Genomic DNA, 121896 nt, shown 5'->3' with positions numbered 1-121896 from the left:
GGTTAAACTGGATGGAGCATTTTGCAGGATGTGTTTTTTAATGTATGAGTGTGTGTGTTTTGTATAACTGACCAGTTACCATCTTTTTTGTTTTTCTACTATGTTTTTATTATGTTGTGAGCCATGCCAAGTCAGTTTGGCATACTAAATTAATTTAAACAAACAAATAATTAATGCAGAAATGAGCCACAAGCTGCATTCATTTTGGCCGAGGCCACCAGAAAATAAGTGGCAACCCCTCACATGTATACATTTTTGGAGTAGTTGAAGAGGTAATTAATGAATGTGCCTATTTTAGGACTTACACGTTGCTTAGGTGTTCCATTTCAGAATGCTAAGAAATTATGCCTTTGGTTTTCAGCGGTCATGATCACTAGGATCCTTAGGCTGAGAAATGAGAACTGGGGCCTGCATCAGGCCTCCCAAGTCCTTCCCAACCTCCACCAACTCATCTATGGCCTGCACTGGGCCTCCCAAGTGCTTCTCTCCCTCTCTTGACTCATGTGAGATTTGCGCTGGCCCTCCCAGGACCTTTACTGGCCCTATTTACCCACAGCACCCCCTCACTCCTTTCTTGGCATCTCTACCACTTTCTGTTTAACAATCTGTGCATCTCGTGATTTTGATGACAACTAGGACTGCTGAGATTGCCATCCCTAAGCAATGTGATCATGTGGCATTGCACTTTATGACCGTAGCACATCCCAATGCTATTATAACCCAAAGAATAGCAATAGCAATAGCAATAGCACTTAGACTTATATACCGCTTCACAATGCTTTAGCACAGCCCTCTCTAAACAGTTTACAGAGCCAGCCTATTGCCCCCAACAATCTGGGTCCTCATTTTACTGACCTCGGAAGGATGGAAGGCTGAGTCAACTTTGAGCTGGTCATGATCGAACTGCTGAACTGCTGGCAGTCGGCAGTCAGCAGAATTAGCCTGCAATACTGCATTCTAACACTATGGCTTATACCTTTACAATTTTCTTTTTTTTTTTTTTTCAAAAAAATAAGGGGTGAAATGTCTATTCTAGCTGCTGGATCTAGACAGGTAAAAGTGAAAAGAAAGGATCACCTGCATTTTTTTTCTTCTTTTCCCTTTTGTGTCCAGAAGTGACAACTGCTTTACTTTTCCTTGACTGTAAACTACTATAATAAATACTATGCTTCTTTATTCAGAAGCCTTCTATTTAAAACATCAAATTAGTATGTATGTACTTCATAGCCAACACATTTTTTCCTATTAGTCGTTGCCTGATGAGGGTGCTTTTTCCTTTTTCACTGAGCAACTGGTAATCTTTCCTCCCACATAAGGGAGAAGACCAAGTAGAGCAAATGGCATTGTTCTGTAGAAGTTTAAGTCCTTTATATGTTTTTTTAAAGGAAAATTAAACATCCTCGCTTCCCTAAGAAACATTATTGTGAGCATCTGTTTTGAAACCTGGGTTAAAAATGCCAGGAAATGATACTTCTTTTCTTGATCTTTGTTCCTAGTCTGCAAATGCCAGTTTGCAGACAGACTTTTAACTTTTCACTTGTTGCTCTAGCTTTCAGATGATAAAAGGGAACAGATCTGTGCCAAGCTTTGGTTTGTTTTTCGGATTTTTTTTTTAATTTTGTTGTGGAGGTAGAAGTTGAAAGAAAGAAACATTTTCAGTTCCTGCAGAGGGAAGGAAGCAGGCTGTGAACAACTGAAGGAAGTAAAAAGCAGTCTATTTACAAAGCAAACTTGCTTAAAATAAATGTGTAGTTAGTTTGAAGCAGAATAGGAATTTATTGTCTGGGAATAATTTGGAAGGATTCATTTGCAGGATGAGGAATAGAGAAGCCAAGACTTCAAAATTTATTTAGCAGCTACATTTAATTCAAGAAAGAGGAGAGAAGCAAAAGAGATTGGTTGGATTGAGTCATCACATTTGGTCAGTTTATTTTAGCCATAAATAACTGCTGAATAAGCCCATTAAAATACGAACCCAGACTACAAGCTTTTTTGTTACTGTGATGTATAGCAAGCTGAACATGCTCTTACAACTCTTACAAACTAAGATCTCATCTATAGTCTCTTGGTTTGGCAAAGATATAAGAAGTACCATGCATATAATATTTAAATTGCCACTGAGTGCTCTTTTGATAGAGATACTGATTACTGATATAGAAAATGACAATATTGGTTAGACAATTGATAGCTTCTCAAATCTACACACTTCCAGCTAAGTGAAACTGTCTTTGTATATAGCTTGGGACACTGAGGCAATTGAGAACTACAAACAGAATCTACCACAGAATTAACACAAATAACTCTGTAGAATTAAAATCCCATAAAAAATTATTGTATAAGCAGAATTCTTTTTTCAGATAGAAGATATGTACATTTTAGGTATCTGACCTTGATTTAATAATCTCAGAAACTGCCTGTGTTGTATAATAGATGAAGTAGATTCCTCTTCAGTTCAGTTAGCTCTCTTTTCCCATAATATTTTTTTTTCCGAGCAGAAAAGTAGCTTTTTTGGACAAATATTGTTACATGTTGTCCTGTTGAATAAAATGGTTGGTGTCCATAAATCAGATGCTTTCCTACTCCAGCAGTAATTTAAAATTTCTTACGTAGTATATATGGCTTATCTTTTACAGTGAAGGTCATGGAAAATTGACAGTGTTTTCCATAAAGGCAATGTTGGCAACTATGTGTGGTGGAAAAATTCTGGACAAGTTAAGATGTGAGTATTTTGAATATTTTGAGCTAATAATCTATTATTAAAATTTTATGGTCAAACACCAACTTTGTGGCATTTAAAATGCTTACTTTCATCATTGCTTTTTTGCTATGTGATAGAATGAGATTATATAACGTTATAGCAATAGCAATAACACTTAAGACTTATATACTGCTTCATGGTACTTTACAGCCCTAAGCAGTTTACAGAGTCAGCATATTGCCCCCAACAATCTCATTTTACCCACCTCAGAAAGATGGAGGACTGAGTTAACCTTGAGCCTGTGAGACTCGAACAGCTGGCAGTCAGCAGAATTAGCTTTCAATACTGCATTATAACCACTGTGCCACCAGGGTTCCTATTATTATCCTTTACTTTTTTCTTTTATTCAGGGAATATACTTATTTGCAAAATACTAAGACTTTACAACAAATGAATTGCCTGCTCAATGCTAGGGTTTAAATTTTAAATAATTTATAACATATTACAAGCCACATTTTCATATCTGCCTTTGATTTGCATTTTAGATAGTTTCTCTCAAATGTCAGATTCCAATGGAATGATGATATTTTCAAAATTTGACCAGTTTCTAAGAGAAATTCTGAAACTTCCTACAGCTGTTTTTGAAGGGCCTTCTTTTGGATACACAGAAAACTCTGTGCGAACATGTTTTCCTCAGCAGGTAAGCTTTATGTGCGATGTTACACAGGGCTTTAAATGCTGACTTATAGTCAATGTCCTCCAAATTAATCACAAAAAACACAGCTCCCTGATGTAGCGTATTTTTCGGACTATAAGATGCACTCCCCCCTCCCAAAAAAGTGGGTGGAAATGTCTGTGCATCTTATAGAGTGAATACGGGCCTGTTTTTGACCTCCTGAACCCTCCGCGGGTCCCGTTTTTGCCCTCCCAGGCGCCCAGAAGCACTCTGCAGAAATCCTCCACACGTCCCATTTTCAGCCTCCCCAACACCGGAGAGGGCAAAAACGGGACCTGCAGAGCCCTCTGGAGGCCAAAAACAGGCCCACTTTTGGCCTGCAGAGTGCTTCTGGAAGCCAGGGAGAGCAAAAATGGGACGCACAAAGTCAAAAAAAATTTTTTCTTGTTTTTCTCCTCTAAACCTATGTGCGACTTATGGTCCAGTGCATCTTATAGTCTACAAATACGGTATATTCATTCATATGTTCATTCATCCTAAAATAAACACACATTTCTAAAATCTATTGTAAAGAAAAGTGTAGGGGATAACAATGCTGCTTTGCCTTCTAATTAAATTCTAATGCAAATAATCTATTTTATAGATTTATTGTAACTGTAGGATAAATGTGAGTATATTGAGACTAAAATGCTATCCAGTAACAAAAACACAATTGAATCAGAATTTCTTTATTTTTAAGATTAATGGATTTTGGAGAGGGAAAGATGCATTTAGCAGTGTGTTTAACTCTGCCATAGAACTCAAAAAACACATAACCTTAATTCAGCTGTATTGTGTGCTTTATGTTTCTTACAAGCATTCTTTTGTATTGGGTAGGTTTTTTTACTCACTTATTAGTCCAATTCTTTTTGGCTTTCCTCTGAACTTTTATTTGTTTATTTTGCAGAAAAAGGTAACATTAAACATGTTTTTAGACACCTTAATGGCTGACCCTCCACCCCAGTGCCTTGTGTGGCTACCTCTGATGCATAGACTTGCCCATGTTGAAAATGGTATGTGGCATACACTCCTGAATGTATGTATTAATGTATGTATTACATGTATGAGCTTTGTGCTTCCAAGTTCACTGAATTATCAGTTGCAATTTGGGTGCTCTTTAAGTCAAACTTGTGTGATTTAATGTGCAACGGAATGAAATATGTGTCTGGAACATTCTGTGAACTTGTTTCATAGAACCTCGATATTTAAGTCTACCCTGGCATGCTTTATTGAGTTTCACTTTAATAAGAAATTTTTTAAAAACCTTGTTGAATCAAGTCTAGGTTCAATCTAATCCATCATTTGACTTCTCCTCAATATCTAGTCATTATTTCTGAGAGACTGAAATGTAGACTATGAACTGACCTATTCTCCTCGACAACTGGTAGGCAACAGATGCTTATGGTCTTGGAAACAGTGTAAAGCTCTCATTGGTTTGAGCTAATTATAACCTTACATTCTGTGAATTTGTCTAATTTCTTTTTAAGTCTTCTATTGGGTCCCTTCACAAACTGTGTTCTAAATGAACCATTCTTATCTGATGCCTTCCTTATTAGCAGTGGCATGGACAGGTTCATTTAAGTATATCTTTCTTGATCCACAATAAGATTAATTTTCATGATTCCCCTCTTCATTTTCTAAGTCAAATTTGTTTACATTTTTTTTCTAGGAGGGCTCACTACATCTATGTTGAACTTGATAGCAATGTGGTTGTTATTTCCAAGAGTCTCATTAACAGCTACACCTCATACCTTGTTTTGGGGGAAGACTCTCTAATCATTCCCATTGACTGTCTCTAAGAGAATTGTAATCTCAACTTTAGCTTCCTAAGCCTTAACTTAAAATATTGCATAGTGTAGCAATTATAGATAGGAGATATGAGCTGGAAGATCCCCTCCCTCCATTCCAAACTTGGGTTGGCCTTGCACCTTTACAAAATAACTGGTAAGCTTAGAGACTAATCAGTTTACCTTAGTCTCTGTCCAATATTTCATAGCTATTAAACTCTTCACTTGCTAGTATTTGGGTTGTGTGTGTGATGGTTTGACTTATTATCTAAAACCAGAAAAAAGAAGGTTAGAACTAGAAGTTTATCAACAATATATGAGTCCTGTTTAAAGCACAATGTATAGAATTCTTAGAGACTCATTGAGGACCTTTTAGGCCTGTTTTTTCAGATGCACTTCTTACTATTCCTTTTTTTCCCTTTTATCTCCTTCAAGTCTTCCATCCTGTGGAATGTTCTTACTGCCGGTGTGAGAGCATGATGGGCTTCCGATACCGATGCCAGCAGTGCCACAACTATCAGCTCTGTCAAAACTGTTTTTGGCGTGGCCATGCAAATGGCCCTCACAGCAACCAGCATCAAATGAAAGAGCATTCCTCTTGGGTAATCACTCTCTAATGTACTCTTTTCTCTAGAGGCAGCTCTGGTGCCATTGTAGTATGTGAGTGATAAGCAAGGAACATTCCACAGTCTGCAGCCATAATGGGGAGAATGATGGACAGACCAAACAACATACTTTTTAGTCCCATTGGTCCTTTGATTAAAATAGAAAGCCCCACAGCACTCTGAGGGCTTGAACAACGCAATAAAAATATGCGAGGAGTTACAATTCTGATGCGCTCTAAACAGGCTGCCTTTATGGTGTGTTTAGAGGCCACTTGTATGAGTTGCTTCCATAACATAGATAAGGATGGGTTTTTTTTTATTAGTATACTATAATACTTGTGACCACGGATGGCTTCTAAGGTGACAAGTATATTAGGTTTGGCTGTAGGAACAAGCTGGTTATCTTTTGGTTGCTTTGCTGCTCAGCTGGATCCCTCTCTGGTTCCTAGATCTGGTATCTGGGCTGTTGTAGGAATCTCCTTGCTTTATGATCCTGGTGATTTCAGTCTCCATGCCTTGGGACCTGGTCAGGGAAAACTTAAGAACCCCTAGCTGTCATAGCAAGTATAGTATTAGCACATGTAATCTATAACCCATCATGTTCTGTTGCCATACATCAGACTTTGTGTTTGCCTTGGAGCAATTAAATTATAATTTTAATATAGAATATTGCTGCATTAAAGAAAAAAATATCTCAAAAGAGTTTGACAATAGAAATCTAGTTTTAACCTTTTGAGCATTATTATCAATAGTTTAGGCATAATTAATAGATTAGGATACTTTTTGTGCCCAAATGTCAATTTAGAGAATTTATGGAGTGGCGCAGTGGCCTAGAGCCCTTTCAGTTGCCCCAACTCCATGCTGAAAAAGGGATTACAGGGTCATGAAAAAAAAATTTTAGGAAATTTATAAATAGCTAATTTAGGGAATAAAGGCTGCATTTTATAAATATAACATTGACTATAATGTTCAATAGTTAATTTAGGAAATTTATAAAATACTACCGGTATATTTTATAAATACTGTATTTTTAGGATTATCTATTTTAGATAGCACATTCTGTGCACTATCTTTGTCTGGCCAGAGGTATGTTTGCAATGAGATGCTCAGCCTCTTTCTCCAAATCCCAATCTATCCCAAATCCCTTGACTGTTTCCATCCTAATTTCTTTCTAAAGTTTTCTCAGTTGTGCAGAAGTTGACTGATGATTTATTACACTTTAATGACAGCCTTCTCACTCCAGTGCACGTCCATGGATTTGTCTAGTAGAATTAATTAGTATTTTAAAAGAGAAAAGGTTTTCTTTGGCATCAGTTGAAGCTGGCAGCGAATGCTTGGGAGGCTGTAAAAGAGACTGAATTATCTGTTTATTTAATAAAACTACTTACTGGCAGGTGAGATACCTTGCTCATAAAATTGTTAATAAAAATAGCTTAGCCTAGATCTAAAAAAAAATAGTTCAACAATATGCTGATGGTCAGTATTCCTTTTCTTGGCAAAGGATTTGAGAGAATACCAGGTGATGAATTCAGTTATTCATAATAAAAGCTGGGTTTTGTGATCCATTTCATTTAGACTTCAGATCTACTGTATATTTAATTATAGAAATTTTTATATGATTTTTGCAGAGAGATGGCAGGTAACCAAGAAACATACTGCTATTTTTTTTTGGATTGCTCAATGGCTTTTGCTATTAAACATTACCGGTACATTGTTTTCTGGCTAAGCTGTTTGAATCATGTCTGGAAGCATCAATTGATAGTTGTGCTAATTCTATTTTATTAACCATCCTGAATATATTATCAGGATCTTAATATTTAGGGGACATTTCCCTTGTAGGATTAACTGAGTTATGTGGAAGGGATGTAAGATGTGATGGAGTACTTAATAGGGAGGGCAGCAAGACAAGACAGTTAAGGGAGAAAACATGGCCAGCACAGAAGAAGTTCCTGAATCCAGGGGAAGGAGAATGTATAATAAAAAGACTCAAAGTAACTCTACCTTAATTACATTAAATTATGTAAAAAATTACTTTAATGGGCTTTCTATATTCTATTGTATTACTCTGCTAGCAATCCAGTAATGGACTTGTCAGAAATCTAAATAGTTCTTGTTACTGGAGTTTGTCAGCTTTGACAGATATTGCTATACACATGTGTGTTCGCATGTGTATATGTAAATTTATTCATAGTATGGATGATGTGCATTCATAATTACAGCCACAAGCAATGGTTGCTGTATTGCATAAGCAACTCAGGTTATTGGATAGGAAAAACAATTTCCTTCTTATAATGACTTCTTGTATATACCAGTAAGTTGGCCTGGCATACTACATGTTGTTTTGTTCAAGTTACAGTGGACTTTATTTCATTTCAGTGCACTTACTGGCATAAGTAGAATTACAATATAATGCCTGTCCAGAAGTTACTTATTTTCCCTGTATGTACTAAATATTTCACCACATAATAAATAAGTACTTGGGCTATGATCCAGAATGTCTACTTCCCTTTGTGATTAGGTGAGACAAAGCCTTCTATACTCACACAATGGCAGAATTCTAGTCATTAATATTTTAAGCTTTTTTGTGCTTAATATGAAACGTTTTAGACGTGACTGTATTTGTGTATGCAAGAAAAAAGCAAAATGTTTTCAGCACTATTTCTATGGCCATTTATAGTTTAAAAATTATTGATAGGTGATGCAAAATTGGAATATTCCAACCAAGGCTCTTCAGATATATCTGATTTATCATATGTGAGTAGTGGACTCTTTTTAATAATTATTTTTATTTAAAATAATATGACAGTTATATCTGTCATATTATTTTAAATAAAAATAATTATTAAAAGAGGAGTCCACTGACTAACATACGATAAATTGTTTTCACCTTAGTTACAAATGTAATGTGGCATACTTAAGCCACCATAAGCCATTCTGTTAGGTGACTCGGATATCTTTATTTTAACAGGTCATGATATGAAAGTAACTTTAAGAACTTGCTTTTTTCTTTTTTTCCATTCTGTTGGAGATCCTAAGAGCACTGAATAGTGGAATAAAATACTTTCCATAAATAAGTAAATAAATGGTAAATGATTGTGTAGTTCACTAGTTCAAATGTAACACTGGAGTTGAATATAATTTCAAAATGAATGTTACATGAAAATTCTGAAGACAAGTGTAAATACAACTAATGTGAAATACAACAAGTATAAAAGGCAGTAAGTGGAAAAATATATTTTCAAACAAAAAAATAATGGGATTAACTTGATTGCTGTAGTTTACATAGGAAATCCTATTTTAACAAGTGGTACCACCATCAGTTATTGTTATAACATTAGGATCTCAAACTCTTAATTTTTAAAAAAAGGTTTTGAGTAGAAGAAATGCAGATTTCTTTTTAAAATAACATCAGCAAAATTAACACATTGTGGTATCCACAATAGAGCTAATTTATTGAAAATCTTAAACATGTTAATATTGTTAACATTGTCTATTGCAAAACCCTTCAAACTGGCTTTAAAAAGTACATAGAGAAATTGACCAGAATATGATCGTGTGTATTTTTTTAATCAGTGTTTTTCAGACTCAAACTATACACAGATTAATTACAGATCTCTGCTGGTTATCCAGGGTAAAACATCTTTCTGCTACAAGTAATAAGATTTCTGTATTCTGTTAGTGGTTTTAAACCAGGTTGTTTTTTTTTTGGGTGGGGGGGCAAGTTTAAGATATGTGGACTTCAACTGCTGGGATTCCCCAGTCAGCATCTCCCCATTTCCCCACTTATAAAAAGTTTGTGCTGATATACCGTACCACTTCTAGCTGGATTATATTCATTCAAGTATATATCCTTTCTGTTTTAATTATTACTGGGTATTACACAATGTTGAAAATAGTCTATTTGAAAATAGACTAGAAACTGGTAAATCCAGTGGACCTGGAAACAGAATTGATAGTAATGGCATATTATCAGCCAGTTGCCATATTTTATACACCATGTTGAAAGGGTTTACTCTGCACCAGGGTGGGTTCCACTTACCTTTACTACCTGTTCACAGCAGGAGCGCATGGGAGCGCTTGCTTCGCTCATGTGCTTGCGCTTCTGCGCATGTGCTTGCGCTTCTGTGCATGTGCAGATCACCCATGATAATAATAATAATAATAATATTTTAATTTGTATACTGCCCTTCTCCTGAAGGACTCAGGGCGGTGCACAGCCAGAATAAAATACAAAGAAAACAATACATATAATATTAAGAACAACCCCTTAAAAAACTTATTCGATTGGCCAAAAATTTTAAAATACAGTAACACCCTATAAAAATTTTTACAAAAATTTAAAACCCATAAAAGCAAATTAAAAATTTTAAAATCAAGCCAGTCCAGCTAGATGGAATAAATAGGTTTTAAGTTCGCGGCGAAAGGTCCGAAGGTCGGATAGTTGACGAAGTCCAGGGGGAAGTTCGTTCCACAGGGTAGGAACTCCCACAGAGAAGGCTCTCCCCCTGGGGGCCGCCAGTCGACATTGCTTGGCTGACAGCACCCTAAGGAGTCCCTCTCTGTGAGAACGCACCGGTCGCTGGGAGATAGAAGATGGCAGTAGACGGTCCCGTAAATATCCTGGTCCTAAGCCATGGAGCGCTTTGAAGGTAGTCACCAATACCTTGATGACATCATGGCAGGTAGGCGGAGCCTCCCGCCGGTTTTATTACTGGTTCTATAGAACTGGACCGAACTGGAAGCAACCTACCACTGCTCTGCACCCCTTCCCCAATATCAAATCTTTTTTGTGTGATGTATTCATGCCAACAGTTTGAAGAAATATTGCAAGTAGAAGCTATATAAATGCTTAAAGGTCTGCTTCTCTCTTTTTTAAAGGAATAAGTGAAAATCCACCAATTTGTTTCAGTGAAGAAAGAATGTATACAAATCTGTTTAAAGACATTTTTTATATTATAGCATAACTCGCTGTGATGTATTTTAAGCTCCATCTTCCTGTCTTATCCTTGCCAAATATTCACATATTCTTAAATCCTAAACATTGTCTTAGAATTGAGTACTGTAGATTTATACTTTCTGAACTCACTGATCTTTCACACTGTGACAAGAATAACTCTTATTTTTTTAAAAGAAAGATGGTTTAACACATCTTGTACAATGAGTCCATGTGTCATTGCATGCATTTGTGGTTTCTCCTTTTTCCCAGAAAGTACTTCTTCAGTCAGGGGGGAAAAACTGACTTCTTAATTATGTTGCTAAAAAGAATCTGTGGAAACAAAATATTGACTTTCCTAATTATGTTCCACTCTTCAAAGTTAAGAGCTCACTACTTCTCCATCTTAGACCTTGAAAATAATTTATCTTGTTTGCAAAATAGAGGGGCTGATTATCATATATGGCAGAAGATCAGACAAAAAGGCAGACTGGTTTCTATGCATTAGCAGAAGAGAATCTGCCAGCGATATTAACCTTGGTGGAAATGCTACACTACCACCTGCTGTCCAAAATAATCATCCTCTTTCCTGACTTCTGGAACACCATACCCCTGAGATCTGGAAACCTTTAAAAATATGTCTGTTTTCCGAGATGTGGGTGTCAGGAGATTAATGAGGCCTGTGACACAAGTGCTATTGTTGTGACTTCTATAGTCCTCAGTTGCTACTATATGCATATTTGTTGTTACTGTTTTTTAAGTATGCTTGCCGCCCAGAGTTGCTAAAGTTGTGAGATGGGCAGCCATGTAAACCAATTAAGATAAATAATAAGTAAATGCCTGCCAGCCATGTTCCAATGTCCCATTTCTCAACAAAACCTCTAGAGCAGGGGTGTCAAACTCGATCCCATTGCAGGCCATATCAGGATTTTGCTTGCCCTTGGGGGGCCAGGGTGGGCATGGCCTAGTCATCATGGCTGATTGGGTGGGCATGGCCAGGACAGCACGGGACAGTCCCTCGCCGTCTCTGGTACAGCCCCGCAGGACAACTCTGGGCCTATCACTGGCCGGATTCAGATTTGCGTGTTTCACACATCTGCTCTGGAGCAAAGTATTGGTAAGCAATTTGAACATGAGGAATAAGAAAGGAGAGAGGGAGAGTAATCTTCTGTTCATCCTACAAAGTAATCACCAGAATACAAATTCTCCTTCTATATGTAGTACAGTATTCACAAGGCAGTGAAATGTTGAGGAGAGAGCATGAGCCATGGACCTCTTCTAGGGAGCCCAGGTGTGTCTCCAAGGCTATGGCTATGATTTGAACACTGAGAGTTGTTTCTTTTGAGGTTCAATTGCAGCTTATCTAGTGTGCTGCACAGGTTGATCTGCTGTGTTAATACTAGTCTCTATGTTTAATTCTTTCTAAAAAAAAACAACAGAAATCGCCTGCCAAGAAGCTGAGCCATGCCATTAGTAAATCTCTTGGTTGTGTACCCACTAGAGATCCTCCTCACCCTGTATATCCGGAACAGCCAGAGAAGCCCCTTGACCTTGCCCATATAGTGTGAGTATATATCTTCATTTAAATATGATTTGTTCTGTTCAGTTTGATTGCTTTCTTGTTCGTTAGATGGTGTTCTCCGAGTCCTTTCTCCCCCTTGATATACATGGTGCTTGTCTTCAGGAGAGGTCTGAAAATGAAATAGACTTTAGGCTTTTTAGGAAAAAAAAGTATAATTAAGATTGGGGTATATTGAAGCATTGACAGTTGGTCTAGTGCTCCTTCAAATACTGTATAGCAATTTGAGTCAGCTCTGTTTCAAATATTCATATTATTTTAGGACCTGACTCTAACTTATTACAGGTAATCCTCGACCACAATTGGGCCAAAAATTTATATTGCTAAGCAAGGCAGTTGTTAAGTGAGTCATGCCCCTATGTATGATCTTTTTGCCATGCCTGTTGAGCAAATCCCTGCAGTTATTTAGTGAATCATATGGTCATTATTAGAATCCGGCTTCCCTCATTTACTTTGCTGGTCAGAAGCTGGCTGGGAAGGTCACAAATGGCGATCACATGACCCTGGGATGTTGCAGCTATTGTAAATATATGCCAGTTGCCAATATATGCCAGTTGAATTCACATGACTGTGGGGATACAGCAAAGATTGTAAATGTGAGGACTGATCATAAGTCATTTTTTTCAGTGCCATTGTAACTTTGAATGGTCACTAAATGAATGGTAGTTACTTGGTGGACTACCTGTAGTTGGTTACATTTGGTTTTTAATTGCATATTTGTTTTTCTATAGCTAGCATTTGCAAGATTCTGTCTTTGGAGATTCTCAGTCATCCAGGTCATGGTTGTCCCAAAGGTGCTTTTTCAAGAGGCAACTGCACTTTCTGGGTTTTCTTTGAAGACGTTTCACTTCTTATCCAAGAAGCTTCTCAGCTCTCTTGTTCGTCTTCAAAGAAAAATCAGAAAGTCCAGTTACCTCTCGAAAAAGCACCTTTGGGACAAGATTCTGTCTTCCTAAACCACCTCCCGGACACTAGTTATGATGTCTCCCTTATTGACATTTTTCCAATGGTCACTGTGTGAGCAAAATAAGAACCATAGATTTATTGCTAAGGGTATTACATACTTGAACATTATTTAATGTTCGCAGCTATGTGCCTGAGGGGGAACAAATACAGAATTAGAATCCAAAACAGCCATCTAAATCAGGCCAAAAGTCCAGTTCAAAGTCTTGTTCATATGTAAACAACCACATGCCAGTGAGAATCCCATGAGAAAGACAGAGATGCAGTAGCATTTTGCTGTTTATTCTCCCCAACTCAAGGCATTGAGGGGCATTCTGCCTCAGGCACTGTAAGTAATGCATATATACTGAATATCTAACCATTATGACAAGTATTCATAATGGTTTTATTCTACATGAAGTTTCCTTAATCCCTTTAATACTGTTCGGATTAGTGACTCTTGCTATACTTTGTGACAAATTCTATACTTAAACAAATCAGTTTGACAAACTTTCTTCTCTCTATACTAAACCCCTAGTTTCATAATCAGTTTAGTATCTATTTACAATATAACCATACTTAGTTATATGCTTAGTTATATATTTTCTTTTGCATCAAGTAGTCCACTAAATATCATGATATCTTTTATATCAGCCATTACTTAGTGGTAGAATTTGGATTAATGAAATTGGCCCCAGCTTGGTTTACTGAACTGCCATTTTAATGTCCATTATCTAGGATGGGGAAGTATTTTTGTACTTCATTAACTTTTTGTTTGAATCATCCTAAATAATTTGTTGTTATCACCGAATGTACTTTCTTCTTGCTCATCCCTTTACAACAGTTATCTATATCTATTCCAAGGTCAATTTTTAAAATTTTATTTATTTATAAATCATATTTATAGGGCTGGCCATCTCACTCTGGGCAGTGTACAATAAAATAATATTAAAAGAGAATGCCACTAAAAACTTGTTATTGTTTAAAAGGGTAAGGTAAGAGTGTTAGATATTAAGAACAAAGGAGCTACTTCAGGAGACCGACATTATCTTAAGACCCTGAGACCTGTTAACACAGCCATGTTTTGAGGGACTTCCAAAAAGACAGCAGGAAAGGGGCCACCTTGTGTGGGAAGATGATCTATAGGGCGAGTGCCACAACAGAAAAAGTACCCTTTCTGGATTCTGCCAGATAATAGCTGCTTCATAGATGGTACCCACAGTATACCTCTTTTACCAGATCTGATGAGATGGGCAGAGATGGGTAACTGGGAAAAGGTGGTCCCTCAAATAACCTGTTCTCATTCCATGAAGGGTCAAAAGTCAAAACCAGCCCCATGACTTGGACATGAAGGCAAAGTGACAACCAATGCAAGTTGAGGAACAGAAGTGTATAATGTGTGCCACTTTAGGGTTCTGCCGCATTCTGCACAAGTTGAAGATTCCAGGTACTTTTGAAGGGAAGCTCCATGTAGATTGTATTACAGCAGTGCAGCCAAAAGCTGACCAGGTTATGACCAGCTGACCATGAGCAGAGCCACAAAATTGAGGAGGGAGGAATGATTGGCACACAACACAAAGCTGTGAAAAGCTAAGATGACCACCTGTACAAGCAGGAGTCTAGGAGGGCTCCCAAGATGTGCACTGGGTCTATCTAGGGCAGTGCAACCCCATCCTATACCATAGCAGCACAGAAACAGAACTGACAGTAGAAAAAGACCTAGTGGTCCAGCAAGTTTTCCCTTTGGGTTTTTTGTTGTTTTCTTTTTAATTAATTAATTAATTTTTGATTGGTTTTTTTTTATTATTTTTGCTGGATATGGACATATGTTTATCCCAAGCCTGTCTAAACTCAAGTTACTGATGACTGACCCACTATCTCTGCTGGATGTTGGATCCAAGCTTCCTCTACTCTTTCTATGAAGTAATACTTTCTAACATTAGTTTGAATTTCCCTCCTCTCAGGTTGAGGTTATGCTCCTATGTTCTTGATTTTTATTGAATATTGGCAATATTGAATATTGGCAATATTGAAAATACTGCCTTCTTCATTCACACCCATAATATATTTAAATTTTCAATCATATACCAATGATGGTATTGTCCACAAATCAGTAGGCTCCAAAAATTCATAGGCATTCAGGCTTGACAGGGTTCAATTAAATCTTGTTATTCCCCATCTAGACCCTCATAGCCTCCAGCCACCAAGATAAGTCATCCACAGCATTGCTTAACTCTCTAGGGGAAAAGATGTATAATTGGGTATCATCAAGCGTACGGATGATACCTTGTCCCATGGCAACAGATGAGCTCACCTAGCAACTTCATGTAGATGTTAAACAGGAAAGGAGAGAGTACCGAACCTTGTGACACCCCACATAGCAGGGGCTGAGGATGGGATCTTTCTATCCCCCATCACTACTGACTGGAATCAACCCTAGGGAAAGGAAGAAAACCAGCACAGCTCAGTGCCACCCACTCTCTATTCACTGAATTGGTCCAGAAGAATACCACGGTCAGTAGTATTGAAGGTTGCTGAGAGGTCAAACAGAGTAAGAATAGGTGTGCCACCCCTATCCTGCTCTCACTAGAGATCATGTTAAAAGGGCAACCAATGTTGTTTTTATCTCACACTCAGGCCTGAAACCAGATTGAAAAGTCTCTAGATAATCCATTTCATCCAGGATTCCATGAAGCTGTTGTGCAGTCTTCTTCTCAACCATAAGCAGTGATGGGATTCAAATAATTTAACAACCGGTTCTCTGCTGTAATGACTGGGGTGGGCATGGCCATGGTGGGCGTGGCCAGTAGGTGTGACAGGCAGCACTTGGCCTCCTGCACCCCCCTGGGAGCAAAAATGGGCCGTGGGGAGGACACGCTGCCCCCCCCGGTGCCCTGTTTTGGGCCTAGGAGGCCTCCCTGAAGCCTCCTGGAGCGAAAACGGGTGTGCCCCCATTTTGGGCCAGGAGGCCTCCCTGCACTTTCCTGGGAGCCAAAATGAAGCTTGTGGGGACTCTTGGAAGGGGTGGGAAGAGGAGGGGAGGGGCCAGCCAGCAATTTAACTACCAATTCACCTGAACCAGCCCAAATCTGCTGAATCCCACCACTGACCATAAGTCTTTTTAAAAATCTAACTAAACAATGAAAGCCAGATAAACCCTATATATATTGGTATTTACAAAGAACTACAAAATATTGCTAAAATGTGACTTGCCTTGTAGAACCCAGGTTAATTTTTTCAACATGATTTCTCTGTTGACTGGTAATTTATGTTTCTAATTTTATAACATCTTATTAATTTTATCTGGAACAGATGTTAAGCTAATCATTCTGTAGCTTTCTAGATCACTTCAACATTTTAAAAAACAGTATTTTTTATTTTTGACTCTGGATGAGGCAAGAGTCTCCCAGACAGTAAATTCTGGGTACAATTTAAGATACGGTAGTAACCTATAAAACCTTATATGGCACAAGGCCAGTCTGTCTGCAGATTTGCTCTAGGTCTCTTCTCTAAAGCAGTGGCATCTAGTGCCATGATGGCAAACCTATGGCACGTGTGGCCGAAGTGGCACGTGCGACATCGGCCATTCCCCTTCCGAGTTTCTGGCACACATGTGCGTGCAACACTTAGCTGGTCTTTTTGCATGCGGCAGTGCTGGAAACTGGAAGAGCTGTCTTCTGCTTTTCTGCGTGAGCATGCATGCCGGCCAGCTGATTGTCACGCACATATGTACACCAGAAACCTGGAAGAGTAGCTGGCTGAAACTGGAAGTTCATTTTCGGGAGTGCACATGTACCCTTGGCAGCTCCTCTTCCAGGTTGCTGCCCAGACGCACGCGCGCAAAGCGCATGTTCCCTTTTTGGCACTCAGTGCCAAAAAGGTTCGCCATCACTGATCTAGTGGAACCCAGGAATCATTTCTTCTCTGTTGTAGCACCTGGCTTATGAAATAGCATTCCTCTGAGATCTAGACAGTCCCAACCATGTTAGACTTCCCAAAAAACTCGTTTTTCCTCAGGCTTTGTGGAGTTAAATAGGTGTCTTTTAATTGAGTTATAATTCTATTGTTATGTGTTAAAGTTTGCAGCAATCCAACTAGCACACAAGTAAAGAATGCAGCAGGATTCATTTATAAAAGAAACTTCTTTATATACGGTAATATAAAGCAGGATGCATGTATACAATACCCATGCAGGAGAAGCCAGAATCAGAAATCACAGAAGCACAGAATCAGTATAATCATAGAAGCAATAATAATCCATACACACACACACACACACACACACACACAGAGTTCAGCCAAGCTAAGCCACGCCCAGGCTCCAGTACCAAACAGTTCCCATTGGCTGCCTTGTTCTTATGATTATCCCAGCTCATAATTTCTTACACACTGACATTATACAGCCAGACTATAGTGCTTTGGTGTTATATTGTTATATTATTTTTTGTTTTATATTTTGTATCATGAGTTACCCAGAATGACCAGATTGAGATGAGGCACTATATAAATTCTATAAACAAGGAAAGAAATCATATCTACTTCCCAGTTGTTTGATAGAGAGCCTAATGTTAAGAAAATGTAACTTTTATCTCCAGGAATTCAGCATTCTCCCATCTCCTCTTTTTAAGAACATTAGATGGTATCTCCATGGAAATGGTTTGTTCGTTTTTTATTTATCAGTAACATCTAGAACATCTATTGTCACTCTTTACCTCAGTTTGTGTGTTCCTAAAGAACACAGGCATTTTCCCTAAGTTATTTGTATAGTGAAGGCAGACACTAATTTCTCACTGTCTTCTATGAATAGTTTAAATTTGTTGTCTTTTGATCTGTGGTGCACTTTGTTCTATTTAGGAAAAAAAAAACCAGTTCCAAAAGGAAAGTTTTCTGCAGTACTTTCCCTTTCACTGATTAACTACTTTGATGATTCTTGGAATTGATAGAACATTTTTTGACTTGCAGTATACTCATTTATAATGATTTTCCCATTCAACTCCCTTCCCCATCTTTTTTTTAACAATTTGATAATGAGTTTGCAACCTTCATTAGAAAAACTATCTCAGTGCCTGAAATTATATTGCTTAACATACAAGGGAATCACTCATGACTTGGACAGAAGTAGGGATGTTTGGAAGAGAAAATATGTATGTAGTATGTTAGAAAGTAAACAGCATTGCTGTTTTCTCAGGCTGAACTTGATGACATGATCGATGAACTCTCTGCTGAAGTTTCTTACTTAGATTTGCCTCCATAAAGGGAAGCATAAAATATACAGCATATCAAGCAGCATGTTTGTGAGCACTTGGATAATTATCCAATTAACAAAGTCAGCAGGGGCTTGGCTCAAACAAATCATGCCAGATTAACTGTGTTTCTTTAACAGTAGTTTAATAGTTTAGGGGAGTACCAATATATCTGGAACTACACAGTGGCTAATAAAAGTTTCAATAAAATGGTAAAATGTGAGCTAAGTAACGTTCATTAAATGGATTCAAACTTGGTTGAATAAATGTGCCCAATGCAAGGTTCATTATTGGCCTTACTTCAGCCTGAAGGGAAATATCAAATGTGATGCTATGGGACTCTTTCCTAAGCCCTATGCTGTTTAACATTTGTATCAATGACTTGAACAAAGGAGTTGAGAAGACAGTTTCAAATTTGCAGATGACATAAAACTAGAAAGGACAACTAATACTGCAGATGAACGAGAGAGGGATTGGAAAAAAACCCGATCTAGAGCAGGGATCTCCAACCTTGACAACTTTAAGCCTGGAGGACTTCAACTCCCAGAAGTTGCCAATGTTGGAGACCCCTGATCTAGAGAACCTTGAACAATAGGCTGAAATTAATATAATGGAATTGAATACAAATAAAAGTAAAGTTCTGCATCTGGGTAGCTGAAAAGAAAGTTGCAAACCTAAAATGGGAAAGACCAGGCTTGGTAGCAGTACATATGTACGGTATCTGAGTGTCCTTCTTGGACAAAAGCTAATCATGAGCCAGCAATACAATGAAACTTTTAAAAGCACTCTTGGAAGTACATTAGCGGGAGAATAGAGTCCTCCTCATGGGAAGAATTGTTCCACCGATATTCTTCTGACCAGTCCCATTTGGAGTTTAGTGTCCAGCTTTGTCCACTCCTGTCCAAAAAGGAGAAGGAAATATTGGAGCAAATTGGTGATAGAAATGGAAACTAACATCTGTGAGGAAGCATTAAAGAGTATTGGCATGTTTAGCCTCCAGAAAAGGATGACTGAGGGGAGATAGCAGTCTTCAGATACCTGAAGTGCTGTTACCCAGGGAAAAGAATAGGATTAGTCTCAGTTGTTTCTGAAAGCAGGACTGGAATCAGTCCAGGGTTAGAATTACAATGAAAGAAGTTCAAGCTAGACGTCAGGAAATTAATAGATCAGACACCTGACTATATAAACCATTAGCTAGTGGAATTAAAGGTAGTCGTCGACTTACAACCACAATTGAGCCCAAAATTTATTTTGCTAAGCGAAACAGTTGTTAAGTGAATTTTGCCCCATTTTATGATCTTTCTTGCCACAGTTCTTAAGTGAATCACTGCAGTTTGTTAAGTTAATAAAACAGTTGCAAAGTGAATCTGGCTTCCCCATCGACTTTGCTTGCCAGAAGGTTGCAAAAGGGGATTACATGACCCCCCCCAGGACACTGCAACCGTCATAAATATGAGTCCGTTGCCAAGTATCTGAGTTTTGATCACATGACCAACGGGATGCTGCGACAGTCATAAGTGTGAAAAACGGTCATGAGTCACTTTTTTTCAGTGCCATTGTAACTTTGAACGGTCACTAAATGAACTGTTGTAAGTCAAGAACTATCTGTTGATAGCTAATGTAGCAAGCAAAGGTCTTCAAATAGGGCAGGTGGTTTTATTGTAGAGATGTGCTAATATCTGCACTGCTTATGATTCTGTGAATATGAGGAGAGAGATAAGTTGGTACTGAGCTCACTTAGCAATTATTATAGATCTCTGTAGTTGTAGAGGGCATAGGGGAATGGCCTTGAAGGTCAGCAGAATCTTTATTCATTTTTAATGTTTATTTATTTAATAAGGCTGCCCAACTCCATCATGACTCTGGGCCGCACACAATTATAAAATCATAAATACAAGTACAAATAAAACCATAGACAAAGTCCTAATCAATCATTCTAAAAATAATGCAGTCCACAAGAGTTGCAGCCCAATCTTAACCCAAAGCCTGCAGAAAGTGTCCACTTTTAAGATTTGTTTTGAACACAGTCAGTGTTGAGGCCAGGGGGAATGTTGTTCCCAAGGGCAAGTGCTTTGACAGAAAATATCTGTTTCCTAGATTCATGAGATGACCTTATTTAAGAGATGGGCCTAGAGCACATTGCCCAATTGTACAAGATGGGCAGAAATTATAGAAATCAAAGTTAGGCTGTAAAACCTAACAAATGCAATTAGAGCTTTTTATTTATCTATTCTAGAAAATTTATATAGCCACCCACTTACTCAGTGGCTCAAGGTGACTTACAAAAATAAAATCCTAGTGTACCAACAATAAAAACAACCCCCACCCCCATAAACCCCCTTTTATTCTCAACCCCCCCTTTTTTATTGTCCTTTATTAAGCCCTTAATGGAGCTCGTAATTCTGTGCCAATAGGATCACATAGCGATAATAATCACTCCATTTCTCCTAAGTAAAATAGAATGCTAGGACTTGGTATACCTGTTCGTAGCCAGAAGAGTTCTATAATCCTGACATATGAAATACAATATTTAAGCTTCAAATGGTGTGTTGCCTTTGTTTCTTATCTGCGTTACAAGTAGTCTTCAATTAATAACATTGATTGGGACTTGGGACTCTTTTGAATAGAATAGAATAGAATAGAATTTTTTATTGGCCAAGTGTGATTGGACACACAAGGAATTTGTCTTGGTGCGTATGCTCTCAGTGTACATAAAAGAAAAGATACGTTCATCAAGGTACAACATTTACAACACAAATGATGGTCAATATATCAATATAAATCATAAGAATTGCCAGCAACAAAGTTACAGTCATATAGTCATAATGGAAAGAGATTGGTGATGGGAACGATGAGAAGTTTAATAGTAGTGCAGATTTAATAAATAGTTTGACAGTGTTGAGGGAATTATTTGTTTAGCAGAGTGATGGCCTTCGGGGGAAAACTGTTCTTGTGTCTTGTTGTTCAGTGCTCTATAGCGTCATTTTGAGGGTAGGAGTTGAAACAGTTTATGTCCTGGATGTGAGGGATCTGTAAATATTTTCACGGCCCTCTTCTTGATTCATGCAGTATACAGGTCCTCAATGGAAGGCAGGTTGGTAGCAATTATTTTTTCTGCAGTTCTAATTATCCTCTGAAATCTGTGTCTTTCTTGTTGGGTTGCAGAACCGAACCAGACAGTTATCGAGGTGCAAATGACAGACTCAGTAATTCCTCTGTAGAACTGAATCAGCAGCTCCTTGGGCAGTTTGAGCTTACTGAGTTGGCGCAGAAAGAACATTCTTTGTTGTCCTTTTTTGATGATGTTTTTGATGTTAGCTGTCCATTTTAGATCTTGCAATATGATAGAACCTAGAAATTTAAAGGTTTCTACTGTTGATATTGTCTAGTATTGTGAGAGGTGGAAGTATGGAAGGGTTTCTCCTAAAGTGTACCACCATTTCTACGGTTTTGAGCATGTTTAGTTCCAGATTGTTTTGGTTGCACCACCAGGCTAGTCGTTTGACCTCTCGTCTATATGCGGATTCGTCATTGTCTCGAATGAGACCAATCACTGTTGTGTCATCTGCGAACTTCAGTAGGTTGACAGATGGATCATTGGAGATACAGTCATTGGTATACAGAAAGAAGAGAAGTGGGGAGAGCACACAGCCCTGGGGGGGCCCTGTGCTAATTGTACAGGTATTTGATGGTGATCTTGCTTAGCTTCACCTGCTGCTTCCTGTTTGTTAGGAAGCTTGTGATCCACTTACAAGTCTGTTCCGGTACCTGTAGCTGGTTTAGCTTAGTTAGAAGAGTGTCTGGAATGATGGTATTGAATGCTAAACTAAAGTCTACAAAGAGGACCCTTGCATAGGTCTTTGGAGATTCAAGAAGTTATAGGATGTAGCGCAGAGCCATATTAACAGCATCATCTGTTGATCTATTTGCTCGGTATGCAAATTGCAAGGGATCTAACAGCGGATCCATGATGGTTTTCAAGTAGGAAAGCACTAGCCTTTCAAAGGTTTTCATGACTACAGATGTTAAAGCAACTGGTCTGTAGTCATTCAGTTCCTTGATGGTGGGCTTCTTCGGCACTGGGATGATGGTAGAGCGTTTGAAGCAAGAAGGAACATAGCACATCTCTAGTGATTTATTGAAAATATGGGTGAAGATGGGGGCCAATTGGTCAGCACAGACCAATTTTTTGGTCTTTTGCTAAGCGAAGCAGTCATAAAGCAATGAGTAATGTAACTGCTGGCTTGCTGCTGGTTTTCCATTATCTTTGCCTGCCAGCAGTTGGCAGTGAAGGTTGCAAATGGTGTTCACATGACCATGGGAATTGTGAGCCAGTTGCAAAACACCCAGTCACAGACACCTGATCATGATGAGGATATTGCAATGGCTGCAAGACTAGCCTTGATTCTCCTCATTCAACGTTGTCATAACTTGAAGTGTTGCTGAATGAATGATTGTTACTCAAGGACTACCTTTATATTTTGCTTCTCTGAATTAGCATTTTTAACATTTCTCCAGTCTTCGATAAAGGATTTTTAAGGAGAGTAAAGTGATATACAGTAATAATTCCCATCCAAGCTTTAGAACATAGGCATAATAGCAGATTAATTTCTTTGCATTGAACTATTTCCATTTGCTAAAGTTTTTATGTACTACAATTGTGGTGACTTCTCTGTGTAATAAACCATCACAAAACTGGCTTGATATATAACCTCTTAAAACGTATTTGTTAGGAAGAAAATAACATTGAAGTTAATGGGAGTTGCTTCCAGGTATTTTTGCACAAAAGCAGAGCCTTTCTTTGATCATAGGGAACTTGAAGGACCACGACAAGAGTAGGTGAAATCTTTTGGTTGGATATCTATAGTTGTAATTCAACATAAAGCAAAGTGCTTTGTAATTAAAGATATTGTTTGAAATATAATTATTAGTTGTTGTAATTCAATACAACATTATAGGTAGTCCTCTACTTATAACAGTTCATTTAATGACTGTTCAAAGTTACAATAGCACTGAAAGAAGTGACTTATGACCATTTTTCACACTTATGACTATTGCAACATCCCCATGGTCACATGATTTGTATGCGGATGCTTGATAACTGATTCATATTTATGATGGTTGCATTGTCCGAGTCCTGTGATCATCTTTTACAAACTTCTGACAAGCAAAGTCAATGGGGAAGCCAGGTTCACTTAACAACTGGGTTACTAATTTAACAACTTCAGTGATTCACTTAACAAATGTGGCAAGAAAAGTCGTAAAATAGGGTAAAACTCACTTAATAAATTTCTCACTTACCAACATAAATTCTGGACTCAATTGTGGTTGTAAGTTGAAGACTACCTATACTCAGATGTTTTTGACAGTAAACAGAGTAATCCCTTAAGTAGATAAATCTTTTTTTCCCCTGGATTGTAACTCTGCTAGAATGCTTCAAATGTGAATTGTGGGAAGAGAACAATAAAATAAAAAGCAGGACTTATTTAAAATTCAGAATAAAAGTTACGCTGTAAATTATTGAATCCCTAATACTGTATGGGTACTAGAAAAGATATTATTTGTGTTTTTAGACTGTTGTTAAATTGTCATGATTCTCCAGCTTAGCTACTGCTTAAAATAAATATCTTATTTTTCGGACTATAAAACACATGGAACTATAGATTTACAGGAAGAAAACAAGAAAAAAATAGTTTTTGGCCTCTGCGCGTTGCGTTTTTGTCCTCCCCGACCCCCAGAAGCATTCTGCAATGCTCCACATGTCCGTTTTCACCAAAAACGTGCCCATTTTTGGCCTGCAGAGTGCTTCTGGGGGCCGGGGGGGAGGGCAAAAACGGGATGCATGAAGAGTTTGGGAGCCCAAAAATGGACCTGTTTATAGCAAAAATGGGACATGCAGAGCACTGTAGAGTGCTTCTGGGGGCCAGGGAGGGCGAAAACATGACGCCTGAGGGTTTGGGAGCCCAAAAACAGGCCCGTATTCAGTCTATAAGATGCACCAAAATTTTCACCCACCTGGGGGGGTGGGAAATTGCATCTTATACTCCAAAAAATAGGTTAGTGCACAAATACTTTCCTGATGTAGCTCTTTATTATCACTAAAGAGTGGAATCCATAATGATAATAAAACAAAAATGTTGATTGATGGCTATAGGTAAATTCAGAGTCTCCCATGTAAGCATCACTTAATATGCCTGTCTGTTCATACCAGGAAATTAAATGGCATCTTGACACACCACAAGCAAGAAAGGAGGTCCGACAGCTTTGACTGTCTGGAGAAATTATAAATAGTGGAGGAAATTAGAATTGGAAATTAGAGGTTCTGCTGTCTGTCTGTGTTGTGACCCAGGCCCAAGTAGGTAGTAAGAAACTTTGTCCGTGAAAAAACAAACTTTATTCAAACAGCTGAGAATTACTTCATTCCCAGCGTCATTCAACTCAAATTAAAACAAATACCTCCCAACACAAATTCCTCGGTTCTCTCGCAAACCTTGGTCCAATTAGGTAAACTGCCGAAGGCCTTTCTTGGCAAACATTCATAAGTCCCAAAAATAAAGGCAAGACGTAGATGAAGCAGAAGACAAAGCTACCAACGTTGTTTTCCAGCAAAGCTCAAACGCCGGTGCTGGTCTGTTTTAGGCCTATGGGAAGGGCCAATCATCTCTTGGCCCTACTCCCGAGTCGTCCTCTTTGCTTGAGCTGCTCTTGCCTTCTGGCAGCTTTTCTCATGCGTGCATTAGGAACAGGCTCCTCGTGTTCCTCTGCCTCACTACTATCAGTCTCCGGAGGCTCTGGAGTCCTCACCTCACTTTCTGATGGCCCTGGCCTCACCTCAGCCTCATCGCTTTCCGATTCCATTGCCAGCTCCGTAGGCTGCTAATGGACCAAAACAATCTGCCTTGCCCAAGCACTGTAGATCATGTGTGCAATCAAGAATGCTATATAAAAGCTGTGGTGGCGCAGTGGTTAGAATGCAGCATTGCAGGTTAATTCTGCTGTCTGCCAGCAGTTCAGCAGTTTGAGTCTTACTGGCTCAAGGTTGACTCAGCCTTCCATCTTTCCGAGGTGGGTAAAATGAGGACCCAGATTATTGGAGGCAATATGCTGACTGTGTAAACTGCTTAGAGAGGACTGTAAAGCACTATGAAGCGGTATATAAGTCTAAGTGCTATTACTATTGCTATAGAGTACAATATATGTATGCATGCATCAGTTAACTGGCTGATTCATTTATTCATTCATTCTTTCTGTCATTCCTATTTATAAGATACCAAGGCAATTAATAAATCCAACCCACTAACTCCTATAAATCATAAAAATATGCACATTATTTTTAGCATTGAAGCATGCTCACCAAAATATGCAGATAATGAACAGCAAAATTATTCAAAACAATGAGTAGGAGCAGATTGGAAATGTGCATTCTCCATTGTAGCACCTGCCCTCTAGCACAGCACCCGCTTAGACACACATTCTACTCCCACCCTTCAAATGTTCTGGCAGTCTCTTAAGACCAGGCTCTGTTCCTAGGACTGGGGTTTGGGATTGTCCCTGGCAACTGCAATTGCCGACAGCAATTTTTCCCTGCATGTTGTTTAGGTTGTTTTATCCAAATAATCAAGTTTCTTTATAAAATTATGTATCCTTTTAAATGTTGGAGGCCACCCAGTCTTTTTGGAGTTGCTTGAACATCAGAGTCCAATAAAATAGATATACAACAGACACAGCAGTGGTAAGCAGTAGAGAGTGCTTGACATTCTACTACAGATACTCCTCAAGTTGTGATGGAAACTTGGGACCAAAATTTCTGTTGTTAAGCAATGCAGTCATAAAGTGCAATGTCAGGTGACTACATTGCTTAGTGACAGCAATCCCTGCAGTTGCCATTGCTGTTATTAAGTGATGATCACGCTTCAGTAAGTGAGCACCTCTTTACAACTTCCTGCCAGTTTCCAACAAGCAAAATCAGTGGGGAAGCCGGCAGGAAGTTGCAGGTCCCAGGTAGCTTGCAAGCAGGCATGCAGGCTGGTAAGTAGCTACTGCTGGGTGAGAGAGAATAGACATGGGTGCACAAGTGGTGGGAAAATATTTTTCGGGTGTCCACTGGCAGATAGTGTGTGAGTGGTGTGGGAGGTGGTGACCTGAGCACAGTGGGACTTCGGGTGACTGCTGCAAGGGGGGGGGGAGAGGATGCAGGAGTGTAATGGAATGTGTGAATGTCCTTGGGGGATGAGGAAACAACATGCTGCCTAGGAAACAATCAGACAAGAGGGAGAGGAGTCCCCAATGGATTAATGGTCCTAGAAAGAAACTGAAGAAGGATCTGCCCTATATGATCAGTCTATATAATAAGACAGGGGAGGTTGTACCTTCAAGACTGATGTCAGCCCTGCTGGGTAAACCAGAGAGGAAACACAACAAGATGAGCTAATTCTGATTTATTGAAAGGCTAAATTAACAGAATCTTGAAAGTCCGAAGGTACAAACTTCCCACTGCCACTTTTAACCACCTGATCAATGGTGGAGGAGACACGGTGGAGTTTTGGGTTGCAGCTGTTGGGTGGGAGAGGGTATGTGAATAGCTGGATGGGGTGTGCAAGTGAGAGAGACCTGACCAACGTGCCACCTTCCCTACTGGCTTCCCCATTGATTTTACTTGTGGTAAACCAGCAAGGAGAATTGCAAATCTTGATCATGTGACTGCAGACATTGTATGAGCCAGTTACAAAATGCCTAGACTGTAATCATGTGATTCTGAAGTTGCTAGGATGGCTGGCCCTAACTGCATGCTTAGTACTATTGTAACGCCAAACAGTCACTGAATGAGTTATTATTAACCAAAGACTGCCTTCAAAATACTAGCTTTTAGGGGAGCTTATAGAAGAGCCATGGTGGCGCAGTGGTTAGAATGCAGTACTGCAGGCTACTTCTGCCAACTGCCAGCTGCCAGCAGTTCGGCAGTTTGAGTCTCACCAGGCTCAAAGTTGACTCAGCCTTCCGTCCTTCCAAGGTCGGTAAAATGAGGACCCAGATTGTTGGGGGCAATATGCTGACTCTCTAAACCCCTTAGAGAGGGCTGTAAAGCACTATGAAGCGGTATTTAAGTCTAAGTGCTATTGCTATAGGCAATTGCTGACAAAGCCTGTTGCAAGTTTGCATATCCCACCTCAGAAAATTCCAAAGTGATTCTAATGTTCACACTTAACTATAAAATGAATCAATAAAATCCTAATTTCTAATATCAAAGGTGGCCTCCATACAATGTAGGGTGGGATTTTTTTTTGGAACATTCATTGAAGAAATCATGTATTTATTTCTTTTAAAGAAGAAAGGGGTTAGAATGTGAACCCTAAAGCAGGGGTCTCCAACCTTGGTCCCTTTAAGACTTGTGGACTTCAACTCCCAGAGCAAAGCTGGCTGAGGAACTCTGGGAGTTGAAGTCCACAAGTCTTAAAGGACCAAGGTTGGAGACCCCTGCCCTAAAGGGATTCCTGGATGATTCTTGCTGCTCTTCAAAGAGACTGATGAAGAGATAAAGGTGATATTGTATTTGTATATGAGTAATCAAGACATTTCCTCTTTGGATAACTGACTTACCTCTGCATCTGTAGCACACTATTAAAATTCTCTTGTTCCAAATTGATTGACACAGAAGTGATGACACTTTCTGTTGGGAAATTCCCAGCCAGGCAAAGGAGGAGAATTCAAGCAGGGAGTTAGCTTTGAGTCGTTCTGCAGCTGCAAGAGACTTAGGACTGACCCCCCCCCTTATTATTATTATTATTATTTATTAAATTTTTATACCGCCCTTCTCCCGAAGGACTCAGGGCGGTGTAAGCCAAAAGTAAAAACACAAAATATATACAATTAAAACAACAGTTAAAACATAGCAGAATTATAAAGGCTGATAATTAAAATTAAAATTTAAAATATTAAAATATTAACAAAACCCCGAAATTAAAATTCCACACTATTATGCCAGTCCCGCTTGAAGAAATAAATGTGTTTTAAGCTCACGACGGAAGGTCCGAAGATCAGGCACTTGACGTAGGCCAGGGGGAAGTTCGTTCCAGAGCGTCGCCGCCCCCACAGAGAAGGCCCTACTCCTGGGGGCCGCCAGCCGACACTGTTTGGCGGACGGCACCCTGAGGAGACCCTCTCTGTGAGAGCGTACAGGTCGGTGGGAGGCAAAGGGTAACAGCAGGCGGTCTCGTAAGTACCCGGGTCCTAAGCCATGGAGCGCTTTAAAGGTGGTAACCAAAATCTTGAAGCGCACCCGAAAAACCACAGGAAGCCAGTGCAGACTATGGAGCAGTGGTGTTACATGGGAGCCACGAACGGCTCCCGTTACTACTCGCGCAGCCTCATTCTGGACTAACTGTAGCCTCCGGGTGCACCTCAAGGGCAGCCCCATGTAGAGAGCATTGCAGTAATCCAACCTAGATGTAACCAGAGCGTGAGTGACCGTGCATAAGGCATCCCGGTCAAGGAAGGGACGCAACTGGCGGACCAAGCGAACTTGGTAAAAGGCCCTCCTGGAGACGGCTGCCAGGTGTTCATCAAAAGACAGCCATCCATCCAGGAGGACACCCAAGTTGCGAACCACCTCCTTTGGGGCCACTAACTCGCCCCCAACAGTCAGCTGCGGATACAGCTGACTGTACTGGGGTGCCGGCATCCACAGCCACTCCTTAGGTTCCATGGTACCTTATCTGTTTGTTGGCAAGGGAAGGCAAGGAGTCTGAAGAAATTTTTCTATTATAGGGAGAACACAAGAAAGTTGTCAGTTTGACCCTTCACATCTGGTTGCTTGCACCTGACACTTTCATTGCTTTGTTTTATGTTGCTTTGAAGTTCAGTAATTGGTTTATGTTTCTTGAAGAGAGAGATAGCAATAAAAATAATGATCTTCACAAAAGTCTATATGCCTACCTCTTGCGCTATTTTTTTTCCTATGATTCCAAGTTCTTTCAGGGGATGACTCTGAATTTCCCTTGCTCCATCTCATTACTGTCTTGTACATACCTGATTTATGTGATATGATTTAAGTATTTGGCTTAGAGAAAGAACGTACTGTGAAAAACTAGATTTCTCCCTTGCTAAGTTTTTTAGATTTTTTTGATGGATGATACTGATAACATCCAGACATAATGCTAATCCACCCTTTGATTTTATGAATTCAAGCCTTAGGCTGTTAACTGACTTATTCCTTCTTTCATTTCTCAAACACAACTGTACTTCTTCACCTGGTTTTGGAATTAATTAAAAAAGGATCATAGCAATGGAAGGAATTTGAATTTAAAGCATCCTCAACAAATATTTAAGCTTTGCTTCAAAAAAGTTCAGCAAAATGGACCTAATCTTTTCCCTATTTATATTTTTCTATTTTGTGCAAATCCAGCAAATTGGTTTGAACGGCTATAAGTTTAAATGAAAAGAGTTCTCAGTCTTTGTTTATGGACACAAGTGCTTTCTGTAAAGATTAGAAAGGAATTTTGTAGTAACTGAATGCGATAAAGGAGAAGGAAGATTCAAGGTTAAAAACTGTACTTTTAATGCCAAACCAATTTTCAGCATTCTGCCTGAATTGGTCGGTTGTGTATCAGTACCTTTAACAAACTGTAATTTGTTAAATGAAACAAGCAGCCACATCTGAGGGTAATGTTCTAATGATGTGATTTCTGCATTTTACTGATGAACACTCACTAATTTAATAATCCTGGATTATGCTAACCCTCAATTGTTACAAGATTCCTTCTTTCTGTTGACATTGGGGGAAACCTTAACATGTATATGATAGCATAACTTCTTTAAATGGCAATTTTATGATGGATGTGACATTTTGAAATCATTCCTTGTTCCCCAAGGATGAGGTGGCATAATAGGTTTATAGGTGAAAGATATAACCGATCTGAATCTCAGTGCATCTCTGATGCAATGTGTTATTTCAATAAACTATATGAAAGAAAGCAAGAAAAGATTTTAAATTAAAATTTTAAAATTTTAAATTTGATTAAATAAATAAAATAATAAATAAATCCTTTAAAATATTTAGATATTTATTTGTAGCTTAATAAAGTACTGATCCCCATCCCCACCCTGTTGATAGCATATTTTCATTGCAGGAGCTTAATGGGTCTTGTAAATGCCAGTTAATGTGAGCACTTTCTAAAACATGCTGAAATCTCCTATGGCTATAAAACAGTATTAACTGAACTGGAGAAGACAGCTTCATTTTGTCATCTGGTAACTGCTAGTCGGGTTGGTGGAGTTATCATTGTTCTTTTGCTATGTAACAACTCCAGACTGAATTTCTTGAATAAATAAATTTACCCTCTGGTACCAATCCATTCCACCACTGCCTACTTTGTCTGGCAGCAGCTTTCCAAGTCTGTTTTTGAAATGAGATTTTTTTTTTGCTCCCAAGAATTAAACAACTGACATTCTAGGATTTGCACAATACACTGAACCTCTAAATCTAGGTTAATAAAACACTGATGTTGTGCATTAATAACCCTGGTTAATAAAACACAATTACCATGCACAACAATGGTATAGTATGATATAATGGCTCAATTAACACAATATGATAAATCAATTGAGTTGTCATGCCAAATCACAACACTACCTGACTTCATTTTAGACTAATCAGGTGTGTGGTATGAATCCAGCATGCATGAAAAACAGGTGATCTCTCACTGAATTGTGGTTGTCCCTATAATCTTGCATGAGAGGCAAAAGATGGCCCCTGAGCCATATGCTGTTTTCAGTCAATTGGATGTGACTCTTATAGTCCTTTGAAAAAAATATGTTTAATTTTTCAATGCAACAGTAATTATTTTTAAGCATTATTTGATCAACCCATAAATTAGAATGGAATAGAATAACAGAGTTGGAAGGGACCTTGGAGGTCTTCTAGTCCAAACCCCTGCTTAGGCAGGAAACCCTATACCATTTCAGACAAATAGTTATCCAACATCTTCTTAAAAACGTCCAGTGTTGGAACATTCACAACTTCTGGAAGCAAGTGGTTCCACTGATTAATTGTTCTGTCAGGAAATTTCTCCTTAGTTCTAAGTTTCTTCTCTCCTTGATTAGTTTCGACCCATTGCTTTTTGTCCTGCCCTCAGGTGCTTTGGAGAATAGCTTGATTCCTTCTTGTTTGTGACAGCCCCTGAAATATTGGAACACTGCTGTCATGTCTCCCCTAGTCCTTCTTTTCATTAAATGGACATACCCAATTCCTGCAACCATTCTTCATATGTTTTAGCCTCCAGTCCCCTAATCATCTTCTTTGCTCTTCTCTGCACTCTTTCTAGAGTCTCCACATCTTTTTTACATCGTGGCAACCAAAACTGCAGTATTCCAAGTGTGGCCTTATCAAGGCATTATAAAGTGGTATTAACACTTCACGTTGTAAGGAAATAGATATATTCCAGACCTTGCAACGTGATCTTGATTCTATCCCTTAAATTAAATTAAATCAAATGCAGTTTTTGTCCTACCCTCACCTCATTTTTACTTTTGGAAAGGCAACTCCTGGCACAGTGCTGTCCTTTGGCCCCAATAATTTTTAGAGACAGAGTAGGTTTATGGCAGTTTCATAGGCAGAATAATGGTCTGTGAATCCATGAAACTAAATCTGAAGTGAAAATACAAATATTTGGCTAGAACGAAGACTTTAGACTTAGGTACTTTCTTCATAGAAGCAAGAACTGGGCTGCACACATAAGTAAGTGACAGACAGTTTTCTTTTCTGCCAAAACTTTGTTCGCATTCTCACTTCTGGTTCTTAATGGTATACTGGCTTTGGCACCTTCTCTGGGACTAGCCTGGTAATAATTTGTTAAGCCCAAATTTGAATTTGTTCCCATAAGTATAAGGTGACTTTCTTCCTTTTATTTTTTTTTATTTTATTTTTTTCATCCTCTACCTTCTCTATTTTGCTTACAAAAAGATTCTGGGCTGTCAGAAAAATTAAATTTTAAATTGATGTAGATGGAACTTCTGGCTGATGTTAGAACTCTTTATTGTTTTATTCCCTGGGAGGGACTTAAATTCTGTGGTAATCTGGTAGTTACAAGGCTCAGTGAAAACCTGTAATTATTCAATAGGATAATAACTATGGTTTATATATTCCTCAGCAGCTTTCCTAAGAATCAGTGGAAATAAAGACTAACAAGGAACTGTCCGTGTTTTGTCTTATTGCGTTTATCTACAAAGCCTTTTAGGTTATTTAAAGGGGAACTGCAGAAATGAATTCTTCCATGAAAAGAAAAGTTAAAGTAGAAGCTGCCCCTGGCTCTCTGTGTGTATGTGTGTGTGTGTTTATTGTTGTGGGCTTCTCTTCCTCTCCACTCACCTTGACTGTGCAGAAGGAGGCTTGCTAGAGAATGAAGAGGGAATTACTTTGCCACTGAATGGTTGTGATGGTACCTGCTCTCTCTCCCCTGAAAGCCAGCCTTTTGCATGTATAAGTTCCTCCATCACGTGCCAGTTCTGTTTCCTTGGAGACAACAGTGGAGGAGTGTCTTTGGATGCCTCTTCGGCAAAGGGAAAGCAGAGGCTTTTGCATTGAGCACAGAAGGTTTGCTGTATTTACTTGCTTCTGTTCTTTTGTTGTGCTGCTTTAAGGCAGGAAGGTTTTTGCATGCACTTTTAGAGACTCTTCCTCAAGAGCCAAGCAAATAATCTTTGAATGCTATTGATAAATTCTTACCTTTTCCAGTAATTCTTAGTAGCTCATGGTTATAGAGATTGATGTGAAGGATGAAGCTGTAGTAAAAGTTGCCGGGGCTTCCTTCCCCTCTAGCTATACATAGATTACAACAATGGCTGGAGAGATGGGGATTCACTCAAGGGTAGTTTATGGAACAGCTGCACAAAGCAGTAACTTCCTGCATATCTAAGTTACTCTAATTTTGGAGCCAGGTTTGAAGTGCTTCAGGAATGAAGTCTTTGTGAAATAGCAGTTCATAGTCTCTTAAGCAGGCTTGGAGCAGGTGGGAAAGCAATCAGCAAAATGCAAGGTCAATTGTTTATATTTCCTGTCAGCAAAAGGGAAAACTAATTCTTGGAAGAGAAATGAATGAAGATACTAATATTTGACATAGGTCAAGGAAAAATTACTCAAAAGATTAAATACAAATGGCAATTTAGTGATCCCTGGTTTTTTCCTCTATATCTATTCTACATCAGTAGGTTTTTTTTTTCCCCACTCTCTCCTACCCACATTTCTTCTTTTTTCTTTTTTTTACTTTTGGGACATTTTGTAAACTTGATGAAAATTTTAGCCCACATTTAGTCCTTGTCTTTGGGGTAAACTAACTTAATTAGGTTACTTTGTTTGTTAGCTGTAACTATAATTTTATCTGATTATTTTTATTACTAGTAATAATCTAACAATGCATTCAGGTGAGAGATATCATTATCATCTTGTTGAAATCTGGATGCTCTCTTCTTCAGTGGAATTGAAATTGATGTGTTTGGTTGGGTTACTGACATGTGCGGCTGTTAAAACCTTTTAGCTCTGCTATCCAATGATAGATAGGACCATCATGCTAGTCCAAGTGCAGAAAGCTGCTATCTGTCTATTTCAGTGAATAAAATACTGCTCTGTTCATAGATCACTCTGATAAGCTCGTGTTAGAGTAATGTCAGATTTTCTTGTTTAATGGGTAACTTTCTCAGCCATACATCTCTCCTTTTTTATATTGCTTAGTTCCCTTTTCTGGACAATTCACCAACTGTGATAACAAAAGTTTTGATGTGAAGGATTCCAGAAGATAGACACTAAGCTATTGTCATATTCTGTAAGTACATTAAAAGGTTAGGATTTAAATAATGCCATGAAGCCCACTTCTTTTGTTTTTAACTTCTTCCCCAAGTATCCCCAAAGGAGGCTTTGCCTAAGAATTGTTATGAAATGGGCATTTCTACCCACTTCTAGATGCCCCTCCATATGTCTGATTCTCAATAATACTTCAGGATTCTATTGTACTTCCCTTATATTCTATATGTTACAATTTTTGCTTTGACAATCCTTGGGCTTTCTGCAGCTGGTAGGAAATACTGCTTGGCCCAGAATAATTCGTATTTTGACCAATGTCAAAAGCAAATGTAATAACCTATAATGAGACCAAGAGTGAGTTTGGTGGAGCAATTAAAGGAACTGGGGTAGAAACCAGAACGCTGTGAGTTCTGTGAATTTGTGCTTTAGGCACAAAGCCAGCTGGGTGACCTTGGGCCAGTCATTTTCTCTCTCTCAGCCTTAGGAAAAAAGCAATTTCAAACTACTCTTAACAATCTTGCCAAGAAAACTGCATGGACTTGTCATGACTAATTGATAGTTCATAACTAATTGACAGTAGGGTTTAACTTGACTTGAAGGCACAAAAAAATATCAAGACCACAGCACTTGCAAACACAAAGCCTTGTTATCTTCTTGCCACTTTCTAGAGGCATAAAGGGAAGCCAGGGCCTGCTCTGGCTTGGCTTAAGATAAGTAGGCCATTGATAGCCCATTTGTAAGTCTCAGTTTCATGAAGAATGTAAAATGAAAAGTGCTTGCTTTCAGTTTGAGAGGTTATTTTCATTAAATTCTGAGATAAGTGAAAATGCTCTATCCAAAAGTCAAGTAACAAAAACTGAAATTTGGAAGTAGGAGTCAATTTCTTCTTTTTCAGAAACTTTGACTCTATAAAACTTCCTTCAAGTTGAACTCGGCTCCTAGTGATCTCATGTTATGTTTTAAGATTGTGATTTTTACACAGAGAATGATTGTATAAAAACAATGGCCCTATATTCCAACCTAAATCTTTTGATGCCAGATATAGTACAAAGTGACTTTTCTTCTGCTGGTTCTGGAAAGCTCTTAGGACTCTCTGCAGACTGCATGATAGAGTCCATTCCAGCTCACACGTAATCAACAAACCATTAACTTTCAGTGTTTGGGTCATCTTTTCACTTTCATTCCAACATGGTTGATGAAAATAACTTGAGCTGAAGGAGAAATTCAATTTCTCTTGCTGTAAAAAAGCTAAAAGGCAACATAATCTTAAACATTTCTTTCTGTGTACATAGCCTTCATATATTAACACTTTTCTTTTCAAGCTTCCTTAATAAGAAATGGAATATCTTTGACTCTTGCATTATCTTTTAAACAAAACTATTTCAACCTTTTCCTGCAAGTCTACACATGTAAATGTATTTTTAGGATGGAATCTTCCTGAGGTGGCAAACCTAATAAAAAAATAGTACATAAAGCAGTAGAGCAACCAGCAAGGTCAACAATCAGGAATAACAGTGTCCAAAAGGTAATTCAAGAAGAAGCCTATAAAATCACCACTCAGTTTTTTCTGAAGCCTACAGAAATGGGCTTGATTAACTGCCAGCAGAATTTCATAGATGCAGAACTTTCCAACTCAGTGACCTAAAGTGATCTTGGTGACAGGCAATTTGAATGGGGCTGCTGCTGAACATCTCAGAATGTATGAGGTTGGGTGAAGAAGATGGTATTTTGGGGTTCTGCTTTATACCCATTGTGAGCCAGTTTATTGTAGTGGTCCACCTGCTAGAATCCAGGAGACTGTGAGTTCTTGCTGTAGGCACAATGACAGCTGGTTGACCTTGGTCCAGTCAGTCTCAACTCCAGGAAGTAGGCCGTATGTGTGTGAGTGAGTGTGTGTGTTTGTTCTTACAGAGATAGTGTTCTATTGATAGAAACGGGTGAGCTGCTACAGGTTTGCCTGGGTTCGGGAGAACCTGTAGCTAACATGGCCAGTTTAGAGAACCTCCAAATCCCACCCCTGGCTGGCTCCACTCACCCCACCCCTCCCACCCCAGGAGTTTCCACATGTCCTGTTTTGGATGCGAGGTAAGTGCAGGGCTCACATAGAGACTTGGAGAGGGGGAAAGTGGGCCTTCCGGAAGCTCCGGAGGGCCTCCGGAGCCTGGGGGAGGCAGTTTTCACCCTCCCAGAGGCTCGAGGAAACCCTCTGGAGTCTGGGGAAGACGAAAATGCTCCCCCCACACCTTGGTGCAGGAGGCCAACTAGGCCACGCCCACCATGGCCATGCCCATCCAGCAACTGGGCAGAGAATCCGTTGCTAAAGTTTTTGAAGCCCTCCCCTGGATAAAAATGGATAGAAAACATGTGTATGCAAGAGCAACAGCAAGTTTATGAATGATTTGCTTTATAATAACATACATGTTTCCAGTGCTTTATTTGCTTTCTTGGGCAATTAGAGCAATATCAACTTTTGTGCTAGGTTGGCATTATTTATGAATTAGAATTAAAATCTTGTCATGGCAATTCTGTCTTATCTGCTTGGAGTTTCTGAATGTGGTTCTTACTGCTGTTAAGTGGTGACTCACCACAGGTGGGTTAACAGGAGACTTCCAGGAGACTGCTTGAGTTGCTAACCTTTTGTCTTCAGACAATAAATTACTTTACCCCTCCCAATAGTGTTGAATAGCAATATAACTAGATGCTGATTGTGCAAATACCATTGTTTTTAGTTTTTAGTTAGAAAGCAGTGATTGATTCAAAAGCAATGACTTTTACAACAGGATGCAAGTAAAAGGAATCAATTCATTAATCAACCGAATTAATTAAGAAAGAAAAAGCTTAGTGGGGGAGTAAGAGGTTAATTGTCTAGTATGAGTTGGCAATTAAATCCCTTTCTTTTTGCCAGATGTTCATTTTTAAATTTATTTTCCTGCTTATCAAGAGTTAGCCGGGATCAAAAGTCTGAAAGCCACGGAGATGTACAGATCTGGAATGGCTTGGTGATAATTCACTGTACAATATTATAAATCAGGTGCCTAAGATAACAAGAGAAATACAAATTAGCATTTGAAGGAAACAAAGAAAGAAAGCAGTATTGGTTATTCTCACTATTGTTCTTTCATGCCTACAGGAAACCAAACTTTCTATATGAAAAGTCCTTAATTCTGTAGTAGAATAACACATAAAGTAGCTAGGAGACATGTGATCTAAGGGGTAGATTATTTTCTCATACACATTTTTTTAATTAGAAGCATGCAGGCTATATTTCTAATTCTGTTACTATTTCAAATAATTCTTTTGTACAAATATTTTAATGTATGTGGGATCTATTCAACTTGGTAGCCTTTGCCTTCTCTTATTTCAGGGAAACATATTAGGAATAAAAGCAAACAATTATTAAAGTAGTGGACATCTGTTTGCAAGGTATGTTCAAGAAGGGGCTGAACTGTCTATCAGGGATATTTTAATTTCTATATCTGTGCGAGTAGAAGGTTGAACTCAGTTGCCTAAATGGCCCTTTCAAGTCTATAATTCTATCTAATCAGCAGGAAATATTTATGTGGAAGTGCTGAGAATTCAGGTCAGCTGATGGCTTTGCAACAAACTTCTGTTTTGTTTTTTAAATTCATTTTGGAATTCTTAATTCTAGCAGAAAACAAAGTACATATCCACAAGACAGAAATTTTTTCCGTAATAATTCCTAAGTATTATCACATTTACAATGACATTGTTCTTGTTTCTTAATTAAAATCCATTATAGTGAAAGTAGATGGTATACAGTTTGTAAGTGGTTGAACTGATTGTAGCTTGGCAGATGATGTTAGATTGCTGAAGAGGCAATAATACTATATTTTACATCTTGGACTTCTGGAAGCCATGCTTATTTACTGGAAGTTGCGGCTTCTAAATCTGACCTCTAATTTTGGGTGCTCTTTGCCTTACTGCAAGCAATTTGACACCAGCCTTTAATAGATAGAATAGACTTGAGAAATAATTACTTTTTAAAAGAGCAGCCTAATGCTTGAACTTCACTTCTTCATGCATTCCTTGCATTCTTGATTGAAATGTGGAGGGAAGAGAGATTAATCGTTGACCTACTGCAAAGAAAACACATTCTTTGGTTCTATAATTGGAAGACTCTTCCAAACTCCACATAACTGACTTCAGACATGGGCCAAAATCTTTATTGAAAAAGAGAGTGGTGCATCTGTCAATTACTCTTGTGAATAATGTTAGAAAGACTAAAGGGTTCATTTTTTTTCTGCAGAACTTGGTATGTCGAAAAATGTAGAAGCGTGCATTGCAAAATCGTGGTTTTACTTGTAAAGAGACCTAGGGTAGTGGTGGTGGTAGTGTTGTTGTTGGGTGTGGATTTTTTTTTTTTTGTCATGAACATTTTTGCAATTGCATAACTATTCTGATCAGGGTGAGTTCCTTCTATACTTTCATGACCTTGATTTCTGAGAGCAGAAGTTCCTTATGATAACCTACTAGGGCCTGGTAAATCCCATAAGGAATACAGCCATCTCTGGTAGGTTTTCTAGTTTGCCTGCATCTGAGGTGCAAAGGTGAGATGTTTTGTATATTTTAAATTATTTACATTTCACTTTCCGCCAAGACCTTCTGTCACTTATAGCAAGTTCTATAATGCCTGTGACATTCACTCCTTTCTTTGTCTGGAAATGGTCCTGATGAAACTGATGAAAAAGCATGGCAACAGTCAGGCAGGGTTCCTATATCAGCAGTTCTTGCTTTTGCTGCAAAATAGGTAAAGAAGCCATGTAGGGGATAATGGAAGTAGCATTTCAGTAAACACTAGTAAGCATTTTTCCCTTATTCTGTTTTTCTGGAGCCTTAACATCCAACAAACATTTTCTATTCCAGCCCTTCTCGGCCTCTCGTTAACATGAATGATGCCATGGTTACCCATGTGTCCTCCGGAGCCCCCACGCCAACAAAAAGGTAGGAGTACATGGGGATGGGTGTGTGCGGTGGGTCTTCTCTTTGAGGTAATCTGCATTTTGGGGGATTGCTGCACTCAGCTCAGGTATTTGCCTCTGGAGAACAAAAATGTTTTGTGGAATAAGTTTTTTGGAAAGCCAGTTTTGAAACATTAAGACTCTTCCTTTGGATTTACTACTGCATGTGGAAATGCTGACTGTGGAATAAAGCTTTGTTTTAACACTTCGATCAGTGGTGGTATTCAGTCGGTTCTATCCAGTTCGGGCAAACCGGTAGGGGCGACTGCGGGATACCCTGCCCACTCAGGCGGACATCATGACATCCCATTTTTCTATGTTTTCGAGGCTCTGTGCAAGCAAGCACAGAAGGCCTTGTGCACATGGAAGATACGTGTCTGCACATTTGCGAACTGTTAGGGAAGGTAAGTGAATGCTACCCCTGACTTTGATGGTTCCCCCCACCTCCCAAATCTACAGAAGTAAGATTTCTTTTTTTAACATGAATCAATGAGGCCTTGATGGAAGAAAAAGTGGAGTTTCCTACAAGCAGAAAGTTCTCTTTACTCCTCTTCTCCCTGCCTCTATTTGCAAGGTCTTTATTAATATTACTGCATTGCCTTTAGAGTTCTCAAACTGAACCTAAAACATGTTCAGGTTTTTTATTTATTTATTTATTTTTATTTGAATTTATATCCCGCCCTTCTCCGAAGACTCAGGGCAGCTTACACTGTGTTAAGCAATAGTCTCATCCATTTGTATATTATATACAAAGTCAACTTTTATTGCCCCCAACAATCTGGGTCCTCATTTTACCTACCTTATAGAGGATGGAAGGCTGAGTCAACCTTGGGCCTGGTGGGACTTGAACTTGCAGTAATTGCAAGCAGCTGTGTTAATAACAGACTTCTTAGTCTGTTGAGCCACCAGGGGCCCTTACTAGTTTACAAAAAGAACCGAAGACACAACAGACCACAGACACTTCTTCAGCAAGAGAGGGGGTGGGGGTGGGGACTTTTTCTCATCTATGCTGAAAAAATGTTACTTGCTTACCAGCTATGCATACTCTCATAATTGGAAAATCAAATTTTTGTCTACTGGATTTAAGAAACCACCATAAGTGAATGTTCACCTGCTGCTGACTGAAAGGGCTTCCAACTGAAGAGGATAATTTTTGACAATTTCTGTCTCTCACAATCTCTTGTGTAATACATCTATTGTATATTAGAGTCCTTTCCTTCTTCTTGTGAGCAAAGTTAAGTTGTATTTTCTTTTTAAATTCCATTTATTATTTACTGTTAAAATTTATTGGCCGCCCATCTTACCACAGAGCAACTATGGGCAGCTTTTTATTTATGTTTAATAATTACTATGAAGAGTCTCTTTTTTCCCCGTTTGTGTAAATAATATATTTCTTTTTTATTTTCTCTTATATAAATTTAATCTTAAAAATTTATACTGTATAGGGTAAATATCACTTGTTTCTTGCCCAGGTAGAGTGGCTACTGAAATTAGACTATAATTAGATTATAGCAATTCCTGTATATTTAGAATTAGATAGCATGAGCTGCATTCATTTCTGCCACTTCCTAGGAGTTGAAGGGATAAACACTGTCATTTTTAATTCTGTCCTGCTTAAGGAGTACCTGCTAAGAAGCTAAATAATGTGGTTGGTGGTGGGTGGTTTTGGTTTTTTTTTGAATTTATATCCCACCCTTCTCCGAAGACTCAGAGCAGCTTATACTGTGTTAAGCAATAGTCTTCATCCATTTGTATATTATATACAAAGTCAACTTAATTGCCCCCAACAATCTGGATCCTCATTTTACCTACCTTATAAAGGATGGAAGGCTGAGTCAACCTTGGGCCTGGTGGGACTTGAACGTGCAGTAATTGCAAGCAGCTGTGTTAATAACAGACAGACTTAGGGTGTTTCCTGAAGCAGCTTCCCACTTCTGAAAGAGCTTGCTCCTTGAAGCATGGATGGTCCCTATTCTAATGGCTTTTTAGATGCACATGAAAAACACATCAATCTCCCAAGGAATCTCCTTTCAGAAGGCCTTGGGAGATTAAGAGCATTAGCACCATCACTATTTACAACTTTATAATTTCTTAGTCTAGTATTCCTAGTTCCTTTTATTCTGATATACAGTATGCCCTGTTTCTAATGGAGTCCAGCTGGTTTAAGGTAGTTAGATTTTATTGATTGATTTGATTTTTCGGATAAAATAAATAAGTGGGCAAAATTCCAGGAGGAAATTAAAGCGGCCAAGAGAAATGCTGTGTAGCCTCATCTGTTCTCAAGGAATGTCAGAACCGGATTTTGGTGAATTTTCACGTCACTTCAGTCATTTGACTCTGTGGCTTACAGGCAAGAACACACAAACAACACAGTGATAAAAATTATCAAAAAGTCCAGCAAATATAGTTCTCTAATCATAAAACAATAGTGCCATATATAATCAAAATCAAAAAGTCATCGTACTCTAGTATCTCTGACTGCCCTCAGTTTAGTTTCCAAAAGCCATGGTTTTTAAAGCTTCCTGAATGTGAGAGAGTGAGAACATGGTTCTTCTATCTGCTGGAAGGGCATTCAATAGGAGGAGCCCTTCCACAAAGAATACTTATCTCTAAGTTCCCTCTCCTCACATCTCCTAAAGAGTAAAACTATCAACAACTCCGCAGGTGCAGGCGTACTATCGGCAAGCAGATCTTGTTTGGCGTAAGCTATTTCAAAGCTAGCCAGGACTCAGTCCATGTAGGCTTTTAAGGAGTTCACCGGCTTCTTGTATTGTATCTAGAAGTAATATGCCACAATGTTCCCAGGTGGGCTTCTGGAGGTTGCATCTGGCTTTGTTTGGCACACACAATATTGAACATTTCAGAATGATATCTCAGCATTGATTATGATACCCAGCGCTTAGGTGTTCTTATACATAGACCGTCCATTGTGGAAAAAATGGCATTTACTGAAGATACATGATTTAATTTTTTTATGCTGTCCATCTCCCCTACTAGGTGACTCTGGGCGGCTTATAAAACAGTATAAAACATAATTAAAATATTAAAACATTAAAATCACACAGATTAAAATATTATTAAAACTGAAACTAAGAGAGTTGCTAAGAGACCGACCAGATTGGTGTTTGAACAAAAGAATATCAAGAAATCCTAGGTTTTCTACTAGACTAGGACATTGAAAAAAAATCAAGAATAAATGCAATGGCAAAGTATTTCTGAACTGTTGCCAAGAAGACTTATTTGCCAGGGTCAAATTTGACTTGAAAGAACTCTTACTTTACCAAAAGGCAGCTATGGTGTTAACATATCTAGCAGTACCGGAGAGTTGGGCTTGCTTGCCTTAGACCAGGGGTCTCCAACTTTGGCAACTTTAAGCTTGGAGGACTTCAACTCCCAGAATTCCCCAGCCAGCTTTGCTTGGTTCTGGGAGTTGAAGTCCTCCAGGCTTAAAGTTGCCAAGGTTGGAGACCCTTGCCTTAGGCCAGTGCTTCTCAATTATTTTCTGTCATGCCCCCCTAGGAAGAAGAAAACATTTTTCGCGCCCCCCGCACGACTGTAAATAGTATGTTAGCTTGTTATGACAGTGTTTGCCGAGGTCAAACGCGCCCCCCTTTACGGAGCCTCGTGCCCCCCCGGGGGGCGCGCCCCACTATTTGAGAAGCACTGCCTTAGGCTGAAAGCTTGTGATGAGCTTTGTTTTAGAAATCTTGCTAGGAAGAATTTGATGTGCTTGCATTGAGGAATCATATAGTTAGTATGGATTCAGAATGTAAATTTCCATGCCAAACAAAACAGTGGCTCTTTTTACACACAATTCTAAACCAGAGAGTTTTTTTCATCTTTTAAAAAGTAAGCCAGAGGGAACTATCTTGTACATAGTGCTATACCATAATGTAATGTGCCCATACTAAGCAAAATACAAACCAATTATATTATTGTATAGTACAGGTTAATATACAAAGTCAACGCACGAAAATGTTAAGGCTTGAGAGCCTGTTGAATTAATTTGTTAGAGACGTGTAACTGTAAAAATAAAAAATTGAGGTTTAAAGAAATCCTGCATAAATAGAAAACTCAGCTGCAAATATTCCTGCATACAAATATGTATTTTTATCTTACTTTTCCCTCTAATAGCTTTCAAATCTCTCTACTGTGTTAAAGCTGAAATACAATTGATAACCTGAAGCTTTAGCAGTGCTTCCAATAGTTGAATCAATCAAAGCATCCCATGATTTCTAATACGAATCTTCTTGAATTTGTCGTATTTTCTCTCTTCTCTTAGCCTAATATGCCTGGACTTGGTTGTGAATCAAGAATGCAGCTAAATCCTGTGTGATTTGAAGATATTGTGAGTTTAGCTGACTTATGAAAATGTTTGTCATTTAGAATGACAAATGTTTCTTAATGACTGAGAATCTCTTTCCAACCCTTCTACTACTAGTAAAGAAGAAAAGAAAAGCAATCTTTATTTTTTTTAATTCAGAGGCAAAAAAAGTTTCTACTGATAATTCTAGCTAGAATAGGAGATTTGGAGGACCTTTTGTAGGAATCAAATGTAGTTTCAGTGATTTTGCTGACCTGCTTGAGTAAGTGTAAATAAAGCAGAAATTACAATCTTGAGCAAGCTCTCCTCCGAAGGAACCAAAACTTTATATTTCTGCCTCTGGATTTGTTACTGCATGAGGAAGTAGGGACCATTTGATAGTGATCTTATGATCTGTGGAAAAAAAAAGAAACAGGACAATGCACAATATATCCACCTTTCATGTGATATACTGCACAAAGAATTCATTCTACAGTGTGCTGTATAGACACAGATCTGTACTTCACACTGAGAAACACAATGGAGTTACAGAGATTTAAAATACGTAATGCACCATTTGATTCAAATATGAAAAAAAAATTAGCACATTTGTTCTACAAAAAACTTTTTAGGATCTTTAATGCCAATGTGCATCAGAGGAATATATCCAATGGACTAAAATGTCATTCCCTCTCTCTCTCCCCCCCACCCGCCCAGCGTATACTGTAAATTCTGTACTGGATTGTAACAAAAGTTTTATCCATTCCAGCTTCTTGTTCAAATAGTTGTTTACTGGATTTCTACAGGAAATCTAAAATCAATTTTATAGTTTAGGTGCCCGATTCAATTTCAAGACCATCAAAACCATCAATTACCTGTTAACTCTTGATTTCAAAAAATCAATTATTATTTTTTAAAAGGATGGTATATTGAGAATATTTGAATTGCTAAAAGAAACCACATTATTATCCTGTTTCCTTATTATTAAAAATGATCAGATTATGCATTACAGCATTATGCTAACACAAATGTGTTTTAAGATTCCAGAATAAATACATACATTCATACAATAGTGAAAGTGATATGTTTTAAATATATATTTAAAGCTTTATTTGATAGGTATATTTTTAACTTACAATTGGCATTCCAGTTCAGGTTTTGTTGTGCTTTTCCAAAATGTTTGGAATGTACAATATTTGTCCCTATTTTTCTTATAATGTTCTTTTTCCCAGCCCACTCATTTTAAGGAGGCTTTCTCTTGAAGTCAAATAGGAATGTAATTTAAATGATTATACTGTACTTTGACAGCCTTATAACCATGTTTGCAATTAGTTAAACAACTATCATATTTCTAGTTCCATGAACTTCCTGGCTGGCTTGTTCTAGTCATTCAGAATAGTCAGAAATGTTCCTTATTTAATTCAGTTAAATGTTAGTTTAACTGAATTGTTGCCACAAGCATGCCCTTCCATGTAGCTATAACCTGAATTTCTACTGTGTTTCCAGGAAAATAAGACCGGATCTAATTTTCTTTTAGGCTTGAAAATAAGCACTTGGGTTTGTTTGTTTGTTTGTTTGTTTGTTTGTTTATTTTTGAGGTGCAGGAGGCGGCGAGCACAATCACTTCATGGCTATTGGGCCCCTTAACTGCAGCCCGCGGATCAGCTGATCCAGCGAGGCCCTGGAGTTCTGTCTCTCCAGGTGCCTGGAGATGTTTCCAATGCACTCTTGTTAGCCCCAGCCCTGCTCATGGTGCTAGGCAACCTTGCAGTCAAGGGCCCCTCTGTTCCGCAGTTCACCTTGTGGCTATGGAGCAGGTGGCAACCATAGTTTGTGCTCCACGAAGCCTGGAGCTCAGGTGTTGCTTAGGCTGTTGCTACAATGAGGCAGAAAGCCATGTGGCCAGTGGTGGCTTGCTCCCGGTTCGGTCTGGTTCTTGCAAACTGGTAGTAAAACCGGGGGGGAGGCTCCGCCCACCCACCCAGATGTCATCATAGACGATCTGCACATGCGATCCCATTGCAAACAGGTAGTAAAGGTAAGTAGAACCCACCCCTGCATGTGGCCCATTGGAATTGGCTCCCCCCCCCGCCTCTACCAGGCTGCTGCTTGAGAAAAGGACAGGCAATTGTGGAAGATTGTGGGAAGTGCGTGCTTACGATAGAAGCAAAGCCCAGCCTGCCTCTTTCAAGTGATCAAATGTCTCTCTGTGTGTGTGAGAGGGTATGAGAGAGAGAGAGAAAGAGAAATGACAGAGGGGAGTAAGGTTGCCTGGCACCATGGATAGGGCTGGAGCTAGCAAGAGTGCGCTGGAAACATCTCCAGGCACCCGGAGAGCCAGAACTCCCAGCCTTTGCTGGATCAGCTGATCCGCGGGCTGCGTTTAAGGGGCCCAGCAGCCATGAGGTGACCGGGGAAGGGAAGGGCTGCCTCCTCTGCTGGCCATGCCCATCCCCTTCACTAGGCTTATTTTTGGGGTAGGGCGTATATTAGGCCCATCCTCAAAAAAAATCAGGCTAGGATTTATTTTGGGGGTAGGTTGTATTTTCAGGGTAGGTCGTACTTTTGGGGTAGGTTGTATTTTCGGGGAAACATGGTATTATATACTTAGGGAAGAGCTTTGTAGTTCAAACTGGCTCAAGATTTTTATTTCAAACTTTCCTACTTATACTTAATGCTGAAACTATTTAAACTCCATATGGTATTGTAATATGACTTTGCATCAAGCAAATTTGAATTAGATATGAGGCCTAGATTAGAAAGTCATCACGGAATCACTCAGTTGTTAACCATTTAGATAAGAGTATCTTAAAAAAGTATGCTCCCATATGAAATAGCTAATCTTTTAAGGTCTACTATCAAGGCTCTTTTTATTGCTTTCAACACTGATGTGAACAAAGACAATGGAGCTTTGTCCATGTTAGAAATAGTTAAGGAATACCTTTCTTAGAGAGGCCTGTCTGAACCAGTTTAATTGAATATTAAATGCTTTTATCTGTCCGGTTGTTCAGTGAACCAGAATTTAATTTTCAGTGAACAAGAAAAGTACACTGTGTATCTACTCCGTTTGTTTTTTGCCTATATTTTCATTCTCTCTCACTGTAATCTTAGCTTTATACTTATTGCCCATTTTTCAGTGGAAGATTAAAAGTTTCTGAATAGAAAGTTGGAATATTTAAATTTATTCTTGTTTTGCAAATCATCTGTAAGATTAATCTGACTTCTGAAAATATCATTTGTGTCTGCTAAAACCTATTGTCGTCTGTGAAATGTTCTGTCAGAGTAAATTGTCAATCTTTAAAAAGCAGCCACAAGACTTTCTTTTGTGTTTCTTGTCCAAATGATATACATTGTCAGATTAATCTACCTCATGGGATTGGTATGAAAATAACTGAACCTAAGAACATCTTTGAACTCCTTGAAAGAAAATAAGAATTGAATATGATTAAGTATCTATAACATTTTTTATTACTTTAGCAATGTCTGTAGTGCATCTCACATTTAAAAACACTTTCAGGAGCAGTGCAGAAAATGAAACAGTAATATAAGCATCAACTTCAGTAGATCAGGGCTACAGATTTCTTTTACTCTCAAGATGACTGGCCTATTTGTATTATTATGGACTATAGTCTTTCATTCAAAGATGTGGGATTTCTGTTTAAAAGGTGAGGCAAATAATGTTCCAGTTTGAGGCATTGATGTGAAATGGCTCATATGTGCAGAAGTTTATCAGTGTAAATCATGCTAACATACACACTTCCAATAGTTTTATAAATATTTATGTTCTGCTTTCCAGCCTAACATTTGTTAGAGCAGATAGCAATAGCATAAAAATGTTTTAAGAATTAAAAACAGCAGTATCAAAATTATGTTAGCAAATAGTAAGTTCAAATCACCCTTTACCGTAAAAAAACTTAGATTTTACCCAATGGAAAACTCCTTGAAGAAAGTTGGATTTCTATGCAGAAGGACCCTTGCCTGAGCTTCTCACCTTAAGTGAAGCTTAACTAGTTTCACTGAAAAAGGAGATCCTTCTCTTCACCTCCAAAGAGACAAAGAGCTAAATTACTTTGAAAATATCGCCAGGCATTCATTCAGGGTGTCTGCCTCTTATGCATTATCCAAGAGGGACGCTTAATTCCTTGCCTTCCGATAGGATGCTATCTGGATTTTGTGGTGGGCCTCTTAGTTTATTGCACAGAGTGGCTTTTATTGCCACTAAGCTCAACTTTATGGCGAGCTCATAAAACTGCACAAGCAAGCCAGCTGGAAAGTGTAATGACATTAAAGCAAGATGTGGGGTCAAAGGGGAGCATTGTAAATATTCTTAGGCCGTAAATGTTATTCCAAAAGGTCAGTTGCTCCAAATTGGAAAAAGATCTGATTTTCATCTGGGGCCATGAGCTGCACAGCCCATGCTGCCTTGTGATGGTGAATGCACAGCAATTAATATTTTCTTCAGCCAATTACATTACATCACAGATTATTAGGAGAAGGAGAACAGCTGTAAAGCTAGGAGATTAATAGATAATAGCCAAGGAAGCAGCTACTGTAGATACCTGTCTTACCTGTTTTAGAGAAAAATCCAATGTTTCATAAGCTTTCCTGAATATGGAAGTTGTTCTAAATGTTCCAGTTCCATTTAATTGCCTCTGTGTACTATAGAGGATGTAAATCCCTTCTGCTGTTGCTAGCAGCACTTTTCTTACCAAAGAATGAATTTATGACAATGAATACTTCTTCACAATCTGGACAAGAAGAAATCAATTAAGAAAAAGATTGAACAACAGTATGGAGCACAATAAAGCAATCCAGCAAAATGTCATGAACCCAATCAGCCCTTTTCAAATTAATGAAATAGGGCAACTTGAATTGTTTAGTAATATTATTAAGTGTTCCCAATTAACCACCAAACATTATTTCTGTAGAAACTGCCCCATCTTGGTGCATAAAATGAGTTCTGACTCCTTCAGGACAATTTACTCAGCTCTGAGCGAGCCGGCTCCTAGGCACAGTAAGATGAAGTCATCTCAACAACAAATACCTATATAAATACAATTCATAAGTCTTAGAGAAAGTAAACAGTCTCCTAGTTTTTGTTTTCTGGTAATAATTATTAGATTTTTTTAAAAAAGTTCAAAATGTCCCTTAAAAAGAAATAACTTTATGCACTTTTTAAGACTTTTAGCTTGAATATCCAAGATGAAACTATATTCATATACATCAGGAGTGTCAAACTTGCAGCCTATAGGCCAGATGCGTCGCGCTGGCCACGTCTAGTCCGGTTTAGTGAAGAGGAAAAAAGTTGTGATACATCATGTGACGACAACGTATCGTTGCGAGTTTGACCTCCCTAATATTCATCAACCCCTAAAAGGATGGCACAGCAAAGAAGAATATCCATAATATGCATTAATCATCTTACATTTACAAACTAATGAACTGTAAAATGTCCACAATAATTTTCCCCGCTTTGCATTTCTTGTTTCTTTTCCCTCTATGTTTGTTTGTGTGTGTGTTTGCTTTTGTTCTTTTGTTTTGAGATATCCAAAAAAGGGTTTACCCCATATCTAATCAGTTTTCCAACTGGTTAGACTCAACTGAACTGAACTGTTTTCCCCTGCTCTTTCTGAGACCACAAATGAGCTATGTCTGTTCCTCTTTTTTCTCCTTAAATTAAGCCTTCTTTTATATTGTACGAAAGGAAATATATGGGAAGCAGGCCCTTTCTGTCAAAGGCACCCTTTGTCTAACTAGGCCCTACTTATGTTAATGGACATCCTGCATCTTCCACTTTCTGGTTATGATGTCCTATTTCAGAAGTCAGAGAGAGGTAGTGAATGGAGTTTATTTTCTATCTTACCCTTACCGTTGAAATGGGAACTTTTTTTTCAGGAGTTTGTCTAGAGCAGGGCTCTCCAACCTTGGCAACTCAGCTGTGCTAGCTGAGGGATTCTGGGAGTTGAAGTCCACAAGTCTTAAAGCTGCCAAGGTTGGAGATCCCTGGTCTAGAGGACTAAGGTAACGGACTGTTGAAAGGCCAAGAATTTGGGGCAGAGCATGAAAGCTAATATGATGCCCCAGTCTAATGACAGTCCTCTGAATATACCAAAATATGGATTTGAATATGTAGGATTGTCATAAGAAGACTGTTTTAACCTGGTATATCCTTTAATTGTATGTCTGTTAGAACAATGCATCTGCTAATCATAGAAATAAAGCACAGGAGAGTGGTTACAGTTGGGGTTTGCCCAGTAATAAATATCCTTGCTCTTCCATGAATTAGAACCCTGCTGTATTTTGTTTCCTAGAAATGATGCTGCTAGCTGCCTGTCAGAATTGCAGGCTCCAGATTAATAGTGTAGGTTCCAAAGTGGAGAGAAAAGGAATATCATGACAGGCTTACCTCATTCTTCATGTCTTGTTGATCCCTTACTTCTAACAGGAGACTCTTTAAGTCCTTTAAATCCGTCTCCGCTGCCGCCTTCTAACGTTCACATATGTTAAATATTATTATTTAAATCATGTTATATTCCTCAAATAATTTACATTATTTCATTGCCTCATCTTCATTTCTGTTGAGTTTTGCTTCCTTTGCTTTCAATATCCCTAGGTTGCAGCAAAGCCTCACCCCCTCCGATGGGCTCAGTGATGAGCATGTGCTGATAGCAGCCTATGTGAGCCAGCTACAAAGCAGCACACGGTTAGTGCTAGGCAAGCAGATTGTTTGTGGAAGGGGTATGGGGTATGCAGGGTGATTATTCTTTTCCCTTTCAGAACTTGATTGGATGCCCTGTATAGGCAGCTGGGTTGACCCAGCCCATCCACTAACTAAAACAAGTGTTAGGAAGGTCTGTGGTTATTCATTTTTATTTTATCTGTGTTTGCTTGAAAATGGATTACTGATTTTTTTTTTTTAAAAAGGGAAGTTTTTGACTAAATGTTACGAAGAAAAAAAGAAGCAACCTAAAGACGAGAGGTTTATGGATGCACTCATTGGATTTCAAACAAGATTGCTTTAAAGGAGATTGTTTTACAACAATCTGGTGGAAATTTGGAACAAATATCAAAATGAGTTTTAACTGGGCTTCTTGCTATGGTTCAAATAAACAAATGGTATTGGCCATGAAATGTAACAATTATGAAATATTTTAATTTCTTAAAGACCCCTAAATTTGGGGAAGCATGAATAATTTTTTCCTCTACCCTTCAAATGATGAACTACTGAATTGTTATAAGAAGAATCAAGATTTCTATGGTTTGAGCTGAGTCATTGATGAGAATATATTCTAATGGATAGCTCTAGCAGTTTTGTCTACTCTAGAAGTAATCCCATGTCTGTTCTAAATTCCTGAATTTCAGAAATTAATCTTGATTTCTTTAAAGATAGCCTGGGATGAATATGCCAGAGATAACCTAGAATGGTGTGTTGTGCCATACTGATTTCGCCCATTCCTGCTAGATGCCTGATGCTTGATATGAAAAAATGGAGCTGGGTTACCTTATACTGCCAAACAGCATTTTAAAAAGAATAGTGTAAGGTAAAGAATTCCTTCCCACAAAAAAGCCAGTAAGCCCATGGCAAAATGGGCAATGCAATATCTCTTGGGACCTTTTGATCCTCTGAGTGGGATCATTTCTAGAAGAGGCACTATTTACATTGTCCTGTAAGGCCATGCTTTGCAAAGTGGTGTCCAATCTTCCTTCCAAAATGGGTTATGTTGTTTGTATTATATTAGAAAAACTATTTAAAGAATGGGCAGTTGCCAGTTTGGAAATCAGTTGGCCAATTTCTACCATATTTATAAATACTGTATATTTCTGACCTCCATAGCCATTCTTAAAAGTAGAAAATACAGGAGGGTAATAGAGGAGATTGTAGTGAGCAATTTCAATATCTGACTTTTGGTGAATGAATTCCTTATAACTTGTACTTTCCTGATAGCTTCTGTTTTAGGAAAGTTACACCCAACATTTCAAATGTGCCCACAAGTCCCAGGCATTGCATGTATCTGCCATAAAATGTGGAAGCACCATAAACAGGTTTCCTTCGAAAGAAAAAAAAACCCAGTATAAAAACAATATAAATCAAATAAAAAACTTCTTGTGACTTCAGCTTAAAGGAATCTGAGTTTACTTTTAGTTAATTGAGACATAAAAAAGTTTTCATTTTAATGACAAAACTTTTTTGATACATGGCATTGTTCTGGTATAAGCAACTCTATCTGTCAACATATCACTTGTTATGTGATCAAGTTTGTCACGGTGCAGCCTGTTCATATTACAAGAACCAATTAGGTCTAGCAAATGAGGCACCAGGCTAGAAACCAGGAGACTGAATTCTAGTCCCACGTTAGGCATAAAAGCCACCTGGGTGATTTTGGGTAATCAGTCTCTCTCAACCCACAGTGTTAGGCTAGTCCACTGATGGTTAACCTTTTTGGCACTGAGTGCCGAAACTGGAACTCATGCACTGGAAACCGGAAGAGAGCAGCTGGCACATCGCGCCGGCACATCGCGCCGGATCAGCTGGTTGGCACGCATGCACATGACAGAACAGGAAGAGCAGCTGGGGACGGCGCATGTGCCCACAAAGAGGGCTCTGTGTGCCACCTCTGGCACGCGTGCCATAGGTTCGCCATCATGGGGCTAGTCCAACCAAGCTGGTTGGTCAATTCCTGTCACAACCAATGGATAAATATTTGGTTTATTCCCCACCCCGCCCCACCAAAAAAACCCCCCAGATTCTGTACTTGGGGGAAAATGCTAGGAAGGGGGGAAACAAACCTGTTCATATTGCAGATTTCTGATTTAATTCCTCTTAAAAGTTAGTGTTTTCTCAGCAGTCCTGGCAATCATTATCAAACCTTCAATAGAGAAAAGAATTGTTTTGTTTTGGGACCCATCTGAGGAAGAATATTGCTGGAAATTTTTTGCTTTGGCACCTGATGTGATAAATAGTTGCCCTCTTGCTACCAATCCAGTGGCAACCTGCAGTTATTCTGTCTTTCTTGTCTTAATAGCTTGAAGGATGCAATGAAGACTTGCACGATAAAAACTTTAACTGGAAGCCCTAGTTGATTTTAATGTTCTTTAGCCTTAAAAATCCCATTCACATTGACTGGATTTTAGGATACCAAAGTATTTGACCCTGTTTACTGCATTTGTCCTTGAAAAGCAAAGTACATGATGCCTCTGCCTATTAAAATACAAGTGTTTCACTTTGGATGTTATGTTTTTTTCTTATTTTGTTTTTGCAAGCCATTCATATGACTTTGTCATTATATATTATTCTTTTATTTCTCCTCCTCCCATATTTCCTTTTTAGGGGACATAATGGGTTCACAGCAGAAATTCTACACATGAAATTTATGCTAATATTATTCTACTACCTTTTTGAAGAAATATGGTTTTGATATATGCATTCATGTTTTGAGCATATGAGCCAATCACCCAGTCTTTAAGGTGTGACACAAAGTCAGTGCAATGTTATTTTTGTACTATTATCTACTAAAACATCTTATATCCATTTTTTTTAAAATCACACTTAAATTTCAAAAATTGATATTGAATATAGTGATGCTGGTAAATGACAAGTGTTGTGAACTTGCCTATATAAATGCAGTCCCCAGAAATACTATATGTATAATATGTTGCAGTTCTACATACACTTTTCAACAAAATGCAGTTAGAAGCCATAATTCTAGAATTATTACTTTTTTATGCAGAAATGAAATTGGGCATGATTGGTTCATGAGTGAAGCTTGAGAATGCATTCCCAAGATACACCGCTTAAATTCTGTTGGACAATCATTTATCTTCCTAGTGTGATTTGATATTCTGGAGTTGCAAATACCAACTGGTAAATGTGAGATCTCTTTCCTTTAGCAGTGTCCTGGACAGTCCTAGCAGACTGGATGAAGAACATCGGTTAATTGCTCGGTATGCTGCGAGGTTAGCTGCTGAAGCTGGAAATGTGGTGAGCAATTGAATTTGTTTCTTGGCATCTGAGTTTTTATCTTCTTTTCTTTGATAATCAAGATACAAATGTGAGATGACTACCTAAGTTCCCAAATTCTTAGAAAACTAAATTAGCAGAAGGACATTAAACTAGGACCTCCTGAAATCAACTGTCTTGTGTAGGGTTCTATGAGCACAGCAGTGGCTCATGCTAATATAGAATAGAATAGAATAGAATTTTATTGGCCAAGTGTGATTGGACACACAAGGAATTTGTCTTGGTGCATATGCTCTCAGTGTACATAAAAGAAAAGATACCTTCATCAAGGTACAACATTTACAACACAATTGATGATCAATATATCAATATAAATCATAAGGATTGCCAGCAACAAGTTATAGTCATACAGTCATAAGTGGAAAGAGATTGGTGATGGGAACTATGAAACGATTAATAGTAGTGCAGATTCAGTAAATAGTCTGACAGTGTTGAGGGAATTATTTGTTTAGCAGAGTGATGGCCTTTGGGAAAAAACTGTTCTTGTGTCTAGTTGTTCTGGTGTGCAGTGCTCTATAGCGTCGTTTTGAGGGTAGGAGTTGAAACAGTTTATGTCCAGGATGCGAGGGATCTGCAAATATTTTCACGGCCCTCTTCTTGATTCGTGCAGTATACAGGTCCTCAATGGAAGGCAAGTTGGTAGCAATTATTTTTTCTGCAGTTCTAATTATCCTCTGAAGTCTGTGTTTTTCTTGTTGGGTTGCAGAACCGAACCAGACAGTTATAGAGGTGCAAATGACAGACTCAATAATTCCTCTGTAGAATTGGATCAGCAGCTCCTTGGGCAGTTTGTGCTTACTGAGTTGGCGCAGAAAGAACATTCTTTGTTGTCCTTTTTTAATGATGTTTTTGATGTTAGCTGTCCATTTGAGATCTTGCGATATGATAGAACCCAGAAATTTGAAGGTTTCTACTGTTGATACTGTGTTGTCAAGTATTGTGAGAGGTGGAAGTATGGAAGGGTTTTTCCTAAAGTCTACCACCATTTCTACGGTTTTGAGTGTGTTCAGTTCCAGATTGTTTTGGTTGCACCACAAGGCTAGTCGTTCGACCTCTCGTCTATATGCGGATTTGTCATTGTCTCGAATGAGACCAATCACTGTTGTGTCATCTGCGAACTTCAGTAGCTTAACAAATGGATCATTGGAGATGCAGTACGTAGTACGGAGATATCGTACAGTGTTTGTTAAAATGAATTGATATATATATAAAAGTAACATTCATGTGGTAGGATCCTCGCAGTCTGTTTGTGGTAATGCACCACAGAGCAAATGCATAGGATAGATCCCAAAGAAGAACTTGTGGCTCACTACTTAAGTATAAGTCAGTAATGAGCTGCAGCTGTCAAAAAAGCAAACACAGTTCTAGGCTGCACCAACAGAGGGATAGCATCAAGATCACAGGAAGTAATAGTACCACTCTATACTACACTAGTGAGACCACATTTGGAATGCTGCATCCAGATCTGGTCACTCCAATACAAAAAGATCTGAGGTCCTAGAAAAGAGTGCAGAGAAGAGCAACAAAGATGATAAGGGATCTTCATCATACAACCCGTCGTGGTGCAGTATTGCAGGCTAATTCTGCAGACTGCCAGCAGTTCAATTCTTATCGACTGACTCAGCCTTCCATCCTTCCTAGGTCGGTAAAATAAGGATCCAGATTGTTGGGGTAATATGCTGACTGTAAACCGCTTAGAGAGGGTTGTAAAGTACTGTGAAGCAGTATATAAATCTAAATGCTATTGCTATTGCTATACAATGAACTGCTAAGGGAATGTTAGCAGGTATGTTTAGACTCAGGGGAGACATGATGGCAATCTTCCAGTACTTGAAGAGTTGTCATAGGGAAGGGGTCGATTTGTTCTCCATAGTATCTGAGGGCATGACAGGAAGCAATGGTGGAAGCTTATCAGATGGAAATTCAACCTGGAAATAAGGATGAATTTCCTGATAGTGAGAATGGTTAATCAATAGAACAGCTTGCCTCCCGGACCTGTGGGTGCTCCATTGTTGAAGGTTTTCAAGAAGAAATTAGACAACCAATTTTTTGGGATGGTATAAGGACTGCTGCCTGGAGCAGGGAATTGAACTAGAAGACCTCCAAGGTCCCTTCCAGCCCTATGATTCTATAAATTCCAATGAACAGTGCTGTGATACACTGTTAGTCGGAGGAAAACCAGATCAGGCAGAAATATCAGGCTGTGATATGTAGCATAGCTTTTTAGCATGGTGCTTCCATTGCTCTTGTCAGATCTTGAAGACCATTTTTTCTGTCTCATCATCATAACCCAATGCTAGGAATTGAGCATGCAGAATTCTCCATGGGTAAAGTGTACAGACACGTGCACACACACACAAGCATACACTTTCAAAAAGGGAAAAGGCCACATAATTGAAAGAATGAAAAATAAACAGAAATGTGGCTATTAAAAATCATAGTATTTCAGAGTCCTGATATAAAAAAAGATGTTGAGACTCTAAGAAAGAGTGCAGAGAAGAGCAATAAGATAATTAGGGGATTGAACACTAAACCATATGAAGAATGGTTTCAGGAATTGGGTATGTCTGCCGTGCTTCCCCAAAAATATGACCTACCTTGAAAGTAATTCCTAGTTTTATTTTTTTACATGTGTGTCCAATATAAGCCCTACCCCCAAAATAAGCCCTAATTAAGACCCCACCTACTCCAGGGTACACGGGTAAAAATTAAGCTGGAGGGGGATGTGTGGAGCTGCCCTATTACTTATCTTTGGACAGTTGCAGCCAGGCTTCACACACCCTGACACCTGCCTTGCCGGCCCGTCTCTTCTACAGCCAGCAAGGCTTTCCTGAAGGCCTCTGCAGCTGATAACAGAGCTCCGGATCGATCTAGAGCTCTATAATCGGCTCCAAAGGCCTTCAGGAAAGCCTTGCCGGCCACATAAGAAGTTCCTTAAGGCCTCTGACAGCGAAAAGGAGGCCAGGGGCAATGTGTGCAAGGGAGGTGAGTCAGTGGACAACATTCCCCTCCCTCCGCGAAAATAAGACCTGGTGGCTTTTTTGGGTAGCAAAAAAATATAAGACAGGGCCTTATTTTCGGGAAAACATGACAGTTTAATGAAGAGAAGGACTAGGGGTGACATAACGGCAGTGTTCCAATATCTAAGAGGCTGCCACAAAGAAGAGGGAGTCAGGCTATTCTTCAAAGCACCCGAAGGTAGGATAAGAAGCAATGGATGGAAACTAATCAAGGAGAGAACCAACCTAAAATTATGGAAAAATTTCATGACCATATAATTAATCAGTGGAATGATTTGCCTCCAGAAGTTGTGGGTGCTCAACACTGGAGGTTTTTAAGAAGAGATTCAACAATGATTTGTGTAAAAGTATAAGGTTTCCTGCTTGAGCAGGTGACTAGAAGACCTCCAAGGTCACTTTGAACTCTTGTTATTTTGTTATTAATAAATATTCTGTTACATTCTCTTGCTGGCAAGTTTAGAAATAATACCATCCAAAGTCATTTTCCAACTGATTTATGTTTTTTGTTGCCTTGAGTGTCACTTAGCAATGTGTGTCCTGAGATGGGAGGTGTTTGCATGTGACTCTGTATGCTCTTGAATATGAGTGCCACTTCTCACCTCTTGAGGATCGGTGTCCTTCAGTGAGTCAGCAAGATGGATGCTTTCTATTTTTATCAGCTCCTCAATTCTTCCTGAGCAGATTGCAACAACTGTCTGTGTAAACTAGAGGTATAAATGAAATGTGCCATGTCCCATATCTCTTAATTAAGATTTAAGAGAAGAACAGGTGTTTCCACAAAATTGTATTTTAATTGATTATTAGTAAATTTTTAATTGCTAACAATGCACAACATGTTTTCCAAAAGTTTTGTTTCCTGAAAAACCTTTGGTGATTAGAATGGACCACTCCAAACTGAACACAAATATAATTTCAGAATTACTGTATCACATAGGAATCTTGAGAAATATGACATTACCTTTGAATGATTATAATGTATTTAATCCCATGTTCCCAACACATTGCATGAGTTCAACAGGGCTAAAAGTGTTTTGCTGCTGATTTTTTTATTGTAGTCAATGTCTGGTGCATCTTACTGCGTTGCCCAACAATAGTCAGTCAGCGTTGATTGATTCCAGTTGTCCTCATACCATTTTTCTGTTGTGACAATGTTTTGGTGAAACCTTTCGCCATGTTTGTTACTGACTGCATGTAGATCTTTGGGAAAGAAGTCCAAGTGTGAATGCCGAAAATGAATCTTGGATGATACGTTGCACTTCATGGTTTTGTATGCTGTAAGAAATTTGTCGACCAGCTGAAAGTAGTTTAATGCTCTGTAGTTGCCAAGAAAATTCTCAACAACATCCTTGAATGCTTTCCAACCAATTTTCCCAGACCCTATTAACAGATCTTGAACTGTTTGTCATTGATGATGTATCTGATCTATGGACCAACAAAAATGCCTTTCTTAATCTTGACATCCATTATTCTTAAAAACATCTGTCTCATATAACAAAACCTTCACCTTCCTTGTTCATTGCTTTCACAAAATTTTTCATCAAGTGTTTATGTGAAGTGGAGGCACAGATATCTTTGTTATTTGGGTCAATAAATAGTTGCTGTGCCAGGTTTTTCTGGCCTATCTTTCAGAGTGGCTGTTTCTTTTTGATGTAATGTTGCATGGCTGTTCCATTCCCATACGTATTAATAACAGTACTTTGTATATCCTAATTGCATTCCAAGGAGCAGAACCACTACTTTTAGATTTTCACAGATTTCCACAGTTGCATTTTGGTATACTATATGTGCTTCAACAACAGTTCAACAGTTCAACAACAATATGTTTCTTTCATTTGTGCAGCATAGCCAACAGGTATTGAAAGGTGTACATTGCCATTGTGTAACAAAACAAGCTTGAGACTTAATACTTATGGATCAATAAAGATGCCATTAAAGAAGATGATAGTTATTGCCAGGGGTGGGCTTCAAAAATTTTAGCAAGGGGTTCTCTGCCCAGTGGCTGGGTGGGCGTGGCCTAGTCAACCTCCTGCACCATGGTGGGGGGGCGTTTTGCCCTCCCCGGGTTCCGGAGGCTTTCCTCAAGCCTCCAGGAGGGCAAAAACAGCCTCCCCAGGCTCTGGAGGCCCTCTGGAGGATGGAAACAGGCCCATTTCCGGTCTTTCCAAACTTCTGGTAGGCCCATTTTTCACCCACCTTGAGCCTCCGCGCACACCCTGCATTTACCTGCATCCAAAATGACCCGTGTGGGGACTCCGGGGAGGGGTGGGCAAGGTTAGCCAGGAATGGGATTTGGGGGTTCTCCGAATTGCACAGAATCTTAGCTAGAGGTTCTTCCAAACCCCTGCAAACCCTCAACAGCCCACCCCTGGTTATTGCTTGAGGTGATCTCAAGTGAGGTGAAAATGTCATGTTTTGTTACATGAGGAAGAGCAACAATAAACTTGTTTAATACTTGGCTATAGTTAGCTGGCTAAATGTTGGGACTTAGAATATGGCTGGGCAGATGTGATAACAGTTTACTGTTTTGAGGTTTTTATAGTATATCAGGTAGAATATTTAATGCTGGGAGTGCATCAGATATAACCATGTTCACCCTTTATGGAACTGGGTGTCATATAGTTGAAAGCCATGCGGGAATATTTGGTCGAAGTGTACTCAAAAGTTTTTTCCCCTAAATATTCTCTAATCACAGCCAAAAAAAGAAAACCTTTTCGAAAAAAGGTAAAATATTTTGTGGATTGAAAGAATCTTTAATTTTTGGTTCTTTTTTTACCTGTATGGAGCACAATTTGTTCTCCCTTCTTTTGCTATATAGACTTTGAGGGGTAATACAGATAGTGACCGTTTTTCAAACATAACTGTAATAAACATTTTAATTTTAAAAAATCCATTCTCCTACTAATGCTCACATTTATGACTGATTTAATTGGGACTGATGTTGCCTTAGGAAAGATCCTGTAGGAAAAAGCTTCATCCCAATTCAGAACAGTAAAAACAAAACAATTAAAGAGTACATTGAAGGTTTATTGAATCAGGGATCATAGGGTGTCCCATTTTAGGATGCAAAAGGCCAACTATCCCATGTTCTCTCAGCGTGTCAATCAAGGTTCTTTTTTTAAAATTTATTTACATTTATATCCCGCCCTTCTCCGAAGACTCAGGGCGGCTTACAGTGTGTAAGGCAATAGTCTCATTCTATTTGTATATTTACAAAGTCAACTTATTGCCCCCCCAACAATCTGGGTCCTCATTTTACCTACCTTATAAAGGATGGAAGGCTGAGTCAACCTTGGGCCTGGTGGGATTCGAGCCTGCAGTAATTGCAGGCTGCTGTGTTTTAATAACAGGCTATCTTACAGCCTGAGCCACTACGGCCCTTCTTCATTGAGTTTCTCTCTCATTTTTTCCTGTCATTCTTGCCAGATGTTGAGAAACTGCTCACCAAAACAATGTGAACATGGAACCAAGCAACTTTTTCTGAATTCTTTTATTAGCTTTTTCATAAGTTTTCCATGGAAGCATAATTCTATGTGTCTCTGTATACAGAGGCAGAGTTGAGTAAGCATATTTAAATGTTGCCTGTTTTTCAGCAGACACGACCACCAATAGATCTGGGGTTCAATTTTGATGCCAACAAACAGCAAAGGCAACTGATAGCAGAACTGGAAAACAAGAACAGGTAAGATATTGAGAGGGAGGGAAAGCAAATGACAGCTTTTATGGGCTCTTAAGGAAGCAAGCTTTCTACATCCCTACCTAATTGGCTGAGCTGCTCACTTACTGCCATAGTCCTGATTTTCCTCCCTCCATAAATCTTTCTTTCTTTCCTTCCTTCCTTCCTTCCTTCCTTCCTTCCTTCCTTCCTTCCTTCCTTCCTCCCTCCCTCCCTCCCTGCCTCCCTCCCTCCCTCCCTCTCTCCTTCCTTCCTTCCTTCCTTCCTTCCTTCCCTGCTCAGGTTCAAGGTGACTATATTTTAGGGAGATAGAGCTGGTTTGGTGGGTTTTTTTATGGGGTCCAAGCCACAAACTGAGTTTGCTGGATATTGATTGTAATCAGTGAGGCAAGTTTCTCATGTTTTCTCTTAAGACATGTGCAAAATCCATCACTTTGATGATATGATTTCAGCCATTTATATTTATTTCTTTAAAAGTTTTTTATGGCCACCCATCTTAGAGCACAACTCTGGGCAGCACAAATATGTTTTATATTTTAAATATGCCATATAATATACTAAGCATATTAAAACAATAACAAAACTATGCCTCCAAAGCTGGAGGGGGAGGGGAGGGAAAACCTAGGTCATCCCATTTGCATGAAGGCATAACTGCCTCACCTAGTATTTTCATCTCCCCTCTCACTGTGCCTTGTTCTTTCCCTCCCTAAAACATTAAGTGCAACTTCCAGCCATCAGTTTATCATTTTCAATGCAACTTTGGAACCATAAATAGTTTTACAAAGCAGCAAATATTTAGAGAACAAAACCCCACAAGCTTGTATTGCTTATATATCTAATTTTCCTTCTTTTTCTTGTATTAAGAAATAATTTTCCTATAGCATTACAGAATCTTATGCTTAATAGGGTGTCTATGCTGTAAAAAGTGATCATTTTCCTTTAAGCTTTCTTAGATAAATGTGACGTTGCTTGAGATGTTTGAGTTCCTAAAGTAATAAGGGAGATACATATATCATAAAAAGAGTCCTGCCGGATTAGACTGTCGGCCCATCTAATCCAACATTCTGTGTCACACAAAGGTCTACTAGTGGTATTTGGGAAGCTCAAGTCTGGAATAAATCAAAAGACCTCTTATATTGGTTTTTTGAGAACAACCAGTATATAATGTCACCTGATATGGGAGAGATGGGCAACATAAAAAATTAAAAAATAATAAAATATAATAATTTTTGCTACCTCTTTAGGCAGCAGGAAACTGTGGTCAATATTAATGGTTTTTGATAAATTGATATTCAGTTCCCTTTTAAAGTAATTCAGTTTGGGGTTGTTACCATCTCCAAGTGCTGCCCTTGGTTTTTGCAATTTAATTGTGTGCTATCTGAGAAAATATTACTTTCTTTTTGTCTTGCAGTTAGTTTCAATACATGACCTTGAGTTTTAACACTGTAACAGAAGAAAATCTCCTCCATGTTATCTAAACCATGCAAGATTATATGTATCTGTAGTATACTTCCCTTTATTCTCTTTCCAATCTAAAGAGCCCCAGGTGTTGTAATCTTCCTCTGTAGGGAGCCATTCCCCTAATCATTAGTTGCCCCTTTTTGCACATTTTATAACACTATAATACTCTTTGTAAGGTGTGCAGTGAACAGAGCTGAGCACAATACAGCATGATCTCAGCCCATAGATTTCTATAATAACATTATTATATAGACATTTCTGTTTCCAGTTCCCTTCCTAATGGTTTCAGCCATGGGATTTGTCTTTTTTTATAGCAGCTGCTGCACATAAGAGTGACTTTTTCATTAAGCTGTCAATCATGATTCCAACACCCTTTTCCGTGTCAGCCCCTATCAGTTTAAACTCTATTAATGTATAGGAGGATATTTTTAGAGTATCAACTCCAAAAGGCACATTCAGGGTATTTGAGTAAAAAAGAAGAACCGTGTTTAACTAATTTCACATTTATTTTTCTAGAGAAATACTGCAAGAAATTCAACGCCTCAGACTGGAACATGAACAGGCTTCCCAGCCAACACCTGAAAAAGCCCAGCAGAATCCAACTTTACTGGCCGAATTAAGGCTATTGCGGTAATCAACAATCCCCTCCCAAATTAATTTAGGATAGTGATTACAGAAGGGCAAGGTAACAAGCAAATGAAATTATCCTTTTATTAATCTTGAATAGGCAAAGGAAAGATGAACTGGAACAACGAATGTCTGCTCTTCAGGAAAGCCGAAGGGAACTGATGGTACAACTGGAAGGACTCATGAAGCTGCTCAAGGTACATTCATGTCTGCACTCATCCTATGGCCAATGTCTCTGCGTTGCTAATTGGTCATTTGTGTTGTGAACTTCTATTTCAGTCCTTGGAGCGTGCTTTTTCAACTAATCTCTTCTTATCTGACATTTGAAGGGATTGGATTTGGGATTTGCTGCATACAAATTTGTGCTCTTTCACCAAAGGTGTTGGCCAGTGTTCTGAGATGAACTAGTTTAGTTGCTGAAGCATATAGGAATAGCATGGATTTGAGATGGCTCTTTTGCTAGATTTTGTCTTTGGTTAGTGGGAGTGAAACTGCTTGTTCCAGCTTTTAGCACTTGCTGTGTTTCCCTCTCCGCCATCATTCTTAATTGCTTCTTTCTGACCAAAAAAAAAAGTCCTCCAGGTTTCTACTTGATGCAGGAACTCTAAAGCTAGATCATCTCAGCAAAGGATTACCCAGCATCTGCTAAAAGGCTCTTATGAGGAAGAACTTGCCCTATATCTCTAACTTAAGGAAGGGTTTTTTTTGTCTCCAAGTGTAATCTATTGAGGGCTACATGCTAAGAGTGGCTGAGATCAGGGCCAAACGTGGGTGGGACAATCTTTTCTCTCCATGCCTCTTCCAGTGGGACAGCTTGGGGAGGGATAAATTGTTTTGCAAGAGACCTGAACTAATTGCTTGCAGAGGGCTTTTGAAATTAGGTTGAAAGCTGCATGCAACTTTAGGGAAAGAGCTTTTCTACCCTACTCTACATAATTGATTTCATTGATGGTTTGCTGTTACTGATAGAAAAACCTATTGAAATCCAAAATCTCCTCTTATAATTGAAGTCCTTAAATACAGCCATGCCCTCTGGGACAGCAGGCAGCAAGTCATTTTCTTTTTCTACCAAATCTTTGAAGACTCCTGCCCTGACCCTACTCAATCTTTTTTCCATGTTCTGTCAGCATTTCCTCACAGGTTTTGTCTTCCATAGTCCTGAACATTTTAGTTTCTAACATCTGAATCTGATCCACTGTATCTATAAAAATAGTTATTTAATTCAGTACTTAAATTATAGTCCTCAAATGGGTTGGAATATGGATACTCTTCTGTGAGGGTCATGGAGCAATTCAATGCACTTCTTTTTATGCTTCTTTTCACCCCATGAAGATAGACTGAGAGTGTTTAATTATTTGGTTTGCATTTGTCCAATGAATTAATAACATAAATGCTTTCACAGAATTTGGGGATGTTCTACTGAACCAATAAGATTTTCTCTTATCATTCATTCAGATAAGGTTCAGGGCCATTAGAATTAGGATTGGAAAGGAGTTTTAAAATGGACTGCTTCATAAGATCAATAAATTAGCAGGTATAAGTGGTCAATGTCAGCTTGTTATATATTATACTATACATTATCTCTGATACAACACCAAGTTGCTTTGAATAATAATTGCTAGGGAGAAGATCTAAAACAAACTAATTGTGTTTGTGATTTGTTTTGTGGACTTCCCTTATAAACTTCTTAGATCATTGCGGAAACAAAATGTTTGATTCAAATGAATTTATCTTATCTGGCAAATTCTTGTGTTTTCATGTGACCATAAATCCTCTAGGTGTGAGACACCGACAAGAAAAAACCCAGGGTCTGGCAGTGTTTTATATGATCCTTATTCCTTGTGTCTTTATGTGTTAGCTCACATTGGTATTCCCTCTAATACTCAACGGTGTTTGCATTTTCAAGATAACAATTATCCTTTTTTCTTTTTCTCTCATGTTCCAATTACAATTCTCTATAGGAAGAAGAACAAAAACAGGCAGTAAGTTAACAGCCTTGACACTCATTTTTCTTTGATTCTGCATGAAGCGTTTGGGTGTTGCGTTGGTCATGATGGGGTTGGATGCAAATAAATTGAGCAGCGTAGAGTCGCATTTTGCTATCATCTTTATTCCTGAGCAACCTTTTTTGTTCTCTATGAAGCATGAGCTTATTAACTCTTGACACAACTACTTCCCATCTCAAATGAAATTTGTTGCCTGACAGTATAACTAACCTTCTTCCAGGTTTTTAAATGTATATATCTGACGAGAATTAAAGGTTCAGTCCCTGTTGTGTATTCTGGTGGCTTTCTTTGGCCTGAGGTCTCTGATAGCAACATTTTCACTTTATGAATCTTACATTTGCCTGATGGCCATGAATGCATGCATAAATATGATTGCTCTGGGCTTCGGAGACCCTGAGCCTTGCAAGTTTGACAAGAGCTCAGCAAACTCCAACTTTCAATGGCTCAAAAGGAGGAGCAAGTGCCTTCCTTCCTCAAGATGTCTTTCAACCCAGCTCAGTATTAACTCTGAATACACTCCAGAGGGAGCCCTTTTTCTTTCCTAAGCAAGCAGCCATTACTGCAGCAGTTCTGTTTATGGCAGAATCGATTTAAACTTCAAGGTATACAAGACACTAGAAACTGATTTTGGGAAAATTAGACATATTTGCTATATCTGGAAATAAATCTTATGATAGATCCATCACTGAAGCAAATGTACTTCCAGAAACCCTAAATTAAAAGTTTACTCTGCTGACTTAAAGCTAAGATAACTTCCATTTGTACTATTGGTGCAAATCTAGTGCATTCTAATGCCTGATAATTTCTCATTCTGCCCATTTGTTCTTATGGTCTGTCAGCATAGAGCCAAATGGAAGGTGGTACTTTTAGTCTTCCAAATGTATCTGAAGGTAAAGATCAAAGAGAGTTGTTTGCTACAATTGTCTTCTTAATTTCCTCTGCCCCCACAAAACCATTTGCTCTTGCCTGCTCTCTGGATAGAGTAGATACCTATCAAGCAAGAAAAGAAAATAGCTTTTGAATGTTTATATTAATTAATTTAAAATACTTATATGGCCACCCATGTTACTTATGACTTCAAGCAGCTAAAAAAAATAACATATTAACCATAAAACAAAGAAAAAAATGATAACAATCAACATATTACAATGATATCAAAGTCTCAGTAAAATAAAAGCAAAACATGCAAATCATATAAACTAGGTTCATTTAACATCCTGGCTCAAAGCTTGGTAGAAATGTCAGGTCTTTAAGGCTTATGGAAGGCCAACAGAGTCCAGACTATCTGTGTTCTGTGTGGAATGGTGTTCCATAAGTCAGTCAAAGAGAAGGCATATATCCTGGATTTCATCATTTATCATTTTTTTCCTGACCAGAAGCTTCCAAATATTCTTCAAGGGCAGCCCATGTGATGTAGTAGTAGTAGTCCAGACAGGAGGTGACTAAAGAATGAGTAACCGTAAGTCGATTTCCCAATCTAGAAGTGGGTGGAGTTGGCGCACAAAATACCCTGTTTCCCCAAAAATAAGACCTATCCCGAAGATATAAGCCCTACCCCCCAAAATAAGCCCTACTTAAAAGCTTACATAGCTGCCCACCCAAAAACCTTTCTGTCTGGTTGCTTGTGGTGCTGCAGCCACAAGGTGAGGCGGGAGTGGTGGAGCTGCTCCACGCACCCTGCACTGCCTTACCTCAGGGTCCCAACAGCCAGGCAACCCACGTCCTGACACCTGCCTCGCAGGGGCAGCACCAACAACCATGTGCAGCAGGAGCCCCTATGGCCACCGGCCCACTTCTTTTTCTTGCTCACGGCCACAACAGAGCAGGAGGCTAAGTAGTGTGTTGGTTCTGCAGCTGGAAGGCGAGGCAGGTGCCGGGACATGGATGGCCTGGCTGCAGGGGCCCTGAGGTAAACTGGTGTGGGACATGTGGGGCAACTCCACATACCCCCACCTCCTGGCAGTGGCACTAACATGCTACGTAGCCTGCCCCACCAAGAGAAAGCAGAAGAATTGGGCCTCTAGTACATGGGAAAAAAATAAGACACACCCTGAAAATAAGCCCTAGTGCTTATTTTGGTGTCCAAAAGAAAATAAGACCTGGTCTTATTTTGGGGGAAACACGGGTAGATTTGTGCAAAGGCCCTCTTGGCTACAGTTGAATAGGTCCAAGTTGATAAGAAACAAGTCCAGGAGGAAACACCCCCCCCTCAAAGTTTCATACCAATTCTGGTTGGGAGAATCATCCTCATTCTGAGTTGAAATGGAACGGGAAAATACTCCAGTTGCAGAAGGCCTCAAGAGCTATAGCCAGAGGAACCCCTCTCCTTCCTTCAGAGAACCATTCACCATTATACAGACCCAGCCATATATCACCTCCCAGGTGATGGTAACCACCCAGAGAAGGGACATTGATTTAAAGCAAATGTGACTGAACAAATATGACCTTGATGGCCTTGTTCACCGAACAGGACAAATCAGCTAAAACCTTTCTGAAATAATGAGGCAAGACTGCCTCTTACACAATTGCATAAATTAATACAAGCAACTTTATTCTACAGATGTTGAACATAGACCTTGCAATGGCTTTGCTGAGGTTCCCTCGGTCCTTCCTTAACTAGAACATACCAAATCATCCTAATCAGGACTACTGTTTGCCTGTCCTCTTCACTGAATCACTGAAGATTATACTATCTATCTCCTTGGGAGAAAAATGGAAGATTTGCTGTTCAGGCAATCACACGTATGGATTGGCTATTCCACATGTGAAGTTAACAAATCCAGAGATGAATTAATTTGGTTCCACTGTGACCAATGCTCATTCAACTGTATGAAAAGATCCATCTTTTAGAGCACATCTGAGAGGTTTTGACATAATTTCTTTCCAGAACATGAAAGATAGGAGTGTTGTTCTGAATTGCTATCCCAGCTCGCCTTTTTCCCCCTTGATTCCCAACTCATCCATTCACTAAGCAGGCTTTTAAGTTTTGAATTCTATACCCAGTGAAACATGAGACGTCTTGGCTACACCGCCTAAAATAGAAGTCCCAATAACAAAAGGGCAGGGATACTTGATTTGATTGTGAGAGAGATTTATGGAACATAGTATATGTCATATATTTCCAAACTGGATTAGGAAACTCACCCAGTTGGGGAGGGTTTTCAAGACTTCACTATTTTAATTCTTATGTCTGCTAGTATATCTTATGTAGATTACTATAGATTACTATTTGTCATGTCTTTAAAACCTGAAAATATGCTTTGAACCAAATACTAAGTGGTGACTCACAATGAAGGCTGATTCATCACACTGCAGTCTGCAGAAAGTTACCTTCCAGGTTAACTTGGCTGCAATGAATTGGTCCTGGGAATTGGCTAAACATATCAGGCATTAGCCACTTGAATTGAGAATTATTGTCCACTTGCAGTAGCAGAGAAAGGATAACTCTTTCTACTTTTACTTAGACAATTAAATTAAGCTGCAATGATATTACTAAAAACATCATGATAAAACATTAATTGACATCTTTAAAAGATGGCTTTAGACTGCAGCAATCAAAGTCTGTGGAGGTTTCAACTAGAACTGAGCCTTCGTGAAATCTAGAGAGTCCTTCTTGATTCCTGGAAAGTACAGTCTTGCAGTTTTAAACCCTTCAAAGATACTCCACAAAAGCTTTTAATAAATGTGTTCGTCTGTAAGATGCTAGAAGAGTACTGTTTTTGCCCTATGTTGTTTTTCCAGAATTTGTGCTAGTTCTGCAGGGCAAACTTAAAGTCACATAATAGGAATTATTTTATTATTCTTTTAAGAGGAGATTGGACAGCCATTTGTCCAGAATGGTGTAAGAGCTCCTGCTTCAATGGGGTGGGGGTGGAATAGAAGACCTCTAAGATCCCTTCCAATTCTGTAATTCTGTAAAACTCCTGGGATGCTTGCTTTTGGTTCTTAGTTCTTTTCTCTGAGTATGGTGCTACCCTTGGTGGGTGGGGGGGAGAGCTACGTTTAAGCTTTTTTTTTTTTCCTTTTAAGCTGCTTTGCACATTCTCATGGAACATTGCACTATCAATCAGACAAGAGTGCTGGATTCCCCGCCCACCAAATGTGAGAGATGTCTATGCCTGGAATCATTTGATTTTCCGGGTGTTAATTGTGTCATGGAGGCAGGTTAGGAGCTACTTCAGTGAGGTACTTGCTTGCTGGAGGCTGTAGTTGTTTCTACATCCTGCCCCACACACATACAAGCCAGTCATTGGCATTTTGGGGGAAAATACCTTTGCTATTTTTTTCAAAGGCATTATAGATCAGGGGTCTCCAACCTTGGCAACTTTAAGCCTGGAGGACTTCAACTCCCAGAATGCCCCAGCCAGAAAAGCTGGCTGGGGCATTCTGGGAGTTGAAGTCCTCCAGGCTTAAAGTTGCCAAGGTTGGAGACCCCTGTTATAGATGACTATATCCAGATTCTGGATCCAAAGATCTCACTTCCTTTGAAAAAGATGACCATCATTCCTTCTTGAACCGACATCCGTATTTTTATTCAGGAAAATGACTTTTTAAATTTGTTTTCTTTATGGTTTCAAGTGAATTACTAGTAAGTAGACGTAGGCAGAGTGTTGCCTTCCCTGTTAGATAAAAGTAGAACTATTGGCTTGAACAGGTGTCTTCTTTCTGTTCGCCTGAAAGGGTGCTGCCTTATTTACTGGGAAAGGGATGCAGCCTGGCTCTGGATAATTCTGGATAGCACAGATGAGTGGAAGAAGGACTAGGCTTGTATAGCTGTGTGGTTCTTCTCAGGCTGGATGAAATGACTCTTTTGGCTCTTCAGGGTGAAGAGTTATGCCCTCCATACTGTTGCAAAATGAGCTCCATGGAAAGGGGGATGCTGGTTGCTTTTTCTCTGAGGATCTCCCCCCCACCCCACTTCTGTTCCTAGGCAGTCAGCAGTTCCCCCTTCACAGAAGTTAATCATTATGGTAGAGTTTGTGTTAGCTTTGCCGCAGAGTCCCACTCCCTCTCTACAAGGGAGGAGTTGTGCTAGAGGAATGTTGCCTCAGTCATTTATTCTGGCCTGGAACTTTGCGTGCAGCCTCAAGGAGGGGGAGCAAAGCTGAGGAGGGGTCTGGAGGCACTTCTTTTTTTTTCTTTTTGCTTTTAAACAGCCCAAATAGCTGCTTTGAATTAATGCTGGGACTGTGTCAGGCATGTGCGTGCAAGCCCTTCTGCTATGTCTTCGACACGCTCCGCCATCTTAGCTATTTCTGGCTCCCTCGTTCTGCATTCAGGGGAGGCTGCTGCATCAGCAGCCCCAACTCTAGGCTCCCCGACCACAGCTGCAGCAAGGACCTGAATGTGTGTCGGTGCACTTAATTAAATTATGCAATTCTCAACAATTAAACCGCATCTTCTGCCTTGTAATCTTGTCGATCCTGCCTGCTCTTTTTCCTCCAGCCTTTGATTAGACAGCTGTGCTTTTGGGGGGGGGCGAGAAGCCGGTGCCAACAGAGGCCCAAAATAGAACATATGAAATGGACGCTGCACGTCTCTTTCTCCCTCTACTGTACATTGCTGTCAGATGCCAGGAGCGCATGCTGTGGCCCCCTCTCCTGGCTGCACACAAGCACCTTTGCCTGCTGTGTTTCTGTGCAGCTCTTCTGAAGCCAGTAACCAAGAGGAGGATGACGTTTGTTTTGTTTAAACATGCAGCAGCGGCAGAAAGCAGGGAATAGTCCACACCAGCCATCTGCTACCTGGCTGCCTTCCATGCGCTCGGAAGACAGCAGTGCGCCGATGAAGTGCCTCTTTCATTCTGTTGCCATGATAACAGTCCTTCAGATTTTAGCTGGGGGGGGGTAAGGCAGAGAAGCTTTGAAAAGGTTATTAAGCTGCTAAAGTAACAAGCTTTTTGTGGGCCCCTTTATGGGAGATCGTTCTTAGAAGTTTTTTTGGGGGGGGGATGCACAAAGGGACAAGGAAGAGCAACATTTCAAGATAGGAACAGTGACCGGTTTCCACATGAGAGTAAAGATGGCCCAGCCAATTAAGACAGGTTTCAGGCTGATCTAATCCAGGTATGAAGTTTTACGTCCACATGTACATATTTACAGATCGAAGCCATGGCTGGTGAACAACATAGAGCTCTCTGTGTGTTCAGAAAAGCTTTGCAGAATAGAACCAGGGAAAGAGTACAATTAGCTAGCATATGTGCTACTGGTCAGCAGCAAATCTGCAGTGAAGAGTCTTCATTGCTACTGTGAAATATTTTGCTGGTTGCACTTAGCCCTTTGAAAAATGTGCTTGCATGAAAAAAGATGATTTCACCTCAGCTTAGAACCAAGTGATGTTGCCCTAATGCAAGAAGTGGGCTGACTTTAAATTTTCTGGGGATGGGAGAATGCAGTGGGAAAGGGATCATAATTCAGCAATGTGACTTGCCTAGAAATTTTCATGTTGGGTCTCCATTACATTTTCAGGCACACAACTGAGATAACCTGGGCTCTTCCAAGTGAAACTTCAGCTATCAGTTTTCTAGCTGCTCAACTGGAGAGAAATATGTATCTCTTAAGCTTATCCTAAGAAGCAATTCGGAATCTTGTGGGGATTTTTTTGAATCCATGATCACACCAGGGCTCTTTCATAGCACCTATTCATTTGAGTGGGCTTTGACATATTGTCAGGTTTTGTCAAATATTGTAGTACAGGGGTGTCAAACTCGATTTCATTGAGGGCCGCATCAGGGTTGTGTTTGACCTCGGAGGTCCACGGTGGGCGTAGGCAGGTTGGGTGTGGGCAGCTTGATGTCACTCATGTCAGAGGCGCCAGTGGTGGCCCAAGTGCTTTGCCAGCAAAAGCGGGCTCCCAAGCTCTGTTTCCAGCTTCGACGGCCTCTTGCAATCCTCTGCCAGTGAAAATGGAGCTTGGGATCCCGATCTCCGTTTTCGCTGGCAGAGGCACAGCGGGCTGGTCCTTTGTTGTCTCCAGGGCAGCCCTGCAGGCCAGATCTAAGCACCTGAATTTGACACCCCTGTTTGTAGTACATTGATTCTGCTTTTAATTTCATATCCAAATGTGGTTATTGGTGGGGGGTTTTTGGTTCATGATTGGCTTTGAATGTGATGAGCAAGAGCCAATTTATCCTCCAAACACATTCTTGATCATTCAGCCCCCTTGCCTGTCTATGAATAGGAGAATTTATTTGAATCTTAATGGGGAGAATGCCTGTAGAATTAAAGTATCATCTGGTTTTATTTCTTCAGCCAGTTCTCTGCTGCAGCTGTGTCAGAATTAACATCTATCAATCAGTGACTATTAGCCTTGAAGATAGAATGACCAAAAGCCATATGCTGAAGGTCTACTAGGCTTCTTGTGCAGTTGATTAGCCACTGCAGGAACAGACTCCTGGACTAGATGGACAGGGGTCTGATCCAGCAGGGCACTGCCTAGGTCAGTGTTTCTCAACCTCAGCAACTTTAAGATGAGCAGTCTACAGTTTCTGGGAGTTGGCCTTCGCTCATCTTAAAGCTGCTGAGGTTGAGAAACACTGGCTTGGATTTTTAGCTTCTTCCTTTCACAACAGAATAGAATAGAATAGATTTTTTTGTTGGCCAAGTGTGATTGGACACACAAGGAATTTGTCTTGGTGCATATGCTCTCAGTGCATAACAGTGCAAAAACAGATTTTGAGTAACTACAATTCTTGCAGTGTTTGTGTATGTTATGTCTCCTCACTTGCTGGGTCCTACAGAAATGGTGATGGTTTCAGAGCCAGTGTATTTTCTATATTCTTGAATGTGTTTTGACAGTTTTTATTTCTTGCTTAGCTCTCTTGAATATAGAAACAGATAGGATATAAATTAGCTATTTTTTAAAGGAGTAAATTTGTTCTTGGGCCTACAAAGAGAGGCTTCACCTGTTTTAGTTTAAGAAGTAAGAAGTCAGTTTTGAGATGTCCTGGTTGTAAAACCAGTCACTAGTCAAATGGCAGGCAATTGTAGGTTAGCCAACTCTGGAGTGAAAACATGTTTCTATTCTTCTCTCATGAATGTGCATGCCAGGAGTTTTAGCCATTGTTTATTATTCTGAGGAAACATCACAATCCAGGTGTAGAAAAACATTTAAAGGTTTATGAAAGTCATAAAACCAAATATAAAACAAGAGCATTCCTATATTACAGAAAAACATTGTTTTGATTATTGTAAAGCAGCATAAAAACCCAGGATCCCAGGGGAATCCTACCTGTTGTAATCTGCAGTGTAATGGTAATAAATGCTTGAGCAGTTTTATAGAGGGATTCATTCTTTGTGATTATTTGTCTGCCCCTCCCTCTGCAAACAAAAATGGATTTAACATTTATTTTTCAGAATGGAAAACGAATTAGGATCTTGCATTGTCTCAATTACACTTGCAGGGCAGGGATGAGGTGTCGTTGAGTGAGATTCTGACAGACAAGTCCCTGGAGTTTTCTTGGCAAAATATTTCAGAAGTGTTTTGCCATTGTCTGCTTCCTAGGGTTGAGATAAAGTGATTGGCCCAAAATGACACAGCTGGCTTTGTGCCTAAGGCAGAAATATGTATCCTGGTTTCTAGCCTGATTCCTTAACCACTACATATAACTATGCTTTAACCAGGGGCGGGATTCAGCTGGTTCGGGCCGGTTCGGGCATACCGGTAGCTCCAATGATCAGCTGAGAGTGAACCAATTCGCTCCAATGATCTGGTGGGCCCTCCCGCCCCACATGCTTTACTTACCTTTATCCTCTCAACTGATTCATGCGACAGAGCAGATTGCTGCACCTCAGCTGTGTTAGTCCCCAGAAGTAACATGGAAGTTTAGTTTTGTCAAAACTTGCATGCGTGCAAAGCACCCAATCATCCAACCAGTTGTTAAACCAGCAGGATGCCACCACTGGCTTTAACCACTGATGTCTTAATCACTTACACTAAGCCTGCATCTAACCATTGTACAAAAAATACAGTACTGATTTTCCTTCCTGTCCTTGTGATACTAGCTTTATCTCATCCCAGCCTATGACTGAGAACTTAGTTCTCCTTACCTATATTGGTGGTAAAAGTGTTTTTCTCCTTGTTTGAACCCTATCCAAAGAAGTTGTTACTTCCAGAGACAAGTCGGTAGCCAGCAGTTAGTAAGAATAGTAATATAGAATGGACAATGGAGAAAGCTCATTTCATGCCAATATACTTTTCTGCCATCTCAACAACGATTGGAAAGAATTCCAGTTATGGGAATTCAGTGTGTCCTAAAATTATGATCTCTTCTTTCTTAAGGAGAAATCCCATATGAACTTATTGCAGGTGTTAGCGGAGAACGAGTTTGAAGTACCTTCAGAGAGAAAGAGAGAGAGAGAGAAAAAAAATGTTTAGCCTTAGGCTCTTTCTGATTCACTATTCATTGTTCACGTTTTCCGAGCATCTGAAATAAAGATGGTTGCTCTTTATGATCTCTATTAAATTCTAATTCAGACTTGATGGGACATTGTTCCTCAGAAGGTCATCCTGCTTAAAGTCAAAATAAACAGTAGAAACAAAGGTGGCAGAGTGTTAGACAGGTAGATTAACCTGGTGTTCATCTGCTTGGAAATAAGTTTCTTAAAATGTACAAGACAACTGCTGTATTGCATTTTGTGTGTATGAATATAAGAGGTCTTTCTTTGGTTTTGTATTGTGATCAATTACCTTGGGCTTTTTTAAAAACCAAGAACAATCCCAGCATTCAAAGTCATGATTTTCTTAAGTCAATAGCTTGCTATGACTTAAAATTGCCTTTAAATTGCCTGATTGCTTTTTCCTATAGGGGGTTAAAAAGTTTTGCGGCTGGAAAATAATTCTTTCTGACAAGGATCAAGAAAACTCCATTACTGATTTCCAATTTTTAACCATCGTGTTAACTCCACTTTGGAAAAAAGCTCCAAACATTTTCGTCTTAATTTTTTCTCCAGATGGGGTTGGAACTTATAGAAATCTTTGGCAAAACAATTGCTGGTAGCATTTCATTTTCAAATTTTCAATGCAAATCACATTCTTCTGAAAAGTAGACTTCCAGATAGCTTACTGCTCTCCCTAAAAATCAAACACAGCCATACTGTTTTATCATGAACCAAAAAACCTCCCAAACATTTGGTAGTGCCAGTTTAAGTGGTTCACCTACGCATCAGGAAAACTCTGCATCTGCCTCCAAAGATATCCCGGTATTTTTATGGTGCCACCATCAATCCAGTGGTGGTTCATCAGAACTAAGCAAATCCAGCTGTTCAGCAAATATCACAAAAGAGATTTTTCAGCAACATGCTTCTGATTTATCAAGAATGCATACCAATCTCCTACTCTTTGCCTTTTGATTTGAGAGGGTGATCCTCCTGCCATGTCCGCTGCCGCCTAGCTTGCCAGTTACCTGTAGCAAATGCGATAGGCACAAAGGAAAACCAGCCTAGTTTCTTTTTGATTTGGAACATTTTTTAAATGAATGACTGTGATTAAACAGAGCTCAAAACTGTACAAAAAAAGTAGGAGTGCTTTTGCATTTTCCAGCATATGTCATTAGAATATTTGTAAAAAAAAAAAAATCAGCCCAGAGATGACAGATATGAAGTCTAAAGTTTAAATCTGGTCTCAATATGGGGCTTGTAAATTGTACATTTGTTGCTGGTAGATGTGGTACTTCACCTGGCATTTGAGAACTAAAATGTGATACTTTCCCTTAACTCAAAGCCACACAACACAAAGCCGCAGTTCTTGTTTGTTCCAATATATTTATTATATAGCCCAGTGGTAGTCAACCTGGTCCCTACCGCTCACTAGTGGGCGTTCCAGCTTTCATGGTGGGCGGTAGGGGTTTTGTCTGATACTGAAGCACTTTCCTTTTTTTAAAATTTAATTGACTTTTTAAAAAGTTTTCATAGCATTATCTAAAAATATTTTCATTAGGTTTTCATAAAATTCCCCGTGACAATTTAAATTTCTGAAAATATACTATTTTTATTGCCTGCCCATAAGTTTAGTTCACATTACGTAAGTTACTTTTACTACTAACAGAGATACAAAAGCGGGCGGTAGGTATAAAAGGGTTGACTACCCCTGATATAGCCTTACATATAATATAGCTTTATATTTTTTTTCAAAACTAGGGGAGCTACATTTGAAATTTTGAGAGCAGATTATAGATACTGATAAATAGGATGGTATTTATTTATTAAATTTATATGCTGCCTGTCCGCCTAGAGTGACTCTAGGCAGCTTACAAACAGAGTAAAAGCAAGGTAAAATATTATGATCGTAAATATTAACATTAACAAATAGCAACAGCAATAAGACTTACATACTGCTTCATAGTGCTTTACAGCCCTCTCTAAGTGGTTTACAGAGCCAGCATGTTGCTCCCAACAATTTGGATCCTCGTTTTACTGATCTTGGAAGGCTGGAAGGCTAAGTCAACCTTGAGCTGGTCAAGATCAAACTACTGGCTGTGGGGAGAATTAGCCTGCAATACTGTATTCTAATTACTGTGTCACCCAGCTCACCACAAAGATGGCAAGGAAGGGAGCAAGGCACAAACGGGGTGGAGTAGAATTTTCCCTCAATTCATTAACTACTGGTACCTACCATTAGCAACATGCTCCCATCAAGACCTCAGGCCAATAGGCAGGGCCAATTTTTAAGGCCCCTGTGGAAGGCCAAGAGGGTGGGTATGCAGTGTGTAGTATGATACTTGTGGCCATTCATAAAACTCCTGAAGGCAAAACAGATGTGAAGTTCCCCACATTCATTCTAGCATTCCTCATGTTTTCTGTCCGTGGAATTTTGTTTTTTTTTCCAGGCAAATGGACCAAGTTTATCTAATTTGTAGACTTTTTTGCATCTTAGAGTATAAAATAAAGTTTTAATGCATATAATAAATTGATTTTCTTTGGTCAATAAATTTGGTTTTGCAATATATATTCAATATATTTTGAGGAAGCTATATACCAGTGATGGTAAAAAGGGAGCATGCGTGCACTTGTGCGCTTCACACGCACACTCATCTACTTGGAAGAGGAACTGCCCAGGGCACATGTACGCCCCCAAAAATAAACTTCTGGTTTCCAGAGTGCACATGTGCACCGGCCAGCTACCCTGTTTTCCCCAAAATAAGACATCCCCTGATAATAAGCCCAACCGGGCTTTTGAGCACACGGCAATAAGGCCAAGCACTTACTTTAGAGTTCAAAAAAAAAATAAGACAGGGCCTTATTTTCGGGGAAACACAGTAGTCTTCAGGTTCCTGGCACGCATGCACGTGCAACGATCAGCTGGCCGGCGTGCATGCTCACGCAGGAAAACGGAAGACCAGCTCTTCCAGTTTCCGGCACTGCTGCATGCACGAAGGCCAGCTGATCATTGCATGTGAATGTGGGCCAGAAACTGGGAAGAGAAACAAGCAACGCCGCACATGCCAGGCAATATGGCTCTGTGTGCCACTTTGGGCATGCGTGCCATAGGTTCGTCATCCAGCTATAGACAATCCCTTAATGGACCATCTCGGACAATCCCTTAATAAATCCATCTCGGAATTCATCAGATTCATCTATTCTGGCTTTCTCTAATCTGGTGATTTCCATACGTACTGAAAACTTCTCCAATAATCCCTAATTGGCTACAGAAACAATAACTTGTCTGGGATGAATCCTAAAACATTTAATTTTATCCATAGTTTTGCTTCTGCTTTTCTTTGGCTCCAAGACAGCATAACCAGCATACAGGAAGAACAAAGCCCTTTATCAAGCAGCTGAAGACTATGAGAAATTACTGGAGGACTTGATTGGGGCATGACAGCTAAACTCCTTCTTTTGAAGGGGAGAACATGCAGTGACTTGACTCTTCCCATGTACACATCAGTCTTCAGCAAGACAGCAGGTTCCTGTCTGGTGTAGCCATAGTTTGTGCGGGAAAGAGCTGTAAAATGGAATAGAAACTTTCCACCTGGTTTGAAACTTTTGACATTATTGGCCCAAGAACAAAAGCACGATCAATATAATATGAGTGGAGCAAGAGCAGAATAAAGAAAATTTCAAAGCCATTCACATACAGTTGATACAGAAAAACTACATACCTTTTTTAAAAAGTCAATTTTTTGAGATGTAAAAAATCAGACTAAGATAAATCACTTCATTTTTCCCCACCTTTAATAAAACACATAAGCTGTACAATTCAATTAAAAACAAATTTAAATATGACGAATACAGGAGATTGTTAGCACATGTAGTACACAATCATCAGTGGTCAGAAATTCCTGTAGCTCCTTTAATGTTGCCGTAGACCTCTTGGCAGCCTCTTGAACCAGTTTTCCTCTTATTTTTTCATCAATTTTGGAGGGACATCCAGTTCTTGGCAATGTCATCATTGTGCCATGTTTTCTCTACTTGTTAACGATTGTCTTCACTGTGTTCCATGGTATATCCAATGCCTTGGAATTTTTTTCTACGCTTCTTCTGACTGATATCTTCCAACAAAGAGATCTCTTTGGTGCTTTTTTAAGCTCGTTGCAGACCCTGGCTTTTGCTGTTAGAGACAACTGAATAAGTGTCAGAAAAATCTTACTAGATCAGCTGAACTTTATCAGAGTCACTTTAGTTGATGGTGTGCAGTGGTGAAATCTGAAGCAGTTTACTACCAGTTTGCTGGCTGTGCATGCGCCCTGCATGCGGGAATGCTCACTATGCACCACGCACCAAATGCAAGATGCGCGTGCGCAGTGCACACCAAAAAGAGACATGGGGTAAGGAGGCACGCAGAGGAGTGATCAGCTATGGCACGCAATCTTTTTTTTTACTTTTACAAGCATTTTTTAACAACCTATTCGTCCAAATAGGTTGTAAAAAAATGCTTGTAAAAGTAAAAAAAAAGACTCTGACGATCAGGCAGCTCAGCTGTGATCGTCAGAGCCTTTTTTTTTTTTTTTTTGCTTTTAAAAGCATGAGGTGCGTGCGCCTGTTTGCTTGAGGCTGAGAAGAAGGAGAAGACTTGGCTGAACTTTTCTGCCTCCCTCTTTTCTGACGCTGGCCAGGCGGGTGAGCAGCCTCCTGACCAGTGTCCTCCCAGCAGGGCTGTGTTAGCTTCAGGCCGGCACTGTCCTGATGTGTCCCGCTGCAGCCGCAGCCTTGCTCGCTGTTGGACTCACCAGCTCCAATGGTTGCAGCACCATGCCTCCCACTCCCCACAAGTATGGTGAGCCCCGAATTGGGACTTGACAGCATGCTTTTCACTCCAAGCAGCCCGGACTTAAAAACTCATGGCTAGGGTGGAGGAACAGTCCTTCTTAACAAGCTCAAAGCTGAGTTGTGTCAAGGTTCCAGAAATACCTCTTCTGCGTAAAAGAAACTCAGAGACATTTCTTTTCCAGAGTTCTTTACTAGCATGAGGAGACTGGCACACGATGAGTGCAATTCCAAAACTGAACTTCCGGATTCTTTTCCCAGTTATACAAACCCCAAGAGTCCCACCCCCCTGACCCCTTTGATGGTCACATGGTCCCACGTTCTTCCAGTTCATTTGAATATCTTCTTGCCACTCTTCCTGCAGACGTTAACACCATCCGACCTTGACCGCTTGAAGAATGTTACCATACCCCTCAACCCCCCCTCCTCCCCTCAGGGGAAAAATGTGGCAGCGTCTGGAACCCTAAAGTCTAATATGGTTTCCAGGCCTGACAGGAGTCCCCCCTTGGAAAAGAAGCTATATCCTAGGAAAGAAAACAAAGAGTCGATAAAGAAGAGTGTCAGTGGTCCACAATTCCCTTCTACCCCCCCCCCCTCCAAGAGCTTTCTTACGTTTGTCAGGGAATGTGTCGTGAAATTGTTTAATCAAATTGTCCGCATTTACTTTCCAACTTTTGACCCAAGTAGATTCAGATAATGGATATCCCTTCCAGTGGACTAAATATTGTAATTGACCTCTGTATAGTCTAGAGTCAAGAATTTTCTTGATTTCATAGTGGGTTTCACCTTGGATTATCAAGGGGGGTGGGGGAGCGGTAGGGTGAGGTCTCAGATCAGACTGTCTAGCAGGTTTTAATAAGCTGGTATGGAATACCGGGTGTATTTTCCCCAACATGCGAGGGAGTTTGAGTTGGACGGTAACGGGATTAATAATTTTTACAATGGGGAAAGGACCCAAAAATTTTGGACCGAATTTTCTGCTGGGTATCCCTAATCTTAGATACTTAGTAGACAAAAAGACTTTATCTCCAATGCGAAAAGGGGGTTGAAGGGAACGGTGTTTGTCAGCTTGGGCTTTGTAATTCCGAGCTGTCACAGCTAAGGCCTTTTTTGTGTTTTCCCAACCTTTCTTCAACGAATTCATCCAGTCTGTTAGGGAAACCGAAGTGGGGGGTTGCACGGGGAGTTCAGGCATTGGAACGAAGTCCATGCCGCTGGTTACTTGAAAAGGGGTTAACCCCGTGCTGCTGTATACCGCATTATTATATGCAACCTCTGCAAATGGTAACAAGTCGGACCAGTTTTCTTGTTGGTAATTTACGTAACACCGTATGTATTGTTCCACCATCGAATTTAATTTTTCAGCCGCTCCATTAGTCTCCGGATGGAATCCAGAACTAAGTCCTTGAGATGACCCAATGGACCGTAGGAACTCCCTCCAGAACTTGGCTGTGAATTGAACACCCCTGTCAGATATTATCCTCTTAGGGACTCCATGCAGTCTGTAGATGTGTTTGAGGAAGAGCTTTGCTAATTTTCTAGCTGATGGCAATCCGCTGCACGCAGTGAAGTGGGCCTGTTTAGAGAACAAGTCTACTACGGTCCATATCACTGTATTTCCCCCACTAGGTGGGAGTTCAACAATAAAATCCATGGCAATCTCTTCCCAGGGTCTGGTGGGTTCGGCTATGGGTTGTAGGAGTCCAGGGGGTTTACCTGGTCTGGACTTCATGGTGGCGCAGGTAGCACAGCTCCTGACATAGTCTTCGACATCTGATTTTATTTTCGGCCACCAGAATTGTCTTCTAGCCAAGTGGAGAGTTTTTAAAAATCCAAAGTGACCTCCTAGGCGAGAGTCGTGGCTTCTCTGTAGTATTGGCAACCGCATAGCTACAGGTACATAAATTTTGGTGCCCTTCCAGGGTATCCCATCCCTTAAGGTGAGGTCTGGGAAGTTTTCTTTAAACCAAGCATCGTCAGTGAGTGCTGATTTTAAGTCCGCTAGCAGTTTATTTGGTGGGATGTTAGTACTGCGGCGTGATCGCGGTTGAGTAAGTGCTTGGCTGGCCGGTTCGCTATCGGGGATCATCGCATGTATCACCTCTTCGCATTGGCTGTCAAATTGTGGTTTCCTAGATAGGGCGTCAGCCAGTAGATTTTGGTCGCCTGGGATGTATTTGAGGGTGAAATGGAAGCGCTTGAAAAACTGAGCCCATCGAACTTGTTTGGGAAAAAGCTTTTGGGTTTTTTTTAAGTATTCGAGGTTTTTGTGGTCCGTCCACACCTCGAACGGTTCTTTTGCCCCTTCAAGGAAGTGTCTCCAGGAGAGGAGTGCCCAACGTACCGCAAAAGCTTCTTTTTCCCAAACTGCCCATCTGCGTTCAGTGTCGGTCAGTTTTTTAGATACGTACGCGCAGGGCATAAGGTTGTTCTCGGTATTCCGTTGTAATAAGACAGCGGCTACTGCTATATCACTTGCATCAGCTTGGACCACAAAAGGTTTATTTGGATCCGGGTGTTGAAGAATCAGTTCCATCGAGAAGAGGCGTTTCAGGTGTTCAAAAGAACGTTGGCAGTCCATTGTCCAAGGTAGGGGTTGGTTAGGTTTGGGTTTGGCGGGTAATGGCCCAGTTTTTAGTAATTCTGTTAATGGTAGAGCTTTGGAATAATGTCAAGGTTCCAGAAATACCTCTTCTGCGTAAAAGAAACTCAGAGACATTTCTTTTCCAGAGTTCTTTACTAGCATGAGGAGACTGGCACACGATGAGTGCAATTCCAAAACTGAAGTTCCGGATTCTTTCCCCAGTTATACAAACCCCAAGAGTCCCACCCCCCTGACCCCTTTGATGGTCACATGGTCCCACGTTCTTCCAGTTCATTTGAATATCTTCTTGCCACTCTTCCTGCAGACGTTAACACCATCCGACCTTGACCGCTTGAAGAATGTTACCATATCCCTCAACCCCCCCTCCTCCCCTCAGGGGAAAAATGTGGCAGCGTCTGGAACCCTAAAGTCTAATATGGTTTCCAGGCCTGACAAGTTGCAAGTCTGGGTTCCCCACATGAGAGCTGGAAGTCCGGTACTCCAGTGTACTCCTCTCTGTTTCCATCTATGGAAAAAGTCTGCCCTCACAATCGCACGTCTACAGCCAGAGCTGGGTTTGCAGCTCTCGTGTGGGAAACTCAGGCTTGCAGCAACAGTTTTGAGCTTGTTAAGAAGGACTGCTCCTCCACCCCAGCCATGTGTTTTCCAGTCTGGGCTGCTTGGAGTGAAAAGCATGCAATATGTTGCCGCTCCCGGGATTCCCTGCACGAGCACTGGAAGAAAATTGGCCAAGCTCCCAATTCCTGAACTGGCGAGAGATTCGCTGTCGTACTGGTGAGTACGTATGGACTGAGTAGGCTTTTTGTTCCCACCCCCTCCCCATCCCGATCCAGTGTGGTGTGGAAAACAGGGCGTTTCCATGGACCTTTCTCTTTTTCCCCCACCCCAGTCTCTTTTTGCCAGTATTCGGCAGGCAGGCAATACTCTCTAGATGGGTTTTTATTTTGCCAGCCCAAAGGCGGGGGGTGGGGTGGGGGGAAGGTAGGAAATCGCCCCATCTCTGCACTCAGTGACTGAGTGGGCGTGGCCAACAATGTCACTCATCACAAGGTGCCACCTCGCCTTGCCATGAGTGACGTCAAGTTGGCCATGCCTACCCAGTCACATGACCACTTACCCATGCCCACCTAGCCATGCCCATAGAACCGGTTGTTAAATTATTTGAAACCCACCACTGCACCAGACCAAACTGGCTTAATTATTGCTGACTAAAAACCCCTTATATGATTTTGCATCAAACAGAAACAAATAACTTTTTATTTATGGTTTTGATTGTTAGAAACTATTAGATAATAGAAAAGATAGCTTTCTTGTAACAATAAGAGATAATTATGCCATCATATTTCTATGATTTGCTGCAGAAGAAATTGGAAGCTTCTTTCTATTTCTTTTTATTTATTATTTATTTTGCATCTTAGTTCTTTCCTTTCTTCCTCTTTTTTTTTCTTTATTAGTTTTTGTTAGTTTTTATCTTCTGGTCAAACGTTTCTAATATTTGTACAAAAAAAAAAATCCAAAAAGTCCATGATAGGATTGAATCCAGTTATTAGCTAATTGTTGTGTACGGTCTTGTTTGAAGGTCAGCTTAAACTTTAGAAAAATACCAACATCCACCATTATGTGACTCTGCCATCTGCCTTTACTCTGAGAGAAATAGTTGCAACGAAGCCCAGCAACTGGAGTGTCAGTAGGAGAACTGGTGCAAAGCCTACCTGAGTTTATTCTAGTGAAGTCTTGCATCAGGGGTCAACCACCACGGCACTCCTCAAATTTAGCTTTGTAAAAACTGACTTCATTTCGCTTCCAAGGGCATCAGATTCCTTTTCCAGACTCTGTGACAGTAAGGTTTCCATAGTAGCAAATGTGATTCAAAGGTTGGAGCTGCTTCTGGTAAAGAAAACAGGAATAAAAACCAGATGAAACGACACGAACTGAATATGGGAGGATGTGCAGAGGTTATGCATGTTAATGGGTAATTACAGTATTAGTCACAAATGCTCAGTCCAAAAACAGCTATGAGTGTGTCTCACCATTTGTGTGCACATCAAAGACAAGACTTGCAAAGCTTACTTTACACATCAATTAATAAAATAACAGACAGTTGGAAAGGAAGTAACAGGTAAAAAAAAAACTTTGTGAGCAAAAGAAACGTGATTAACTTTCAGTTCAAGCCTAGCAAAAGCTGAGTTTGGTATAAAAAGGGGCTTAAATCAAGGGTGTTAAATTTGTGACCCGCGGGCCAGATGTGTCATGTGCTGGCCATGCCTACCCCCGTTTTAGCAAAAAGGGGAAAGTTGCGATACATCACATGACGACACCATGACCCTGGGAGTTTGACACCTCTCCCTTAAATTATTACTTAGCTGGACAAAGCAGCAGGAAAGGTCAGTGCTTGCTTCTTGTTGGGACTTGGAGAATGGCAGCCTCCCAAGAGTTGAAGTGTTTGGTTCTATATTCCTTCATATCCTTTTGGTCAGCTATAATGTCCCAGCATGCATTCATTGCATAGCTTGATCTTTTCCCCATCTGGAAAATCAGAAATATTTTCATTCTCATTCACAAGAAGTGATTCATAACGAAGTACGAATATCACCAATTTAATTTTCATGGTGAGTACAACTGTGGTTTCTGTCCAATCATGGCATCAGTGATATGTTATTCAAATTATTCCTGACCAAAATCGTAGATATTCATAGAGCAACATAGACTCTGTAATGCAAATCAGGTTTCAACAGTATCTTACATCCCCCAGCCAGACCAATGAGTCAATTAATCTCCAAACTTTCTCCCCTGTGGTTTTTCACTATTACACCAACATAACTGAAGAGCTAATTCCCCAGAATCCATTCATATGTGGACAGTGAATACAACACATACAGCCCCCTTGAGAACACATTACCAGCTCTGTTTATGCATCATTTAATGCCAGTTGTGTGTATGCTGAATGTTTATGCCTTTGGTACGGGGTACAAACTTCAGCTGAGAAACTCAAATTCATTCTTCTTCGCTTGATATTTCGATACTATGTCAAAGTAGAATTCAGTTTATACAACTGTAGTAATTTACTGTATATACAATATGTTACCTTATAACAAATTCGATACATTAATAATTTGAAATAAAATTATTAAGTAAAAAATGTTGCAAAAAAAGAATTAAAGCATTCGGGATTTAAAAATTAAAGATAGGTATAGTGACACATAGAAAACTCACTTCTGGGTCCTTTTGGAATATATAAACGTTAATCCTATCATAGCAGTGCTAGTTTCCGGTTTTCCATTTTTATTCACTAGTCCAGGTAGAAGTCAATGTAGGACCATTATGTATAATGCTAGTTATCTGAGTAAATTGATTGCAATGTATATTGTCAGCTTTCTGTCATTCTTACCCATTGTGATGTCCATGGTGGTCTCTGAACTTGGTTGTTTGCGTGCAGATGCATAATCAGTGCTAGTGGGTATGGGATTTGCTCTCTCTTTGTATGCCACAGCTTGTCCTGCCAATGTTGGTGGGGATGTGGTTTTCTCCTTGGTAGTTCCTTAGGAGATTGTTTTCTGATTGCTTGTTTGTCTGGTATTAATCCCTGCTTATCTCACTGTTTGTTGCTGGAAAGGATGTGTTCCTATCTTTCATTTTCCTTTTTAGCTTTTTTATTGTCTCTTTGAAAGGTCTGTAAATGAGATATCAGATTAAGAAATATCAGATTGCCTTTGAATAATTAGGAAGTATTATTTTTTGTAATGGGGAAGGGGTTGGGAGATGAAAAGATTTGGATGAGGTTAATTGGATTAGAAGGGAAAATTTTACTCTGTGTTTGGTTTATGTATAACAATACCTTGTGATTGACCCGGGAAGCCGGGGGGGGGGGGAAGGGAGGGGGGAAGGGAGTTTTCTGGGAGGGAGGGGGGGAAAAGGGGGGGAAATGTTTTTGCTTTTTAAAACTTTTTCAATAAAAAAAAAAAAGAAAGGTCTGTAAATGTGGCTTGTCTCTATGTGTTTACTGATGACTGATTTGTCTGAATGCCAAATTTCCAGAAATTCCCTAGCATTTTGGACTTAGCTTGGTGTAGGTAGGATGTTCACATTTTTCCAGTTGCATCTATGATTGTATCTGACCACGTGTTGTGATATTAAAAAGTTTTTATTGTGTCTTCTGACTTACTCTGCTGGTTTTCTCCATGTCTATCCTACATAGTAGCTATTGCAGTACTGTATGTTGTAAGTGACTCTTGTTTTCCTTCTTGGGCTACTAGATCTTTTGAGTGTTTCAGAGGGCTTTAGTTAGTTAATTTGCTATGGTGATGTCAATTATACATAATTGTCTATTGGTTGTTTCTGAGATGTTTTTGATGTATGGTAGTATTATACTTTTCATAATTTGTGTTAGTTGTAGTGGGTTGAGTAGTCAAGCACTTTTTGATAAAAGTGTGCAGGTATTCAGTTTTTTGGAAGATGTGGTATTGGCCGTCTGTTTCCTTTTTTAGTGTTCTGGGTTGTTGTAGTGCAGGGGTGTCAAACTCATGACATCATGGCAGCATCACATGACGTAATGGGACTTTTTTCCCCCTTTGCTAAACCAGGTGGGGTTGGGACCAGCACGTGACGCATGCAGGCCGCAAGTTTGACACCCCTGTTGTAGTGCATTTATACTCATCTGAATAATGTACTTATGTAGCTCCTTTTGTAGGAGGCTATGTTGTTACTTTGGCCCTTAGTTAATGTGGGTTGTTTTCAATCCTTGCATTTCTGATTGCCATTGTATCCTCTGTTGATGAGGATATTTAGGGAGGATAATGTTGTTTTCTTCTTCTTTTGTGAATTTTATTCCACTGAAGCTGTTGGTTGTCTTCTCTATAATTGCTCTCTTTGCGTTATGATTGACAGCTATATCTACATCCATACTTTTGGTTGCATACTGCATGTGGAGTACTGTGGTTTCTAAATCCTGCATTACAGTCTCTGCTATGAGTCCTGAGAGGGGGGATCCCATGGGTGTTCCTCTGATGTGCTGATATATTTGTCCATCAAACTAAATGTAAGTAGTGAGGCAGAGATTGATGAGATCCATAATTCTAGGCATTTCACTCTTAATATCGGCTAGGCCAGGTGTGGCATAATACTGCTGCCTCTGGAATTTCAGATAAGCATCTCTTACCAGCTGGGGTCGCACAATATGCAAACCTTGGCTAAATGGGATTGAGTTGTTTGCAGTTTAGCGTATTGTAGAAACACAGCTGTTGTCTTTGCATATAGTGTGAACCAGGCTACCCATTAAGCCATACTAATGTGGCATAGCATTCGATGTGATTGCAATTGTGTTTAGCTAGTTTGGCTTTAGTATGCTGGATGATCCCTGCCTTAGAACAGAGAATAAGTATACACTGACCAATCATCTAACACAGCTTGAGGTTTATTTATAATTAGGAAGGATCCTTTCCTTAATGATAGCATATTTACTTGTGGGCAAAAGGATCCAGGTTTCACTTCCTAGCCAGAGTGAAATGGCTTTTAGGAAGTAGAATTATTTCTTTTTTTCCTGGTACCTTGGTGAGCTGTGGCTACTAGATTAAATAAACCTTCCATAACTTGGTAGACTTCATATCCCAGAATTCCTCAGCCAGCATGACCAATTCTGAGAAGCCTAGAAGCTACCATTTCCCATATTTGGAAGATGCCCATTCTGGGGAAAGCTGAAGTAGATCAGATTGCCCACCTAGACATGAGACAGTTGCCTTCACTCCCAAGAAATTCAAGATTGTCTTAATGCAGCCTTCTCCAATCTATGCCTTCCAGATGGACTATGTTGTCTGGAGTTGATAGGACACCAGATTAGAAAGAATGCCTTAATGGTTTATAAACTGCATGTACCAGTAGTAGAGTTTGCATGCTGTATGAGACAGAGAATGTTTGTCTGAGGATTTGTCGTTCATCTTTGCGACATATGCTGCTGGAGTTTTATTTTGGAAGAGCTGTTGAACAAGGAAATGTAGTAACTGGGCTTCCCATTTATTTTAGGCTCAGGCAGCTGGTTCTCCACATACTTCCCCTACCCATGGGGCTGGGCGCTCTATGCCAATGCCAGTCAGGTCCACATCTGCTGGTTCTACCCCAACTCATGTACCCCAAGATTCACTTACTGGTGTTGGTGGAGACGTCCAGGAAGCATTTGCACAAGGTGAGCCATAATACACATACCCTTTTGTGCATGTATACATAAAAGTATGAGGGAAGAAATGGGGAGGGAGAAGATAAAAGCTCTAAAGTGCACAATTTATTTTTAGGAAGTATTTTAAAATACACTTCCGCAGAAGAACACCAAAAGCATCCACTGTGTCCTATAAGTGCTCTGCTATTATTCCACTGATTTCTCTGTGTTTCACATATGCAAGGTTTTTATCTAGCCAATTTTGTGTTATTCATGCAAACTGCTTGTTATTCTCTTAAGCATTTCACTCAGACAGAGATGGAGCATGCTCAGATCCACTGCACTGCCACCACCTGATTGCCCAAGTACTTTTGGGAGGTCATCCCCATAGCCTGTTGAAAACAGCAAGTGTTGACATTGCCTGGGATGTACACAAAGTCCCCACTGGGACTGCTGCTATGGCAGTCATTTCTGCTGCTGACTACCTCATTCCTTCTTTGCGTGACTTCTCCAGCAACTGCAACTGGGAGAGTTGGCAGGAGCTCTTCTGCAGCAGGCAACAGAAGCAGCTCTGGCTGATGTTCCCTTGCTACCACATCTTTTTTCTAATATTGCCCCTCCTCCCGTCACCATGGTAGCTACCACCACCTCCTCAAGTCACACCTGCCTCTTGTCTCCAGGAAGGCCAACTGTTCACTTATGGAAGGCTATGGTTGCTGCTGCCATGATCACCACCTTCCAAGGAACTGCCACAGCAGCCATACCTCTTCTCCTGCTCAGCTTGGTCACTTTGAGATGATGAGACAGGAGTCAAATCACTTGTTGACTGATCTACATAGTCAATGAATGCATAAGTGAGGAAGCACCCTTAGGATCAGTCTTTACAATAGGTGCAGATTCTCACCAATATTTCCTGGAACACAGGCCATCCTAGCAAAGACAGAACTTATCTTTGGATTGGGGAATAAGAATAATTTCGACTTTAGTTATTGAAGTCCACAATATAAAAGTGTTATAGTAGTGTTACAGCCAGCCACTAATTTTCTTAGAACGATGAATTTGCATATTACTTCATCACCCTTTCTCAGGAACTCGGCGGAACCTCCGTAACGATTTGCTGGTAGCAGCTGATTCAATTACCAATACAATGTCATATTTGGTGAAGGAGCTTCATTCAGGTATGCAAAAAATTTCTATATTAATCTAAGCAAAAGACTCAAGGAATCTGCCAGGCACATTTTGGGTGCCAATGATGTTTTCTGTAGGGAGGCTTTCAACTGAGAAATTAGTCCAAATGTTAATACAATTTTCCTCAACAAAATAAGTTACAATAAATATGTTGTTTAGGGCCGTGTTTCTCAATCTCAGAGCCTTTAATATGTTGGATTTTAACTCCAGCTGAAATCCACACATCTAAAAGGCACTAAGATTGAGAAATACTAGTCTAGGATGGTAATTTAAATAAGTAATTTATTTACTTAATACAGTATTTCCTATTTTAGAGAAAATAAACTTAATAAAGAAAATAATAAAGTAGGAAATTTTAGGAAATAAATTAAAATTTGTATTAATTTTATTTATATTTTATCTTTGTGCTAATACGAATCATTTTGTTTCCTGCTTATCTGAGCACATTTATATTATAAATAAAATAAACTCCATGCTTTGGTTCAAGGCGTACATATTCCGTAATCCAACACTTGCTATCAAAACATAAAACAATTTTTGGCAGAATGGAAGGCCAGCCAGAGGAATTAATCAGTTTCAAGGATAGAGTTGAAAATATTGTAATTGCCCAAATGGGCTGATGCAGAATGTGAAATACGTTTTTCCTGCAGAATTTAGATAGTTGTAGGTGATGATATGCAGTTCACTAAATATTTAGATTCTTGATTTTCCTCCAGATGTGTTGCCTATAATTTCCAAGGCCCACTCCACGCTTGTGCTTGGAGCGGTAGTCAAACAAATCTGGAAGACAGCCTTAGTTTGGAGAACAGAGGCCCAAAAGGTACATGCATATATCAAGAGAGGTTAGCTTTAAAGGACAACATAGACATAATTCATAGACAAATTGAAATGTATCCTCCAGCATAAGGAGAAAAAGACTGGATGCCTCAGTGTAATATATTTTAGAGGCAGTTTTGCAGCTGTCCTTTCTTTTTTAATGACTAATCATTCATAATATATACAGCTAAATAAGTGAGAATCTAAACCAGGGTTCTTCAAACTTGGCAGCATCAAGATATGTGATTTCCCTAGCCAGCATGTTTACAGCATTTAAAAAACATTGGTATATAGACCTAACAGTTACAACTTAGACAAGATTAGAGCCCTATTCCTTATATAACTACCTAAACAAACGAACAAGTCTGGCTCACAAATCTGGCACATAGATACATCTATTTTCTAGGTAGACAAAAAGGCTAATCATCAGTTTCCACTAGAATATTTAAAAATTAAACAGACTAGAATCAGAAATGCTGAATTTAATTTTAAAATCAAACCATACTTAGTTTTAAGTTTAGGAAGAATCTTAATTTTTGAAATTTTTTTACAAACTCATGTTACAGGGCATATTCCTGGAGCTTTACAAAATCAAGACATTTTCATTTACCAGCTCGTTGAAAACAAAATAATTGCATTTATCCAGTTTTTTGGAGTTACTTCTAAAGAGGGAAATAATTTGTTCCTTGGATGACCTGGCCACTAGGCAGTTCCTTCTGTAGCTATAGCTCTGTAGCTTGAATCATACGAGAAATCATCTGGGGTACATATGCATGTAGATTTTGATCTAGTTCTCTTTGAGTCGTGGCCAAGCAAGGGAATAAGTTGGGCTAAACAGGTCACAAAAAGGTCACAAAACTGCACTGGAGAAACCAGATGCTAGAGCCTGATCGGAATGCAAACTCCATAGGGAGGCCAGGAAAGACATAGAGAGTGCTGTCAACTCTGTACAAAAGGCTCAGGTTCCATAATAGAATTCCAGTGGGTAATAATAGCAGGCCCCCAAATAATTTAGTACTGGTGACATCCTGTCCTTCTCCTAGCGAAAATGGTCGCGTGACTTACATGTGATGAATACAGCTAGGGAGGGTTCCTGAAGAAGACATTAGGTTGGCTCTCAATTGGATGCTTGCTTTTGACTAAATTGTTTCTGTGATATCAATCTCAGTAAGATTCAAAGAATTTACTCAGGCCCTCTAATATTTCATGCTAGTCATAGATCCATGGTCTTGTGGTATAGGTAGCATGTGACACAATTACAGCAGCTTCTAGGGTGTTCTGATTTATTCATAGAAAGCAGTCTTGGGCACTCCAGTGCTCTTTCGTATGGTAACTGAAACAAGGATTGCAGCAAACCAATAACTGCTTCTCACGTGCAAATACATGGCCTTTGGAGACCGTATGCTAATATTTTCAAGATATTCTATATGTCTTTTTGTTTAGTTGGGAAATTGCTGAATGTTTTTGCAGAACTAATCCAGGCACATTTAGTCTCTGTAGACTCCAGAACTGCAGCCATTGGTTCCAACAGTATAGAAATGTGAGGCTCTGAACTGAATTGGCCAGACTGTTTTTCTCTATTTTGGAGATGAAAAGATGCATACAAATTGTAAAAAGTGGGATTCGTTCAGCATCCAAGTTTTGTGTGTTGTGCTGAGTTCTTTGCAGTTCAGGCAAAGGATAGATGAAACAAACTGCAGGCACCCACTTTGATGAGAGGCAGACAAGGAGATCCTGGAAAGTATCTAACCCCTTCTCATTTGTGTAAATCAAGAGAAACAATTGGAGTTAGGACTCCCCAACAGCTAATGCTGAGCTGGGCATTTTATGACTGCAGTAGCCATGATAAAACAGCATGCTTCCCAACGCTCTCTATCTTTGTTGAGCCTGATTTTGAAACCTTACATCTGTATAATCTGGTTTTTTTCTGATTTACAGCATCCTGAGTGACTATTAAAAGAATCAGAAAGTGATTTCATTAGACTCAGCCAGGGAAGCCAAAAGGAGATATGGCTAAAATCCAGCCCTTCTATATTACAAAATAAAAAAGCAGATTAGTTACAATCTTCCCTCAAGGATTTTGCATAAAGGCCATAGGTCTGTTTATTTTAATAGGTCATTTTAAATGTCATTTTCCATGCTCCTAAGCAAACATAGCTGATTGGCCTTGAAAGCAAGTAATCTACATCTCTGTAACATGCTCATCCCTGCTCCCATTTCCAAATGGGAGCTCCATTGCCCTGTGCTGGACTTACAGCAGTGGTGCAAAAAAGGTAGTTCCAGCATCTCTTTTTATGATGCCCACAGACCCCCTCAGAATAGGTGGGGGCTAAAATACAGCCCCAGTTTTTAAAAGTTATAGACAATTCAAGTTACAAAATCAGCACTTTAAAGAACCTCTTAAAATCCTGAAGCCTAAAATTGCCCTACTCATTTTTGGAATATAGACCACAATTTAAGCCAATAAAGTTGCACTTATACATTCCTCTTATTACTCTGAAAAAGCACCCTCCTTTTTCTTCATAAGTCCTGTTCCTTTTCTCTTGTGAGATATTTCCTCTTTCTTGTTCTTTCCAACCATATTCTATGTGTACTCCAGTTCATTGCCCAACTCCTTTCTGCCCTGTACTTAGGAAATTGTCTACATAGTGCATATTTTAAGAAATGAATTTTACAGTATAACTTGAAACCAACATACATGGTATATACAGAGGGGTTATTCCCCTACTAAATGAACACACTTAAGCTTTAGAATCCTGTTTAATTTATTTTCATGCAACCTCCGCTCAGGAAGGTTAAGAGGGGCTGTAATATATCCTTTGTTGAATGTACCATTCAGTTCTTTTAATTTCTGGATTCAGTTTTCTGTTAAAAGGATGTTTGGTTGTACCAATCTGGTTGAAGGTTTTTTACTTCTGGGCTCCAGATAGAACCTGAGATCCAGACCAAAGCTGCCCTCTTTGTCTTTGTTGGTCATGCCATCTTGAAGAAGGAATCACACCTTGAGTCACCTCTGAGCCATGGTGGTGCAGTGGTTAGAGTGCAGTACTGCAGGCTATTTCTGCTGCCTGCCAGCTGCCTGCAATTTGGCAGTTCAAATCTCACCAAGCTCAAGGTTGACCTAGCCATCTATCCTTCCGAGGTGGGCATAATGAGGACCCAGATTGTTGGGGTGCTGACTCTGTAAACCGTTTAGAAAGGACTGTAAAGCACTGTAATACGGTAAAAAGGTAAAAGGTAAAGGTTCCCCTCACACATACATGCTAGTCGTTCCCGACTCTAGGGGGCAGTGCTCATCTCCGTTTCAAAGCCAAAGAGCTAGGGCTGTCCAAAGACATCTCCATGGTCATGTGGCCGGTATGACTCAATGCCAACGGCACGGAACGCTGTTACCTTCCCACCAAAGGTATAAAGGTGTAAAACAGTATATAAGTTTAAGTGCTATTGCTAGTGCCAGTGCTATAGAAAGAGTAGCAGATCTTCTTAAGTCTCCTGCCATTACAGCTTCCTGCTCCCTAGCTAACCCCTCACTTTTTCTCATTGCCGCTGGCTATTTTCTATCTTAGGGGGAGAGGAAGGAGGTGAGGAGGAAGAACAGGAGGACAAGATGCAGAATGGGAAGGACCGAGGTAAAAGCAAAGCTGTGGTGACTTCCTTTAAACAAGTACTGGTATATGACAAGTTTTGGAATGTGCTAAAAAACCTAACACACTTCAAATTTAAAACATGTCAATGATTAATCAGAAACCTGAATCTAAGTGCACAGGGCACACTTCACATTGTTCCCAACACTGACATAGGTATGAGTCAGTCCTGTTGCTAGAGGATGTATATTTGCCAGCTGCAGCAGAGAACTCCACAAATGACTCTTTTGGCATCTAGTTTATAATGATCAGCTAGATGGCTTCCCATTTTAACTTCTTACATTTTGGTTTAATCAACCTTAATAGATGGTTAGGTACAAAAATAGCTCCGCAAAACCTAATATGGATGGAGACCAAATGGCATGGAAAAGGAAGCATTTACAATGTTAGTTCAAGCTATTTTCAAGACAATTATCTCTGATACTGAGGATATCATAGATGTGATTGACTTTCATATGTTTTTGCATACATATTTGCTCACCTATTGGCGTATTTTGTCCACCAGACATTTCATAGTTCCTTATTATTAATGGAATTTACTGAACAGTGCACTACTAATTTAACTTGCCTTTTTTGTCTTTGGATTACTATTTTTAAGTTTGTTTTTAAAAATTGACTAAGACCTAATACATATGCTTGTTTCAGAGATATAACGTTCACATTTTAAACATGAAAATAAAAATGATCTTGGGTTTTACCAAATTTTCTTTTGTTTCTTGCAGGTTAAATTTAAAAAATCTGGACCAGACAGAGGTTTAAGTAAGTGTATGGCTACTCTGTTCCAAACAAGCAGAAGCCATTGTAATTCTTATAGCTCAATCAGAAACATTGTCTACCATTTCCTCTTCATAGACAGACAGAGAATAGGATAATAGCAGAGTATCCTGCTACAGAGTATTTATGTGCTTTTCTATTGGTTGATGGGTGTATTGATGGCTGGCAATTGGTTGTTGTTTCCTTGTGCTGCCAAGCCCTTGGGCTGATTTACCACCAGCTTATCAGGTACTTAGGAGCCAAGGGCTTGGCAGCACAAGGAAACAACAACCAATTGCCAGCCATTAACACACCCATCAACCAATAGAAAGGCACCACATAAATACAACTCACAGAATTGCCCAAAGCACATATTCCAGTAGAGAGAGGTTCCGTGAAGATGGGCTCCAGCACAAGTCCAGAAGCTCAGAAGACTAAACCTGTGGTCCCCGTGTTTGACCCAGATTGGATCTTGTAATGTTTATTGCCCACTTCATGTGGACATTTTACTGGAGGTCACTGGATGAGTCTTTTTAGCCCCATCTAAGCTAAAAAGAAAGTTGAGTCACTTTTCTTCATGGCAGAGTGAACTATAGACATAAATTACACATACCATCCCAGGTTTAACACTGTTCTCAGCCTAGGTAAGAATCATATCCAGCAATGTTCATAACTTATGTTCTTTGGTCCTGGCTGATGACCTGAAAGTCACAATATCGGTTTCCAGTGAGTATTGCTTAATAGGTTTCATATTTTAAATATTGTTTAGGAAGATAGAATTCTGTCAATAAAGAGGCAGATTTGGGGGCTGTGTACTCTACTGACGATAGCAAACTCGTGTGGGTTTTAGAAAGAATTATTTTCCTATATGTACATCCCAAGGTTTACACCTAGCACCTTTGGCACATTAAATGTATGTTCTGTACCAGAGCTATATAACGAATGCCAACAATCTTAGTGATAACTGTCCCACATAGTACAGGTGACATGTAGTTCAAATTGTGACCTTCTGTAGCAAGGTTTTGGATTTCACAGAACCCTGAAATTTCTTTCTTCTGCCAAGAAAGCTGGTGTGGTTTAGGCGTATCCTGACAGCATTCATTCAGAGGAATCAGATGGCTATTTCAGCATTTTGTATTTATGGTCACACAAAAATCCTATTTGCTAGCTACCTCAAAGGAGATGGGATGGGAGAGAGATTGGGAATGTAGGAAATCCTAACATCGGAGACCTCACTGTGATGAATTCTAGACTCTCCGTATTACAGATCTACTAGCTCTTAGTGGAATTATGCCCATCCTTGTTTAAAATGCTTTGTGCTGTACTCTTGCAGTCAGCTAAGAGATCCCACCGCGCTTCCAGTGAATGCTGATTCAAAAGGAATTTTTCTTTCATGTGGGTCTTGGAGCCCTCAAGGAATCACCTACTGGGACTATGATCTGGAAACAATTTGAAATGCCTGTAGCTTTTTAAGGAGATGCACATGGCATGTGTATGCAGCAAACAGAAAAATATTTGAAGCCTCATTTAATATTTTTGGCTCTCTACAAAAGAACCTTGACAATAGGAGAGAGACACAGAAAAGAGCGAGTTGGCTAAATTGACCATTGGCTAAACTAATTTTTAGTCAGATTTAAAATTCTGGGTGTATCTCTTATTGGACAGGTGTCCTATGAGATTCTCTATGTTTTGATACAGGTTACAAGGTGTGAGCTCCTATTCTAAAGATGTCTCCACATCCTTCAGAAGAGGCATGATCCAACTGACACATCCACCATTGTGAAGCTGTGACTAACACAACAATTGCAGGGGAGCAGTCTTCTTCCAACAGACACAATGGCTTTTCTGGGGGGAGGGCAGGGCAGGGCAGGGGCATCTCCTTAAATTTGCATGTCCTATTTCTGTAGGTGTTCAGTGCTAACTGGACAGAGCCTCATCTCTGTTTCAATGAGAAAGCTTTTTGAATAATGGCTTCTGAAAATGCAAGCCGCCTTCCTGTGAATTGTCCCCATTCTCTACCTGGGCTTCATTGTTCACACCTTAATCATGCTCTGGCAGTTACATTTGTGATCTTCAAATCCCCCATGAGCAGACTTGCAACCAGCTGAATTTCTTCACCAAGTAACGGAGATGAATGCTGGCTGTGGATTCTGATGTGGCGGCAGCCCCTCTTGCCTTTTCAGAATGCTGTTTTTGTCTGTGAATGGCAGGTTGCTTGGGTTGTTTGTGAATGCATGTCACACAGTGCCGGTGAGACAGATGGTGGTGCTGCCAGGAGTCAACTGACTTGGGTACCATTAAAGATTGCTTAGTGGTAAATGGATAGGTCTGGCCCACAAGGTCAGTTCAGCTGGAGATTTCTCTCTGTCAGTCCTATCAAAACGAATGAGAGTACCACTAGAGCATTATCACTATCATGCCCTGTGCAGCTGGCTTGTTTCAGTGAGGGTGGTATTGAGTTATGACTTGGTAGATTGTGCCCTCAATTTCACTTATGAAATGGGCATTAAAATGAGGATTTTCACTGTGAGCAGTCTAGTGGATCTTACGCCAGTCCTAATGTCAGGAGAAGGATGGGAGAAAAGTCCAGCATGTGGCAGCTACCTTTAGAGAATTCTCAGAACAGGTGGCTTTCTGGTTGTAGCCTTATATGATGGCTTAGTGGAAGAAAGCTGTTGGTAAGCAAGTACGGCTATCACCTAATGCCCTTTCCAACATCAAATGCCAGTCAGTCTGCTGCTCTGGTGGCTGAGAAAACTCTCCTTCCCTTCTATCCATAAGTGATTCCCTTTTTCTTTCAGATGCTTGCTCTGAGGCAGGGATCTCCAATCTTGGCAACTTTTAGCCTGGAGGACTTCAACTCCCAGAATACCCCAGCCAGCTTAGCTGGCTGGGGAATTCTGGGAGTTGAAGTCCACCAGGCTTAAAGTTGCCAAGGTTGGGGACCCCTGCTCTGAGGGAAAGGTGGAGTAGCCTTGGAGGGAACTCTGACTGAGCTGGCTGGATGTATTGGTTCTCCAGGGAGCAGGCTTACAATTTCCATATTGCCTTTTAGAAGTAAGAGAAAGTCACAAATATTCAACTGATTGTTTTTGAAGATCTGAAGCTCTAGTTGTAGGACCAAGAGCTATTTGTACTGTCATATAGGACGTTCTACATCTGTCCTATTTTGTTGGTTCAGATAAATGAAGTGCTGCTTAGTCTTTGTATTATAAATAGTTGCCCGTAGCTATAAAAATACATACAGACAAATATCCAAAGCTGGGATTATTGTGGCCACAGCAAAACCTACAATCAGAAATTGGAGGATTTTTAACCATTTTGTTTAACCATTTTAGCAATGCAAGGCGTATCTCATTGGCACCAGAGGTTCTCCAATTCAGCGATCATATTTAGGTTCCTCTGTCATGACTTGACTCCGTCATATATAGTAGATGAACAGAAAAACTTAGCTAAACCTAGTGGATGCCAATAGTGAGCCATTTACATAGAGTTGCAAGGAAAACTATTTAGAAATCTACATAGTCACCAAGAATGGAGTAAATTCCAGAGGCTGTTTACCTTGTTGAAAGTACAAAATCATTACCATAATGATGTCAGAATCAAAAATCTGCCTGTAGATCCTGTTCTGTCTTCTGCCCAATCCTGAAGTACATGACAGCATATAATCTTTGCTTAACACATTATTTCCATCTCCTGCCATACTAGAAACCATGAGGTCTTGCTGGATGAGATGGTTTGCTAGATTTCACAGTAGGTCTTCTATGCACGAAGATGCCAACTTCAGGAGTTAGGAACAGCAGCTTTCAACCAACCTCAAATTGCCCTGCCTGTCTTTTGCAGCTGAAAAGGCCTGGCATTTTGAAGCTTCTCTTCCTGCTGTCAGCTACCTCCAGAGACCAACTCTCATGCAGTTGTATCTCTGCCCTTTCTTGCAATCCAGTCCAGGAGGAGATTGTAACACAAAAGCTCATTAAGGTATGAAATTCCAGGATCAGCGGTTCAGGCGATGATAAGACAAATGAAAGGTTCCTACCCTTGCACTTGTGTCAGTGCCATGTGTCTGGATCACTTCATCCACAACACAGTGTATATGTTTTAGCCTACAGCGTAATTAGCATATGCTTCATATTACTGGAATTGAAGCGCTTCTGGGTATACTTTAAGGCAGTTTCTAAGCTGTCCTGACAGGCTGAGGTGCATAGAGGAGCTAATAACTCATCCCTCCATCTGTATTCCCCAAGAGCCAAGGAAGTACTTCCTTTCTCCAAACTGCTCTTCATCTGTAACACTTGGGCTTGGGAGATGGGTATATTACTAAGCTGTTGGCCAAAGTTCAACAGCCACAAAGTCCTGAGGGAAGCAGTGTCAAATTGAACTGGATTCCTTCTCTTGTACAATGAAGAATGCCCCTGAACACACAAAAAGTTCATCTGAGGATGCTGCATGGCTCTGAACACCATCTCCGACCTAGTTGAAAAGAGAAATCATGGGGAAAAAAATCCATATTATTTGGCAAGAAAGAGACAAAATAAGAGGTCAGGCTCTTTCTCTGCCATCCATTGCTTCTTGTGGTCCGTCAGCAGCCTACAGAGCTGGCAACAGAGTCAGACAGCGATGGGGCTGAAGTGAAGCCAGGGCCATCGGGAAGTGAGGTGCGGACTCCAAAGCCTCCAGAGACTGATAGTAGTGAGGCAGAGGAACAGGAGGAGCCTGTTCCTAATGTACACATGAGAAGAGCTGCCAGAAGGCAAGAGCAGCTCAAGCAAAGAGGATGACTCAGGAGTAGGGCCAAGAGATGATTGGCCCCTCCCATAAGGCTTAAAACAGACCAGCAACAGCGTTTGGGCTTTTCCGGAAAACGTTGGTAGGTTCGTCCTCTTGCATTTATTTTTGTATCTGACTTCTGAACGTTTGCCAAGAAAGGCCTTTGGCAGTTTGCCTAATTGGACCAAGGTTTATGATAGGACTGAGGAATTTGTGTTGGGAGGAATTTGCTTTAATTTAGTTGAACTACGCTGGGAATGAAATAATTCTCAGCTGTTCGAATAAAGTTTGTTTTTTCACTGACTGAGTTTCCTACTACCTACTTGGGCCTGGGTCACAACATTGCTAAGGAACATCTTGGCAATTATATTACTGAAGATGTGCCCAAGATGACTGGTTTAGCTAGCTGGTCCCCAGAGAATTTGGCTTTGCTACTCCAGCTGCCCCATGCATGCTTGCCAAACCTTCTGGCTCGCTTTCTTTCTCTAGGTGTGAACTCTTGCATTTCAGGCAAAACATTTTTGGCTGCCTGGATTTGGCAAGGAGAGGAATCTGTTCCAAAGCATTTTGCAATATGCTTTTCAATATGGTGAATGTGCCTTTGAAAGCCAGGAGACAGGCAGATCTTCCAACTGCAGTTGGAAAAGACCTGCTCTCAGGGCCTGTGTGCAGGGCTTGGTGCTGTCTAATATTTTTGGCTGGAAGACAAAACCCAGTCATCTGTTCTTCAAAATGCATTCAGTTGCTGTTTTCACAAGAGATCCAATGAAGTTGAGAACTTAGACTACGTTCACATGACATACTAATCACAAACGGGCTTCGTGATTAATTTATATCTCAGTGTATTGTGTGAGCCCAGAAAAATGGGTAACTGAATAAACTATGTTTCTGCTAACCGTGGATGAATATTTTGTAGCCAAAATGTGTTACTGTAGGGGTGGAAATTTTTCACCGTATCAAAAGACATTTCTTTCGAATCTTACCTTGTGGTTTTGAAGTATGTGGCCAAGAAAAACCTACAATATATCGCTATTGGTTTATGAGTAGAGTCAGGCAAGATTGTGAGGCTGGAGTCAGATCCAAAGATGGCTTGTGAATGCGAAAGAACAGAGAGGCATCCGTCTTTTGTCTACTTGGTGCAGTATGGCACTAGAAACAGGAATAATGCAGGCACTGAGTCACATGATAGGAAGATGGGTCGCATGTAAATGTAGTTAAGGTGAGCCTCCTTTTTCAGAAGTCACTGAGTGGTGCTGCTGCTGTTGGGGAAGACCAACATTTCAGATCCATTGTGCACATCTGGCTCACAATGCTAAGGCAGTAACTTCTTCACATGGGTGGCATCAGTGTGGTAAAATAAATTGCCTCCGAAAAGGGAGCAGTAAAGCTTCTCTGAGGTTTCAGCTTGGATGGCTAGCCTTTAGAACAGAATTTAGTCTGATCCCGATAGAGAAAGGAGAGAGCAGGAGCAGAGGACAAGTGAGGTTTTCAGGAGTCTCTGCTTTCTTGAATAGCTTTTGTTTATGTCATGTTAATTGGTTTTAGTATTGGGGTATTACAGTATTGGGGGGAGGGGAGAGCACTGAATGAAGCAAAAGATAACCAAAAAGAAGGAGTTTCGACCTACTGGACTAGAGCATTCTAAGATATTGTAAAGGTACAATTACCTGTCCCCACACAAGAGTTTGCATAGAGATGTTAAACATGGAAAATAGATATGTATTTAAAATATTTTAATAACAAAATGGGCCAGTTTACACTGTAAGCCGCCCTGAGTCTTCGGAGAAGGGCGGGATATAAATGTAAATTAAAAAAAAAAGTTTATCTGCTCTTGTTCACCTTCTCTCTCTCTCTCTCTCTCTCTCCCTTACTCATTCTCCTTCCCTCCGTCTGTCTGTCTGTCTGATTCACACACATACACAAATGGCAAAGTTTTATTGCTTTGATTGGTCCACAAATAGTCCCTCAAAACCAGCTCCTTGGAGAAGGGAACTGAGAAGAGAATTTGGTTTTGGTTATCAGAACTGCAGAACAACCAGGTGTGAATTCTTGATGAATCATCCTCATTCCTTTATGTCCAAGTAATTTGGTGTGTAGGTAGAGGGCACTTTGGTAGGTATGAACAAATGTGAATGACCAGAAAAGATGAGCAGATGCAGCAGGATTCTGGAAGCAACGGCTTTGATAGAGCTCTGGGACAGCATGGGGGCCCAACTGAGGGGCTTTGCTGTTCCTATTTTCTGGGTGACTTGTCTTGCAGCTATGGGAGAGGGCAGTGGATATGCCAGCCCAGATTAAAATAAAACAGACTTCTGGCCTGCCATATAGACTCATAGTTCAGAAAGATTTTGCTCTGCATACAGAAATTAGATTCCTTTGGGAAAGCTGCTGCTCCTCTTTAGTGTTCTTCAAAAGGACCGATTCTCTTCCTCAGGACATTCTGGAAAGGACAGGGAAGAACCTGCAGCTGTTGGCACATGTCTGGGAATCAGCATCAGTAGGCAGGAATTAAAGATTTGCTATGGTCATACAACATGCTTAGTTTGATTACTGAATTTTTGATAGTTCACCCAGTCCCATTTTCTAAGTTCATTCAGTATGTTGACCCTAGACTAACACCATGCTAAACCACGTAAACAAAACTAAAATAATGTGGCTTCACATGTGCAAATGCAGCTGCTGGGTCTTTGATCTGGTGTGTGAATACAGCCATGATGTGTCTAGGCATTCTAAGTGAAGCTGTGATTGAGATAAAATATGCTAGCAGCTAGACCAAACAGGAGGCAGAACAGATCCATGCTTCCACATGGAAACTAAAGGCAAGCCAGCCAATATTCTCCCTGGGATGCAAAGAAGGTGCTGGAGCAAAGCTTCCCTCCCACCCTTATTCCTGGATGCTTTCAATTGAACAGAATAGAATAACAGAGTTGGAAGGGACCTTGGAGATTTTCTAGTCCAACCCCTTGCTTAGGCAGGAAACCCTACATCACTTCAGACAAATTGGTTTGGCCCTTGCTGATTATGGCTTGCCAGTTGCCACTGCTACAGTTTGACCACATTATCACTGGGGTAGGTATGATACTGTACAAAGATATGGAAGGCAAGCCAACTATGCTGACTGTTACCAAGATGCAGTGGAGGACTGTGTTTCCCTGTTGAGAGAGAAAAAAAGAAGCGGAATTTCTCTAGAAATTATGATGTGGAGAGCAAGGAAATTGTGCACTGTGTATGTGTGAATGTATGCATTTTCCTTTTAATACATCCTGGATCTCAAACAATACTAGCTCTACAACTGGCAATTAATACTTTTTTGTCTACTACGCAGCCCACCAAAAGCTAAGCTTGGTACAGTGAGAACCAATGTGAGGATGAATGTAATAAGTCCAGTTTACAACTGTTTTCCCACTCGTGCATGGGTGAATGTGTATATGTGTATGAGAATTCCTGAATGTGTGAATGCAAATGTTTTCACTAAAGTTTGTTAAAAATATATGGGAGATCCTGTACATGTTGGGAACAAGTCTAATAGAAAGCTGTAAACTAGAAGCCATGTTTTCTCATCTGCCAAATATTTAATAAATGAGTCCTATCCATCTCTTCTTGTATGTGCTTGAATATCTGATAAAATTCAGGGTGAATATAGACATTAGCTCAACTCAAGTATCAAGGAACAAAATCCTCCAAAGAGATGATGGGTTCCAAAATTAAACTGATATTATTTTCAAAAATGTTACTCTCGGACAAGAGTCTGACATTTATTTAAGACACGATTTTACCATTTACTTTAATATCTATTTTTGTATATATATATTTTATAAAACAGAATCAGAGTAGGTTCAGGCAGACAGCTATCGTGGTCTTGTTAATCCCAATGGCCACTGATGTGCCAATCAGCTGCAGCAGAATGTGAAGATGAAGGAAGTTCCTTAACCTGAGAAGGCAAATGTAATCTCAGGACTGGGGACAAGAGCTGCAGAGTGTCATGATTGGCATAGGACAGTTAAAACTTTCCTAATATGATTTGCTAACAGTTTTTCCAAACTACTTTTAATTGCAAAGAATCTCCTTTCTCCCTGCCTCCATCCTAATAATATTTCACAAATGAAAATTAAAGGAAAACCTTTCTATTCAGAGAAAAGAGAGCTAATAGCTGAAGAAGGCCTAACTGAAAAAATACCTGCTTTTCAATTATTTAAAACCCATTGCTGTGGCAGCCTGGCTTACTGCAGAGTAGATGTTATTCAGCAGCGTAGGCGATGCTGCAGGAAAGTTACTGCCATATTGCCCTCAAGGAGCAAACTGAGCAAAGCAGAGAGAACACAACCTCCTCTTGAGTAGCAGAGGTTCTGGGAAAGTGATCCAACGAAACTTTCAGATAACTTTTGTCTCTATGTTTTAGACCAGGGGTCTCTAACCTTGGCAACTTTAAGACTTGTGGACTTCAATTCCCAGAGCTCCTCAGCCAGCTTTGCTGAGGAACTCTGGGAGTTGAAGTCACAAGTCTTAAAGTTGCCAAGGTTGGAGACCCCTGCTTTAGACCTTTAAATGCTACACCAACAGCTTGGCTTTATGTAGGTAGAATGGCAACCAATACAAATTCTTCAGCACAGTTGTAATGCATGTGTGTGATGATACTGCACATCTGTCAGAAATCTAGCTGCACCACTTTTAGCTTCAGGATCAATCTCGAAGGTAGTCTTGCACAGAACATACTGCAATAATTTGCCAAAAGACTGGGATAATCCATATTGTGGATTCTGCTGAAACTCACAAATATATTGTACAGAGAAGCATTAGTAGCAAACTTACCCTTTTTTCTTCAATTCATGCTGCCATGATATCCATATAACACTAAAGACTAAAGAATGTGCTGCCTTGGTTATATTTCCTCTGCCAGTACAATAAACAATCCCTTTGTCTTGCACAACAAAAGGCAAGAAAATAAAACTGCCTTCAGTGCTGGATGAATAAATAGAACAGCAGAATCTCTACATGTCCAGTATATGCACTCACCATGGCTCAAGATTGCCTCATCTAAAGGTCAAACTCCACAGCGTCCCTATGGGTTGGGGAAGAACACAAAGGGGCCGGGACAGAAGAGCACAAAACAGCCCTTCAAATGCAGAGAATGGCAGGTGTGTGAAATGTTTGGGGCACCATAGCCATCAGCTCTCCCATCCCCATAGAATTCCCTCTGGAATGTGTGGGAATTTCCATGTGCGAAGGACTTTGTCCAGAGGTGATGGAGGAGGTGGTTTGGAATGGGTAAGAGGTGGCTGCTCTCTGACATGACTACAGCCTAAATATGAGCATACCACCCATGACAACAACTGGCAGTTTTTCAAAGGAGAAGAATCCGAGGTAAGACCAAACTTGCCAAGTACCATCAAATTCATGAGAAAGATGTTGAGTAGATGGTTTCTCTTAATTCTCTTATATATTCCCTTGGGGATCCAGGGAGGCTGCAGATCGCTGGAAAGAATTAATATCTAATGGAAAACAGACTATTTATATATTATTTGATCATTTTGTATCTCAATGGGCAAGGAAGCCGTAGTCCGCCAACAAGATTGTTGACATATTTCTCCTTGAACAAAATCTCTTTCATTAAATGGAATAGAGAAGCAGTAGGAGGAAAATGCACACTTTCTTTGTCCTCAGATAAGTAGAGAACTGATGTGGAATTTCCTGTGTTTTGCCATTATTTTAAGGATGAGTTTTGATTAAGAAATATTTGGCATTCTTTTATTTATCCTATTTGTGTAGCCACCCATCCCACACAAAAGTGACTCTGAGCAGAATTTGGCTGTTACCTTTTGCCTGAAGGGTAGGGGCACCATTTCCTCCATTTTAGAGCGAGAAAAGAGAATTGACGCTGGAAGTGGATTACGTTTCCAGCTTCTTACTTTGCAGGCCTCGGCAGCTAAGTTAATAATTCACAGGGCCCTAGTGGTGTGTAATACTAAATAGCCCCCATGGACAGTGATGAAAATGTTATATTTCCTGGGTTAAATAAATTTGCAAACAAAAGGTGTATTCTTTTACATTGTGCTCTTAAATAATTATCAGAAACAGCTGCAACCAGTGCGTAAAAATGATGTTTCTTTTTCTCTCCGGCTGCTGACTGCAACAGGAAGAAAAGCAAAGGATGCTGGGAGCCCAGAATTTCTGCCCTGTCTAAGAGGAGAGCTCAGATGTGTCCGTTTGAAAAACCAATATTTCTTTTTCTTTCTCAAGCTTGCCCACTCAAGCAGAAATCTTCGTGATGGAGCAAGAGATGCAAGTATTATCCCCAAATGCCAAACTAGCTCTAAGCACAAACCAACCTACTTTTCCAGACTTCTCCTTAGAAACCACTTAAAGTAGGCAAGAAATCTTTTTCCTGCTCCCCTCGGTCCTCTGCAGGCAGTTGTGACTCTTTAGTCACAGCAACAGGGGAGGAGATGATTGGTAGCAAGGCCTTGGGATGGAGACCACTAGGCTTAAATGCCATGCAAGACTATCTGGGGGATTATCTGGGTTATGCATGTTACATGCTCTTGTTGTATCTCCAGGGCAACCTGTGGCGCTTTGCTGGCTGGAGACCTGACTGCTCTGTTCCTCTCTGGTTGCAGGAAGTATTGCCTGGCTTAGCTCCTGAGCCTTTATTGTCCTTGCTGGATAATTAGGGAAGTCCACAAAGGGCTCCTGCAGTGTCATTGAGCGCGTGTCCCTGCCTAATGAGAGACAGGCACAGAGCAGCCAGGAAGCACCATCCAGTCTGGACAGTGGGGAGGTCAGCGGTGGCCAGGAAAGGTGAAGGGTCATGCTGCTGCTCAAGTTGTGTGTGTGTCTGTGTGTGTCTGTGTGTAGGTAAGGTGCAGTTAATTCCCGGAGCCCCATTTGGGAGGGAGAGGGACAAAGAGAGAGAGTCAGGGTGTCTTTTCCTCTTGCTGAGTGTTTGCATTGGCTTCAGCAGCAGCAGCTGCCTGCCCAGAATGTTTTGTCTACTTCCCGGGGTTGGCAGGGTGTGTGACTGTAGAGGCCATTCCAAGCCTTTTCTGCTTCTTCCCTCAAATCCCCTAAACAGAAGATCACTGATGTCAGGTGGGGCAGGGATCTAGGTCTTTGTAAACAGTTAGTTCCTTCCTAAGGTAAAGGGAAAGGTTCCCCTTGCACATATGTGCTAGTCGTTCCTGACTCTAGGGGGCGGTGCTCTTCTCCATTTCAAAGCCGAAGAGCCAGCGCTGTCCAAAGACGTCTCCGTGGTCATGTGGCCGGCATGACTAAACGCCAAAGGCGCATGGAACACTGTTACCTTCCCACCAAAGGTAGTCCCTATTTTTCTACTTGCATTTTGTACGTGCTTTCGAACTGTTAGGTTGGCAGAAGCTGGGACAAGTAACAGGAGTTCACCCCGTTTCACAGCATTAGGGATTCGAACCGCTGAACTGCCGACCTTTCGATCGACAAGCTCAGCGTCTTAGCTATTAAGCCACTTCCTACCAGAGAGAAATTTCTTCTCAGGGCAGTGTGGTGCTCTTTACTGCTGCCCACCCCATTTCCACACAATTCACCTGCCTTTGCCTTTGCATGGGAAGATAATTTGATTCTTCTTGGAAATGGCTTAGTCACGCAGGGGATGAAGACAGAGGAAGGGGTATATGGGGGTGCTGGTGGAAATAACCTGATGCCCACAAGACATGTCATTCAGTTCACTAGTGGCACAGACTGTTGAGTGGTATGGTCACAGGGGTATGCAGTTGATGAAGCTGTAATCCTGAATGCAGCCAGTGGATTTTGAAGCATTCAAAGTAGGAAAATAAGGTTCTTTTATTCACCAGGATGCAAACGTGATTACAAAGGTGTGCTTTCTCTTAGCATTCTATGGCATTCCCTGGACCTTTGAAAGATTTGTATCCCCAAATTCAGGGGTCTCACATGTAGGCCCCAAAGAAGCTGAGTCAACCAGATTATGGGCCTAGTATTGACTAGATTTGACACATTGCCCTATACTATATTTTGTTTAATCTTTGGGATTCTTTGAACAAACTATGGAGGCCTGGTTCACACAACACAGTAAACTACAGATGGTGGTGACAAAGCACAATGTTTGATTTCATAGAACTTCCTAAATCAGAGGCAAGAAAACCATATGATAGTTAACACATCATGTAAATCAGAGTCCCCATTGGCTGTTGGAGCCATTTTAGAAGAGGAGACCTGCATGGGGAGGTGATGGTGCTATGCCCATAAAAGCAGAGTTGGTCTGAGGGTTTCAGTCCATTCCCCACTACGGTAGTCCTCAATTAGCAACCACAATTAGTACCAGCAACTTCATCACTGAGTGCATGATTGTTAAGTGAAACATCACATGACTGCAATTTAGGATTTTACTTCTGTCTTCTCCATTAACTTTGCATGTCACAAAGTGAAGCACCCAAATAGCGATCATGTAACCGCAGATGCTTTGATGGTGATTATTGGTGACAAAGCTATTTTTACACAATTGTTAACTTCAACTAGTCACTAAATGAGGCAATCAGTAAGTGACAATTCCCCACAATGCCCTGGGAAACCAGTCAAAAGTCATGTCTATGGAGATTCTCAGTCATCCAGGTCATGGTTGTCCCAAAAGTGCCTTTTCAAGAAGCAATTGGACTTTCTGGTTTTTCTTTGAAGACGTTTTGTTTCTCATCCAAAAAGCTTCTTCAGCTCTTGGGTGAGCTTCTTGGATGAAAAGCAAAATGTCTTCAAAGAAAAAACCAAAAAGTCCAGTTGCCTCTTGAAAAAGCCCCTTTGGGACAGTCAAAAGTCATCCTTAGGAAATGATGTTCCTCTGTCAATGTAGATAAGGAAGTTGTAGACTTCATGGCATCCGGCCTTCTCAATTCCTGGCAGATAGATGGGGAAGAAATGGAGGTAGTGACAGATTTTATTTTTCTGGGCTCCAAGATCACTGCAGATGGGGACTGCAGCCAAGAAATTAAATGACACTTGCTCCTGGGGAGGAAAGCTATGGCAAATCTAGACAGCGTACTAAAAAGCAGAGACAGCACCCTGCCAACAAAAGTGCGTATAGTCAAGGCTATGGTTTACCCAGTTGCAATGTATGGCTGTGAAGGCTGGACCATAAGAAAGGCTGAGCGCCAAAGAATTGAGGCCTTTGAACTCTGGTGCTGGAGAAGACTCCTGCGAGTCCCTTGGACTGCAAGGCGATCAAACCAATCAGTCCTAGAGGAGATCAACCCTGACTGCTCTTTAGAAGGCCAGATCCTGAAGAAGAAACTGAAATAGTTTGGCCACCTAATGAGAAGGAAGGACACACTGGAGAAGAGCCTAATGCTGGGAAAGATTGAGGGCAAAAGAAGAAGAGGACGACAGAGAACGAGGTGGCTGGATGGAGTCACTGAAGCAGTAGGCATGAGTTTAAATGGACTCCAGAGGATGGTAGAGGACAGGAAGGCCTGGAGGAACGTTGTCCATGGGGTCGCGATGGGTCGGACACGACTTTGCAACTAACAACAACAACAAAAGACTAGCTTCATTCTGCAAAGTCTATCTGGGCTAAGGAGGCCTGCCAATGCAGCTTTGTTAATGAGAGGGGCCAAACCAAAGGCTGTTTAATTGCCACTAGCAACCCTGGGAAACAGGTTACGTTCCTCTGCCTGCCTGGATGGTGGGGCTAGAAGCCGCAGACATTCTGTACATCAGCAAATGAGAGGTCAGAGGGGAGTATGGTGCTAATCTGAGAAGATTTTGCTGCTGCTTTGGGGTCAAAGTGCTGCTGAAGTTGCTCTGCAGGGTGCCAGCCACACAGGTTAAAGAAGCAATGCTGAGCCACGCATTAGTCCATATTCCTAACATTTGGTGGAAAGCTTGAGCAGCTAAAAAATAAGTTATGATATGATATACTCTACACCACCACTTGGGCATACTTTGCATTTCATCATTTCTTTGTCGCCTCCTTGAGGACTACAGATAGTCCTTGACTTACAACAGTTCATTTAGTGACCGTTGGAAGTTACAATGGCACTGAAAAAAGTGACATGACCATTTTTCACACTTATGACCAGCGGTGGGTTTCACATTATGTGTGCATGCGCGTGCTCAGTTCGCATGCGGACCTGCCTTCCACGTGTGTGGCCGGCCTTCCGCGCATGCGCTTTGCACAAGCAAACATCTTCTGCCCATGCAATTTCCACTACTGGTTCAGGTGATCCGGTCTGAACCGGCTGAATACCATCTCTGCTTATGACCATTGCAGCATCCCCATGGTCATGTGATTTATGTTTGGATGCTTGAAAACTGGTTCATATTTATGACGGTTGCTATGTGCTGGGGTCATGTGATCTCCTTTTGCAAACTTCTGACAAGCAAAGTCAATGGGGAAGCCAGGGCCGGAATAGCTCAGGTTGTAAGGAGCCTGTTATTAGAACACAGTAGCCTGCAATTACTGCAGGTTCAAGCCCGGCCCAAGGTTGACTCAGCCTTCCATCCTTTATAAGGTAGGTAAAATGAGGACCCAGATTGTTGGGGGGGCAATAAGTTGACTTTGTAAAATATACAAATAGAATGAGACTATTGCCTTATACACTGTAATCCGCCCTGAGTCTTCGGAGAAGGGCGGGATATAAATGTAAAAAAAAAAAAAAAGATTCACTTTACAACCGTGTTCCTAGTTTAACAACTGCAGTGATTCACTTACCAAAAGTCGCAAGAAAAGTCATAAAATGGGTCCAAACTCACTGAACAAATTTCTCACTTGGCAACATAAATTCTGGGCTTCATTATCAAGTGGAGGACTACCTGTATCAGGTGGTCCAAATGGTGTACCCCTCCTACATGTCGAAACCCTGTTTGTGCTGCTATAGCCACAAGGTGACCCCCAAAAGTTCACTGAGCAGTAGTCTCCAGAAAGGATGCCAGCATCCCCTTGACTCTGTGACAGGCTGACAGGCAAGAAATGGCATAAAAAATGCATTAGGGCCCAATGGAAATTGGATGGGTGAGCTTTGGATATAAACAGGCTGTTTTTGTAAAGTTGACTTTTAAATTAGAAGTGTCTGAGGTGGTCACATTATTTCTGGACTTCTAACGTGTTAAAGAAGCTGGTATCTAAGGTGTTGTCATGATATGTGGGAATGACCTTGGGAGCAGGGGGGGAAAGATGCTGCCTAGGTAACAATCAGATAAGAGAGGGCACGGCCCACAGCGGCATAATGGGCAGCAAAAGAGATCCAGAAAGGAATCTTCCTGACGTCTCAGTAAAAGGGAGAGTGGGAGACTTATACTATCAGACTTGCAAGATACTGTTAATGTAGACTTATGATAAAGTAGAATCAGCTCATCTGGTCATGTTTCTTAGCCAGTCTATCTAGGAACGTCTAACAGGCTTTGTGAACTACCAACACAGGTACCGTAGTAGGCTGGTATAAACGGTCCTAAATCATGATGAGGTATTTCATTAAAAACACTTAGCCGGCTTCAATGGCAGGCAATTTGCACGTTCTCAATCTATCTGCAGTTATTCCAGCTCCCTCCTCCCTATGACATATGATGCTAACATGCAATGAGAGCTGCATTGAATCAAAGATCCACATGATGCAGCTTCCTTCTCCCTTGTGATCCTACACACCCATCTTGAGAAATGCCCTCTTCTGATGTTGCTCTCCAGCTATTGGTAATTCAAAGGTCCATTGTCTGGAGAAAAAAAAAACCCTTGCCTCTAATGACTAGTTATCCAAGCTACTTGCCATCATCCTCTCCAAAGTTTGTGAAGTCCATCACTGAATTACTTGGGCAATGGTTATGCCTTGTATGCAGTAGTGGTATTCAACCGGTTCTATCCGATTCGGGTAAACCGGTAGCGGCAGCTGTGGGAGGCTCCGCCCACCCGTCCAGACATCATCATGTCCCGTTTTTTACACTCTGCACATGTGTGGAAGGCTCTGCGTGAGCTCACATTTGCAAACCGGTAGCGAAGGTAAGTGAATACCACCCGTGCTTGTTTGGCTTGGTATCCTGAATTCTCTGATCATCAATTTTATCTGGTGTCTGACAAAAGTAACCATCCTCCTTCTACCTCCTTTCTTCACCCTCTGCATAATGCCATCTGCCCTCATCAAAGTCATTCTTTCTCTAGGTGAGAGAACAATGGAAGTGTCCTGCAGGGCAGAACTCAAACCTGCTCAGAAACACATATGAAGGCAATAAGTCCTGCTGCTTCAGTGCAATGTCTCTGGCTAATTATTATTATTATTATTTATTCAATTTTTATACCGCCCTTCTCCCGAAGGACTCAGGGCGGTGTACAGCCAAGGTAAAACAAACAGTACAATATACAATTTAAAATACGAATTAAAAAACTTATTACATAATTGGCCTAAAACTTTGGAACATATAAAACTAAAACCCATTAAAAATTGATAATAAAAATTTAAAACCAATAAAATTTAAGCCAGCCCCGCGCGAATAAATAAATGTGTTTTCAATTCGCGGCGAAAGGTCCGAAGGTCAGGTATTTGGCGTAAGCCCGGGGGAAGTTCGTTCCAGAGGGTAGGAGCCCCCACAGAGAAGGATCTTCCCCTGGGGGCCGCCAGCCGACATTGCTTGGCGGACGGCACCCTGAGAAGTCCCTCTCTGTGTGAGCGTACGGGTCGGTGGGAGGCATGAGGTAACAGCAGGCGGTCCCGTAAGTACCCAGGCCCTAAGCCATGGAGCGCTTTAAAGGTAGTAACCAAAACCTTAAAGTGCACCCGAAAGACCACAGGTAGCCAGTGCAGTCTGCGCAGGAGTGGTGTTACACGGGAGCTACGTGAAGCTCCCTCTATCACCCGCGCAGCTGCATTCTGGACTAACTGAAGCCTCCGGGTGCACCTCAAGGGGAGCCCCATGTAGAGAGCATTACAATAATCCAAGCAGGAGGTAACGAGCGCATGAGTGACTGTGCATAAGGCATCCCGATCAAGGAAGGGGCGCAACTGCCGAACCAGGCGAACCTGGTGGAAGGCCCTCCTGGAGACGGCCGTCAAGTGATCTTCAAACGACAGCCGTTCATCCAGGAGAACACCCAAGTTGCGCACCCTATCCTTTGGGGCCAATAACTCGCCTCCAACAGTCAGCCGCGGCTGCAGCTGACTGAATCGGGGTGCCGGCATCCACAGCCACTCCGTCTTGGAGGGATTAAGCTTGAGCCTGTTCCTCCCCATCCAGACCCATGTCTGCCAAGGTAAGGTAGCAAAGGCTGAACAGGTCTTGTTGGCAAAGGCCTCTTCCCTCCTCTTCTGTACAATTATAAATGACTTCCTGAAAGGTTGCAGGAATAAACTTAAAGAGACAAATCATAGAACAAGCTGACCAGACCCAAGAGCTCGAGGAGAGGACCCTATTCCACATCTATACTGGAAACAGGAGCTTGTCAAAAGGCAGCATCCTGAACCTGAACATGGTAATGATGGTTCTTCCTTGCCTGCCTGATTTAGGCAGAATTCTATGACACCAAACATCCATTTAATTTGATGCAAAAATTTTTTTAAAAATACAAAAAAAACCCACTGCTTTATCATCTGTCTGTTTGCTATAAAGGCTTGTGGTTTCCTAACTGGAAATTATAATGGAAAGCAGGGCAAGATGAGCCTTCAACCTAATCCTCTTGCAGGCTTTGTTTGTATTCCTTTACCAAGGTGCTGGTTGGTCCCAGAACTAGGAAAGTGCAAGGAATGCTCCCTGCTTCTTTATGGGTCTTTATATTCCTCCAGAACCTTCATACATTGTCTGGAATTGCGGTTGCCTAAGTAAAAACAAATGAACCCCAAACTCCCTTTGTGATATGGCTGCCTTGTATGATGCCAAGGAACAGGAAAATACATCAGCAGTGGCAACTCTGAAAGATTTTTCTATTTTGACCAGTGGTTAATAAATATGAAATACGGAAGGCAATTGTCTAGTGTACGGGTGTCAAACTCAAGGCCCGGGGTCCGGATCCGGCCAGCAGGGTGTTTAATTCTGGCCTGCAGGGCTGCCCTGGAAACAGCAAAGGACCGCCCCACAGTGCCTCTGCCTCCCGACCTCCGTTTTCACTGGCAGAGCATTGCAGGAGGCCGTTTCTGTCAGACTGCTCAGGCCGCCATAGGCACCCTGACCCAAGTGATGTTGAGCTGGCAATGCCCACCCTGGAAACACCCACCCTGGCAATGCCCACCCCGGCCCCCAGAAGTCAAACACAACTTTGATGTGGCCCTCAATGAAATTGAGTTTGACACCCCTGTGGGAAGATAGATTACAGCCTCCTCAAAAGCTGGCAAGGATCCAGCTGAATGTCTTCTTCCCCAGTGTCCTATCACCTATAGATCCCCTATGGATTTACTCCTTCGCTTCTCACTTCAGCTTCATGATCTATAGTATTACACCTAATTATGATAAAGCTACTTTTCTTCCTTGAATCATTCCATGATATCTGGCATCCCCGTTTGTAATTTATACTCGGTTTGTTCATATTACTTTTCAGTATCTTAAATACTATTGTCCCAAAGAACAGTATGAAATTCTTACATTCTGTATGTACATAAGACCCAAACAAAATATGTAAAAATTAAAAAAGTGCTTATGTAAGATACAGTTTTTTAAATACAGATCTTGAGTTCATGACTAGATTTTATAGGATTGTCCTAAGTTTTTAAGTTGATTGGAGCTGGAGAAAGTGTGAGCACAGATATCTTTCTATCAGAAAGCTAGTCAACTTAAAATAAAGGAGATGAAAACTTTGTTACATGATTCACACATCACATTATGATTTGTATGGTTTGTTGACTAAACTGCAATTAGATGAGTTCGAAATTGATTGATTGGTTGATTGAGCCTTCAAGTCATTGTTGAATTCTGTCAATTCTGCCTAGACAAGACCATGCAGTTTTGGCAAGATTTTGGAAGTGGTTTCCCATTTCCTCCTTCCTAGGATTGAGTGAGAGTGACTGACCCAAAGTCAGCAGAGTCACCCAGCTGGCAATGTGCCAAAGACAGGACTAGAGCTCACAATCTACCAGTTTCTAGCCTAGTGCCTTAACCACCACTGAGTATAAACGATGGTTTATAAAGCACAAGGGGTGGGTTTGCATAATGTGGCATACCAAGACCACCAAATCACATATTGGCTTAGTAGAAGTATGAGCCCACTATGTCAGACAAGTATAATCCCATGGTGAGTATCTGTTTATATATAATCAGAATATCCCTGTATATGGAGAAAATAAATTCTTTCTACATTGTGGATCCACAGATACCGTGTTAGAACTGCATGAGACCACATGAATTTCACTAATGTATGTATCTGGTTGTTGTATACAAAATTTCTAGACAGCCTACTGGCTTAAACCACTGTTTCTTAAACTTTCAGCAACTATTTTGAAAATGTGGGGACCATCTCTCATATTTGTGTTTCTAATAACATGTTTGTTCATGTCTGTCAGTGAACAAGAAAAGGATTGTAGATGCTTTTATACATATCTTCCCATATTCTCCATTTTAAAGACCTTTTAAAGTTAAAATTTTCAACAAAAATTCTGCAATGAAGGTACTGTATTTACCATTTCAATTACTTTATGTACCAAATTCCCTAGTGCTATTAACGGGATCTTGCTAGTCAACATAATTCTTTGATAAAACTTAGCAAAAGACATGAGGCAAGTGGATCTCCAACCCAATTAAACCCCACTTTTAAATATTACATCTTGTACTTCCTATTTGCTTTGCTTGTGTAATACCACGGTTCCATTTTAGACTCACAATAAGTGACTGACCTCAAGAGCAGTTCACTGTTGTCAGTTCACTGTTTCTGATTTTTAATGCATTGCTGCACACTTCAATGAATCTGTTTGAGAGTGAAGTCAATGCTTCCTGCTTCAGATCTATAACCATCTATCACTTCAGCTCTGCTCCAGTGCTGCTTTCCAAAGTGACAACGTGAAGTTATCTTAGAGGTGTGGGGTCTGGTATGGAACTCAGGCTCTGTTTATAACAGCTGGACATTTGGGGCATGGAGGAAATTCTTTGAAAACCTAAGAATCTGAGTTGGACCTGGCTGGACAATCTTCTGATGTAGCCTTCTCCATTTGCCTGCTCCCCTCCCTAGGAGGCTCCCTCAGCTGTTTATTCTCTGTGCTAACCTTTTCACACCTCATTAGTTTAGTGTTTAAACCCAATTACCCCCACCCTAAAGGAGCAAAGATGAGCCAGCATTGAGCACACAAAGGCAGATGGCCTCAACCCCAGAGTGAAAGTAATGAGCCCACAATGCCTCCTGGGGCTTATTGTCTGGGGCCTACCAAGAAGTGGGAGGTTGGATGGGGATGTTTCCCCTTGCCGGCTCATTAACCCTTTAGGGGCACCTGGAAAATGGCAATGGGAAGACAAGATTCTTTTCGATGGTTGTAGATTCTTAAGGCAAGTCAGCTCTGACACCTGTGTAGATCCTCTTTCAGAGTCATTAGGATGATGTAGGAGGTGTGAGGCCAAATCAGTGGTGGGTTGTCCACCACCCATCCCCGGTTTGGACCGGTTTGCAAGAACGTGCATTAAAACTGGTGGGAGGCTCTGCCCACCGACCCAGACGTCATCAGGAAGCTTCTGCACATGTGCAGAAGCACGTGCATGTGCAAGAGTGAAGTAAGTGAGCGTGTGCAGTCCTGTTGCGAACCGGTAGTAAATCTAAGTAGAAACCACCCCTGTCCCAAATCATTTTAGTCACCTGGTTGCATAGGGTGCCAACATAATGGATCCTTCCCTAGTACTGCTACCATCATATTTGGAAAACCAGTGCCAGGTATGGCCCATGGAAAATGTCATATAATCATGTCTTGCCCAAGGCTGTGGTTGGGCATTAACTCTGACTACTAACACGTTTTCAGTGAAGACTTGAGTCATCTTTCCTTGGGTTTTTTCTGCATCTTGAGATCAAAGTGGATCTTAGAGGGTCAGATTATGAGGTGGGAAAAGGTGGTGGGATTGTGCTAGGAATAGATTTATTGTAATGCTAATTTGCATTACAAATGACTTTTGGCCTTCTTCAGTTATAAGAAGTACTGTATATTATTTATCTTACCCTTTGCAGAGAGTTATTTATTTATTTATTTATTTATTTTGTCACAACAATATATGTAACTATCATACAGAAAGGTTATATAGTATATAAAGGTATAAGCATATATATATAGGAAGAAGAAAAGAAAAACAATAGGACAGGAACGGTAGGCACGTTTGTGCGCTTATGCACGCCCCTTATGGTCCTCTTAGGAATGGGGTGAGGTCAATAGTAGATAGTTTTTGGTTAAAGCTTTTGGGATTATGAGAAGAGACCACAGAGTCAGGTAAAGTATTCCAAGCACTGATGATTCTGTTACAGAAGTCATATTTTCTGCAATCTAGATTAAAGTTTTCTGCAATCTAGATTAAAGGAGAGTTATCTCTCTCCTTCCTTCCCTCCTTCCTTCCTTCCTTCCTTCCTTCCTTCCTTCCTTCCTTCCTCACCTTAAAAGGTACCTGGAAAGTTTCCTATCCTTAGAAGTTCCAGAAAAGTTCACCTTTTGCCTTCCTCCTCAGGCTTTCCAAAGGTAGGGTCAATGTGACTGATGGAAACCAGGGCATCATGAAGTGGGAAGGGAGAGAAGCATTCCAGGAAAGGAAATGACAAATGGCAACCTGACTGCTATTCCCCACCCCGCCATGTACCTGGGAGACTTACTGATTTATGGAACAAAATTCTCAGTGGAGGTCAACAGAGAGCAATCGGGAAAGAGGATCCAAGAAATTAATAGGGATTACTTCCCAATAGCAATAGGGAAAAGAAAGCTTTTAAATTTTGAGCTGTGGTGTATCAAGATATTTCTTCATCTTATGGCTTTAAAATGATTTTTTAATGTAAAGAAATGCTTTTATCTTTTGCTTGGCTTAGAGAACAAGACAGGAGGTCAGGATCTACAACCAAGGGCTTCTCTTGATGTTGTCAAGAGCTGTGGCATGACCTTGTCTTGTCACTTGATATGGGAAATGGGATCCACTTATAGTCCTCAGTGTGGAAGAGCACCATCAGTCATATAGACTGGTAATGCTGCAGGGTTTTTTTGCCACTCATCACTTTGTGGCACTTAGAACCCCACTCAGTCTTCCCCAATCAGACAAAAAGATCTCAGATGTGTAAACTCCCAGCAATAGCTATGGTGGCCAGGCAGTTGTGAATTCAACATGCACATATTGTAGAACAAGAAGCAATGGGTGGAAACTAATCAAGGAGAGAAGCAACCTAGAACTAAGGAGAAATTTCCCGACAATCAGAACAATTAATCAGTGGACCAGCTTGCCTGCAGAAGTTGTGAATGCTCCAACACTGGAAATTTTTAAGATGATGTTGAATAACCATTTGTCTGAAGTGGTGTAGGGTTTCCTGCCTGGGTAGGGGGTTGGACTAGAAGACCTCCAAGGCAGTGGTGAAATGTAAAATTTGTTACTACCAGTTCTGTGGGTGTAGCTTGGTGTGTATGTGGGTGGGTGGGCATGGCCAACATTTTTTTTTACTTTTAAAAGCATTTTTTCTACAACCTCTTTGGCCGAAGAGGTTGTAGAAAAAATACTTTTAAAAAGTTCTGACAATCCTAGCTGAGCCGCGCGATCATCAGAGGCTTTTTTTTTTACTTTTAAAAGCATTTTTCAGCTGAAGAAAAAATGCTTTTAAAAGTTAAAAAAAAAACACCTCTGATGATCATGCGACTCAGCTGGGCATGGGAAAGGGAGGGATTTTTGCTACCGGTTCTCCGAACCACCTGCTGCCATCACTACCGGATCGGGCGATCTGGTCCAAACCGGGAGCATTTCACCCCTGCTCCAAGGTCCCTACTAACTCTGTTATTATTATTATTATATTTGAATAGTGTTCAGGCTAAAATGAGATCTAAAATGGACAGCTAACATCAAAAGCATCATTAAAAAAGGACAACAAAGAATGTTCTTTCTGCGCCAACTCAGTAAGCTCAAACTGCCCAAGGAGCTGCTGATTCAGTTCTACAGAGGAATTATTGAGTCTGTCATTTGCACCTCTATAACTGTCTGGTTCGGTTCTGCAACCCAACAAGAAAAACACAGACTTCAGAGGATAATTAGAACTGCAGAAAAAATAATTGCTACCAACCTGCCTTCCATTGAGGACCTGTATACTGCACGAATCAAGAAGAGGGCCGTGAAAATATTTACAGACCCCTCGCATCCTGGACATAAACTGTTTCAACTCCTACCCTCAAAACGACGCTATAGAGCACTGCACACCAGAACAACTAGACACAAGAACAGTTTTTTCCCTAAGGCCATCACTCTGCTAAACAAATAATTCCATCAACACTGTCAAACTATTTACTGAATCTGCACTACTATTAATCGTCTCATAGTTCCCATCACCAATCTCTTTCCACTTATGACTGTATGACTATAACTTGTTGCTGGCAATCCTTATTATTATTATTATTTATTATATTTGTATACCGCCCATCTCCCGAAGGACTCAGGGTGGTTCACAGTCAAAAAAAAAAAAAACACACAACAGAAAACATATAATACATAAAAAACAGCTAAAAGAATAGATAGTTAAATTCAATTGATGCTCTAACTTTTAAATACAAATTTAAAACCTCATTTAAACCCCTTTTTTAAAAATCCCAATTTAAAACTACATTCAAGCTAGTCCTGCTCTTCGAAACAGCAACGTCTTCAGCTCGCGGCGGAAGGACTTGAGATCGGGGAGTTGACGAAGCCCCAGAGGGAGCTCGTTCCAGAGGGTAGGGGCCCCCACAGAGAAGGCCCTCCCCCTAGAGGTCGCCAGCCAACATTGTTTAGCTGACGGTATCCGGAGGAGGCCCTCTCTGTGAGAGCGCACTGGTCGGTGAGAGGCTAATGGTGGCAGTAGGCGGTCCCGTAAATATCCCGGCCCTAGGCCATGGAGCGTTTTAAAGGTGATGACAAGTACCTTGAAGTGAACCCGGAAGACCACTGGGAGCCAGTGCAGATTACGCAGGAGGGGTGTTACATGGGAGCCAAAGGTGCTCCTCTATCACCCGCGCAGCCGCATTCTGGACCAGTTGGAGTCTCCGGCACACTTCAAGGGAGCCCCATGTAGAGAGCATTACAGTAGTCCAGGTGGGATGTAACAAGGGCATGAGCGACCGTGCATAAGGAAGCCCGATCCAGAAAGGGCGAACTGGCGTATCAGGCGAACCTGATGAAAGGCTCCCTGGTGACGGCTATCATATGATCTTCTAAAGACAGCCGTGCATCCAGGAGGACGCCCAGATTACGAGCCCTTTCCGTGGGGGCCAATAGTTCGCCCCCAATGGTCAGTGATGGAATTAGCTGACTGTACCGGGCCGCCGGCATCCACAGCCACTCGGTCTTGGTGGGATTGAGTCTGAGTCTGTTCCTCCCCATCCAGACCCGTACGGCCTCCAGGCACTGGGACATCACTTCAACAGCCTCGTTGGGGTGGTTAGGTGGAAATATAGAGCTGAGTATCATCAGCGATAGATGACAACTCACCCCAAGACCATGGATGATCTCACCCAGCGGCTTCATATAAATGTTGAACAGAAGAGGCGAGAGAACCGACCCTTGCGGCACCCCACATAAGAGGCGCCTTGGGGTCGATCTCTGTCCCCCCGTCAACACCATCTGCGACCGGTCGGAGAGGTAGGAGGAGAACCACCGATGAACAGTGCCCCTCACTCCAAGTCCCTCGAGTTGGCGCAGCAGGATACCATGATCGATGATATCAAAAGCCACTGAGAGATCTAATAGGACCAAGACAGAGGAACAACCTCTGTCCCGAGCCCTCAAGAGATCATCAACCAGCGCGACCAAGGCTGTTTCTGTGCTGTGACCAGGCCGTAAACCGGACTGGAATGGATCAAGATAGACAGTTTCATCCAGGTACTGGGGCAACTGTCGTGCAACCACACTCTCGACAACCTTTGCCAAAAAGCGAAGGTTGGAGACCGGATGATAATTTGCTAAACTAGCTGGGTCAAGGGAAGGCTTCTTGAGGAGGGGCCTCACCACCGCCTCTTTCAAGGCGGCAGGGAAAACACCCTCCATCAAACAATTTTCTGGAGCCAGCCTCGTGTCACCTCCCAGGTGGCCAATACCAACCAGGAGGGACACGGGTCCAATAAATATGTGGTCGCATTCAATCTCCCCATTAACCTGTCCATGTCCTCAGGAGTCACAGGATCAAACTCATCCCAGATAATAACATCAAGACCTGCCTCCCCCACCCCGTCCGGATCCACCCAGTCTGTGTCCAACCCTTCCCGAATTTGAGCAATTTTATCAAACAGATATTGTCCAAATTCCTCAGCTCGACCCTTTAAGGGATCCTCTACCGCTCCCTGATGTAGGAGCGAGCGGGTCACCCTAAACAGGGCGGCTGGGCGGTTATCTGCTGATGCAATGAGGCTGGAAAAATACTCCCGTTTTGCCAGCCTCATCGCCACTAGATAGGTCTGAAATTGAGACCTAACTAGTGTCCGGTCAGATTCGGAGCGGCTGGCCCTCCAGATACTCTCTAGGCGTTTTTTCCGGCGCTTCATTTCCCTCAGCCCCTCGGAGTACCAAGGGGCTAAACGAGATCGGCACCGGGTCAAAGGCCGCAAAGGCACGACCCGATCCCAGGCGGCGACCAGAGCTCCAGCCGAGTCGTGGGCTAAATCCTCAGGGAATAGCCCAAGCTCCATCTGGAACCTTTCAGGGTCCATCAGGCGCCTGGGACGGAACCAGCGAGTCGGTTTCAACTCCCTGCAGCGGGGATCGGCAGTTCGAGAGTCTAGCTGAAGGAGCGAATGATCTGACCATGACAAGGGTCTAATAACTAACGCCCCTAATTCCAGATCATTCAACCACTGTCCAGAGACAAAAATCAAATCCAGAGTGTTTCCCCCAATGTGAGTGGGGTCATTCACTAATTGGGTCAGGTTCAAGGCCGTCATGGAAGCCATGAACTCCCGAGCTGATGTGGATGCTATCCCCACCGACGGCAAATTGAAATCCCCCATGACCATAAGCCTGGGGATCTCCATTGCCGTCCCAGCGACCACATCCAGCAGCTCAGGCAGGGATTCTGTCACGTAGCAAGGAGCTAGGTACGTGATCAGTAAACCCAACTGCACCCCACGGCCCCACTTAACAAGGAGGGACTCACATCCGGTTATCTGTGGTACAGTGATCTCCCTCGGCTCAAGACTCCCGTTGATAATAACCGCCACTCCCCACCCCTACCCTGGGCCCTGGCCTGATGGAATGCACGGAAACCCGTGGGCACATCTCTATCAGGGAACCCCCTTCCGTGCCCAACCAGGTCTCCGAAATGCCAATCAGGTCCGCACCCCCCTCCTGTATAAGATCGGAGATGAGGGGGGCTTTATTTATAACGGACCTGGCATTGCATAACATCAGGCGAAGGTCCAGCTTCTGAGGATTTAAGCCACTCGGGGAACGGGAAACTATCGGGGGACCGGAGTGCGCAATCGCTCGTAAATAGCGAGGGCGCACTCCCCGAACCCGATATGGGCCCCGCGTCCGCCATACCTGCCCCTCCCACCTACCGTGCAGATAGAGTTATCCCCAAGACCATGAGCTCTACCCTCCTCTTCCACCTCAGAATCGATGATATTTATGCCGCGAGCCAGCACAGGATCTAGCAAAGGCTCAGATAGGTATCCCCTGAACCTAACTTCGCCGTCCCACCCTTCCCCTTGGATAACTTATATAAGAATTTATTATAACACCTAGTTAAAAAACCCTAAGCCTTCTCTTAGAAGCATGCCACCTCTCGGGATTCCAAAATCCGTCATCAAAGTAGGTCCTCGATAAAGTGGAAGGCCATGACCGCGAGAGGGGGGAGACTCGCAGGTTAAGAAGCTGCAATCGCGAGTACATTTCGGAGTTTATAGAGGGTGGCAGATGGTAACAGTCTTAATCTGGCCAATCAGATGGCCAGAATAAGTTCCGGACAATAGATGGAATTTAAAGTTCCTCCGGTAAAGCGATGCTATTAGATGACAAACGAACGTAGGATGATAGGACCCCATCGCCGCCGTTGTCATAACAAGAACAACGTCGGTCCCTGATCGGGCCCCCATCAAACGTCCCAATCGTCTTTAATCCGGTTCGGTCATTCAGACTCTTCAAGGTGGGGTTCAGACTCTTCCAAGTGGGGGACTGTTGATGATCCAAATCGGGTAGGCACAGCTGGCGCTTGAGCACCTTACCCCCGCCAGCCAGTTCTTCTCGGCTGAGATGGTTTCTGAGGGAGAGGGAAGCTCAACCAAAAACGATGGAAAACCAAAAGCGATGTCAGCATTAAAAGAGGCGCCGGTGCCGTTGCTGCTAC

The 121896-nt window shown here is 40.7% G+C and overlaps 1 protein-coding gene across 6 annotated transcripts; it reads left to right on the top strand.

Annotated features, from left to right (window-relative positions):
• The first annotated feature begins 2637 nt into the window (after positions 1-2637).
• On the top strand, positions 2638-102091 carry DTNB (dystrobrevin beta). 6 transcript variants are annotated; one of them, XM_058164693.1, is made up of 17 exons: positions 2638-2719; positions 3244-3398; positions 4321-4426; positions 5636-5802; positions 12178-12302; positions 39177-39254; positions 50188-50277; positions 53466-53553; positions 60203-60291; positions 62263-62376; positions 62474-62570; positions 64335-64355; positions 87201-87360; positions 88419-88508; positions 92901-92963; positions 93701-93737; positions 95430-102091. In XM_058164693.1, exons 1-16 carry the CDS (start codon positions 2674-2676, stop codon positions 93703-93705), a joined length of 1494 nt encoding a protein of 497 aa, XP_058020676.1. In that variant the 5' UTR covers positions 2638-2673; the 3' UTR covers positions 93706-93737; positions 95430-102091. The 6 variants fall into 6 exon arrangements, 5 of the variants coding, with proteins under 5 accessions (XP_058020676.1, XP_058020680.1, XP_058020679.1 ...); XM_058164697.1 differs by lacking the exon at positions 50188-50277 and having other exon boundaries at positions 53463-53553; positions 60206-60291; XM_058164696.1 differs by lacking the exon at positions 50188-50277 and having other exon boundaries at positions 53463-53553.
• Positions 102092-121896: the final 19805 nt, after the last annotated feature.

Source organism: Ahaetulla prasina, chromosome 1 (assembly GCF_028640845.1).
Source record: "Ahaetulla prasina isolate Xishuangbanna chromosome 1, ASM2864084v1, whole genome shotgun sequence".
NCBI classification, from domain to species: domain Eukaryota; kingdom Metazoa; phylum Chordata; class Lepidosauria; order Squamata; family Colubridae; genus Ahaetulla; species Ahaetulla prasina.
Note: the sequence above shows the minus strand (reverse complement) of the source record. Positions and strands in the feature narration are given on the sequence as shown.

Coding starts and splice junctions, on each gene's coding strand:
- DTNB (XM_058164693.1), top strand. CDS start 2,674: ATGTTGGCAACTATGTGTGGTGGAAAAATTCTGGACAAGTTAAGAT. Junction 3,399..4,320: donor GAACATGTTTTCCTCAGCAG/GTAAGCTTTATG, acceptor TTTATTTTGCAG/AAAAAGGTAACATTAAACAT. Junction 62,377..62,473: donor GCCGAATTAAGGCTATTGCG/GTAATCAACAAT, acceptor AATCTTGAATAG/GCAAAGGAAAGATGAACTGG.